Source organism: Phodopus roborovskii, unplaced genomic scaffold, assembly GCF_943737965.1.
Source record: "Phodopus roborovskii unplaced genomic scaffold, PHOROB, whole genome shotgun sequence".
Taxonomy (NCBI): domain Eukaryota; kingdom Metazoa; phylum Chordata; class Mammalia; order Rodentia; family Cricetidae; genus Phodopus; species Phodopus roborovskii.
In genome coordinates this window covers 238,277-364,791 of record NW_026126627.1, presented here as the reverse complement: position 1 = coordinate 364,791, position 126,515 = coordinate 238,277, and the positions used below count along the sequence as shown (strand labels likewise).

At 43.0% G+C, this 126,515-nt stretch overlaps 1 protein-coding gene and 1 pseudogene across 2 annotated transcripts; both read right to left on the bottom strand.

The window, feature by feature from the left end:
- Positions 1–8,383: 8,383 nt before the first annotated feature.
- Positions 8,384–99,629, bottom strand: Bmerb1 (bMERB domain containing 1). 2 transcript variants are annotated; one of them, XM_051206713.1, is made up of 6 exons: positions 99,335–99,629; positions 36,103–36,226; positions 18,481–18,554; positions 14,143–14,257; positions 13,060–13,181; positions 8,384–9,630 (listed from the first exon to the last, which is right to left on the bottom strand). In XM_051206713.1, exons 1-6 carry the CDS (start codon positions 99,435–99,437, stop codon positions 9,518–9,520), a joined length of 651 nt encoding a protein of 216 aa, XP_051062670.1. In that variant the 5' UTR covers positions 99,438–99,629; the 3' UTR covers positions 8,384–9,517. The 2 variants fall into 2 exon arrangements, with proteins under 2 accessions (XP_051062670.1, XP_051062671.1); XM_051206714.1 differs by having other exon boundaries at positions 13,099–13,181; positions 99,335–99,626.
- LOC127238217 (uncharacterized protein C9orf85 homolog) lies at positions 38,203–38,886 on the bottom strand (annotated as a pseudogene).
- Positions 99,630–126,515: the final 26,886 nt, after the last annotated feature.

The window sequence follows — 126,515 nt, the reverse complement described above, 5'->3', positions numbered from 1 at the left end:
ATAGGAGAACAAGAAGATGCGAGTCCCTAAAACTCCCACCAGGACGAAAATACCCCAGTGCCCAGAAGGAGGAAGATAGGTCACCCTGTTAATGTGCTATCTACCAGACATTCCCAGTGAGAGAAGGCCGTGATCAGGCCAAGCGAGCCCAGGTGCCTCTGGTCCCTCCATGGTCAGACCTAGGAGGTTGGCTGAAGGGCCATCTAGACTGCACCATGAGGGGCATGGGTGCAGTCAATCCCCATTTTCCTTCTTGATGGTACCTTGGACATGGTCTGGGCAGCTTACAAGGGATCAATCAGGTCCCAGGCCCAGTAACCCTCCTGACTGCATTTGAAACAGGTACCTGGTGGTTCTCAGGCTTTGGGAGCCAGGGAGCCTGGCAAGTTGCTTTGCCAGTTGAAAATTACATAAGGTAATTTTGTTTTCAGGCTTTTTCATCCCTCCTGTGGTACACCTTAAAAGCTGTTGCTAAGACTGCCTATGGAGTCAGGCTTTCTTTCTCTAGACTGAACTTGCCCCATTTTACACCTGGGCCTGAGTTTCAGTTTCCTAAAAAGATAAGGAGGGAGATAACACATACCAGGCCTGAGCCAGCCCCAACAGCACCTCAAGGCAGTGACCAGAAAAAACAGTTCCTGTAATCTCCCTAAAACATAGCCTGCCTTGCCCAAGTATGGTAAGTATAGTTTTACCAAAATGGTAAAACTATAACCTTGCCTTGTCAAAATATGTCCCCAAATGGTAAAACTATATATAATCACAGCCTGCTTACCCAATTATATTTGAGGTGACCTCAATGTCCCTGAAACTCCCCTTAGCTCTGCTTATAAGGAGCCTTGCACGCTTGTCTCAGGGTCATCGCCATTTTGTACAGGCAAAAGACCCCACATGCATGCTGGAATATTAATAAACTCTCTTTGCTCTTGCATACTATTTGAGTCTGGGGTCTTCCTTCAGTATTTCCTCAGACCCTACATTTGGTGCATTGGGTGAGAAACAATGGAGACCCCTAACTCATTAGTGGAATGTTCTAGGAGAACATTTTCTTTTCTCCATTGATTGGTGAGTCTGGGTATATCTTTGTGTGTCTTTGCTCTGGTCTTTGTTCTGGTCTGGAGTCTGGACACAAACTGAAGACCTACTGAGGAAGGCAGTTACACCTATAACCCTCCTGCTCAGGGAGTCTGAGGATGCTCAGAACTCCTGGTAGAACCTGGAAATTCCAATCTTGGATTTAGGAAGCTCCAATCTGGTTATGATAGTCACTGATGGGAAGGTTCTGTCATCTGGGTGAAGCCTGAGCACGAGACAAGATGCCTTCTACATCTTTTCAGTTTTTTTTTTTTTTTTTAACACCAGAGGTTTGTTTTTATGTGTATGTGTTATGTTCTGTTTGTCCTCTTTTCTTGAAAAATACTGTTATGGAACAGACAACAAGCTCCACCCCTCTGGCCTAGTTTCAAATGCCAAATAGGGAGTCTGGTTAATTGTTTGGCTGGGGAAGCTAATGATCTTTTGCAGGAATACTGATTGCCAGGCACTCTGTACCCACCAGCTGTTGCACTGCCCATGCAACCATCACTTCCCCTCCTCTCCTAAGCCAAATTCTTCACTGATGATAGACTTTACAGTCTTACGATACCTCCCTCCCTCAAGGTCCTTACCATTACTACTTCCCACCTTCACCCTTTCCTGTCCTGACAACTGCCTAAAAAAAAACTGCTGAATTAAATCAGCCTATATACTTTAAGATGTATTGGCTTCAAAGTAAAGTGAAAAAAATTATTTTAAAGAATTATGCTTTGTTTCCTTCAAAAATAATAAAAATCAGGTTTGACTAGAGAAGGCCTCCTGGTATGAGGGAGAAAGCCAAGAAAGACTACAGGACAAATGAGAAAGATAGTTTTTTTGGTCATTCAGATTCGATGGGTTATAAATATGGGTTGGTTATGAATTATTGTTATTGGTAAGAAAATACTACCAGTCTCAAATGTTTTACATTGGTATGGGTTTTTATATGTTGATGCAAATTTAGATTATTTTTGTTATGGTGTATATATCGTTATACTCTGGTTTAAGGTATTGTACCTATACAGTTTCTTTAAAAATATATAATTAAAATGCAGGTTAATAACTGATCATCATGTCATAACCTTCTGGGTTGCAGGGTTGATGTGGGATGTCCTTCTGTATGCTGCAATTATGTGTTGCTTTTATTGGTTGATAAATAAAGTTAATTTGGTCAGTGGCCAGGCAGAAGAGATCCAGGTGGGAAATCCAAAGAAAGATATGGAAAGAAAGAAGGCAGAGTCAGGGAGATGCCGTGAAGTTGCCAGAGAACAAGATGTGAGGTAACAAGCCATGAGCATTGTGGTAAAATATAAACAAAATGGGTTAATTTAATTGTGAGAGCTAATCAGTAATATGCCTGATCCATTGGCCAGACAATTATAATTAATATCAAGCCTCAGAGTGGTTATTTGGGAACTGGAGGGCAGGACAAGAAACTTCCATTTATACAGGGTTCTATGTGATTGGCAAAACTAAAGCTCTTAGCTATTCAGCGTTTCATGGAAAAGTCTAAACCTGTTTCTTAATAATTGTCAACATCACATCTATGACCTATAAATAAAAACTTCAGTCTTACTGCTCCTGTAATGTCAAGGATAGACTTACATCTATGGATAAAAAAAAAAAGCATATAAGATAAAACAGGACCTGAGAGATCCATTTGACTAATACATCTACAGGGTAACATGATGGCCTGGTTGTTGTTACTAAACTTAGACATATTTTTAAGATTAAGCCTAGATTTGTTTAGCTCAGATATATTTAAAGATAGTGGTCTCCAAACTGTTAATGATCTGATGGATACAGCATTTAAATAGTTTAATAAAAAAAAAAGGTTACTATGACAGAGACTCCCACCTCCTGACAGTGACCCCAAGATCTCCAAAGAAGACATGGAACAACATGATGACATCATCTAGATTATTAGTAACAGTGACCACTGGGCAAAATGCTGTAAATGCTAATATATCTAAAACTTTTATGTTTTTTTTTAAACTGAAAATTCATATAAACTTAAAAAAATCTGGGGACTCATAAGACTTGGATCCACTTTTCACAGGTCAAAAGGACCCAGATAAGTACAGACTAAGTTTCCCACCTGTCTATCCCTATGGATGGGAGTTTTATCTCTCCTGGTCTTAGGACTCCTCCCCTTCCTCAATTACTAGAACTAAGGGCGTAAAAGTTCCCAATATAACATATTTTCCTTTAAGTTAATAAATTTTGACTTCTGTCCCTAGTCTATATCTGTCTGAACAGATTTCCACTTGGCTGACAGGTACGCTCAAGCATCAGCTGCTGACTACAACCTGCTCCAAATGACTGTCAGCCCTGGACTTGCTAAAGTCTGATGTGGACCAGTCCAGCTGATGTGAATGCTCTCTCTTCAGCTGGGTCAACCAATCAGATGCTTCTGACAAATGTCCCATTGCCTGAATTCCTTCCTTTTGATCTAACATTTCAGACTCCCGGGACCCTGACAACAATGACCTAGTTTCACCAGGAAGTAATTACAGAAGATAGTACATCACCCCTTGTCCCCTAACAAAATGGAATGTTAGATCAAAAGGAAACTTCCTGTCATAGGGGACCTGAGATAAAATAAATGACTGGTCTCCATTTCCAGGTTCCTTCTAGATAGGAGCTCTGTCACTTATCACTGGGATGTTGGTCCTTCTGCTTATGCTAATTGCTGTTGGCTCTTGTGTCATTGATGCCTTAACTAAATTGTAATTCCTATATGGGCACAATTAAGCTGATGATTAAATGCCAATATAAACAGGTACCCATCACAGATTCAAGGATTTGACTCAAGATACAATTCCTGGTGCTCACTTTGCAACAAACTTACAAATCCATCAACAGTAATTTAAAAGACAAGATATTTAGACTCTCTCTCTCTCTCTCTCTCTCTCTCTCTCTCTCTCTCTCTCTCTCTCTCTGTGTGTGTGTGTGTGTGTGTGTGTGTGTGTGTGTGTGTGTGTGTGTGTTGAGGGGAACTAGACAAAAACAAATAGGGCTTGAAGTGGAGAAAAAAGAAAGAGGGAATGGGAAATCTCTTTCCATTTGCCTGATTGCTCACAGTATTTGTAAAAGTCCCAAATAATATTAGGGTCTAAGGTTTCATTATGTAGCCTTTTGGATTGATTATCTAATGGGTATTGAAGCCAAATTTAGGGCCCTTCAGGTCGGGTGTCAGGTGGAGAGACTGGAGATTTTCTAAGAGGCATCCCAAGGGGGAATGGGATGGTGTGGAAGACATATTTCCATGGGTGAGAGAAAAGGAAATGTCACTGCAGCCTGTAGTAATGGGTATCCCCAGGACTCAGGGAGAACTGGATGAGGACCAAGCCATTTAGCAGGTTGCTACCACACTTAAGGAGGTCAGGGGCTTAGCCTGGCTAAGCCAGCAGGGAAACTCAGTGCCTAGTACCAGGGCTTTCACAGAGGTGAGAAGGTGAGGACAATCTCGAGGAGAAGGAACTCATCCACAGGAAAGGGTCAGGAATGGGGTATCCAAAAGCCAGGAGGCCTAGAGGAGCTGTGGGATTACAGGCACAGATCCTCTGAAGGGAAGGCTTTCCCAACAGAAGTGCTACAGCTTCATTCCAGCAAGGGGGGAGGGGGCCAGTGTGCTCTGGTTAGTCAATGATGGCTGTACTCTTGATCTGTCCTGTGGTCTGCTCTGTGCTATGTTCTGTTGCGTTCTGTGTTCTGTGTTCTGTGTTCTGTTCTGTTCTATGTTCTGTTCTCTGTTCTGTGTTCTATTTTGTTCTGTGCTCTGCCCTTTCATCTGCTTTGTGGGGGAGAAGAGGGCAGGAAGGGGCACAATAGCCTGCTTTGGTCTAAGGATGCTGTAGGATTGCCGCTCCAAGGGTGAGTGATGGGGTCAAGCAAAAAGGGCCAGCTGTCACCTTAAAGACCATGGCTGGGGCTATCTCTGCCTCCAAGAATGCCAGATTTAATAATTCCTCATGCTTTTATAAACATTTTAAGAGTGACAGTTTTGATATAGATGTAGCACAAGCCTCCTTTACCTCTTGCTTTTCAGTGATTAATGTATCCACAGCTCTATGGGCTGGGCCTGGACAAGTCCTAGTTTGTGGCAATGGCTTGGCTTATTCCTTGTTGCCTGCTAATTGGTCAGGGTTGTGTGTCCTGGCTACCCTCCTTCCAGATATAGAAATAATACCTGGGGATGAGCCCATCCCAATACCCAGCTTAGACTATTTCACTCTGAGGCACAAGAGAGCAGTCCAATTCATTCCAATATTGGTTGGACTTGGTATTTCAGGAGCCCTAGCCACTGGTTCCGCAGGCATAGGAATAGCAATAAAATCATATTCCAAGCTGTTGCAACAGCTTGCTAATGATGTACAGACCATCTACAGGTCAGTCCAGGACCTTCAGGACCAAGTTGACTCTCTGCTGACAAGGGAGGCATTTGTTTGACTTTACAGGAAAAAAAATGCTGCTTTTATGCTAACAAATCAGTAATAGTTTGAGACAGAATCAAGAAACATCAAGAAGAGCTCGAGAAGCATCACAGAGATCTGTTTGACCAACCCATTTGGAGCACATGGAATGGACTCCTGCCTTACCTCCTTCCTCTGCTAGGACCCCTGCTTGGCCTACTAATTCTATCGCTAGGACATTTTCTGTTTAACAAATTGATGGCCTTCATTAAAAATAAATTGATGCTATAAAAATGCAACCCATACAGGTGCATTATCATAGCCTTGGTATGGCCGAAATGGGAGACAGCTATGATGAACTCTAGCCAATACACAGCTAAAGCTGTGTATTGATAAATTCATGCTCTTCTTGGTGAGCAGGGATGGTTAGCCAATGATGGGCAACAGAGGAAGGACAGAAAGTGTCCTGCCCCAGTAGCCCCCTAAGACAGGAATGGTCATCCAATGACGGGTAAGGCTATGCCACACTCCTGATCCAAGACTAGCACAGCCCCCTCAAGGACATCCCACCTCATTGCCTTTTTAATACTATATTTAAAAGAGAGACCTTTGGGGAATCCCAGAGCAAAGTTAGCATCTCTTAGTTAGTATCGCTTAGATACTAACATACTGGTAATTTTCCATTCCCCTATGGCTGTTTTCTGTTAAGCAAATGACACAGCCCGACTCTGAAAGAGTCCCAGTTGCCGGCTTATCGTATAGCAACTTACCTTATAGCAGAACACCTGCATTCTGCTTGGAAGGACATTCTGCCTCCCTCACATTCTCCCTCTGGCCCATTCCCTCATGTCTCCACACTTAAACCCTGTGGTTATATTCAGTAAACGAGACTTGATCAGAACACTGTCTTGTCTCCATCTCTCCCATCTCTTGTCCCCTCGTTCTCTCTCCCTCCCTCAGGGTTCCCGTCAACTGACCCCACGGGCAGGGCAGAATAGCAGGAAATAAAGATCTGCTAGGAGCTTAGTGGGGTGAGGACTGGAGTCAGAATATTTGTGAGGGATTGGTTCTTCTTGGTCCCTTAGCTTGCTGTGTTTTCCATGGGGGACAGCAGAGAGCCCTTTGTGTTGTCTTAGTGTTTTGTGTTAGAGTGTAAGAGTCTATAAGAAGTTGATAACATCTGTCCCAATTTCATGTCCACCATCATTCATCTTGTCAGCTTGATTAAGAGGCACCTGGGGGATCAATGAGGCATCCTTTAAGTGTGTCTATGAAGGTGTTCCCAGAGAGGGAAAAATCAACCTTGAATGTGGCAGAACCCCATCTTACAGCTGGGAGCCCCAATGGAATAGAAATGGGAGCAAGGTAAGGCAGGCATTGCTGTCCACTGTGAGATACAGGGCTCCTCCAACATGTGTCACTGCTATTCCGTCTTGCTCAAGTGCATGGAGCTACATGACCATGGAGAGATCCCTCTAAAACCATGAACCCAAGATCTTCCTCCTTAAACTGTTTGCAATAGGCATCTTATCACAGCAATGAAGTCTGAGCCACACAACAGACCTTTAGAATTTGGCCTTCACTGACGTAGGATCTTTGCATAAGATCATGAAGTCAGATTGAGTTAGGGGGCCCTAAACTCTATCACTGGTGTCTTACATGATAAGAGAGAATGCCTGGAGAGATAGGAGTGGGAACATTGAACCCAACCAAGGCCCAAGATTTCATGGAACTGAACAAAGAGAGACTCTGCCCATATACAGCTTTGGCAGGGAAAGCCCTAGGGACCCCTTGACTTCACACTGGGTTTGTGTGGTGCCGAGTCCCCAGTTTGTGCTCACTTATTATGGTTGTTCTAGGACACACATGCGACCTGGCTTCACACATGGTCTAGGGTGCTGATGGAGGACACAGTGTCTCCTGAGGCCAGTATTCTGACAAATGTCCTAGTGAGCATCTTCACTGTTAGGATGTCATGATGTAGTATTTGGGCTGAAGCAGAAACTCATCTGAGACAGAGTGTAGGGTCTGACACACTATCCACTCTACCAATATGCCAGGTCTCACAGAACTGATGTCAGTTTCAAAGCCATTGTGATGGCACTACACATCCATCCAAATTCACTGTTTTGTTTTGCTGTTTTTTGTTTTTTGTTTTTGTTTTTTTTTTTTTTTAGATGGAGGTCTTATTTAGCCAAGGATGGCCTTGAACTTCTGAACCTCCCACCTCCACTTCTTCTCTTTCTCGCAGTGCTATGAGTCAGACATGCAGTCTGACACTGTTTACACACCAGTTGGGATAGAAGCTGGGCTTTGTGCATTTGAGGCAAGCACTTTATCTAAGTTGCATCCCAAGCCAAAGTCACAAGTATTTTGAAAATGCTTCTATTAATTGTCCAATAATGTTGCTTCTACTTTATTTTAGAAAAAAAAGACAGAAATTCAGGTGAGTGTTTATCTCCTCAGGCTGTTGACTGTAACCTTATTATAATGTGGAACATTCTAGATGTAGGTAGGGACAGTCTAGATGTCCAGTAGTGAGGCACTGGTAAGAGAGATAACAGCATGTCCATGAGATGGAGTACTCATCAGTCATAAATATTTGTGAGGAATGTTTAAGGTTAACAAAGAGCTTTTAATGATTCAGGAGAAGCCTATGTGGTATAATATACAACTGAAAAGAAAGCTGGATATAAAATGTTTCAATATGATGCTAATCATGACAAAAGAAATGTATGAGAAGACTTCAAGGAAATATGTCAACATATCAGAGGTCACCGGGAAAGTTGTGAGTAGTTAACTTTTTTAAATATACTTTCTGTACTTTTTAAATTATTTCCTATGTACTCGAGTTATGTCTATAATCAAGGAAGAAGCAAGAACTTGTGAAATGCTGTGTGTGTGTTTTTCATTTTTATTTTCTCTGATGGATAGTTTGCACATCAGCAAATCTTGACTGGTGCTGACTACTTAGGCCAATCACAACACACATATATGCACAGAGAGGTCACACGGGCTGTGCCAGGCTGGCCATGGCAAATGTACATCAAGTTACACAGGAGAAGTTGTGGGGCTGGTTCAAACACACCACCAGACAGATGGGACATGGTTAGGTCAGGCTTCCTCTCTTGCCTCTCAGTTGTTCTTTACAGAGATGTGTGCTGGGCCAGCAGGGTGACCTCTCACTGGTATTGTCTGCAGCAGCCCTCAGTGGGAGAAGAGAATGTGGCTCGGCATCTGTTCTGCATCCCTTTCTCATCCACTTGGCTTTGACATTGGCACCTGTAGCTCTCCACAACCTGGTCCAAGTGCTGGATCTGTTCTTGTCCACCCATCCCTTCCCTGCTCCACTGTGGGCTAGACATGGCAAATCGAGAAAGATACACACCTGGCAGATACACACCTGATGTGAACTGTGCCCAGATACAGGATGGGAGGGAGCAGGAGGCATAAATCTAACAACACCACACACAAGCTCAGCCTTCACGGACAGGCCAGTATCTCTAGGAAAGTGATTATAATGGAGCCTAAGAGAAGTGTGGGCTGTGTGGGAGCCTCCAGGCTCCAGTCCCTGGGAGAGGACAAACAGGGAACAGGACTTGTATCTGACAGCAAAGCTGGGAGGGTGGATGGGGATTGGGTCCAACATGGTGCTAGATTATTGAAACTCACAGCTATACACACCTGGGGGTCATGCCCCTTTCCCGGTTCATTCACATGGTAGGTTAGTGAGGGCATACTGTTTTAAGGGAGGGGCTCTCTTGGTAGTTAGATAAACAATGAGACAGACTCCTGGGTTGGGCATGCTCTGGGGAGGGCCATGCGACAGTGAGGGGCTCTCTATTGCTACACTCTGCACAGCAGTGGCTGGGCCCACCTGCCATGCCCATGGCCCGTGATAGCAGTCATGGGCTTGCCTTCAACCCCTTCTGCCTTGGAAATCTCTTAGACCCCTGTAAAATGGGGGCTATGAGGACAAGAGGGTAGGAGGGATGGTCCCCATGGTTCTGGGGCACCCCACACAGGGGCTACATGATGTTGCACTGGGTGGCCCCACAGCAATCCTTGATGAGTGCCAGGCCTGTCTTGGCCACAGTTGGCTTGCTAGGTGGGGGATCTGCCTTCTTCTCTGCCCGGGAGCCTGCAGCAATAGAGAAGCAGAGGGAGAGAGAGAAGGTAAGGAGAAGCAAGCCCTGACCACTGGCAGTCCAACCCAAACCCAACCTGGGACTAGGCCTTGTCCTGGCAGTGTGGAGAATGGCTCTGCATTTTATGCTCATCACTCAGGGACCTTTTTGTCATTCATCCCTCAGGTTCCAAGTGCAGCTTTAGACTGTCTCCTAGTGCAGGATAAATGGGAAGGTTTGTTCAAGGTTCACACCTTTCAATTTAGGAAAATGCTCATGTTATCTTTTCAGAGTGCTCTACTTGTCATCCTCCATTTTGTCCACCTCAGAGCACCTATTTAAATGTAAGTTAGACCTTGTCATTCCGTCTTCTCTCTTTGCAGAAGCTGCTGTATTTCTACTGCCTCTTATTTGTTCTGCACCCTGAGTAATTTCCCCAGGACTGCCTTCCATTGTATGAAGCATGCCTCCAACTGTCTCCTCATTCAACCCTTCCTTTTAATGTTTTTCTTCTGTGGCAGTTTTATTAATGAGGCTAGTGTTTTTCATCTTGGGTTTTGTTTCTTGTCTCTTTAATAATTTCAATATGCTTAGTGCACTGTCTCTTCAAGATAGTCTCTTTTAAGATCTGTTTTTAAAAACCTTATGATTTATGTGTGGGGGGCCACTTGTGTGTGGAGGGCAGAGGACAACAGTGTGAGGTTCTCTCTTCACATTTACATGGGAGCTGAAGATCAAACTCAAGTTGCCAGTCTTGTGTAGCAAGTGTCTTTGTCCATTAAGACATCCCGATGGCTTCTTCTATCGGGTTCTTGGGAAGTCATTTTCTTTGTTGTATCCACTGACTCCTATCATGGTGATTCAATTTTTCACGGGTTTTAAGATTTACTGTGAGATAATCTTCCTGGAGGTTGTTATCTATGGCAGGCTGTGTGTATGAGATGTGTGCGCCCCCTTTGAGAAATTCTTTAAGTCCAGCTTTCCTGCCACTTGCTAATGACCTATGAAAACACAGTTGTCAAATGTGGGGAATACAGAAGGACTCCCTTGTATTGGTCACTAAAAGCACAAGGCACACAGCCCTGGCTAAAGTCAGTTTCCTCACAGGCCTATCTCTTCTATAAAATATCAAATAAAAAGATTCCACCTAATTGCATGGTGAGAGGGGAGACATGTACCTTCTATGTAGGAGTATAGATAGAATACAGTAATATATATATGTATATAATGATATCTATATATCATATATATATGATAACGATAGATAGATATAGATAGGTGGGGAGTGAGAGGTGGGGGAGAGAGAGATTCATTCTACAAGTTCTGTTCCTTTAGAGAACCCTGACTAATGTACAAGAAAGAGTCTGGCATTACCTTAGAGTTGCTAAGCTGTGAGTCTAGAGTTCTGGCCCATAGAGAAAGCCTGTTTATTAGAGTATGATGGTTCATAGGAATTTTCAAATTGATTGGATTGAGAATTGTCTATTTAGTAAAGCATACCTCTGGGTGTGCCAGTGGTGCTATTCCAGAGGTTAGAATGGTAGCCTCTGGCCTAGTGAACGGAGCCATCCCTTGAACGATTCTTAATATGATAGCATTGCTAGAGGTGGGAGAAGGTAGAGCAAGGCTGGCTTGGAGGAACTGGGTTACTGGGGCTTGCCTTTGGGGGACACATTTTGTTCTGGCCTCTTCTTGTGATCCTTTTTCTCTGATCCCTAGACACCATGTCAACTGTTCTCCATCATGCTCCCTCAATCATGGTAGACTGACACCTCTGAACCCAGGAGCTCAAATAAACCTTTACTACTTCAAGTTGTTCTTGCGGGCCCAGTACGGAGGGGCAATGGAGCAAGTGCACAAGTGCAAGGTCTAACAGGGTTGTGTCCCTGAGCCAATTTCTTGTTCTTTCTCAAACAACTCCCCATTTTCTGCTTAGTCTAAACTTACTATGGTATGTTATTTATTCATTTATTTAGAAATAGAGTCTCACTATGTAGCCTTAGCTGGCCTCAAACTCATATGGATCCACTTGTCTCTGCCTCCTGAGTACTGGGATTAAAGATGTACACCACCAATATCCAAGGATATCCACTTCTTTGTTTTTGGTTTGGCTTTGGTTTTTGTTTTTTGTTTTTGTTTTTTTTTGTTTTGTTTTTTTTTTTTTTTTTGACATAGGGTTTCACTGTATAACAGCTCTGGCTGCCCAGGCTGGCCTCATACTCATAGAGATCCACCTGCCTCTGCCTCTCGAGTGCCAGTATTAAAGGCATGCACCAACTTTGCCATGCAGTATATCCACTTCTTACAACTAAAAGAGACCTCACTGATGCAGCAGTTAGAAATATCTGCCAAACATTACATCAAAAAAGAGAATACATTGGCAACAGGAACTCTAATCACTTTAACAACCGATGGACATGAGGTATTTCCAAACTTGGCTCATGCAAAACTCTTTCTGTGCTGGGTATCTCATAAAGCTAATAATAATTATTTTTTAATTTATTTTTACATTCCAACCCCAGTCCCTCCTCCTTCCTTTCCTCCCACTCCCTCCACTGCCCCCTCCTCCCAACTACTCCAGGGAGAGGGTAAGACCTTCCATACAAAGTCAACTAAGTCTGTCCCATCATCTAGTTGAGGCAGGACCAAGGCTCCTCTCCTTCCCCACACTCCTGTGTCTAGGCTGGACAAGGTGTCTCTCCGTATAGAATGGGCTCCACTAAGTCAGTTTGTACATTATTGTTAGATCTTGGACCCACTGCCAGTGGCCTCATATATTGTCACGGTCACACCATTGTCACCTACATTAAGGGAGTCTAGTTAGATCTTATGCAGGTTCTCCATTTGTCAGACTCGAGTCAGTGATCAGCTCAGGTCAGCTGTGGGTTTCCCCATTATGATCTTGACTCCTTTGTTCATATTTTTGCTCCTCCCTCACTTCTATTATACTCCAGGAGCTTGGCCCATTGCTTGTTTGTGAATTTCTGCATCTGCTTCCATCTGCTTCTGGAAGAGACTTCTAGCTTCTCTGGAGTTGTGGTTTGTAGGGTGGGTATCGTTTGCTTTATTTCTGGTATCTAATAATTATTTTGAGAATTGTGTTCCTGGCTCTTTCAGATTCCAGCCCTAGTAGCAGCTGGAGCTCCTGAAGGCCATAGTAGTCATCCTATTCTTTTAATGAAACACATCAAATTGGGACTATGGAAGGACAGCTGCTGCAGACCAGCTGCTTACACTTGGGGAAAATGACGGCACAAGGCTCCTGGAACCAACATTAATTACTAAGAGTTTCAAGACAATTGTAGCAAAACAATAAAGCAAGCATGGAGTACATCAGGGCATGGACCTGGGAGGCCCATGAGCTGCAGGCCCATGAGCCTGGCCGTGCCTGCTGCCATCCCATGCTCAAGCTGTATTTATAAAGTGTGTCTTATTCCCGCTACCCTCGCTTGTTTGAAATCTTCTCTCATGCAGGCACTCACTGGCTGAAGATTTGGTTACTTTGTCTAGAGGTTTTAACTTGATCCTCAAGAAATCGGCCATTTCCTTGTCTTCTTCCTGTTCCCTGGGAAGATGGATATGGAAAAAAGAAGAGGGAAATGAAGTCAGAAAGGAAAATACCAGTGATACCCAGAAAGAGGCTAAGCGTGAGGAGACATGTTGAGCTTTGTGAGTGGCGTGTCCATAATGGCATGTCATTCTGTTAGGTGAATCCTCTCTTTAATGAAGACACACACCTCTGTAAAGTGCTGGTACAGAGTTAGAGGGAGACCTCAAGGCAGAAATAAGGACACTTTAGTACCCAGGCACCTTGTTGGGATGCAGTGAACCGAGAAGCATCTCTGTGCCTTCAAGCTAGTCTAGACACCTTGACTCCCACAAGGTCCCACCTCAGAGAGAAAGTCACCTTTGCTTTCAAGAATAAAATGGGTTTTGTGTAGCCCAGGTGACTCTGGCAAAGTTCTCAGAGGACACAGATGAGGAAGAGGGATTGCCTCCTACATGGAGAGAGACTCCAAAGGCTTAGTCCTGGGACGACAAGACACACAGCTGCACCCAGATCTGGCACCCTTAGGGGCCTCTAGTCAGTTGTACAGCTCCAGAGCCAGGGGGGCTCCAGGCCAAGACTGGCAGGTACAAATGGATAGGAAACAGCATGAGGGGAAGAAAAGGATAGCAAAGCACAAAGTTGGGAACTTGGGAGACACTGTCATGGGGGCAGGATGTTTGTACACATTGACAAAACTTTTGATGCATCTAGATCATGTGTTCTCTATAACAGGATGGAATTCCATCCTGCCCACCTGCCTATATTACAGTCAGCTGAGATACACAGGACTTTGCAAGACTTTGAGGATGAAATGGTGTTTTTCATGAATATGAAATAGGTTCTCAGAAGTGTTTGGTGTCTGGGGAGCATTGGCAGAGGCCATGCCTGTTAGGCAAGGCCACATGTCTCAGGAGCAGACAAGGCTGTGGGGTGGTGCAGGGAGTAGAGGCTTGAGATCTGGTGGCCTAGGGCCCACCTTAACCGTTCCACCTCGGCATCATCCACCAGGAAGTCTCTCTTCTGCACCAATCTGTGGATCTTCTGGATTAACTCATCTTCTCTCTGCTTCTGCAGCTTGGTTTTTTCTTTTTCTGGGAGGAAGAAAACAGTGGGGCATCTATGATGGTGTTTGTCTGCAATCCCAACACTCAGGAAGTTGAAGCAGGAGCGTGGTGAGTTTGAAGCTAGCCTGGGATAACATGTGAGACCCTGTCTCAAGACAGAACAAAACAGGCAGTGAGTATAAGTGGAAACTCTGAGTCGGAGGGGACAGTATTGGATACGTGGCTCCACTACTTCATTATTGGGTGAACTTGTAGAGGAAGCATGACCTCTTGTGTGTTTGTTTATGTGTATGAATGGGCACACATATGTGTCTATGTGCTCACTCATGTGTGTACGTGCAAGTGGAGGCTAATGGTTAACACTGGGTGTTGTGCTAGGTAGTTTTGTGCCAACTTGACGAAAACTAAAGTCATCTAACAGAACCTCAGTTAAGAAAATGGCTCTATAAGATCAGGCTGTAGGCAAGCCTAAAGGGCATTTTCTTAATTAGTGATTGATAGGGGAGGGCCCAGCCCATTGTGGGTGTACTATCCCTGGGCTGGTGGTCCTGGGTTCTATAAGAAAGCAGGCTAAGCAAGCCAGGAGGAGCAGCCAGTAAGCGGCACCCCTTCACGGCCTCTGCGTCAGCTCCTACCTCCAGGATCCTTTCCTATTTGAGTTCCTGTTTTGGCCTCCTTTGATGATGAACAATGATATGGAAGTGTCAGCCAAATAAACTCTTTACTCCCCAAGCTTCTTTGCTCCCCAGTGTTTTCATCGTAGGATTAGTGATCCTAACTAGGACAGGTGTTGTTCCTCGGGTTCTGTCTAACATTTTTGATTTGTTTGCTTTGGCAGGGGTAGGGTGGGGGGTGTTGTTGTTTTTAGAGACAGGTTGGCCTGTGGACATGTATTTAGTTATGATTTGTGCAAAGGAGATGGCTCAGTTGGTAAGATACTTCCCTTTCAAGCCCAAGGACCTGAGTTCAATTCCTAGGACCTGCAGAAAAAGCCAGGCATAGTGGCATCCACTATGGAGACAAGCATATTCTTGGGTTTTGATCACTATCAAGTCTAGTATAATAGGGAACTGAGAGACCTTGTCTCAATGGAGATGGGCAATGTTTCTGGAGATCTGACACACAGATGTGCACACATATGACAGTATTTATATATGACCCTGAATACTTGTAAATGTTAAATCACTTCCAGGTTGCCTGTAACATGGAACATAACACAAACATTTAGTAAACAATTGTTAAGTGTATCCTCTATGGATCTTGACAAGAAAAGGTTTGTTCAACTTTCAGTGGGATATTATTTTTCCAGGGGTTCTTTCAGTCCACAAATGGCTGGATCTGTGGATGTAGAACACACAAGGCACTCTGAGCCACCTGGAAAGGGAAGGCAAGGTAAAGCTTTCTTGGTGACCCAAAAGCCATGCCCAACCTCCATGTAGCAAGCATGGATGGTCACCAACTATCACCCATTGGTGATATGGTGTATGGCTTCTATTCAACAGGGCTCAGGTTGAGTCTCTAGACCATACAATGTACTACACAGCCCTCTCTGCCTTATTCTCTGAGTGCCAGCACCTATGGACTCTCACAAGGAATCTGGGGGACAGTTTCTTTCCCATCCACAGCACTCTGATATTTTCACACCTTAGCTAGAGCCACCTGGTGCTGGGCTTCTGACAGACATTGGGCCCAGGATTGCTCCCCTACATTTTCTAGCTCTCCTTTAGCTGAGCACTCCTCAGCCTCTCCTGGATGCTTAGACACAGCCTTTCCAGCTAACCAAGGGAGGAGCCACCTCCTCAGACTTACTCTGTGTAGCTCACCAATCAGCACTGAACCAAGTCTCCCGGCTGTGGCCAGTGCTTCATCCACCCATCACACCCTCCTTATCACCACTTCCCACCCACCTGCTGGCACCATGTGCCTGCTCACTGCTGTGTCCCAAAGACACTCAGGACAAATGGCCAACTGAGGTGTCTATTCACACCAAAGCAGACACTGGCTGCCAGGTTCTCAGCATCACAAGTACCTGTTACAGAGTCTTGGCTCCTCCCAGCACTTTTTTCTACGCTAAAATCTCCAGCCCATGGGCCTGGCTTTGCTCCCCTTACCCCAGCTTCTCCTTTTCTATATAACTTGGCCATTTTGGCCATGCCTGCTCTCTTGGTCCTCTTGGGCTCTCTCCTCTCTCTTCTCTTCCTCTCTTGCTCTTCTTCTGTCTCCTTCCTCTGGTGGCCTGATCTATGCTGCTGGCCATGCTCAGTCTGGACTCTTGCAGATGCCTCTGGATGGTCTCTCCCTCATATCTACAAGAAAGCCATCTCCTCAACCATATCTCGAAGCAGTCTGTCCTTATTTTCATTCACTTAGTAATAAGAAGTCCACCTCACCTATTGTGCCACACACCTGTGTCCTTAAGGCCCCTCTATGCTTGCTTCTCCTTTCCTCAGCTAGGGCTACTGTCTATCCTCCCTAAACAATGCTATGGCTCCCTGTCCGGTTTCCCTGGCTCATAGCTCCTGTCTTTCCTGTGACCTTTACTGTCCGGAACAGATAGGGTTGCTGTGATGGTCTACTGGCCCTCTCTGCCCAGGTGTGTGACTTTGGGTGCATTCCTTGACCATTTTGTGCATCCAGTGTTTCAACACAGACTGTCATAGAGTTCTTTTAGGTTGCTTGGTTGGTTGCTTTGAAATAGGCAGACCTCATACTCATGATCCTTATGCATCAGATTTTCCAAGTCCTGACATTATCAGTATTTATACATGACCCTGAATATCCTCTTGTATACATCAAATAACTTCCAGATTGCCTCTCAGATGGGACATGCACAAACATTCAGTAAACAGTTGTTATATGCACCAGCCATTCCAAACAGCCCCAAGTTTTAGGAGAAATAAATCAAGTAAAACTCTTGCCAAGATCAAGTTCTTCAAAATGAAGCAGTGTCTTTTGATAACCCTCCCTGAGTACTGAGTACTGTCAGACTCGCACACCTATCATGCATGGCCCAAGTGTGATGGTTAGCCTTAGAATCAACTGAAAGGAGAGCTACTATGAACAACCATGAGGGATTTTCTTAATCAGTTTATTTCCAGTGGGAAGCCCGGCATCAAATGTGGTTGGCGCTTTCTGATTACAGCACAGATAAAAGATGCAAGAAAGAAAGCTTTGGTTTTTGCATATTATTTATTAACATTTATGAAATCATCTACCTCTCGCTGATTCTGTGGCTGTTATGATCCTCTGAAGATCTCACAAACAGATTCCTTGACCTTCCAATGTTAAGTGATACCCAGTGGCTCTATAGGACTCTTCCAGGCCCTCAGGAACAGATTGGGACTACTGAAGCTTCCAGCCTCAAACTGAGCAGTTACTAGGCTCTTAGTCTCTCCAGTGTGCAAAGGTCAGAGAACATCATGTAAGTCAACTTAATAAATCCCCCAAATATCTATTCATCCTATGGGTTTGGCTCCTCCAGAGAACCCTCACTAATACAACAGGCACTTGACTACCTACTCCTTTGATAAGCGCAAGGCCCATGGGGCACCTAATCCAGAGTGTCTGGGGAGGTAAGTCATTTAGAGAGAAAAGGATCAGATAATCTGAACCATTGATAACTGATAGATTAGATTTAACCCCAACATTAAGCCTATGACTTCTTTACTCTCCCTGTTTCCACACATGATAAAAATGGCAACAATGGATCTGAGCCAAAGTAATGCTTGGCCCTAAGTGTACATTTACCTCAGGGATAATTAGACACGGGCAGCTTTATTGTACTTTTGCAGTACTGGGGTTCAGGTCCCTGCACATATTAGGAAAGTATTCTGCCACTGAGCCATTCCTCTCAGCCCCTCATGAGATTGATGTTACAAATATTACTATTCCATTTTCAAGTAAGGAAAAATTGAGTCTTGGAAAAATAAAGTGGCTTGCCTGTGGTCAAAGTTGGCCCTGCTTGACATAAACTTGTGCTTACCTGGTTATTTTGAGATACCGTCTTAGTCAGTAGCCCAGACTGGTTTCAAATGTGTGGACCATCTTCCTGCCTCCTGCCTTCCACAAGCTTAGATTATAGGTATGTGTCCCTATACCCTGTAGGAACTTGTGTTTAAATCACGGAGCCTCCATTGCAAGACTGACTCATTAGGAAAAGAGGCAACCCCATTCCTCCCAATCCCATGGGTACAGAGGGCAGATAGAAGCTGTGGGCAGTGGCTAAGAGAGGATGCAATTACTCACATTACCTGGGATGGCGACCAAGTTCTGCAGCTCCTGCTTCAGGTCCATGATGTCTTTGCAGAGCTGAATGTCATCCATCCTGTGGGGGGAGGGGACACCACAGAACCACAGAATAAGTTACTTCAGCAGAAGATACCCCAGCATCAGCCTGGTTAAAACATGGGGGGGGGGTGAGTACCACTTCCAAGGGCTCTGCTGCCTGCTTAACTTCCCTGAAGGAGGCCTGGGTGATGAGTGACTAGCCTGTTTCTGGATAAGTATGGATAGTCATCACCTTTCTCTTTGCTGTGACAGAATATCTCAGAGAAGTAACTTAGGAGGAGGTAGGGTTGTTTAGGATCATAGTTCTGGGAACGATAGTCCACCATTGAAGGATGGCAAGGAACTAGGCAAGGTGAGTCTGTGAGTCTCTAAGCTGTTGGTTTTTTTTTTTTTTTTTTTTTTTTTGGAGAGGTCTCACCAAGACTGAGACTGAGACAAGTTTATTGTAAGCAATCAGACTTTTTATTTTACAAATCGATCCCAGTTCCCTCTCCCTCCCTTCCCCCCTCCCTCTTTCCCTCTTTCCCTCCCATTCTATATTTACAAAATCCTGACCAGGAAACAGAGATATCACTTGATATTGTTACTATACAAAGTATTTTGGCAATTTGCTCCTTTTTTCTTAATATCTTTTTATTTTATAATGATATGCAATTCTACTTAATAATACATCTTGGGCATGGTTCCCTATCAGTACATGCAAGTCGACTGTTTTTTTTTTTTTTTTTTTTTTTTTTTTGTAGATGCACAGTATTCCATTATGTTGATATACAATGACTGATCTACTGCTCACATCTAGTGATTAAATCCTAGAAATGCAAGCTGTTGGTCAAGCAATGTAAACACATTTCAATATGAATTTACAAATTCCTTCAGGGAACTGTGTTTAAGTAACTGGGTTTCCTTACAGTTCTGCTATGTATCATAGTAGAATGTACGTTATTAAAAAAATTAACTTTGGTCCAAGTCTGTAGCTCAGTGTGTAGAGTGCTCTCCTAGCATGAGCAAAGCCATGGGTTTGGTTCTGGTGCTCTGAAGAACAGTACAGCAGATGAAGTGGGAATGGGTCTTTTTGGAAACAGCACTCTGTGTTGGTCTTGACAACCATCCTGGGACGAGGTAGAGAGAAGCTACCAATGTAAGCCTAGGTCAAGGGACTCAGCTGGACCACAGTTAGTCAGGACAAAAGCTCAACTCTCTGGAGAATGACTGCTCACCTGCCTACTCATCATCACCACGCCTTCACCAACCCAGAACATGCTTGTGTGTGTGTGTGTGTGTGTGTGTGTGTGTGTGTGTGTGTGTGTGTGTGATTAAAAGCTCACCCTGAGAAAGGTTTGATGGGATCTCACTCAGTGTACTTGCTCGTGGGTTAATAAAGACTTTCTATTGGCTTAAACCCGTCCGAGCAGTCTTCTCTGGTAAATGCTCCACCATAGGTTTCCCCCAGCAACTGTTCAGATAGAGGTATCTGGAATCACTACTAACACAGAAATCCAGCTAAATTGTGGTCCTAAATGGGGTGACAAGATCTCCAAGGACAACTGATGTGTCTGCAGACATACTTTAACTCCCATAGGTAGACATTGTTGCTTGAGGCCTCGAGGTGTTGCTAACGCCTACCAGTGTATAAGCAGTGCTCCACAAAAGAGAATGATCAAGTTGAAGGTCAGCAATAGCCAGATAAAACTCAAAACTCAGATGCTTTATTGAAAATGAAACAGAGACAGTGATAGAAACAGAAAGACAGAGACAGAGAGAAGCTAGAACTTGGACACCAAAAGGCATGCAAGCTGCTTTTGATCAGTGTTTATCACAGCAGTAGAAACCCTAATCAACACACCTGACAAAGGCTAAACAAATGTCCACGTTCATACATCAGGGCTATTTGGCTTGAGGAAGTGGAGTAGCCTGAGACGGTGTGACACATGCACAGAGGGCAGAATGTCATTTAGGATCTGTGGATCTGTGAAAGTTAATACAGCCAACTTGATCACTAGGACACAAAACTCTGAGCATACATTGAGCCAAACCTGACGACCTGGGTTCAACCTGGAAGAAGTGTGTCCTGGGTACTCACTACAGTGGCATGGGCCCTCTCTCATCAATTGATGAATCAGGAAAATGCCCCCACAGACTTGCCCACAGGCCAATCCTATGGAGACATTTCCTGACTGAGATTCTTCCTTTAGTTAATCATACCTGCGTCAAATCAACACAAAAACTAGCCAGCACACCAGAGTGTATGCATCAGTGTTATCCCTGGAGTTGCTGGTGTGCTGACAAGTCTCCAGGGAAGCCTGGCCCAGCCATTCCCAGCAATATTCTGGGGCCAAGGTACAGAGAGGAAAGAGAAGCTCCTGGGACATCCTTGAAGGTCTGGCTGTGAGTTTCCTCTCTGGGGCTTTTAAAATATTCTCTATCTTAATCTCCATTGATGTCTCCGGGGTTGTAACCAGATCTTCTTCCCTGAATGAGACACCCACTCCCCAAAAGAACATCATATCCCCTTGAGAACAGCTTACACTTTCTTTCAAGGATATTCTAGCTGGGCTGTAGTGGCACATACTTTTAATCCCAGCACTTGGGAGGCAAAGGCAGGCAGATCTCTGTGAGTTTGAGGCCAACCTGGTCTATAGAGTGAGTTCCAGGACAGGCTCCAAAGCTACAGAGAAACTCTGTCTCAAAAAACAAACAAACTAGACTGAGTTTTGATTCTTTTGTGTGTATGTGAACTTTAAATTTAATTTACCTTTTATTTTACGTGTACACCTGTTTTGCCTGCCTGTATGTCTATTTACCACACACCTACCTGGTGACTCTAGAGGCCAGAAGAGGGCATTGGATTACTTAGTCCTGGAGTTACAGATTGTTGTGAGCTGCCATGTGGGTGTCCGGGTTCTCCGGAAGAGCAGCTAGTGCTCTTAACCATTTCTCCAGCTCCATTAAATAATCTTTTATTGACATGTATTTATCTTATGAGAGAGGAGATTCAGTCAGGAGGGTGTGTGGCCCTTTTAAATGCTTTCCAGACATTAGCTTGGACTTGGCTCCTAACTAAACCTTATTTCCAGTGATTTTTGCCTGTCAGCCTTCATCATGCTCACTTGCCTCTCCAGAAATTTTACAGCTTTTGTCACTTCAAGAATATATTTTTTAAAAATGCAATCTAATTAGTGTTATGTATAATATAGAAGAATGTGGCCCTGGCTGTGAAGACAATTTCTTGGTTTTTTTTTGTTTTTTTTTTTTTTTTTTTTTAATGAATCGAGATGGCCTTGGAGCCTCCTCCCTCGGCCACCTGAATGCTGAGATTATAGGTATATGTCACTATGTCTACTTTAGTTGTTTTCTTTAAACTCTCAATCTGTATCTTGTTATGGCAGAACAACACCTATGAAGACAGGACTTAGTCAACTTTGTTCTCTAGCTTCATTTATAAGTTGTGGTTAGCCTACCAGGCTGTTCTGATAATGGTGGGATACCCCAGCCTCCTTACTGTGCCATCCCTCATGAAGGGTGCCCTGTGGAGGAGTTCCCAGTTGTGTGAGATGGGCCAGATGGGCCTGTGAAATGGCTCAGTGGATAAAGGGGCTTTGCCACCAACCTGGTCACTTGCATATGATACCTGGGACGCACAGAGTTGAAGGAGAAGAATGACTCTGACAAGTTGTTACCTGACCTCCACGCACACACAGTCGTGAGCATACACAGGAACTGAGGAGCTGTCCAGTGAACTGGTGGGACGTAAAATCCAAACACTGGCAATCCATGTCAACACTCTGAAGACGGTTAAATCCTTTAGTCTTTCTATTCTGTTTATGAATTTTTATCCCAAGGAGCTGATGACTACTATAGCCCATTTATATTAGGAAAAACTGGAAGTAAGTGACTGTCCAATAGCAGAGAATGGCTGAAGCAAATTATGGTGCAGAGGCAGGAACTATAGTCCCTGAAGACATTAGCAGTATGGGAGAATAAGCCCTATGGGAGCAATTCACAGGACAGATCACTGCTTATTACAATATAAAGCACATTACAGGTATACCACACCATCCTACAGGGCAAGCGGTTATAAAAAAGATCAAATTGAACTCTAAAGTATATGCTAAATAAACAGAAAGGGGTAATAAAGACTCCCAGAAATAGGTTACATAATGCTTTATTAACTTTGAATTTTCTAAGTGCTCATGAGAAAAGAATGACAACTGTGAAGAGACATTGGATAGTAGAAAAAAGTATGGAATTAAATCAGTCTGTATACTTTAAATATTTGCTAACCTCGGACTGGAAATCAGGATATGTGTTATTTTGGGGAAGAGGTTACGCTTTTGCTTCCACAGGAGAAGAAAAGCTATGGATACCATCAAAATTGATAAAGATTAGATTTGAACATCTTGATTAGAAGAGGTGATAGTTAATAAAACACTGTGGCTATTCATTCTGAACTACCTTTACAACTACAAAATGCTTTTTATTTGATCAGAATACTTTCCATAAGGGAACATTCCCAAAGTTAGGGTTGGGGCAGGGTTTAGTTTTTGTCGTTTCAGGAGAATGAAGGCATCCAGCTAAGGAAGCTGAAGACCACTGGACAAATGAAACACCAGAAGGAAAGGAACAAATCATCCAGAAACAATGTCACAAGAGAAACAGTAATTTGGCCTATTAGCATATCATATCTCCAATAGGATAAAATTTCATGTGTTTGTTTTTGCTTTTCTCTACAGACATACAATACAAATGGTCTTTTTTCTTGTAGTCCCAGTCCAATTAAAAATGGAAACTGGCTTTGGAGATGGAGTGTGGCTCTCTCCGTCTCTAAATCCAAGCATTCTTGTTAAAGTAAAATCCAAAATCTCTGTCTCATATCAGAAAAGCCACCTGATAGGATATAAAGGTAGATTATTGGAATCACACAGAATCAGCTAACCTGAAAAGGGGGAGCTCATGGACCCCAGTCTGATAGCTGGAAAGCCAACATAAGACCGACCCAGAACCCCTGAATGTGGGTGTTAGTTAGGAGTACTGGGCAGTCTATGGGGCCTCTGGTAATGGATCAGTATTTTTCCCTAGTATAGGAATGGATTTTGGGAGCCCATTCCACATAGAGGGATACTCTCTCTGCCCAGACACATGGGGGAGGGCCTAGGCCCTGCCCCAAAAGATATGACAGACTTTGAAGACTCCCCATGGAAGGCCTCACCCTTCCTGGGTAGCAGAAAGGGGATGGCTGGGGTTTGGTAGGGGTGATAGGGGAGGAAGGGAGGGTGAGGGAACTGGGATTCACATGTAAAACAACATTGTTTCAAATGTAAATAAAAACAAACAAACAAAAACCAAAGTCAAACAGATATATTTTAGATAGGCCATCTTCAAAAACTTCAGAGATCTACAGGATATGGCATTTAAGATGTTTTAATAATAGGTTCTTATTTTGTAATGATGAGACATTTCTGCTCCTGGCAGCACCAATCTACTTCAGAGAAGATGATGGACACTGAAGAACCTCTTTCTTTGTGGTAAAAGTTAGCCACTGGGTAATAAAGTGCTCTTGTATCAACTGCTGACAGTATGCTGTCCAGATTGGACAACCAGGACACAAAAGAAAGGACTGATGAACTTTGCCAAGACAAGGTAGGACAGCCCTTCAGAATATCCTGCTTAACAGAAAAGTCTGTCAGATATGGTCGGCCTGTAGGTTGAAGATGGATGCCCTACTGTTGCAGAGGAAACCTGGGTGGCTGTCCAGACAGCCAGCTGTTTCTGTCATTTCTCACATTTTTTGGAAGTCATGTTGCTTCTGCTTCCTGCTTACTAGGGTAATGTTACCTTCTTGGGTCTCTGATGGAGTTGAAGACATTATAGTTATAGTTTTTCTTGTTACCAGATTCAGAAAAGAAATTTACTAAAGTGTTATAAAGTGTATATGGTTGAGAGACATTAAAAGATAGTTTTGGTAATGCAAGTTAGAATAGGAAGTGAATTAGGTACAATCTTTTGAACTCGCCAAGATAGGATAGATAGGGAGTATTTTCTCTGAATTTGTCAAATGCTAATGGACTAGACATTGTTGATGTATTTATTGCCTGTATGTATTGTATATAGTTATTGTACTTATTGTATATAGTTTTTCTTATATTATTTATAATCATTTTATTTTAGGCAAAAAAGGGGAAATGTGACATTTTGTTTGTGCTCTGACAAATAAAGATTACCTGAACATCAGAGGGTGGGGCTAGCCATTAATTAACCATAGAGGTCTGGAGGTCTGGAGGTCTGGAGGTCTGTACAAACAGACAGAAAGTGATACTGCTGAGCAGAGCAAGGAATATAAGGTGGGAGGAGACAGGAGCTTGCTCTCTTTTCAGCTAAGAAGTTGGTGAGGTAAGATGTGGCTGTGGCTTACTTCTTTGTCTCTCTGATATTTCAGCATTTACCCCTATGTCTGACTCCAGGTTTATATTATTATGACCAATTAGAATTCATGCTACAATGGAGGGATCTGGAAACTACTATAGTAACTGAGGGTACCCAGACTCAGAACAGAAATAATATGCTCTCTCATATGAAGACCCTCTTTTACCATGTTCATGTGTTTGTTTCTAAGTGAATAAGTGTATAGAACAGTCTGTGAAACCAGAAAGGAGATCATGAAAAAGGAAAAAGAGGTATCAAGAAAGAGTAGGGCTAGGGGTGGTGGCGAATGCCTTTAATCCCAACACTCAGGCAGAAGAGACAGGCAGGTTTCTGTGAGTTAGAGGCCAGCCTGGTTTACAGAGTAAGTTCCAAGACAGCCAGGGTTACATAGAGAAACCCTGTCTCAACAAACAAACAACAGAAAGAGGGGAGGGAGGGGGAGAGAGAAAGAAAGAGAGAGACAGAGACAGAAACAGAGAGAGAGAAAGCAGAAGGATCAGAAGTTCATACATATCATTAACTAATATAACAAATTTGAGATCAGCCTGGACTACATGATACCCTGTCTCAAAAAGCAAAGCAAAGCAAAAAAAAAAAAAAAAAAAAAAAAACAAACCAAAACAAAAAAACAAAAACAAACAAACAAACACACACACACACAAACAGAAAACCTCAATCATAAAATAGCCAGCCTTCCAGTAAAGGCATCTTGGTGTCACCCACAACTCTACCTGTCTTTGATAAATGCCTATTTCTCAGGTTTCAGAAAGTTGAGAATTGGGCACCAATAAAGCAGTCACCTCCCCATTCACTAAGCAAGCTGTGCCCATCCCTGCATCTGTCACCCTGAGAGGCAAGCTCTTGGCTTAGTCCTTAAATGACCTTCTATGGTCACTTAGTCTCTGAATCATGATCCCAAAGATAAGTATGCTAGTAACCCATGAACCTGTTACTATGTGCAGAAAAATGAAGGTTGTAGTCATGACTAAAGAGAGGATCCAGATTACCCTGAGTCATCCAGCTGGGCCATAGATGGGCACATAGGTGTCCTTCAAGAGGAAGATTTGATATAGAAGAGAGACAGTGCAGGACAATCTCAGCCGAAGAGAGATTTAAAGAGGTAAAGCAAGTACTTCAGAGACAGAAGGGACTGCAAGCCAGGAACAGCCAGCATTGTGCAATGTTTTTCTCTGTGGATAATGGTCATTTATCCTCTCTCTCTCCTCTCTCTCTCTCTCTCCCTCTCTCCCTCTCTCCCCTCTCTCTCTTTCTCTCCCTCTTCCTCTCCCTCTCTCTCTCTCTCTGTTCAGATGTGCTCCATGGTTTTGCTTATGTGGAGGCCTGAAGAGGTTGGGTATTTTTCTCTGTTGCTCTCCATCTCCATTGTGAGACAGTTCTCACTGAATCTAGAGCTGGTGATGACAAAGCCTAGGGAATATGCCTGTTTCTGTTCACCAGTGTTGGAGTTTATAGGTGCTCCTCTCCACAAGCTCTGGTTGCCACAGCAAGCATTTTATCCACTGAGTCATCTCCCTGGCCCACTGTGGTGACCATTTTAATCAGAGCAACTGTATCAACCTGGAAATGCCCCTCAGGATGGGGTCCTTTGGGATTCCCCCATAATAGGGTGTGAAGAAGGTCTACCTGAGATCCCACCCACTGTCTTCAGCAGCTCCTCCCAGCAGCTGTACCTAATTCTGCCCCAGTTGCAAGTGGTCTCAGGTGGTGCTAGAATGTATGATGTACATTGAAGTTTACCTGAAGAGACTCATCTATGCAATGGTGATTGAGTGGTTATCCATGTTAACATGAAACTTTTCAGAGGTGTGGCTATTTGGGGTCATCCACACTCCTGTAGGTAACCCCTTACCTTTGCGCCTGAAAAATAGGCCCAATAAGCTTGTTGGTTCACCAAGCTACCTTAGTGGTCAGATGAGCCCTGTCAGGGGTGAGTAAATGTTTGTTCATGTCTCCCCAAGGAAAGTTCACACAATAGCAAGAAACAGAGCTGCAAAAGCTGGGAAAGGCTCTCACCCAAGAGCCTCAGCAAAGAGAGGCATTTCTTGGGCTCCTCAACTGTGGACTGGGAAGGTGATTGTCAACACTTCTGACCTGTAAGGCTGTAAAGAGAACAAATGGCCATTGCATTAAAAAATGTGTCTTTATACCTTGTCAGGGAGGCAACTCTACTTTCTTTTCTTTTTTAAGGTTTATGTATACAGTATTCTGCCTGCCTGCATGTATGCTTGCACGACAGAAGAGGGCACCAGATCTCATTACAGATGGTTGTGAGCCAACATGTGGTTGCTGGGAATTGAACACAGGACCTCTGGGAGAGCAGCCAGTGGTCTTAACCTCTAAGCCATCTCTCCAGCCCCACAAATCTACTTTCTGAAGAGTCTATACTGAGAGCTGTCTGTTCCTGAAGTCTGAGCACATCCTCCCCTGGTCATACTGCCCATATTCTCGGACCCCAGGGAAGCCTGAAATGGGACAGTGTAACAACAGAAACAGGAAGGTGAGACCTCACCCACTCATTAAATCTTCACTCAGAGCCATTGCTGGGTTTGACCAAATGTCTGGGACCACTAACAATGAGTGTAAATGGCCTATGTTGGTGGCTCTTGTTGAGATCAGCATCCAATGAGAGACTTGTGGAACACTCATGTCAGATTTACAAACACAGACAAAGGCTTCTGAGAAGAGGATCAGGTGCCAGGAAATGGCTTATTTGATAAAATGCTTGTCCCACAAGCATGAGGATTTGTGTTTGATCCCCAGTACAGGAAAAAAAAATGTCAGGCTTGGGAGCATGTGCCTGTAATCCCCAACTATGGACATAGGGACAGACCTCTGGGGCTTGATGACTAGCCATTGTAGTCAAATTGGTGAGCCCCAGGCCAATTAGAGACCCTACCTCAAAGGAGGTGGACATTGTTCCTAATGTGAATATTTTCTGACCTCCACATGCACCAACTCACATATAAAAACACACATATACATATAAACATATACTAATAGATACATCTGACACCCACATTTATGTACATACATGTGCACCTGCATGTACAAGAATAAAACATATACCCCAGAGTAGACTGACAGTGGTAGAACTGGGCACAGATGGGGTAAGGTGGCTTCCTTGGTGTGTGACCCTGGATCTATGTTCTGCAGCAAGAGGAAGAATTATTCAGGGGTCTTAGTTCACTGGGGCCACTGTGATAAACACCATAGACTAGGTGGTTTATAAACAAGGCTGAAAGCCCAGCCTACATCCAGGATGGGTCTTCATACCTCAATTACTCAATCTACAAACTCCCTTATGAACATGCCAAGAGTGTGTCTTCCAGGGGACTCTAGATCCTAAGCTGACAGTGAAGACTAACCATCACAGGCACAAATTCCTATTTAATCATTAAAGCCAAAGCTTTAATGCCCCCCCCATCCTCAGGGGCTCTCAGTTAAGACTCAAGTATTGGAGGGTGAGGTTAGGGCAGGAACTGGGGATCTAAGCTGAGCATGGGCAAAACACACACAAGGCATAGACAAAGAGTAAAAGAGCATTGACACAAAAGTCCCCAGGACAGAAGTGGACCTGGCATGTGTGTCAAGTGACAAGCCCAAGGAAGGAAGAAGGGGAGGGTCAGGGCTAAAGAGTGGCCAACAGAGAGGTGGGAGTTAATGTTGACTGGAACTCAGTCCTCAGCAACAGCTTGACGACAGACATTTATACGGTGATGTGTCAGCAGTTCTAGTGGATGGGGTCAGTGCCCTTAGAAGAGCCTGTGGGAATAGGACCAGTGAGATGGCTCAGGTGGTAAAGCACTTGCTGTACAAGCCTGCCAATTTGATCCCTAGAATCCATGAAAGGAAAACTCTCCAGTGTTGTCCTGTGACTTCCTCACCTGCCTTAGCACCTGTGCACATGCCATGCACACATGTGCACAGGTGCGTGAGGGAGTCCATTGTGCTCTCTGTCCCTTTAGTCTCCTCTGGAGGACATGGCATCAAGGGGCCATCTTGGAAGCAGAGAAAAACAGCTAATGAGTCTGCCTGTGCCTTGATCTTAGACTGCTCAGTACTCAGAACTGGAAGAACTACTTCCAACAATTGTGAACTACCTAGTCTAATGTGTTTTATCACAGCCGCAGGCTTGGCTAAACCTGATGTGCAGATTGGAAGATCCCATTCGTGGCAGTGGGAATGTGGGCTCTCTGGAGGTCATTGAGATAGAAAACAGTGGTCAGCTGAAAGCAGTCTTAGGAAGGGACAGGGATACAAGGTTGTTATGGACTTAACATGGAAGGTAAGATCAGAAGGGGACAAAGATGACGCTCAGTTTCAGAATTTTGTGGTTCTGGTGCTGAGCCATTTACTCAGGAAAGGTTGGCAGGGCCTGGGGCTTGGAGGGGCCTCTGATATGATGGGTGTCTTAGTCAGTGTTCTGTTGCTATGGAGAGATACCATGACACAGCAACTCATAAAGGAAAGCGGGCTGGCTTGCAGTTCATAAATTTAGTCTATTATGGTCATGTCAGGGAGTCTGTCAGGGAGTCTGTCAGCGTGCGGGCACACATGGCACTGGAGAAGTAGCTCAGAGTTCCTCATCTAGATCGATCGGCAGGCAGCAGGGAGACACCGGGCCTGGCTTGGGATTTCAACCGCCCCCCTTCCCCAGGGACACAGTTCTTCCGATGAGTCCACACCCACACCTCCTAATCCTTCTCAAGTAGTTTCACTCCCTGATGACTAAGCATTTAAATACATGAGCCTAGGAGGGCCATTCCTATTCAAGCTACCACAGAGTGTTTAATGTCTCAGAGAAGGCAGCAGATACTGCTCTCAATGTTCTTAGAAATTCACTGTTTAGTGGGTGCAGGGTCACAAAAATTGAGACAAGGTGGTGTCACACAACACAACTGCACCCAATACTGTTGTGGGATATTTGCACTGAAGACATATTGCTGCGATTGGTTTAATACAATGGCCAATGCAAGGATTCAGGCATTAGGCTGGCCTGCCCCAACCCCTGGCAGAATGACTCAGGCAGTGCTCTGGTCAGCCCAGGGTTCCATGAGTACTAGTCTACAGGCAGGTGTAAAGGACCCCTTTAGAAGACAGACCCCTGCCCACTTAAGCTCTTTTTTTGCTCTCTCTCTCCTGCTTTCGGTTGGCCAGCAGCTAACCCCCTCTTTTTTTTCTCCCCCTCTCTCCCCTCCCTCTCTCCTCTTCTGTTCCCGGTGCCTCTATGTCTCTTCCCTTCTCCCTCACTCTCCTTTCTAAATAAACTCCTCATTTAAGCTCTATCTGCCTGGTGTGTTATTCCCTGCCTGGGTCAGCCTCACTGGCTATGCCACCTGCTATGCTCTCCCACGTGGTCCCTTACCTTGGGACCCCACTGACCTGGGACTGTCACTCGGGACCACCACCTCCCACCCCTTCTTCAGCTTTTATTCCTATAACTGTAGCTAAAGAGCAACAGCCAATAGCTAAGAAGGAGCGATAAGCGGGACTTGTGGTCAAAGAGAGAAACTGGGGAGATGAATCTAGGCATGTGAGAGATGCCAGTGAAACTCCGAAGAAGTTGTACATGTGGTGAGGAGAGGTAACCGAGCCACGTGGCAGAGTGTAGATTAATAGAGTAAGGTTAATTTAAGTTGTAAGAGCTAGTTGGGGAAAATAAGCTATGACCAAGATTCCATAATTAAGTCTCTCTGTCATTATTTGGGGCTGGTGTCCCAAAGGAAAGTCTGATTACAACCCCCAAAACATTCAGAAAAAACCCTCAGGGGAGCCAGGCATGGGGGCAGCAGTATGTTCCTGTGATCCCAGCACTCAGGAAGTTGGAGCAGGAGGGTCATCAGTATGAGGCCAGCCTGGGCTATATAGCAAGAGCCCATTTCAAAGCAACAAAATGAAAAAAAAAAATCTAGGCATTTTGTGGCCTGTCTGTCTTCACTTTTATATGTCCTATGCCTATTCCCAGCCCCCTTATTGCTTCTCCAATTCTTGCATATTTTGTCCAAGAGAGATGCTTTTTAGATCTTCTGCAGTTAAGGGTGTCTTTTCCCACCTGGCTCTGGGAAATGTGACCCATTCTGAGAGATGCTATTTAAAATTAGAGTGCAACAGAGTATGGCTGAGATGTGTCAAGTTACAGAAACACATTGTATTTTGGTTTGCTCTTAGCTTGAAGCTCTCCCTAATAGGTTAACAGGAAGACAAAAATACAGATTGTTAATTAAAAGAATAATAAAGTTCAGGCCCAGTGATACAGTAGGACTTGTTCAGTTTTGAAACAATCTCATGTAGCCCAGGTTGGCTTTGAACTTTTGACCCTTTACTAATAGGATTACTGTCCTGTGGTGTAGACGATGAACCCAGGGACTCCTTCACATCTAGGTAAGCACTCTATCATCTCTGCTAGACCTCCAACTCCATGATTTGTTAGAGCTACATTTGAAGCCAGCCCATCATTAGAGCTCTTGGGGCAGCCCTTCAGCCCCAGCTTCTCCCGGGGAAGTGCTTTCAGAGGGGAATCTGAAGGAGAGGAAGCCGTTATGATGCTCCACGATGGGGATATTTTGCTTATGATATAACAAATAAAACTTGCTTGAAGATCAGAGAAGCAAAGTGGCTTAGAGAGTTCTTACCTCCACCAATCCTCGGACTTCTTATATTCCTCTGTAGTGCTGGGATTAAAGGTATGAGATCCCAAGGGCTGAGATCACCTTTGTGTGAGCTCTGCTTGTCTTTTAGACTGGATCAATTTCCTTTAGCTCAGGGTAGCCTTGAACTAACATATAGATCCATCTTCCTCTGTCTCCTGAATGCTGGAATTGAAGGTGTTGCCACCACTGCCTGGCCTCTATGGCTAGCTAGTGTGGCTAGTTTGCATTCTGATCTTCAGGCAAGCTTTGTTAGATCATAAACAGAATATCACCACACTCCACCCTACCCCAGAGCACAGCACTAAGGATTAAAGGAGAGAGCAGCCCATGTTCATCTGTGTCTTGCCTGTTTTCTTCTTGCTACTGAACTCCTGGGAGACATCGTCCCATTGCACTTACGAAGAAACTGAGGCTTCAACAGGGCAAGTATTTGTTCTAGGCCACACAGTTTGTAATAGAAACTAGATCTAAAAACATTAAGAAGCTCAGGGATTGAGACCATTGATCTGCCCCTACCCTCACTCCTCAGACAGCCCAGGTTATACCACTATTATCTATTTATCAGAACCCATCCAAGCTTGGGGAAGTGACTTGACCTCCCTGTGCCCCAGTTTCTCATCTATAAAATGAGTATGTGATATCATCTTATTGCTGTGCAGAGAAACCATGACCAGGGCAACTCTTAAATAAAACATTTAATTGGGGTGGTTCGCTTGCAGTTTCAGAGGTTCAGTCCATTATCATCATGACAGGGAGCATGGATGCGTGCAGGCAGACATGGTGCTGCAGCTAAGAAAGCCACATCTTGACCAGAAGGCAGCAGGAAGTTGACTGACTGTCACACTGAGTGACACTTGAGAAAAGATATCTCAAAGCCCACCCCACATTTCCTCCAACAAGGCCACACCTACTCCAACAAAGCCACAACTTCTAATAGCATCACTCTCTTTGGGGGCCATTTTCTTTCAAACCGCCAGAAGAGCTGTGATGAAAATCAATACATCAATACACAGAGAATCTTCCTCAAGCATGTTCTCTGCAGTGTCGGCATCTGCTGGATCTCCTGGGATCTCTGCCAGGTTCTTAGGACTTGAGCTCTCCCTCAAACATTATGTTATTAAGTGAAAAGGCTCTAGGGAAATGAAATCTTAGAATCCAGGACCCCACGCCTGAGATATATGCCCTGCACATGACCATTTTCCTTGCCTGATGCCATTCTGCCTCAGGCGAATTAAAAGCTGCCACCGTCTGTAGCAAGCTGAGAAGTGGACCACATGTCCCTTTTATGAAAATCTATCCAGCAGGTGAAGAGTGGAGATAAACAGCCCACCCCACTAGGAGGCTAAGGGTATGCAATTTTCTGGAACCCAGATAAGCAGAACAGGGAGGAATGTGAAACAGAGAGCTGAGCCAGGCAGCCAAGGACTGTGTGAGTTATTAGAAGCTAATGATGTGATCCCTGACTGGGATGAAGGGAAAGTGGATGTTCCTGAGGTTGTAGCACCAGACAGGATGGGAGAGACAAGAGCACCCTGGAGGAATAGAGGCCCAGCCATTAGCTCCCGCTACCTTCTGGCTGCCGCAGGGGATTTCTCTGAGACCCAGGGGCTCCCCAACTTCTTCAAGGAAAAGTTCATAAAGATCAACAAACCTCAGCAAAGAGATCTCAAAATGGCATTTTGTAGAATCAAAGCCAGAGGGCAAGCTAAAAGAAAGACACAGAGGAGACATACTGGGAATTCAGATCGGGAAACACACACCACCAGAGGCTCCTTTCTGACCAGGCTATGTATCTGACTGTGGCCTATGAACCTGACTATGCTGTATAACTTGACCGCATGGGTCTGGTGTCTTGATATATCCTGTTAGGAAGCACTTAGTATGTGCCAGGGCCCAGGAGGGCTAAGAAATACGGATATTGTGAGTGTCATAGTTACTTTTCCTGTTAGGACAGACTAGCTGGCAAAAAGCAGAAAAGTGAGGGCCTTACTTGGGCTCACTGTTTGTGGCAGCAGCCATCATAGTTGGTAAGGCTCGGCAGCAGGAACATGAGACAGCTGGTCACATCACAGCTACCATCAGGAAGCAGAGATGAGCTGCCGCCCAGGTGGCTTCTCCAGTCTTCTTTTTCATGTAGCCTATGTTCCCTGACCAACAGGTGGCGCTGCCCACATTGAACATGGGTCTCCCTCCTCAGTTAACCCCTATAGACACTCCCTCAGACACTCCCAGCGCTGTGCCCCTGGGCTGATTCTAAATCCAGTCAAGTTGGCAATCAAAATGAACCATTACAGAGGTCCCCAGGAGCCTTTGCAGAAATGGGGCTCCATAGCAGTTTGTGGTGGCCTGGCTTAGGATCTGCAAGTCCCAAACTCTATATCCTGGATCTAGAATGTTCTCAGGACATGTTAAAGGTTTTGTCCCAGGATGGTGCTATTAGAAGGCAGTGGGGACTTAGAGGTAGAGCCAATGAGAGAAAGTTAGGCCATGGGGTGGGGGTGGGGTGGGGAGGCTGAGGAGTGCTCAGCTAAAGGAGAACTAGAAACTGTAGGACAGCAACCCTGGGCCCAATGTCTGTCAGAAGCCCAGCACCAGGTGGCTCTAGCTAAGGTGTGAAAATATCAGAGTGCTGTGGATGGGAAAGAAACTGCCCCCCAGACTCCTTGTGAGAGTCCGTGGGTGCTGGCACTCAGAGAATAAGGCAGAGAGGGCTGTGTAGTACAATGTATGGTCTAGGTACTGAATGAGCCTTGTCCCAGGTTTCTTGGGGACCTGACAAAGATGGTGAGGCATACAAAATCCCGGGGACAGAGCAGAGGGTCTCCCAAGAGAAAATATGTTTATAAAAGCTGGGTTTGAACAACTGCATGGTGAGCATTTAGAATCTAAGCACAGCAAAGAGTTAGGAGACAGGGACTCCTTCCAACACCTTGGAACCTAGGGGGACCCAGGTCACCAGGCAGCCCTAGAGAAAGGTGCTTTTTCATCCCTTCTGCACTTGGGGCACCAATGCCCAGGGGCGGTCCAGCTTTGCCTCTTCAGCTGTGGCTTTGGAAGCCAGCTAGTCTGAACTCAACCCAGGGCCTTGCCTAACATGTTAGTACTCAGCATTTGAGAGGCCAGCCTGGCATACACAGGGAGACACTATCATACAACAAAACAAAACAAGAAATAGATGACAATACCCACATCTCTAGATTATCTAGGATTCTCTTTTGTATATAAAATTAATATTTGTGCAAAGCATATCTTTATATGTGTTTTATGTAATTTAAAAATTACACTAAACATTATACCACATCTCAGAATGAGCAAGAGGCTGTACATTCACAGACTAGTCACTTCAATAGTGCCATTTCCCTGGAATGCTATGGCTGGTTCCCTCAGCAGACCAGCTTTCTATTTCTTCTGACTCAAAATAAGAACCTGCCTTTTCCCCACACACATGCTTGCGCGCGCACGCGCGCACACACACACACACACACACACACACACGTGTGTGTATACAAACCTTCATAGTTTCATCAGGGTTGTAGCTTTCACAGTACTCCCCACACTGCTAATATTCTAATGGTCACTTGTGAGCTGGTAAGCCAGGCTAGCTCAGCTCCAAGGAGAGGGGAACTTAGAAGCATTTCTCAGGACAACAAAATGCACCTATCACATGACAGGCCAGAGAGCAGAGCTTTTGAGAAATGCCATATATAACCAGTGTCTGGTATTTCCCACTTAAAATAGCATAAAGAAAAAGTTCTTTCTTTTTCTTCTTCCTTTTTTCTTTTCTTTCTGTTTTTGAAACAGAGTTTCTCTGTGTAGCCCTGACTGGAACTTGCTTTGTAGACCAGGCTGGTTTCAAACTCAGAGATCCACTTGCCTCTGCCTCCTAAGTGGTGGAACTAAAGGTGTGTGTCATCACTGCCCAGCCCTAAAGACATTTTTTTAAAGGCTCCCAGAAACCCTGTGATTTCCAGAAAGAGAACACTGTAGATGCCACCTTAACTATCTTCCATGGTGACCCAATCCTATCTCCCCTCACCAAAGAAACCAGGGTGTAATTTTATAATTTGTTAGTATTCTATTTTCTTTAATTTTTTTTAATTAGGAGAACTGAGTTTAAGCAAGGCATGGTGATAACACCTTTGATCCCAGAGCTAGGGAGGCAGAGGCAGGCAGATATCTGAGTTTGAGGCCAGCCTGGTCTACATAGTAAGTTCCAGGACAGCCAGGGCTACACAGAGAAACCATCTTAAAAAGAATAAAACTGAAACCAAGAAAGGAAGGAAGGAAGGAACGAAGGAAAGAAAAAGAAAGGAGGGTGGGAGGGAAGGAGAGAGGAAGGAAGAAAACTGAGTAGTTCCTTGAGCATGTGGCATCCATGAGGGTTTTCCTGGGTGCACGTAAGGATCTGATGTTAGTACAAGATGCTCAATCACTCCATGTTTTCCAGGCTGCCTCTGCCCTCCACACCTCTACTTTGCTTCCCTACTCACTCACATGAACCTGAGTTCTGACTCTCGACGGACCAGGACTTCACGGAGACGCTGGATTTTCGCCATCTCCAGCTCGATCTCCTCTGGCATCATGCTGGTCTCAGCCATAGAGATGATGTCCAGCTGACCTGTGTGGACAGGAAACTGGCGTCAGGACTCTAATGCCATGAGGGCTTTCAAAAATTCCCATCAGGCATAGAGGGTGTGTTTCCTCTTCCCAACTACCAGGGAGACAGAGGCAGGAGGGTTGTGAGTTCGAGTTACATCTAGGACACATAGTGAGATCCTGTCTCTCTCAAAAACAAGATTTCCAGCAGGGAAAACTATGTTACTGCTCTGGAGAGCAGCCATTTCCCAGCAGCCATAATACACCAGAGGGGCAGAGACATGAACTGGGCTGACAGTGTATGTGAGACAAGGAACCTTCCAAGCCCAGGAAACCCATAACGCTGTGATAAAAGTGACTTGTGTTGAGGCTTGGTCCCCAGCATAATGGGGCAGAGAGATTAGAGAGTATCCAGGCACACCTTCTCTCACAGGGCCGAAAGCACCTTGTAATAAGGTGTGTCCATTTTCCTAGCTCACTCACCTCTCCTGCACGCACCTGCTGCTCTGATACTATCTGTATGATGCAGCATGAGACATCACCCACACCTGAACTTTCTGGCCTTCACCAGGATCAACATCTTTTTTTTTCTCTTCTCTTTCTTTCTTTCTTTCTTTCTTTCTTTCTTTTTTTTTTTACAAAGGAAAAACATTTAATTGGGTTGTTCCACATTTTCAGAGGTTCAGTCCGTCGACACCATGTATGACATGGTGGTATGCAGGCAGACCTGGTGCTGGACAAGTAGCTGAGAGTTCTACATCTTGACACACAGGCAACATGAAGTGGTCTGAGACACTGGGTCTGCTTGAGCATATATGAGATCCCAAAACCTGTCTCCACAGTGACACTTCCTCCGACAATGCTGTACCTACTCCAACAAAGTCATACCTCCTAATAGTGCCCCTCCCTTTAGGGGCCATTTTCTTTCAAACCAACACAAATATTCATCTCATGTCTCTTACCCCTTTTTGCACAAATGAGTTTTTCAATGAGACACTTTAAAAATCATTTCTCACTCCACACCTACTTGAGCATCTCACTGGGCTCTGGCTCACTGGGTTCTGACTTCTGACCCCATGCTTTATTTTGTCTCACAGAATATTGCTTATTGTCTGTTCCAATCAATCATATTTAATACATTAATTTATTTCTTGCTGCCACAGCTGGTAAGTGCTATAAGATAGGTGTTGCAAAATTGTTGCTGTATCAGCTGAAATGCTTCTGGCTGTAAATAACTGGATTTCTGATTGGTAGTAGCTAGTGAAACTATTTATTTATTTTACAAGAACTGGGAAGTTGTAGGCTCCTTGCACAGGAATCTAGCTGGAGCCGTTTCTAGCAGCACAACATGGCTTCCAGCACAATCAACAACTGTTTAAGGCCTTTGTCCTTCCCAGCCACAAACCTGTCATTTTCTAGTTTTAGCAGAAACTATATAGGAAGAGCATGCACTTAGCCCTTTATGCAGTGGATTCTGCTTTTACATGATCAGATTAGGACTCCATTCATGGCAGAGACCACCTCACCAAGAGAGAGCAGTAAGAGGAAAAAAGGGGGAGTTTTGTTTGTTTCTTTGTTTTTTGTTTTACTGTAGTGATTTGAATGAGTATGTAGACTGATATTTGAGGCAGTTGGGGAAATATGTCAGTAGAGGCAGACTATGTGAGTTTAAAGCTGGTTCCATTTCAGCTTCCAACTTCCAAGACTGTCCACACATTTTTCTGAGTATGTATTTACAAACTGGGAAAAGGTAAAAACAATGGGATGCCATATATAAAAGTATTTTTGAAGGAAAATCACTTTGTGTGTGTGTGTGTGTGTGTGTGTGTGTGTGTATAAAAATGGTATTGCTTTATAAGATTAAGAATGATTTTGTTAAGAAAGTCACACTCCTGAGGTCAGGCTATGGAAGTGTACTCGCTGTGAGCTAATCATCTTATTTTTCTAAGTTTTGATACAATCACCGACTCTGAACACTGGACATTAGATAGTTATGTTTTTCTAAATAATTTCCATAGATTGTACAACATGCCACAGTAAGATTGCACACATACTCTGTATATGCAGCCCAAGGTTTATTGTGAAAACCTGAAAGTGTCTGTTGTTCAAATGTTATAAATAACTATCATTGCTCATGTGTCAATTCTGCCTGTCCTGACTGCATCATCAGGGTGTCAGTGTGCGCTGAGCGCTCTGCAGCTGTGCCCGCGATGTCAGACCACCCAAGTGCCTCTGTCTTCATCATCCGAGGCAGTGCCAGCATCCACATCCTCGTCACTGTCCTCTGTCCCTTTGCGACTTCTTCTGCCATTAGAACCTGGATTTTCAGTATTTACTAAAGTTTCGGGTTCTTTATTAAATGGAATAACAATGTCTTCTTTCTTCTCACATTTTGCACAAACTTCAAGTGCACAAGTACATGGTCTACATATTATGTGGTAAGAGTCCTTCACTGTCTTTTGTAAACATTTATCACACTTCTTAGCATTTGACAGTGGTTTGTACTTGTTGTATTTAACACAACACTCAAGGACTTCTGCAGTTCTGACATACTCCATCATGAAGTTTTGCATTGATTTTCTTGGTCTGAACACTCTTATTGAACTTGTCATTTTTGAAGATGAACGTATTCTGGTGCTTCTGAGGACTGGACTGAGCCACATCGCCTTTCTGGGAACTCATCACCAAAAATCACAAGCAGCCTGTGTGTTACAGGGAAGAGGAGAGGTCTCAACCTCTTTTCTTTACAAATCATCCGTTCCTGGGTATTCTGTCATACTAGCAGACAATGGACCAAGACATATGTGGGACCTGGTAGGATGTCTGCATAGTTCAGTGGGCTCGTGTAAGCTTGCCCAAGGCATTGTCTGTGTCTGTCTGTTCCCAGCCCCTTTCTTTGCCTTTGACCATGGCCATTTTGCATACCCAAGACTCAAAGACCAAGGATTATTCTAGATTCTGTTTTAATTATTTTAGGGTGTCACTAAGTAATGCAAGTAGTATTAATACAAAGTAACAGCTTTGTTGTGGGTAACTTAAAGAATGCTGGTAGAAAAAACAAACAAACAAAAAACCACATTAAAAATATCTAGGGCCAGTGAGGGAGTAAAGGCTCTTGCTGCCAAGACCAATGACCTGAATTGAAGCCTCAAAACACACAAGATGGAAGAAAAGAACCAACCCCCTCTAAGTTGTCCTCTGACCTCCACATACACTTTGGCACACATGTGCCCTATCCTCACAATAAATAAATAACAGACACAATAAAATATTATCCATAACCACACTGCCCAGAGAGAGCCACTAATCACCTTTTAATGGACATCCCTCCAGGCCTTTTCCTTGTCATTCTCTCTTAAAAAACAAAAACAAAAACCAAAAACCCAAATGTTCAATGCTAAGACTCAAATATAGGACCTTGTAGGTGAGCACTGTGAGCACTGTGAGCTCTGTGACCTCGTAGGTGAGCACCATGACCTTGTAAGTGAGTACTGTGACCTTTTAGGTGAGCACTGTGACCTTGTAGATGAGACTGTGAACACTATGACCTTGTAGATGAGCACCGTGACCTTGTAGGTGGGCACTGGGCTACTGAATTCTACCCTAGCCCTCTTCCAGTCCACTAGGGTCAGAGTTATACACATTACCATATATATATATATTTTAAAGAAGTGGATACAGTCCATCATGAAAAAGCATGGTGGTGGGAGGATGAGGATGCTGGCAGAGTGGTGAATGCTGATGCTCAGATACATAGTTTGGGATCCCAACCAATGAATGGTGCTGCCAGTGTTCAGGGTGGCTTTTCCCTCCTCAGCTAAACCTCTCCAGAAACTCACCTACAGACATACAAACACGTGTGTCTCCTAGGTGATACCAAATCCATTGAGTTTGACACGGAAGATGAACTGTCATACTCAACAACAACATCGAGAACTAAAATTGATGTGCCCAAATTCTGAATCCCCAAATCACCAAGAGACCTGATCAGATGTAAAACCAAAAAGTCTTTAGTTAATTAACAAGTTAACTGTATTAACTTGAGTCTTCTGTCTGTCCAGCACAGTGGGTGGAGGGAGAAGGATCTAGAGGGACTGTGGGGCAGGGAATTTATTGGGATAGAGCAAGGGGAGTGTCTGTGGGGTCCGATATAGTCTTGGGATTGGTGCATTTCTGGGTTCGGGCGACCTGTCTTGTGTTGATTGGTCAACTGCACAAGCAGGAATAGTTGCTATGGCCTAGAAGCCCTCCCAGGGCAGTTGCTGTGTTCTGCAATCCACTGTTACCATAAAACACATCCAGAGCCTGCCAGCTAACTTCTGATTGGTTCCTTGCCTCATGGAGACTATCTGGCTTCCTAGTGATTAGGGCAAGGTTGGGCAAGGTCAGAAGATAAGCACATGTTGCTGAGTCAGAGGCCTACATCTTGCTGGGTCTTTTCTGCAGGCTATCATGGCTGCCAAGGCAGGGGGCTGGTAAGGGTCTGGTCCCTTCAGTTTGGAGCATTTGATATCATACCAGGATCCTTGTGACCTTACTTCATTTTCAAATAGCCCTGGGATGTCAGAATTTATCCCATTTTACAGAGGAGAAGTTGAGGCTCAGAAAAGGAAGAGATGAAACTGAGGTTAAAACTGAGATCTATGGTCTGGGGATGTAGCTCAGTGGTAGAGCTTATCTGGCATGCATAGGGCCATTGATTTGATCCCCAGTGCTAATAAATAGACAGATGTGTTCTACTCCAAAACCCTTGGGATCAATTCTATTTGTTTAAGAACCACATTACCACTTGGAAAGAATCACCATCATTTGTCCAGGTCTATAAAAATGGCTCCCCTTCATCTTGCTTCAAGGACAGAGAATTCAAAACTGTCCTCAATAAGTCAAAATACCTAAGGCTTGGTTACTTCCTGATGTTTTGGCCTTGGTATTATCTAAATAACAACAGACTAGGATTCAGGTGTGTTTACTCTTGACCTGTTTGCATGTTCATGGTATTGCCCCTGGAACATGCGAAATGGCCATCCCCAGGTTAGTGCGCAAGGTGACAGTGATGGTTAAGATGGTTATTGTGAACTTTCCAAGCTCTGCAACCACCCAGGAAACAAGTGTTTGGGCATGCAAGTGCAGAGCAATCTAGAGGTTAAAAGAGGTAAGAAGACCCATCACAAGTGTGGCTGTCACTGTGGGCTGTGGCCCTGGACTAAATTAAAAGGAGGACATGAGCACTAGCATTTGTCTCCTCCTTCCTGATTGCAGATGCAATGTGATCATTTATTTCCCACTCCTACCACCATGCCCTTCCCACCACAGTTAGCCCAAATAAGCTCTGTCATTCTCAGGTTGCAAGACATCAATTGTATGGAAGGGTTGTTAAAAGGACAACACCCCCAAGGATAACCTGGGTTAGAGGTCATGTCCAGTTTCATGAGGCAGACAGAGGAAGTAGATAAATGAGAGTCTCACATGATGGTTTCTACACTCCCTTCTGATATTTCTCTGTCAGATACCAACAACTGGACTTGAGGGAAAAGCAAATCATGAGAGTATACAGAGGAAGCTTCCAGCCTGGCTGGGGAAGATGGCTACATTTCCCAGATGGACCTACTTGCTGGTGGATGAGCACAAAGCATTAAGGCACAGAAATCCCCAGGGCTCCAATTGCCATTGCTGTCACAGCACTTCCAGGAGCCGAGTCACTTCTGGGGGAAGAAGCAGCTAAATCCATCTTTTTTATCCCCAAATGCCACCCCAGGGACACATAGGCCTCATGAGCAGCAGCAGCAGCAAACAAGCTGAGTTCCAGGCATGGCTGGGATGGGCCAACAGGTTCAACCATTTATCCTGAGGATGTCGGTCGATGCCCGGGAATCCGTGCCCACCCAGCAATGAGGTGGCAGTGGGTGAGAACTGGCAATCTAGAAACTGCTCATTGTCCAGGTTGGCCTCAAACTCCCTGGGGGTGGGATGACAAACATGCATCACTCCTAGTTTGAAATGTCCATGAACAGCAGCTAGGAGAATAAAATAGCTAATGACAAAAGGAATATTCCTTAGTGTATTCTGCAGGCACAGGTGGCCAGGCACCGTGCTCATGTACCTTGCTGCCACTTTCATATTCCATCCCTGCTGTGTGGGATGAAGACGGTTCTTTGCTTTCCTCAATACTCTGGGAAGTGGGTGCCTTCATCATAATCATCTCTTTCTAGTTTAATCTAAAGAATTGTAGAGGTCATAAGTGATTTGCCAAGGTCAACTGATGAATGCCAGGGTTAGAAGTCCAATCCAGACTTGATTAGAAAGCCTTTGTGCTAGACCAAAGAAACTTTCAACTCTGCATAGAAATCACATTTTTTTTTTATTTTTAAAAACCAGGACATGCCACTTCAACATAGGCCCAAAGCAAAAGGGCCAGCTGATCAAGGTGCAACCTCCATACATTTAATATTTTTTGTCTTACATTGACTCTGTTTGTTGTTGTCTTGGTGTGTGTGTGTGTGTGTGTGTGTGTGTGTGTGTGTGTATAAGTGTGTAGTTAGTATTGATTTTGGTGCTAGGGAGTGGGGAGCACAGGGACTCACATGTGTCATACAAATATTTTACCACATTTAAATAAAATGCTTTTAGAAACATTTTAAAAAAGATTTAAAACTGTACATGTGTATGTACACATATGTGTGGATGCCCATGAAGGCCAGAAAAGGGCACTGAATTCCCTGGAGTTACAGGTAATTGTGAGCCACTCAACATGGATGCTGGAATTGAGCTCTTGTCCTCTGCAAAAGGACACCTCTCCGGTGCAAGCCCATTATCTTCTCTGGGAATAAATGTAGCAATCCAACCAAACTCATTTCCATAGGAACACCTTCCTGACCTTGACCCAAGACAGAGAGTCTCATACCAGAGAACAGATATCTAAGTCCAATCACAAAAGCCCTGGTGGCAGCCTACTGGTTGTAGTCAGCCATCTATGTGAGGAAGAAACTCATTTCACTCCCCAAGTGTCCTGTTGCAAGGTGGGCTCAGAGACTCCTCTCTCTTTCTGATGTTAGCAGAATGAGAAGCAAGGAGCCAGTTGCTTTTTAATGAATCATTCTTTCCTAAGGAGGGGAAGTAACTGGTTTTAATTTTGAAACTTCTGGCTGTTGTATCCCTGAGGACTGTCTTGAGAAGGAGGATGAAGCTGGGGTCCAAGAGAAAGAATACTGTTGCATGGCCTTGATTCTCAGCATAAACCAGATGTGGTGGTGCGTGCCTGTAACCCAAGGCAGAAGGATCAGATGTTCAAGGTCATTCTTGGCTACATAACAAGTTTGAGACCAGCATGGGCTACCTGAGATTCCATCTCAAAAAACAAAAACAAATAACAAAATAAAAGAAGAGAGCATGTTATTCTGACTGTTGAGTTGAAACTACAGAACGAATAACCCTATAACAACAGGATACTTGGCTGATTAGGATTGCATAAACAACGTTTTGTAGCATGATGGTACATTCTGTTATTCATGGTATTTTAAAAATTTCCTTCATAAATCCAAACAATTATAAATCCATCCTGAGCTGTGAACCATGAGTCTTCACCATGACTACCCAGCTTCTAATTTGACAAGAATTAGCAGGGGGCCCTGGTTAGGAAACCAAATGGTGCTTCAGAAAACTGTGCTGAGGTGGGGGAGAAAAGCGATTAGGACTGTCAAAAGTCAAAAGCCTGGAAGGCATATTGCTGGTTGAATTCTCACAGCCTGGAAACCTGCCAGGGAGATAAACCATGTGGATGACAGGGTTTACATTCAGAAGGTTCCAGACCATGGGGATAATGTAGGAAGTGGGTCAAGGCTATGAAAGAGAGATTAGCCATGCCTTTCATCTTAGGCACGGGCAACTTCAGCTTCTGCTTCCTTTGGCTGTGCAGAGTGAGGTGTTCCCACAGATGCAGTTCTAACACACGGTGCCACTGGACAGATGACTGAGTGGGGGCTGAGCCCCAGCGAGCCAGAGCACCTCTGGACACAAAGCCTAGCACCGCGGCTAGTGCGGTTGAAACTGGGCCTGGAGCCCTGGTCTGGGTCTGAGTGAAGACTATGTTGAGTGTCTTGCTTGGTTCATGAAGTGGGCACCTGCCACTGGGGTCACTGTCTCGATTTAACAGAGCATAGACAGATACTGGATCTAGATGAAGTCACTTCCAGTAAACATAGGGTCAGGAGGGCAAGGGGATGGCTTAGTCAGTAAAGTGTATGCTACACAAACATGAGGACATGATTTTGAGCCCCAGAAACTCCTTAAGAGATGGTGGGTATGGAAGCATACAATTGCTTGTGTTCTCAGGTGGAGGCAACCAGCCAGGCTATTGTGGTCATGAATCCTAGACCCTGTTCTCAAAACACAAGACAAGGAAAGACACCTGACCTTGACCTCTCATCTCTCTCCATGTGCACCTGTGCAAGCACCTGTGAATGTGGTACACACATACCAAAACAAAGCTTCACCACCCCTTAAAAACAAATAGGGCTAGAATGACAGGAACCTGGGTTAAACTGAAGGTAGTAACATTTGGGGAAAGGCATAAAAGCCTAGACTCTGGTGTGGGAGTGAACAGAATACGCTGCCCACAAATACCCCAAGTCTAGAAAACTCCAGCATGAGTCATGGAGAGCCCACGTCAGAAACAGCTATTTTGAGTGCAGCTGGAAAGTTCGGCTCCCATCAGTGCATAAACCATGCCTAGAATCTCAACACTCTGGAAATGGAGGCGGAGAATCAGAAGTTCAGGTTATCTTTGGCTACATAGCAAGTTTGAAGCTAGCCTGGACTACACGAGGCACCATCTCAGAAAAAGAAGAGAAGAGGGGAGAAGGGGAGACAGTCTCTGCTATGGCGGGGTCTGGAAACTATGGCCTGGCGGCTAGTCCAACTCACCACCTATCTCTCTTTGTTCGGCCTATGAGTCACAGATGTTTTTTTACATTCCCAAATGCTGAGGGGGAAAACAGATCATGATGTGCAAATGGCACAAAATCCTGACTTTGATGCTCATAAAGAAAATATTGAAATGGGGCAATGCACAGTTGTTATGTATTATCTCCATGGCTGTTCTGTGCTACAACAGAGCAGGGTATCTGGGTGGGGACCATATGGCCCTCTGAGGCAAAAATATTTACTATCAATCTTTGAGAAAAAGAAAAAGGTCCCTCTTCCGAGTCAGTGACTGTATTCTGTGTTTAAAGACTGAAGAGGCAGTAGTTCAGTCAATAAAACAACCTGAGTTCAATCCCCCAGAAGTCAACTGAAAAAGCCAGGTGTGATAGCTGCTCATTACCACCAGTACTGGGAAGATAGATAGACCCCTGGTGTTCATTGGCCAACCAGCCTAACTAAGTTCAGTGAGCTCCAGGCCAAAGAAATACCTGTCATAATATCAGAAAGGGTAGAAACAGAGGATGATGCCTGAGGTTGACCTCTGACTTCCAAATGTACAGACACAAACACACATGCACACAATGTGCATAAATGCACACACACACACACACACACACACACACACACACACACACACACCATCTCTAACTTGTTTCTTATAATCCAAGACATTAGAGATTTTTAAAAACCCACTCATACTATGCTGACAAACTTAATGAAACAATTGATATTTCTTGCCAGGTGGGCAGGATTACTAATATTTTATATAAGCTTGCTTGTTGAGGCTTTTAAAGCTATAAAGCAGAAGTGCCATCTGGAATTTAAATAGTAATTCTCAGGACAACGACAATGGTATATTCAATGTCATAATGGTCACTTAGCCCATTCTTATGGTGTCACAAACTACAACACCTGTATTTTGTATAATCTTATATTGCAAGCCATAATTGAAATGAATGTGACAGAAATAATAATCACTACTTTTAATTAAATTTTTGTTATGTGTTTATGTATGTTTGAGTGCATAATGAGGGGCCATACATGCCATAGGAATACATATCCATACAAATCCATGAAGATAACTTTTGTATACTGTTTTTTTCCCTTTCACTTTTATGTGGGTTTGGGGTCAATAGGTTTGTGAGACAGGTTCTTTTACCCTCTGAGCCATCCTATAAGCCCTGTAATTACTGTGATTTTTTTTTTTTAGCCTTTGCCATGTACATTGAAAAACCTGATCTTTTTTAAGGCAGTTTCTAATACTAGACCCATTTTGTAGAAGACAAAACTAAAGCAGACTCGGGTGAAATACTTTGTGTAAGGTCTCAGAGCTGACAAATGCTGGAACTACATTGCATTATGACCTAGAAACTAGACTATACTATGGGGTAGATGATCTCAACTGTGGGGATTTCTCCAATCTGAAATGTAATTGGTAGCACAATAAAACATAACCTTGTGCATTTTTTTCTGTTCCTTTTGTTTTGGGCAGTACTCAGCATTGAACCTGGGCTCTGTGTGTGTGCCTGGTGTGAGGATCTGGACTCACCTAGGAGACAAACTTCTTGGTATGCTTATGAGAGTGTTTCCCCTCCCACTGGGCCACGAAAGTTCCTCCATTTCCCAAGGTGCCTGAACTGCCAGGAGCCTTTCACACTTAAATCCTTGGACAAACACATTGCCCAGTGAAAAGCAAAACAATCCAGCCATTTTCACATTACCTGGATCATCCACATAGGCATCTCACATGATGGCTTTCCTGGGTTTATTTCCTTGGCTGGACATGAACTAGGCCAGCTCCCGTGGCTTGCAGATGGATGGACTAGTTAAAATCCCCAGGATGGTGCTCTGGACAAGGTGGAGCAACAAACCTACTCTGGGTTTCACTTTGGTTTCTCTTATTCTTGTTCACTTTCTTTTCTTTCTGAAAAGAAACAAATATCTCCCATTTCCCTTCAGTGACTCAGCTGCCAAGTGCTGTCTTCCACTCAAGGAGGCGCTTGGGGAGATGGTGTCTCACAGCCAATTACAGAAACGACCAGAGCGGACACAAGCACTGATGCAGAGTTTCTTAGGTCACATCTCTCAAGGTGGAGGTAGTTCTAAGATCTTTCTCTGATGGAATTAGGAAAGTGGATGGGGAAAAGAGGCTTGGCTTCCTGGGGTGTGAGGGGAAATACTCGGAGGGCAGCTCCTTAGCCCAGAGACCTATCTTCTTTTACCCCCTCCATGCACCCATTTCCTTCAAGAATGAGAGGTGACCCAGAATCTGACCAATCAGAACCTTCTATTACTAGCTGCTTCTGTGTTCTCTATCATACTAACAAGTTCAGGGTGGGAAGATTATCCAAGTGTAAGATAAGAGGCAAAGTTGGGACTCATAATGAAATCAGCACCCCATCTCTCTCACCTCCTATTGTAGAGTGTTATCCCCAAATATAAAATCATCAGAGCAGCTGTAACTACTTGCAAAAAATCCTCAAATTTGACCTGTGATGGAACAAGAAAACACCATCCTGAGTGAGGCAACCCAGACCCAGAAAGACAAATATAGTGTGTACTCACTCATAAGTGGATTCTAGACATAAAGCAAAAGATACCCAGCCTACAATCCGCAACCGTGGAGAAGCCTACAATCCGCAATCGCAGAGAAGCGGGAACCCTCTTCTAGAAACAGATGAAAGCAGGTGCAGAAATCTACAGCTAACCAATGGGTCATGCTCTGAGAGGACAATCAAAGTAAGGAAGGAACGATAATATGAACAAAGGACTCAAGACCATAATGGGGAAACCTACAGAGATAGCAAGTGAGAAATTATTGACTCTGCTCTGACAAATGGGAAACCTGCATAAAACTGAACTTGACTACAGGTGACAATGGTGTGACTGTGACAATATATGAGGCTGGTGGCAGTGGGTCCAAGATCTAACACTAATGTACAAACTGACTTAGTGGAGCCCGTTCTATATGGTGAGATACCTTGCTCAACCTAGGCACAGGTTGTGGGGGTGGAGAGGTGCCTTGGTTCTGCCTCAATGAGATGATGGGACAGATGTGGTAGACTTTCTAGGGGAGGCCTTATCTGCTTCAAGGAGCAAATAAAAGGTGGGAGGAGATGGGGTAGAGGAAGGAGAGCAGGGAGGGGGAACTGGGGTTGGAATGTAAAAAATAAATTAAAAAAATGGTTCTGTGGATGTTCCCTTATGGAAGGAGTGTTCCCTTATGGAAGGAGTAGGGGAGGGAAGGTCATTGGCCTCTCAAGATTCTAGTCACCCCTGTCAGCACCTCTCAGTCAGCTGCATGTAATTCTGCAATAAATGCATGTACCATCATTATAATTTTTTGGGAGGTGCTGGGTTATACAGAGGTTGGAAGTTTAACAGAAAAAACATTGTTACATGTCTGAGATTAATGACAAGCTAGCAGACAGAACATGGTTTTTGAAAGGCAATCTACATACCACCTAGATAATCTCTAAGGATGAGAATATTAAATCTCTAGAATTATATATGAATGAAGAGAACAAGAAACTGACTGATTTAATGAAATTGTTTGAAGTTTATACTGTCCAGGAAATTCAAACACTCCAAGAAACAATGGTGAATAGATTACAGGACATAGAAAACCTTAAAACCGATACATCAGGAGTTGAGGTACAAATGAAAGAGAATGAAAGGAATTTAACATCACCAGTACCTTTCAGAGTCAGAGGTCACTTACCAAAGGTTGTAACATTATCACCTGCTATGGTCTATCCTGTTACTATTACCGAAAAATCAGCAAATAAGAAACATCCAGAGGCATTCATGGAATGTCATTGGCAGTCAATATGTATGACAGATTTAAAAGGTATTAAGGAATCAGTTTCTTATGGCATGCATTTATGATATGTGAGGCAGTTAGTAGAGTCATGGGCTACAAGATATAGAATAACCTCAAATGACTGGAGTTAATTAGTCTCAGCTGTCCTAGAAATTGGTCTACAGATGCAGTTGTGATCATTATGGAGGGAAGAGATTAAAGCCCTTGAACATCAAGGCAAAATGAAATGGTATAAAGCTCCCCAAGATAAAATTTTTGGTGAAGGTCTTTATGCTAATGTAGATAATCAAGCTATATACAATGAACATATCTTGTCCCTATGCCAAACAGCAGCCCTGAATGTTTGGGACAAGAGTTAAGAACTAGGGAAAAGAATTGAGTCATATACTAAGGTCATACAAGGCCCCAAAGAACCTTTTACTGAATTTTTGCAAAGATTGACTAAAGAGGTACAAATAGGGGAGCAGATACAGAAGCTAGATGAATACTCACTGAATCTCTAGCTTTTGAAAATGCTAATTTAGAATGCAAAAAGATGCTTGGGCCCTTAAAGAGCAGATCAACACTAATGGATGAATGGATCCTGCACACAGCAAATATTAAGTTTTTTGACTATCTGAGGCTTTGGTAGGAGAAGCAGTCTCCTACCAAAAGGAAAAGACATCAAAATACCAAATGTTTTAATTGTAGTAGAATAGGCCATCTGAGAAGATATTGTAGACAAGGCATTCCTAGAAATAATCTTCTTCTAGGAATAACTCAAACAGAAGGCCCCAACCTTCTGGATTATGTAGAAGATGTGGCAAAGGCCAACACTGGACCAATAAATGTAGATCAACCAGACACAAGCAAGGAAACCCTTTACCATTGGGAAACTCCCTGGGGGTGGGGGGCGCTCTCAAAGGGCTTCATGTCAAGGGTGATACAGTTTTTCCCTGTCATCCCAAGAACAATTTAAAAATCCAGTGCCTATTGTAAAAAATCATAATGCTCTGGATGAACATTCACAGAGAAAACAAAAAAACATATATTTTGGCAGACTTCTATAAATGACCGAAGACCAAAACTAAGAGTACAGATAAATAACATGCTTGAGGCCTTGCTTGACATGGGATCAGACATTACCATTATAACTCAAGAATTTTGGCATCTAAGTTGGCCTCTTCAGGAGATAAGCATTTAATTCTTAGGGATTGGAACCCTACCTCAAGTAAAACAAAACACAATATGGGTTGAATGTATAGGGCCAGAAGGACAGAGAGGAAGGCTGAGGCCATATGTGGCTGATATAACAATAAATCTATAGTCTAGTGATCTATCGCAGCAATGGAATATCCAGATTAACATTCCTCTGTGTTAGATATGAACCATAAACAAATTCATGTTTATGAAAAACTTATTGCAAGTTACTATATAAAACAGACACCAACAATCCAAAGTGTACAAAACCAGAATAGTAGTGTTGAACTAACAGAGGAACCAAAAATCCTACTCTTAAAGTGGCTAACTGATGAACCTGTCTGGGTAGGGCAATGGCCTATGACTTCTGAGAAGCTAGAGGCTCTAGAAAATCTGGTCCAGGAACAGCTAAATGCTGGACATATTAAAGAATCCACTAGCCCTTGGAATTCTCCTTTATTTATAATTAAGAAGAAATCTGGAAAATGGAGAATGCTTACAGACCTGAGAGCCATCAATAAAGGATTCAGCCTGGAATGCCCTTGCCTTCTCTGATACTAAAGAAAGGCCTATTATAGTTATTGATTTAAAAGACCATTTCTTCACCATATCTTTAAAAGATAAGGAAAAATTTGCCTTCACAGTGCCTACTTACAATAATTCTCAAGAGATATCAATGGAAGGTCTTGCCACAGAGAATGTTAAATAGCCCCACCATGTGCCAATATTTTGTGTGAAAACCACTGGAAATAATTCATAGTTTCCACAATCTATAATTTACCATTATATGGATTATATATTGTTGACTTATTCTAAAGCAGAAACATTAGAAAAAATTTTGTTTGAGGAAGTAAAGGAAATTTTGCATCAAAGAGGATTACAAATTGTCCCCCAAAAAATACAAAGAGGAGATTCTATCAGTTATATAGGATATAAAGTAGGTCTACAGAAAATGATCAGGAGAGATTGATATGAGATTCTTAACGATCTTCAAAATTTGCTAGCAGAGATTTCCTAGCTACAGACTATTATTGGAGTAGACAGACATAATTTAAAAAGTTTGAAAAAGACCCTAAAAGGGGACAAGGAAAAAGAATTAGAATGGGTAGAAAAGAAAGAGTAGAGGCACATGTGGACCGTGTGGATCCAAAGCTAGCAAATACCCTTCAGGGATTTTGATGCAAAGGGTCAATATTGTATTAGAATGGATATTTCTACCACATATATAGAAAAGATTTCTGATTTATTTTAAGACTTCTTCAACTGACAGGAATGGACCCAGCAGAAATTATAGTATCTTTAACTAATGAGGAAATTTCCTCCTTATGGAAAGATTATGAAGGAGCTTGCAGTAACTTTTTGGGAATGATTAGCAACAATTATCCCAAAAGTGAGAGAATAAAATTCATAAAGAAAACCATTTGGATCCTCCCATGTAAGGAAAATACCAATCTCTGGAGTCTCTACGTTCTACACTGATGCAAACAAATTAGCATATAAATCAGGAAATATAAGTAAAGTGGCTCAAACTCTGTACAAAATGGCAGAATTGTATGCCATTCTCATGGTACTTATGGATTTTACAGAGCCTCTCAATATAGTTACCGACTCTCAATATGCATTAAAACTGCTGAATTTATTCCAGATGATACAGAGTTAACTTCATTATTTATACAATTACAAGAAATAATCAGGTTCAGGGCTCATCCAATATATATATGACACACATCAGATCCCATACAGGTCTGCCAGGCCTTCTAGCACAAAGCAATGATGAAATTGATAGATTACTAATAGGAAGTGTGCTGGAGGCCTCAGAATTTCATAAAAAAACACCATGTGAATAGCAAAGGTTTGAAAAAGGAGTTCTCCATCATTTGGCAACAAGCTAAGGAATAGTAAAAAAGAAAAATGTTCTACTTGTTCCTTCTGTAACCAAACTCCTTTTTACCAGCAGGTAGTAACCCTAAAGGTATAAATAGAAATGAAATTTAGCAAATGGATGTGTTTCCACTTTACAGAATTTGGAAAATCAAAATGTGCACACCATACAATAGACACATTTTCAGGATTTCAATGGGCAATTGCTCTGAGCTCTGAAAGGGCTGATTCTGTTAATACATACCTATTAGAGGTAATGGCTATTATGTGTGTACCTGCACAAATCAAAATGGACAATGCTCCAGCATACGGCTCCAGCAAAATGAAACAGGTGTTTTAAACATTATAATGTAAAGCGTATTACTGGTATTAGCACACAGTCCTACAGGACAAGCAGTTGTTGAGAGATCTAATTGCACTTTAAAAGGAAATGCTCTGTAAATAGGCAGGGGAGACCAAGACTCCCCCCCCCCCAAAAAAAAAAACAGATTGCATAATGCTTTTCTGACCTTGAACTTTCTTAATGCTAATGAGAGGAAAAACAGCCATAAAAAGACATTAGACAATAGAAAAAACTTCTGAGCTAAACTAGCCAGTGTACTTCAAGTATTTGTTGACCTCAGAATGGAAACGAGGATATTTGCTACGTTTGGGAAGGAGTTTTACCTTTATTTCTACAGGAGAAGAAAAACTGTGGTACCATCAAAGTTGATCAAGATACAATTTAAACATCAAGAGGAGAAACCCCTTGATGAGGATAAATGATAGGCAATCCATTAAGGTAAATCCCACAAGTTAAGGAAACCTAACAAAGCTTGGGGAAGTCTTCTGTTCTTATCTTTACAGGAAAACAGAAAACACCCATCTTTAAGAAGCCAAAAGACATCAGGTATGTAGATGCCTAAAGAAGAAAGTATAGCTATGCAAAAACAACCATCAAACAAGGAAAGAATCTGACTTATGGTACCAATTCATGGTAAAATCTCTCTACCTAAACATCTGTTATCTCCTACTTCCCAGTACAGTCATAGTCCCAATTCATGTGAAAATCAATGCTGGCTTTGGAGTTAGATTTGGTTCTCCTTCTCTAAATTCAAGCATGTTGTTAAAAGAAAAATACAGAGTTTCTGTCTCATATCATAGAGTCAACTGGTGTGAGAAGAAAACAAAAATCTAGTGACTATTATTGTCAAAACCCTGTTATCTTTCAAAAATCCTAATTTCCCTCATACTTATTTTCATATTTATTGTTACCTTTCCCAGTATGCATATCTATATAAGTTAAAATGTTCTGTGTTGATATTAATGTTTAAGTCTTCCACAGGAACAATAAAATTTCCTAATGTCAATCTTTGAAGTCTCCAGAAAGAAGATGCAGCCTCATTTGATTCAACTTGATGTCTTTGAACTAGTGTACACCACTCTAGGGTTGGTTTGGGTCTAATACTGCTCTAAACAATTCCAGATTAGCTAGCTGAGATGGTTCACCCCCTTCTAACACTCTGGCCAGAGCTTCAGATAGAACTTCATACAAACATCTCCTGCCACTTATAGATGTGCTACAAATGTTACAGCTACTCCTCTTGAGACTTAACCACTGCTTTAGTTCTTTCCTAAAGGATCCCATAGAGTCACCGCTACCCCATGACAGTAGTAAGTAATTCTAAGAAAAGAATTCCCTCTTTCCTACAGTTGGCTTAGATGGTATTCTGGTTTTCTTTTCTTTCTTTTTCTTTTCTTTTTCTGTTTTTTTTTTTCCTTTCCTGAAAAATGGATAATTATCACCTGCTTAGGGTTGGTTTTAAGTTGTGTGGGGCTGGGAATGAAAGATGATGATCAGGCTTGGGAATCTCTTTTAGAAAAGTTTAAGGTTATGGACAGGATAGGATATAGGTAGATTAACATATTTCTTTTTATTTTAAATTAATTTTAATAGTAAAATAGTATAAAAAGTACAGTTGCTTAAATGTGAAAAATCATAAGAATGTAAAATGGTAGCCTAAGATCTTAGTTGATTTTCAGATATCTAATAAACTCATCAAATATACTCATATGATTTAAAGCAATCAAATCATTTTATCATGTAATGCCCAATAAAGTAGCTATGATGTATAAATTGATACTTATTTTTAATGGGCATGTTTATTTAAGTCTCTGACACTTTCAAACCAGTAGCCTTTTTCTCTTGTGAACTCTGAGCACATAAAGGACCTGACTAGCCTCATTAGGTATAAGAAGTATGGGTAACTATAATCTGTAATTCTCAGCCTACTTTACAGGCAGGTTTAATCCCATTAAATTTCATAGACCTTTGTATTTGCAGCATAGTTTATTTCATAAACTTACAGTATAGTGCAGGGCTGCAAGCTAGAGAAACCCCCTAATTCTTCTTTTCTTTTTTATTAATTTGATATACTTTAATAAAATAATGTTTAATTTATTACTGAACCTTAATTCTTGCCTTTTCCCTTAGGGGTAGAAATAATTTTCTTATTTAATTTGTGATAATTGAGTTGATACCTGGATTCCCTGACTACTGAATGGCTCTAGGAACCCTGCCACTCCTGTGAACCATCAATATGTCCCTCTGCTTGATGGATTCTCCATCTCCACATTAATATTGCAACATTCTTGACACCGTGATTTAAAATCCTTATAGTCATTGCTTTCTTGGGTATTATATTTGACATAGGCAAGAAGTTGAGGAACTGGAGCAAAATACAGGTTCTCAAAGAAGCAACTTGAAACTTTCAAACACTAACTTTGTGGCAAGCATTTCTTGACCCCAGCCCAATCCAGCTCTACAGAAAGTTCTGGAAGGAAAACTCCAACCCAAGGAAGTTAACTTTGCTCACAAAGATATAGGCAATTGATAATCCCACTTCACCAGAAACTAAAGGATAAAGTAGGGCAAATATATTCACAATACCATCAACAACAACAAATCTAAAACAAACAAGAATTAACAATCAATGGTCCTTACTTTCCCTCAACATTAATGATCTTATTTCGCCTATAACAAGACACAGGCTAACAGAATGGATATGGAGACAGAATCAATCCTTCTGCTGCATAATGGCCCAGACAATTCAAAGTTGTTCTCTGGTCCTGAAATTAGCAGTTGTTTGGGGAAGGAGGTAGCTAGTCAAACTGATTACCAACAACTGGGGCCAAGTAGGGGCTGCTAATTGAATTCAGGCCCTATTACCTCTTAGATTAACATATTTCTTGTGAACTGCTTTAGTAACTATTAGCTATACACAACTTACATTGTTATAGATTCTTGTACGTCGAAACTTACATAAAATTAACTTTGTATTCCTGTATTGGATAATTTGTATATTATATGTTGTCATATTTTGTAGGGTCTTCTTTCTGTTTATGATGTTTTGCACACAAATATAAAACTATCTTTATCATATTCTATGTATGTATGCATCTACATATGCTTAAGATATTTTGTATATTGATACAATTTAGGATATTTTTGTCATGTTGCACTATACAGTTCTACCTTTGGTCAAGACATTTCAGTTCTACCTCTGTTTTAGAGATTTACTCATATTTGTATATAGTTACAACATTGAGGTCATAAGATTGTTTAAATTATTTTAGGAAGCTTCAGTCATTGAACAATTATGTTTCTGAGAATTACAGATTATAGTTACCCATACTTCTTATACCTAATGAGGCTAGTCAGGTTCTTTATGTGCTCAGAGATGTACCCAACATAGATATTTGATCTTCAAACACTTCAAAGACCTACATAATATGGCATTTAAATGTTTTAATAATGTAGGACCCCGTTGACATGAGACACAATTGCTCCTCACAGCACTGAGCTATTCCCAAGAGTATGATGGGCACCAATGACACTCCATTTGGAGTTCGTTCTTTCCTTAGCTACTAGCCTCTTGGGCATAGAAATGGCCCCACCTTGACCTCTGACTTTGGACACACTGTCCTAATTGGGCTATCAGGAGATAAACTTAAAAGACTGCTGAACCTTGCCAAGTCAGGGTGAGACAGTCTTTCAATTTCCTTGCTTCTGAGGTCTGTCTGATACTATGGGCCTCAGCCAAAGTTGGTCATCCCGATGTTACTGTGAGATCTTTGGTGACTGTTCAGATAACCTGCTGTTTCTGTCTTCACGTGCACCTTCAGGAAGTCACTATCACACTTCTTGCCTACCCTAGTAATGTTATTTTCTTTCTCAGGTCTTTGAAGAGGTTGAAGACTAGACAGTCATAGCTATATCCTCTCTTAGATAGAAAATACTAGGTACAAGACTTAGACTTTCCAGATTAGTACTGCTATCAGAATAATCTCTGTTATATGCCATTACTCTGAAACTGGATGTGCATATTGCTCAATGTTGCTCTTGCTGGTTATAGGTTTTAATTTGTGTATGTTTTACCTTTCCTTTTCCTGGAATATACTTTTTTATCATTGTATATAGTTTTTGCATCAGGCTTAAAACAGTCTTTAAACTAAAAGGGGAATTGTAATAGTATTTCATTTTGCCAGTGAATTTGTATTAGTGGCCATACCCCTTTGGGTGTGGTTTCAGGTGTGGACAAAACTGCTCTAAGGTAGAGAGGCTGGGAGTGCAAGTTCTCTTGGGGATGGAGAGCATTGGCAAAGCAGAGAATGCATCTTCTGGAGTAGGAAAGCTACCGTGGTTCTTTACTATTATCTGTGTAAGTTTTTCCCAAATAAAGTACCCATTTATCATTTATCTTGGGTATGGTGAACTCATTATTATCCCTCCTTCAAGGTGTTATAACCATCTTGCAACCATACCTTTGTTTCATGTCTTTGTTTCAGAAGGTCCTTATGACTGACTTGTTAAGCTCATGCTCTGCTCTTATAACTCCACCTATTTTGTTCACAAAATCCCCCAATTGGAAACCCCTACTCCTGAGCTCTATAAAAACCTTGTCTTCCTCACATCCAATGCTGACCTCTAGAGCTCCGTCTTAGGGGGAGATAGCCTTTGTACATGAATTTTAAAAAGCTTGCTTTAATTAATTTGGCCATGATGATTTGGGTTAGTGATCTTTCCCCTTACATCTTTGGGATTAACATTTGGAGTTCCCCAGTGAGAATAAGACCCCAAACCAAATTTAGAAGCCAGGCCCTTCCCTCAGGATACATTCCAAGGCCCTGGGCACGCCTTAAGTCCAGCTGCAATTACAAGAGAAAGCAGCAAGCACCCATCTCTGGATGCATCCTCTGGTAAGTCACAGATACTCTCTGTGGCATTTGGTTCTGTGGGATCCTGATCTGGAGACACGTGGTTGTGTTTGTCTACAATATCCAACATTCCCCCATCAAGGGAAACAAGAAAGATGTCATTTGCCTATGTGGTCGCTTGAGAGTTCTGCCAGAGGTACTAGTTCTTTTTCTGACTTGCCTTGGCACTCAAGGGACACCCTGGTGAGACCAGGACCCAAGAAATCAGAGAGGCCTGGTAACTAAGCACCTATTGGCAGGGTTTAAAGACCCAGGCTGCACAACAGAGCCCAGAAACCCTGAAGACATTCCATGGCACTGGAAGCCAAGAGATTGGATAGGCTCAACAAGGGATGCTGGGCATTATCAGGAGCTGAGACAGTAATCAGAGAGGCCTGACATTACTGAACTGAGAAACCCAACACTTACGAAGCCTCTAGTGAGTTCCCAGTGCCTGGGCTGTACAAGGAGGCAATTAAGAAAAAGCCTCCCATTTGTTTGATAGACTTGTTTGATAGAACTGAAAGATCTTTGAATGACCCCAATTATTGTTATTGTCCTGTTGTATTGGTTTAATTTTTGCTGTCTCCATTCCTTGTATGTGTTTTTCTGCCCCAATTAATCTCCAGTTACAGACTTGAGAGCCAGACAAAACTCTTACAGCTGCTTGCTGTGGGTACTTTGATAAGCAAGGCTCAAATTTTCTTTCTGGTCTCTGGATTCAGTTTAGCAGCATTCAAATGTCTTCTGGGTGTGGGTAATGTTGAATATTGTTTTATGCTTTTCTGCTGTGTGAAAGGCTAGATCTGAACTTGGAAAGTTTCTGTTCTATGTCAGGTGAGTCACCTGGTTTTGTAGCAAGGAAAAAAAAACATGGAAAGTAGCTTAAAAAAATTAGAGTATTGGTTTAACTGTCTAAAACTTTTACTAAGATATAAACCTTATCTCAAGAATTATAAAACTATTCTATAAATTTTCTATACCTTGGGATTTATAAATTTACTGAATATAATTAAAATTTTGTAAAATCTGGAACACTTTTTAAATTTTTTGAGACAGGGTTTCTCTGTGTAACAGTCCTAGCTGTCCTGGACCTCTATCTGTAGACCAGGCTGGCCTAGAACTCACTGAGATTTACCTGCCTCTGCCTCCCAAGTGCTGGGATTAAAGGCCTGCACCACCACCAATGGGCAATTTGGAACAAATTTGACTTAAAACTTATAACACAGGGTTAATAACTAAAAATCTACATAGGTAATATTAAAACAAAGACTTAATCCCTCAGTGTCTATAGTTCTGGACAAGTTTCTAAATTTATTAGCCTTGATTTTTTTAACTCCTGAAATTCCCATTCTGACTAACTGTTTTTACTAACATGGTTTAAATGCCTAAGGGCTCACCTTGAGAAAGGCTCAAGGCTACAGTGGAATCCCAAACACCCAGCATAGCTGACCAACTAAAGTTAGAGCCACAACTGTAAACACCAGAAACTGGGATATTTCTATCTTATGATGCAGCAAGACAATGGCCTAAGCAGTCTAGCAAAGGGCCTAGAGAATGTCTCTCCTGACCTCAGGTCTATTCAGGCTAACAGAGAATGTATGTCTAACCTCCTTGTCTTTGTTAACTTTGTTAAGCTTTCGCTATTTTGATAAACTGAGTCATACAAGAAACTGTGATATTCTGCAATGGTGTGCTATAAAAGGACCAGGAAACATTGCCAGTCTCTCAATGGACTATATTTATGATTTATACTAAAAGAACTTCATGTCAAGAATTGTAATTGTTGAGACTAAACTTAATAGGGATAAAACTGTAGGATCCTAATCTTATAAAAGCTACAAACTTATTGTAAACTGTTAAAGATTAAGACATACATATTAATCATCATCTTATAAATGATCAAATTCTTTATAAATATAATTCATTTGCAGAGACAAACTTTATTTAGCTTCAAATATATGTTTTCAACATTAAGTATAAAACAGGTAACTAAAAATAAGTCAAGTTTATTTAAAATCAAGTATACTTAATAGATGGCCCTCAAAACTCTTCAGAGATCTACAGAATATGGCATTTAAAATATTTAATGGGAAAAACTTCTCATGATATACAGAAATGCCAGCTTCTAGAAGCAACCCTAAGGTCTTCAAAGAAGATGATGGGGTACAGACAACTCCACCTGAGTTACGGTAACACTAACCACTGTGCAAAGCCTCTGCTGCCACGAGGGTTCTTCCCACACTGTGGGCACAGTTTGGTTGACTCCCCTGCTCTGCCTCAACACAGTGAGTCAGCTTTTCCAAGCTCCTCTTCCACAGGAAAATCTCTTGGACCTTCTGGGTCTGGCAGCCAAAGACCTGTGCTGTCCTGTGCAGCAGCTGAAGATGTACCCCTGTCCTGTGTGACAGTATAGCTGAAAACAAATTACCAGTGCCCCCAACAAAGCCACCAAGGCCACAGGAGCCTTAAAGTAACCGCCCAGGTAGCAGTGGTAAGTCCCTGTCATTTTAACTATACATGGGCCATTTGGATTATACTCCCTGCTATAATTTATTCTCACATCTCTAATGGTGGTGACAGCTCACTGTGGCTTCATCACTGTAGTAGCAGCTGTCTGGTCAGTGCATTTCATATGTGAAAACTAGGCCTTGCTTTTCTGGAGCTATAAGGTCACCTGATGAAAAATGCAAATTCACAGGCAGTGTTGCCTGACTAAAGGATTCATATTAGAGGATAAAGGGGTTTCAGTTGTAACTTACTATTTAAAAGAACTTGCTTTGCAAAGGCTGTTCTCAGTAATCAACTGTTTATGTATGTATAATGGTAAATAACTGGCTAAAAAGTTTAAGGTTTATATAGATTATAAGCATCTAAAAATACAAAAGTCTAAAATTATGAGAATCTAAGAAAATTATTTAAAATATACAAATACAAGTTACTCTATGCTATTGTTATACTAAGTTTTCAGAAGTTCACAGTTTTAACATTAATCATTAGAGTTCTGGTGTTATTAATCTAGCCCTGGTAAAATACTGATACTATTATCAGTCACAAGCTCAAGATATAATATTCCTTCTGGTTGTCTTCTAAATATAAACTTAAAGATGCTTCTCATCGTGCTAAAAAACATCTCTGTCCAATCTATACATCCAGCCCTCTGGAGAGAAAAGAATGTTCATACTCTCTAGCCCAAAGTCACCCCTCTTGCTATGACTCGAATGCATGAGACTACTCCAGAAGTTTTGGTTTTGGTTTGAATGTGTGGATACTGAATTTTAATCATTCTGTCACACAGCCCCTTCATGTGCAAATGCTCCAAGTTTCCCTAAGCTATTTTCCTTCCTTCCTTTCTTCCCTTCCCTTCCTTCCCTTACTTCCTTTTTTTCCTTCCTTCCCTCTCTTCCTTTCCTTCTTTCCTTCCTCTCCTTCCTTCCTTCTTTCTTTTTCTTTATATGTTTAGGGGTGTGTGTGTGTGTGTGTGTGTGTGTGTGTGTGTGTGTGTGTGTTGGTAAGAGATCTCAGGTGTCTTCCTCTGGAGCCATTTACCTTGTTTTTAGTTTGTTTTGTTTGTTTGCCTCTTTGAGTCAGCACTCTTTATGTAGGCTGGTGGAATTCACAGAGATCTTCCTGTCTCTGTTTCCTGAGTTCTGGGATGAAAGACAGATACCCCCACACCAAGCTTACCTTGTTTTTTTTGTTTTCTGTTTTTTGTTTTTTGAGACAGGGTCTCTCACTGGGACATGGAAATGACTAGGTAGGACAGGCCAGCTGGGCAGGAAGCCCCAGATACCCTTGTTCCAGATGGAACAACAATAAGCATATGCTATCTCCCCAGCCCTCTTCTGGGCTGTTTGTTCCTAGAATTAATTAAATGATTAATAAGGTAGTACACATACATAAAGAACCCCCATGGCACTGGTACTCACATTTGGAGATTCCAGTATTAGGAAGCAGAGGATGGGGTGGGTTTCATTGTTAAGAACTTACATCCTAACAGCCAATGCTAGGACTGGGCCAAGAGTGGGTGGATTGGTGGGGGAGTAGAGAGTCATCCTGTCTTTATCTGTATATGATCTCCCAAGATCACATCTTTGGAGAAATATTTAAGGTGAGAAATGCCTACTTTCATGATTAAGGGTATGGTGAAAATGTGTGACCTGAAGCCATAAAAGCCAAGGCCAGGCTATTCAGAAAGTCTCTAAAGACCTCAGTGGACAACTTACAGTACAAAAGAAGGCACTAGAGTAGAGGCATCCTTTCTCACGTGTTTGTGGAGACCAGAGGTCAAGCTTGAGTGTTGTTCCTCAGGTAACATCCACCTTGCTTTTTGAGGCCTCTCACTGGCCTGGGACTCAACCAACTGACTGGACAGTGAGCCCCAGGGATGCAACTAGCTGCCTCCCCAGTGCTGGCATTACAAATGTGAACCACCACACCCTGTTCTATGTAAGTACCGGGGACTGAACTCAGGTCTTCATGTTTGCAAGGCAAGAACTTTATCCACTTAGCCAATTCCCAGCCTTAGGGGACATTTTTTTCATATAACCTTCTCCTGACTTGGCACTTCCTCCTACCAGGTTTCCTGTTAGAATCTGTCTGCCTCTGGCAGCTCATGATGGCACAGGAGCTCAAAGAGTGTCTCAAAAGATATTTCTAAGCCCATGTGGCTATTTTAACGTCATGCTTCCTCCTCAACTCCAGTGTCACCATGCCAGGACATTTAACTCTTTGAAACATTGACCTATGGGGCCAGATGAGTCTTTGTCAGGGATGTCAGGGACAAAGCAGCATTCTGTGTACTGGAGAAGATTTAGCAGCATCTGTGGCCACTACCCATGGGATGATAGGAGCATCCCTTATCCCACTTGAGCATCCAAACATTGTCAGGGTGTTGTGGGCCTTACTGCTGTTGAGAAACACTGCTGCAGGTGTTGAGTTAGATGCCTAGTGGCAGGGCTTGTGGTCCAGTCCACCATGTACAGGATGCTCATTAGTCCTTCCTCCCTAGTAGTGTGCTGAAAGGCTTCTCTCAATAGTTTTTCTGGCAGATCAATTGCACTATTATTTTTTATTCGTGTGTACGTGTGCACATATGTATTTGAGTGCCCATACAAGAGCATGTTTAAGCTGGAGTTCAATGTTAAGTATTTTGCTCCATCAATCTCCACCTTATTCTCTCTCTCTCTCTCTCTCTCTCTCTCTCTCTCTCTCTCTCTCTCTCCTTCCTTTTTTTTTTTTTGAGACAGTCTTATTGAATCTGTTTCTCACTGGGGCTTGCCTAATATGTCTCCCCAGACTGGCTAGCCAGCAAGTCCAGGGATCCTCCTGCCTCCCTCTGCCTCTAAGGCATCTTTTATGCAGCAAGCCCTTTGCCCACCCAGCCATCTCAACAGCTCCTCTGCTACACTTCATATTGAATGAGTTGGATTTGCAGCTCACTGTGCAGTGTTCACCTGTGCCTACCTAGCAGGCATTGTCTTCAGCCCCACCACAGAAAGCTAACTTCCTGAGCCTTCCTTCCCCGGCTTTGAAACTATGTTGCGTGTTAAAAGGCAAAGTCAGATGCCCTTGGGGAGTGACTGCCTGGAGTGGCATGCTGGTCATGCTCTGGGCTCTGTGTCAGCATTTCCTGCCACCTGCTGTAGAGGGGCTCAGTGTGTCCTGGACCTGGCAGCACTGATGCATCTCTTAGAATTAATAACCTTAATCACTGTATCTGTCACTTGTGCAGATAGATCCCTCCTGAATATTTATTGACTTCCTAATTGTTTCTTTCCTCATCTCTGTTATCCAGGGGGTTAAAGGGAGGCCTCTCAGACCTTGCCATCTTCTTTTCCTCACCTGCCCTCCCCCACCTCAGCCCAGCATCTCACCATTTCTGCCACACCCTCCCCTCACTGTGCTCGGGTCATTTTGTCACATGGCTCATGACATCTTGGACTTGAGGTTGTCAGACTGAACACATGAAAATAAAGGCTGCTCAGTTCCCTTTGGTTTTAGATAAGCACCATTGTAACATATATCTCAAATATTGCATGGGATATACTTAACTTTCCAAACTGTTATTTAACTGAAAACCAGAGTTAATAGCGCAGTCTGTGTTTTACCTGGAAACCCTACCTGAGCTTTCCTTCAGTGCACTTACCACAACTTAAAATTATTTTCCTATTTGTGGGACTCATTCTATAAAGGGTGTACATGAGTCAAGTTTCTCTCCCTATTTTGCTTCTGACTCCTCAGCTAACACAGGCTTTCTCCTTTTCCCTTTAATATACCACCATTTTCTTATAGGCCACATTTGTCTCCTCTCTATCCAGAGCAGTCCTTTGTTGCCCTCCAGGACAAATACTCCTGCCTCTTCTCCCTCGTGCTCTATCTCCTGTCTTTGTCTCTTATTTTCTGCCCTCTGACATCTGGAGTAAATTAATCTCTTTTTGTGCTGGGAACTTGGTCTTGGAGGATCTGAGCTGATATTTTTCCTTTTAGAGATCACTGAGGACTACATGGATATCAGCCTCTGACCTCTATATACAGTACAACACCCATACACATGGGAACATGCGCACACAGTACATATGGGAACATGTGTACACAGTACACCCATATACATGGAAACATGCATACACAGTACACCTGTACACATGAGAACATGCATATGCACACACCTCTCATATAACACATGTAAAAAAAATTCTTTTGAAAGGGAAGGATGGGGGTCAGTGGTCAATGGGGTAGCCCAGAAAGAAGCCAGGAGGGAGAGAAAGACCATCAGCAGCCAAGCAAGCAGCCTGGAGGCTGGGAGGAAGAGAGGTTTTCAGTGGATGAGTGAGTAGCAGCAGCAGCATCTCCTCCAGAAGCTATTTTAAGAGCTGAGAGCTGGGCAACGGTAGCACACACCTTTAATCCCAGCACTCAGAAGGCAGAGGTAAGCAGACCTCTGTGAGTTCAAGGCCAACCTGATCTACAAAGTGAGTTCCAGGATAGCCAGGACTGTTAAACAGAGAAACCCTGTCTCAAAAACAAAAAAAGAAAAAAAAAAAAGAAAAAAAAATGTGCCTCTGGGAAAGAGCATCCAGTGCCATTCTCAGTATTATACCCAGCTGCAACAATGACCATTAGAGCCTTAGACCCACATGCACATAGGTGCTGCATCACCAGAGAGAGCACTATCCCCGGCTGCACTGAGGAATGCAGTGCATTCCTAGAGGAATGACCACCTGAACTTTGCCCCCACCCCCACACACATCTGGAGGAGTGATCAGCAGAGGCTCTGCCCTGCCTTCACTTGGAGAATTCAATGGAGCCACAGCAGCCAAATACACCCACTGGAGGAAGAGAGAACCTCAGAAGCACAGGCTCCAACTGTATCATTAGAGAAATAGGTAGACAACAGTGTAAGAATACACACAGCAACACAAGGAGCAATGCAGCACTGCCAGAAACTAGTGGTTCTGCAACGTAAGACCTGAATATTGCAACGTAAGACCTGAATATTGCAACGTAGATGTTGAGGCCCTTAAAAGGGAAATAAAAATTTCCCTTAAAGAAATGGAGGAAAAGACAAAAAAAAAAAAAAAAAAAGGAAGGAGCAATCAAACAAGTGAAGGAAATGGTTCAAAACTTGAACACTGAAATAGAGGCAATACATAAAACACAAACTGAGGGAATTCTGGAAATGGAAAATCGAGGAAGTAGATTCATTGGTCAAAGTAAATGTTAAAGTCAACAAATTCTTAACACAAAATATCCAGGAAATCTGGGATACCAGGAAAAGATCAATAGGAATAATAGGGATAGAAAAAGGAGAAGAAACCCAGCTCAAAGGCACAGAAAATATATTCAACAAAATTGTAGAAGAAACTTTCCCAACCTAAAGAAAATATAAGTTTATGGAACACCAAATAGACTGAACAAAAAAAACCAACCAACCAACCAAACAAACAAACAAAAAAAGTTCCCTCCACACATAATAATCAAAACACTAAACATACAGAATAAAGAATATTAAAAACTGCAACAAAGGGAAAGGGCCAAATAATATATAAAGGCAGACCTATCAAATTACACCCAACTTCTCGGTGGAAACAATGAAAGCCAGAAGGTCCTGGGCAGGCACTATGCAGACACTAAGAGACCATGGATGCCAGCCCAGTCACCATATATGAAAAATAAAAGATATTCCATGACAAAACCAGATTTAAACAGTACCTATCCACAAATCCAGCCTTACAGAAAGTACTAGAAGGAAAACTCCAACCCAAGGAAGTTAGCTACACCCACAAAAACATAGGCAAAAGATAATCCCACAACAGCAAATCCCAAAGAATGGAATGTACACACAATACCATCAAAAACAACAACAAAAAAATAACAGTAACTAGCAACAACTTGTCATTAGTATCCCTTAATATCAATGGACTCAATTCCCCTATAAAAAGACTCAAGCTAACAGAGTGGATACAAAGACAGAATCCACTTTTGCTACATACAAGAAACACACCTCAACTTTAAAAACAGATAATACTTCAGGGTAAAGGGCTGGGAAAAGATTTTCCAATCAAACGAACCTAAAAACATGCTGGTATAGCTATCCTAATATCTAACAAAACAGACTTCAAACTAAAGTTAGTCAAAAGAGATGAAGAAGAACGTTTCATATTCATCTCAGGAAAAACTGATCAAAATAAATTCTCAATTCTGAACATCTGTGCCCCAAATACAAGGCCACCCACATTTGTAAAAGAAACACTACTAAAGCCCCACACACTAATAGTAAGAGACTTCAACACCACACTGGACAGGTCTCCCAGAGAGAAACTAAACAGAAAATAAAGGAACTAGCAGATGTTATGAGTCAAATGTGTTTAACAGACATCTATAAGATATTCCACCAAAATATGAAAGAAAATACCTTCTTCTCAGCACCCCATGGAACCTTCTCTAAAACTGTCCACAATACTTGGTAACAAGGCAAACCACAACAGATACAAAAAATTGGAATAAACCCATGTGCCTTATCAGATCACTATGGCTTAAAGTTAGACTTCAACAACAACACTAATTACAGAAAGCACACAAACTCCTGGAAATTAAACAATGCTCAACTGAATCACCACTGGGTCAAGGAAGACATAAACAAAGAAATTAGACTTCCTAAAATGCAATGAAAATAACAACACAATATACCCAAACTTATGAGACACAATGAAAGCAGTGATAAGAGGAAAGTTCATAGCACTAGATAAAGAAGCTGGAGAAATTCGACACTAGCAAGTTAGCAGAAAAACTGAAAGATCTAGAACAAATTCACCCAGCAGGAGTAGACAGCTAAAAATAATCAAATGAGGGCTGGAATCAATAAAATCGAAACAAAGAAAACAATACAAAGAATCAATGAGACAGAGTTTGTTTTTCAAGAAAATCAACAAGGTAGACAAACCTTTATCCAAACTAACGAAAAGGCAGAGAATATCGAAATTAACAAAATCAGAAATGACACTGAGGAAATCTAGAGAAACATCAGGTCATACTTCAAAAGCCTGTACTCCACAAAATTGGAAAATTTAAAGGAAATGGGCAATTTTCTGGATAAGCACCACATACCAAAATTAAATCAAGACCAGATAAACACATTAGATAGACCTATAACCCCTATGGAAATAGAAACAGTCATCAAAAGTTTCCCAACCAAAAAAAGCTCAGGGCCAGTTCAGCACAGAATCCTATCAGCTGTTCAAAGAAGAGCTAATACCAATACTCCTCAAATTGTTCCACACAATAGAAACTGAAGGAACATTGCCAAACTCTTTTTATGAGACTGCAGTTACCCTGATACAAAACCACACAAAGACACAACTAAGATATAGAATTACTGACAAATCTCCCTCATGAATATTGATGCAAAAATACCCAATTAAAAAAAATACTGGCAAACCAAATCCAAGAATACATTAGAGAAATCATCCACCATGACCATCTTCCCAGAGATGCACAGATAGTTCAACATATGAAAATCCATCAATGTAATCTACCATATATCAAACTGAAAAAAAAAACCCACATGGTCATCTCATTAGATGTAAAAAGGCCTTTGACAAAATCCATCACCACTTCATGATAAAGGTCTTGGAGAAATTAGGGATGCAAGGAACATACTTAAACATAATAAACTCAATATACAGCAAGCCAACAGCCAACATCAAACTAAATGGAGAGAAACAAAGCCATCCCATTAAAATCAGGAACAAGGCAACTTTGTCTACTCTCTCCATATCTATTCAATATAGTACTCCAAGTTCTAGCAAAAGCAACAAGACAACAAAAGAGCAAGGTGATATAAATTGGAAAGGAAAAGTCAAACTTTTTGCCATTTGCTGATGATATAGTATAAATAAATAAGTGACCAAAAATTCTACCAGTGAATGCCTGCAACTGATAAAATCCTTCCTGTGACAAGATACAGTGGATGGCTTGGGCAGTTTGTGGGGCCATGGGCAGTGGGACCAAGATCTATCACTAATGCATGAACTGCTTTTTGGAGCACAGTTCCTATGGAGAAACACCTTGGTCAGGGCGGGAGGATCTTGGTTCTGCCTCAACATGGTGATGGGACAGACTTTTTCATCTCCCCATGGGAGGCCTTATCCTCTCTGAGGAGCAAAAGCGGGGTTGGGTGTTAGGTGATGGGAAGGCGAGTGAGAGAAGGAGGGAGAGGGGGAAGTAAAAAAAAAAAAAAAACAGAGAGAGGGATGGGAAGGAACTAAGTCAGAGTGGAAAATACTCCTAGCACCAGAAGATCAAATGGTTAAAACGAGCTTTTACCTCCACACCCAAGACTAAACAGCACATGCTCTTGGACTGTTTCCTTATTACAGCGGGGTTTCCTATCTCCATTAAAGCTGCACTTGAGCATGACAACCCCTTAGATTAGAGTGGAGAGTGGGTACTTAGGTAAAAACCTGGGGACTCTGTAAGGAATGTATCTGGAGAGACACAACTCATCCTAGAGTTCCTTTTTATTTTTGTGGTTTGTGCACGAATGAAGTAATTGTCATCTTGTAACATGTGTTCAAGTACCCATGGAGGCCAGAAGAGGGCGGCAGGTGTCTTTGTCATGCTCTGCCTGGTTCCTCAAAGGCACAGACTCTTCCTGAACTCGGAGTTATTGGGAAGAGAGTGTGTGTGTGTGTGTGTGTGTGTGTGTGTGTGTGTGTGTGTGTGTGTGTGTGTGTTTTCGTTTTCAATGAGGCTGGCAGCCAGCAAGCCAGTAACCGTCTTGTCTCCATCTCCCACAGCACTAGGGTTACAAGCACATACTGGCCGGGTGCCCACATCTGAACTCAGGTCCTAACCACTGAGCCAGCTCTCCTGCCCCTTGATTTCTACATCACCAGGAAGCGTCCCTCCGTGCTGTAATAGCATGGATTGGGTTTCTGTTTGCTTGCTTGCTTTTTGCTTTGGTTTTGGTGCTTTGTTTTTTAAGAGCTTCCAATCTTTTCTCCAACAGATGTGCAGCACCTCCACAGTCCTACATTGGCATTGCAACTACTCTTCCCAGTATTTTCTTTTTATCTGTGTCTTTAAATACAGAACCTGCATGCTAAGCAAGTGCTTCACTACTGAACTACACCCCGAGCCCACTTCTCCTTTCTTCCAGCAGAATATCTTCTACCTTAGGCTGGCCTCCACTGCTTGTAGCTGAGACTGGCCTTGAACTCCCATTCCTGCAGCCTCTACCTCCTAAGGGTTGGGATTGCAGGAATGAACCGCCACACCTAGCTTTGGCCCATTGACATTTAATGTAATCAGTGATATCATTGATTTACATCCTCGTCCTCTGTCTTGCTGCTTCTCTGTCTGTGTTGGGTCCTTTTTTGTTTGTGTGTGTGTGTTTCTCTATCACTCCCTCTCTGCCTCATTTTATGTTAAATGTCGGGGACTGCTCACCTGGCATACATGAAGCACGAGGTGAAGAGGGAAGAGAATCAAAATCTCAAGGTCATCTTTAGCTAAGAGTGAGCTTGAGGCTAGCTAATTCAAAACTAGAGCCTGTCTCAAAAATAAAGAAATGAGCAAATAAATCCAGACAGGAAACTTAGACACAATGTTATTAAAGCCACCAAGAAATGTAATGCACTTCAACTTAAGTCATAGGAGTCCGGAGATGCTTCCAAAGAAGGCAAAATGCCTGAGTTATTTATTGACAAATGAACAGGACACGGTTGGTGAGAGAAATGCGGACAATCTGAACCTACACCTGCAGGTGCAGCCACCTGGGAAGAGGTCGGACAGTGGGATCAAAGGCTGGGCTTGGGAAGGGAGACCGTGGGCTGCTGCAAACCCAGTTGGCTTCTTTCTGAAGGCAATGGAGACCTGATGGGTTGAAAGAGGGTCATATTTGCATTGCAGACTTTGTCGGGATGGGGAAATGGCTCATTTGACAAAACACTTGCTGACCTGAGTTCAGGTCCCAAGGACCCATGTAAAAACCCAATGTGGTGATTGTGACCTGGATCTCCTATGGCAAGAAGGGAGGCAGGTGTAAGGATTCGGGCATTATGTTGGCCTGCCCCTGCCACCTGGCAGAATGCACTCGGGCAGTACCCTGGTCAGTTCAGGGTCCCATGATTACGTAGCCTGCCTGCAGGTGCAAAGGACCCCTTTAAAAGAAAGACCCCTGCCCACACCCACTCCTCTCTTTCCTGTTCTCTTTCCTGCTGTTACCCTGCGGCAGACAGGACTTTTCCTGTCTCTCTCTTCTGTCCTCTCTCTGTCTCTGTGTCTCTTTACCGCCCCCCCCAACTTTTCCTTTCTAATAAAACTTCTCACTAAGCCTGGCCCTCCACCTGGGTCACCCTCGTCTGCCATGGAATCCGCCAAGGCCCCCCTCCAGCTTTATCATAACAGCAGGGACAGCAGAATCTGGAGAAGCTAGCCTGGTGTGTGCAAGGGCAAGGAAGATAAGACACCAGTCTCAAAAAGGCTGGAGAGCAAGGACCTGCCACCCCAAATTATCTTCTGACCTCCATGTTAGCATACGTGGACACATGACCACGGGTGAACACAAATTTTTAATTAAAAAATGACTTTGTCCTACCCTCTTCCCACTATTCCCATGCTTCCAATTTGCTCAGGAGCTCTTGTCCCTTTCCCCTTCTCCAGGGGATCAGGTATATCTCTCTTAGGGTCCTCCTTGTTTCCCAGCTTCTCTGAGGTATGGATTGTAATCTGGTGATCCTTTGCTCTATGTCTAATATCTGTATATTAGTGAGTACATACCATGTTTGTCTTTCTGTGACTGGGTTATCTCACTCAGGATGATTTCTTCTAGTTCCATCCATTTGCCTGCGAATTTCAAGATTCCATTGCTTTCTCTGCTGAGTAGTACTTCACTGAGTAAATGTACCACATTTTCTCCATCCATTCTTCAGTTGAGGAACATCTAGGTTTCTTCCAGGTTCTGGTATTACAAATAATGCTGCTATAAACATAGTTGAGCAGATGTCCTTGTTTTATGAATGTGTATCCTTTGGGTATATGCCTAAGAGTAAAATTGAGGTAGACTGGTTCCCATTTTCCAGAGAAATCACCATACTGATTTCCAAAGTGGCTGTACAAGTTTGCACTCGCACCAGAAATGGAGGAGCATTTCCCTTTCTCCACTTTCTCTCCAGCATAAACTGTCCTTGGTGTTTTTTGTTTTAGCCATTCTGACTGGTGTAAGATGGTATCTCAGATTTGTTTTGATTTGCATTTCCCTGGTGGCTAAGGTTGTTGAGCAATTTCTTAAGTGTCTTTCAGCCATTTTAGGTTCTTCTATTGAGAATTCTCTTTTTAGTTCTGTACCCCACTTTTTAATTGAATTATTTGATGTCTATGTTCTTGAATTCTTTGTATATTTTAGAAATCAGTCCTCTGTCAGATGTGGAGTAGTCAAGCATCTGCCACACAGAGACTAGCTACAAAGGTTACTGCTAGTCTTATCGAGACTTGTCATTGCTTTAATATCCTTTTTCCTACAGGATCCCATAGAACCATCATCGTCCCATTTCAGCAGGAAGTAATCCTAGGAAAACAGTCCCCTTTCCCATGAAGGGATAATACTCCTGCATAGGTTCTGGTTTTAATTATGAAGGGTTGAGTATGGAAGGTGATGCTCATACTCGGGTATTTCTTTTAGATAAGTTTAAGGGTATGAATGAGAAAGGTATGATTAAGATATAGGTAGATTAACATATCATCTTATGAATTATCTTAGTAATTATTAGCTATAGACAACTTACATTGTTATAGACTCTTGTATGTTGTAACTTACATAAAATTAAGTTTGTATTCCTTCCTTGAATAATTTGTAGATTACATTTTGTCATGTTGTGTAAGGTCTTTCTGTTTACAATGTTTTGCACACAAATATGTTTATCATATTCTATGTATGTACACTTTTACATATGTTAAGATATTTTGTATATTGTATTGTATATTGATACAATTTAGGATATTTTTATCATGTTGCACTATACAGTTCTGCCTCTAGTCAAGATACTTCAATTCTACCTCTGTTTTAGAGATTTACGTGTGTGTGTGTGTGTGTGTGTGTGTGTGTGTGTGTGTGTGTGTATAGTTATATTGCTGAAATCATTGTCCTTGTATTATTTTGGGAAGTTTCAGCCATTTGTACAACTATATTCCTGAGTGTTACAGATTATCATCACTCATGTTTCTTATACCTATGAGATTAGTCAGACATAGATGTTTGATCTTCAGACACTTCATAGACCTGCAGAATATGGCATTTAAATATTTTAATATTAGTACTTCTCATAAGACACAATTGTATGTTGTACACTGAGGTTTGCTGTACACTGAGGTATTCCTCTCCTCCCCCACCTCAACCTCTGACTTTGGACATGCTGTCCTACTGTGCTTGCAGGAGATAAACTTAGAAGACTGCTAAACCTTGCCAAGTCAGGGTAAGACAGCCTTTCAACCTTCCTGCGTCTCTATTGGTCAGTCAGACACTCTAGGCCTCAGCCAAAGCTGGCTGCCCTGACATTGCTGTGAGACTTTAGGTGACTGCCCAGGTAGCCTGCTGTTTCTGTCTTCACTGCCCTTCTGGAAGCTGCTCGCTGCACTTCCTGCCTACCCTAGTATTGATATCTTCCTTCTCAGGTCTTTGATGAGGTTGAAGATTAGACTGTCACAATTATTGTTCTCTCTTCCTAGATAGAAATATTAGGTACAAGACTTAAACTTTCCCGCTTAAGACAACTCTATAGCAATTTCTGTTATTCCTTCACCCTAGGACTCTTGTCGCTTCACTGCAATAGGGTTTAAGTGTGCGTGTTCTTACATTTCCTTTTCCTAGAGCATACTTATATTTGCTATCTTTGTATATAGTTTTGTATCAAACCTAAATCTTTTTCTTTAGACTAAAAGGGGAATTGTAATGAGAGATCCACCCAGCCACACCTGTGGCACTGACCACACCTGCTTGGGCGTGGCCACAGGTGAGTAGGTGAGCATGTGGTATTTATTTGGTCTAGGGTCTGGGACAGGCTTGCTCTCTCTTGCTTCTGATCGGCTCCTCATCACTCAGGGCAGCCAATGTGGATCCTCAGAGCAGGGACTTGAGGCGGTCATCTATATCACATGTAAATGATTTCTCCCTAAATAAAATTTTATTAGTCCATATCTGAGCCAGTCCCATGAATCTTGTGCCATGCACCAATTATCTGCTTCATTTTGGGGAGAAGAGAAGGGGAAGGAGAACAGGAGTGATCAGGAAAATTGAGTGGGAAGATGAATAGAGGAGAGCAAGAAAAGAGACACATCAATGGAAGGAGCCATTATAGGTTTAAAGAGAAATATGGCCCTAGGGAATTGTACAGAGACCCACAAGGATGACCCCGACTAACAATCTGAGCAATAGTGGAGAGGCTACCTTAAATGCCCTTCCCCTATAATGAGAATGATGACTAACTTGTATGTCATACTAGAGCCTTCATCTAGCTGATGGAAGCAGAAGCAGACACCCACAACTAAACACTGAGCCAAAGTCCTGGAAGCCAGTTTCAGAGAGGGAGGAGTGATGAGCAAAGGGGTCAAGACCATGCTGGGAAAACCCACAGAAACAGCTGACCTGAGCAAGTGGGAACTCATGGACCCCAGTTTGGAAGCTGGGGAACCAATACAGGACCAAAACCAGACCCCATGAAAGCGGGTGTCAGCTAGGAGGATTGGGCAGTCTATGGAGCCTCTGGCAGTGGAACCAGGATGTATCCCTAGCGTACGAATGAACGTCAGGAGTCCATTTCCTATGGAGGGATACTCCCTTAGCCTAGAGACAGGATGGAGGGTCTAGGCCATACCCCAAATAATCTGACAGATTTTGATGATCCCTCATGGAAGTCCTCACCCTCCCTGGGCAGTGGATGGGGGGAGGGGGTGGGGAGTTGGTGGGGCCATGAAAGGATAGGAAGGAGAGGGAACTGGTATTGATATGTAAAATAAGATGATTTATAATAAAATATAAAAAAAAAGAAAAAAATGACTTTGTCAACTATTTGTAAGCTCCACGAGACAAGAGCCAAATGCCCAGTAAAGTATTGGGGGTTTGGCCAGCTGGGAAAATGACCTTCATCCAGAGTTTCCTGATTCCCAGTCTCATCCACTGTGCCACTGGAGTTGTATTTCACTTCTTACTCAAGAAGTTTTAATCTAGTCTAAAAGAAAAAAAAAAAATGAGCCCTCATAGAATGAAGTCAGACATGCATGCCTCCAACATTTCAAACAGTTCAGTTTCAAACCCAGGAGAAAAGGTTGAGGTGCCTATTTAACATATCAACACAGACCTGATCACCAGGTTTTCTCAGCATCCCTTAGTCTCTACCTGTTACAGGCCCTCCTGGCTGGTATACTCTGCCTCCCTATCCTAAACTTCTTCAGCCCAAGGGCTGGGCTGCCCTTTGCCCAGCTGCCCTTCCTATATAATCCAACCGCTTGGTTACCTAGTCCTTTTGTACCTTTTTTCTCCTGGCTCCTGCCCTAGTCTCCCCCACCCCTTTCCCATCTCCTCCCCATCCCACATGGTCTGGCTCAGGGTTATGTTGGCTCTGGACTCTCCCAGTGGCCCTGTCTCTGCCTATGCTCTCACTGTTATCTATAATAAACTTTCTTCTTCACCATACCTAGGAGCCGTCATGTACATCCTTTTACTTTTTCTTTATTTTTCACTCACAGGCTTACTGAGAATCTTTACTCAGCAAATCAACTTGAAGGATCCACGTAGAGGAAGGGCCAGCAAGATGGCTCAGTGGATAAAGGCACGCGCCACCAAGTCTGAGGACCTGAGTTAGATCTCTGTGACCCACATGGTGGAGGGAGAGAACCCTTTTTTGTAAGTTGTCCTTGACCCCCACATGTACTTCATGACATATGTGCTCACACACATACACATAAATAAATATATGAATGTACTTTTAAAAATTAAAATATACAAACCAATAAATGTCTGGCCTGGGGCCATAGCTCAATTGGTAAAGGGCTTGTCCAGCATACACAAAGCTATGGATTTGACCCTCAGTACCCACTGAACTGGGTGTGGTGGTGCACACTAATAATCCCAACACTCAGAAGGTAAAGGTAGGAGGGTCAAAAGTTCAGGGTCATCCTCAACTACATGGCCAGTTGAGGCAGGCCTGGACTAAAGTGGGTTCTGTCTCAAATAATTAACACATCCATAACTATCCAATAAGAACCTAGGAGTTCATATACTAGACTTGTATGGGGACAGAAACACAAAGGAGGGAATAACTTTTATTTCTTGCCCTTTGGGTATGGTTAAAATTTTTATACTGAGGGTTTATTTCTTCAACATGATTTCATAAAATTGTCCTGACAGTTCCAAGGAATTAATTCAGTAGATATGTTTCAGCCACTGAAAGAGAAAGGAAGATGTCAACTTGATGAGCCAGAAACTGCTGTTAAAAATAGTCAGACATTAACTATGGTCCTTTCAGCGAACACAGTGAAGGTCAGGCCAGGGTATTCTGGGTTAATTCCTTGACAGTGAAGACCTCTGGAATGCAGCTAAGGATGTGGCTCAGCTGGTGAAGGGCTTGCCAAGCATTCACAATTCCTGGGTTTGATCCTCAACCCATCACAAATCTCGACCCTTTTCTACTAAGCAGGTCAGTGCTGGAGTGCTTTTCACCAGAGCTGCCTTGGTGGCTTCTAGGAGACAGCACTTTCCTGTGCTGAAACCAGTAGTCTGGAGCAAGTCAGAAATGGCTGATGACACCAGCACGGGCCATCAATGGGTGTTTTTTTTAGATGTCCTTTTCTACTGTCTCCCCTGTTCATCGTTCCTCCTTTGCTACAGGAGACTGTCCATGCTTTACGACCTCACAAGTACCTTTCCTCCATATCCACTAGAGCCCAACTGCTGTGCTCACAGGCGGCAGTGTATGGAATTGTCTGCTGTCACTCTCCATTGTTCCTGTCAGCCTTTTCATACTGGAGAGTATTCATCTTGATGCTTGAGTGTATGTTCACAGTAGGTGTGTGCATGCATCCATTTGTGTGTGTGCCCAGCACAGGTGCAAGTGCTTTGATGTGTACCTATGGATGGAGGCCATAGGACAACACCAGCTATCATTCCTCAGGTGCTATCCATTTTGATTTTTTTGAGACAAGGTCTCTCAATGGAACTAAGAATTTATCAAGTAGGCTATGAAGGTTGGCTGGCTAACAAGCCCTAAGGATCCTCCTCTCTGTCTCAGTTCTGGAATTACAAGAAAGCACCACCAGGCCTGGCCTGGCTTTCTCATGTGGATTCTGGGAATTGAACTCAGGTCCTTGTGTTTGTTAAGGTAAACTTTAACAAGTGTGCTATCTTAACTCTCCAGCCTCTTGAAAAGTTATTTATGGTCATAAATGCTTACTCCCAGCCATTAGTAATGATCTCTCTGATTGGTCATAGGTGCTGTCCAGGCACAGGAAGTTTGAGCACGTTCCAGGGGAGAAAAACTCTAACCCTATGACAGGGTTACATGGGGGGGGGCATGAGGTGTGACTGTTTCTTTCCAATGGTTGGCTTGAGAAGGTTACAAGAGAGTGTGACTTCACAGATCTGTACCTAAGCAGTTAAAATTTAATCACAGACCATAGATCATCTTACAATGATTACAAGTTAGAGAACAGAGATGAGGAAATCAGTTAGGTATTAGCAGAATAAGTCAGGTACTGTGGCCCTGTTTCAATATAAGTTGGCTTTACTACAGAGTATGTTCAAATATTAGCCATGGGCATTTGCCTGAACAGAAATTAAATTTTGAAAGGAGATTGTTTTCTTTTTCAGTGTGTGTGTGTGTGTGTGTGTGTGTGCGTGTGTGTGTGTGTGTGTGTGTGTGTGTGAGAGAGAGAGAGAGAGAGAGAGAGAGAGAGAGAGAGAGAGAGAGAGAGAGAATGTCACAGAGCACATCGAGAAGTAAGAGGCTAGCCAGCCTTCAGGGCCAGTGCCTGCCTTTCCACCTTGTCTGAGTCAGAATCTCTGCTACTATGTAAGCCAGGCGAACTGACCCCTGTGTCCACTGATGGTATTGTGGACATTTGCACTGCTGCATCCAGCTTTTATGTGGGTTCTGGAGTCCAAAATCAAAATTGGCAGGCTTGCACAGCAAGTGCCTTTACTCACCCAGCCATTTCTCCAGCTCTTTGAGGGAGCCTTTTGGTTCTGTTTTACTTTTAGCAGAGTCTCATATAACCCACATTGGCCTTATTATTGTAGTTGAAGATGACCTTGAACCCTTGATCCTTGTGGCCCACCTCCCATATGCTGGGATTACAGGTGTGCACCATCACACCCAGCTATGTGACACAAACCCAGGGCCTTGTGCATGCTAGGCAAGTACTCTACCAACTGAACTACATTTTCAAGACTAAAAATGCTTGGAATCACAAGGTCTTCTCCTATGAAATGGAATCCTTTAACTACAGAGACATTTGAACCAGTTTCCACTGTATTGAACTAGTGCTTTACACTGAGAAGATTTTTCAAAAACGTCCTAGACTGGACTGATGACACTTGCAATGTTAGGGGAACAGTTTATCATTATTCCATTAATATGAAGCCAAGTTTTCCGAGCTGGAGAAGAAAGATCTTGTGTGTGTGTGTGTGTGTGTGTGTGTGTGTGTGTTGCTGCTGATGATCAAGTCTCTTGCACATTTGAGGAAAACACCCTGTCACTGAGCCACATCTCCAATCCCCCATATTTCTCTTTTCAAATTGTGATAAAAGAGGGAGGAGCCTTGATATTTTTCTTGAAAAATACAGACTATGTTTTGGTCAAAGAGAAAAAAAAAACCTTCATATTTTTCCTCTTATATTTTTGCGGAAGCACAAAGGCCTTTTTGTCCACAGACTACCACAGAAACCAGGAATTTAAGCTCACAGGGTGTTTTTTCAATAGGAAAGATGTATAACCCATTTGCCCACCCGAAGGCAGGGAATTGGAGGTGATTAATAGTTTGCTTATCTGAAGGGCCAGGCCATATCAAGCTCCCATAGCCAGGGCTGGAGGTGGCTAATAGCCCAAATGCCCTCTGTGCTATCTGTAAGACAGAGGCCAGGCCAGCTCCTTCCCTAGCCCCTTAAGCTGGTACAGGTAGCCTGTCTCTAGAACCCATCTTCTTGGAAGAAATGACACGAACTTTCAGTTGAATTTCTATGTAATTTGCCTCCGTGTGAACCTGGGATTGTATTACACCAGGAAATTTTTTTTTCAATTGTACTGTGCTTAAATATGCTTATAATAAACTGCTCTAGATTAGACTCATTAAGTTTGAACCAATCAGGCTAAGTTGTACTGAACTGAGTTTCCTTCTTGCCTCTCAAGTTTCATTTCTCTGCCTGCAGTAGAGCTTGCAAGGACCCCCACAAATTTTTAATGTGATTAACTCAGTTGCTTGTTTACTTCAAAAGAAAAAGAGGGCTGAGAAGATGGCTCAGGGGGTAAAGCATGAGAACCTGTGTTTGATCCCTAGGATCTACATAAAAAGCCAGACACAATGTCATGTAAGGCGGAGGCAGGTGGATACCTGGGGTTGCTGAGCAAGCTCTAGGCCAGTGAGAGTTGCTGTCTCAAAAAACAGGTGGCTGACTCCTGAGAAATCACATCCGAGGTTGAGCCCACATGCACACACATATGTGCATTTGTACACACATGAACACATACACAGGGAAAAGAGAGTTGTAGGTGGTACCAGCACTCTGAAGGGAATCTAAAGGAAGGTGGGAAAGGACGTTACACCAGAGGACTTCTGCATGAACCAGGTGGCTGAGTTTTTACTCAGTCTCAGCCTTAGCCTCCCCTTTGCCACTAACATGAACACTGTACAGTAAGTGACATCTATTGAAACTAAGGATATCACTCACACTGACTCAAAGTTACCAGTTTTCCCATTCATGTCCCCCTTGCCCTTCAAAGGCCCAACACAACATCCCACACTGCTCCCAGCATCTCTGTCAGCCTCTGTCTTAATCTGAACTACTTGCTTCAGCTCCCTTTTCTCTTTAAGAACATACTGTTTCGTTAGCACAGTCATTGCCTTTTCGTGTGTTTAATGGATATTAACTGAATACACACAAACACTAGGCAAATACACCAGGTGTGATTCCCACCTTAACAGAATGGGAGGGAAATGGATGTAACAACTTCTAAGATGGGGTGAATCAAAAGAAGGCAGTGTATGAAGAGAGAGGTCTACTGAAACTGGGGAGGCATCAGGGAGGAGAGTATGGCTGTTTGAGAACTAGCAGTACAAGGAATTTACAAAATGAGAAAGAAAGAAATCAAAGCAGAACAGCCCCAAGGAAAAGGTTCCCTGATCTAAGAACCAAGAGCAAGCTGGGGATGGAGTTTGGTGGTGGAGAGCTTGCCTAGTGTGCTCAGGCCCCAGGGCTCCATCTCCAGCATGCCGGCTCCAGGGCCCAGGCAGCTGGAGTGGAAGACCGGTGAGATGCCTTTGGGTGGAAGTGTGTGAGCAAGCAAGCCAAACTCATTGAGAACAGGACTTCAATTGCGTTTTTCCATGGGTCCCAGCATGCTTGGTCTGTACAGTGGCCAGGCTTGTGATGTGCTCACCATGCAACTCAGGTGTGTGTGTGGGGGCGGGGTTGGATAGACTATGCCCTATATGTTTTGGGTTTCTTATTTCCCCCAGCACTTAGCAGAGATATTTGGGCTACAGAATTATAAAGAGTGTTTGTTAGGCTGGATTAGATTTTGTTATATGCCACGGAACACTTGTAGCTCCAAATTATACATCTGTTTGGTACGTACAGCTGTCCCTTGAGCTCCCCATCACCAGCTTTGCACGGCTCTCCCTGAGATCCTCCTTCACTCAAACTCTGGAAGGAAAGTAATTTCCCTTGATACCCGCATGGGGAAAGTTGCCCCAAAGACAGACTATATTCAGTTACCTCATTTGGAAAAGGAGGAGGAGAAAGAGAAGAGAGAGGAGGGAAGCAGGGTTTCTTTGGAAGATGTTTTCTTGGTTGTCTGACTGACAGCATTGTGGCATTAATCTTTTTAAAATAGTTATTTATTTCATATGTAAACAGTGCTCTGTCAGCACACCAGCAGAGGGCACCAGATCTCATTACAGGTGGTTGTGAGCCACCCTGTGGTTGCTGGGAATTGAACTAAGGCCCTCTGGAAGAATAGCCAGTACTCTTAACCTCTGAGCCATCTCTCCAGCCCAGCATTAACCTTTTATTATCAAAATAACATCAAACTATTTTTATTAAGCAGAGGAAGCAATATCCTTACCTAGAGGTCCCTTGTGGCTCCTGTTCCATACCCAGCTATTTTTATTAGCTTGCTCTCGCCTTGACATCCCCATTGTTGTTCCACTGGGACATACACCTCACCTATGGAATGTGGCATCTTGAGGACCAGGATAAGTCACCCTGCCCTCCTTTATCAGCTGCAGGTAGAAACATAAACCAATGCAGCCACTGTGGAATTCAGTGTGGAGAGTCCTCCCAAAACTGCAACAGGTCTGCATATGACCCAGCTGTGCCTTTCCAGAGTATATACCAGAAGGACTCTGCGTCAGGACACCAAAGAGACATTTGGGCAGCTATGTCTATTACTGTACTGTTATAATAACCAAGCTGTGAAGCTAGCTTAGATACCCATCAACAGGTGAATGGACAGAGAAAACATGTATACAAACACAAAGGAGTATTCAGTCATAAAGAAGAATAAAATGGATGGAACTGGCATCCATCATCATAGGCTCAGGCAAGTATTTGTGTTTTCTCTCTTATTCAGAATCATATATATGATGTGTATATAATATATATGCAAGTATGGCTATGTGGGGGAGGGACCTAGAGGCAGGGAGGAACAGGAGAGGGTAATGGCACAGAATCCAATTCAACTACTTCTCTACACACACACACACACACACACACACACCTGGAACACAGCATGAGAGGGGAAGGGGGAGTTAAGTGGAGGAATGAAGGGATTGGGGAGATATTGCTGTTGAGCGTCTATTTCCTCCATATTGAAGTTTTCCACCAAAAGGAAAAGGAGAGATTCATGAAATTTTAAGGAACGCTGAAGAAAGTTCCAAGGCTCAGCAAACCCTCCCCAAAGCTATATAAGTAGTAAACAGAACTGTAGTGGGGGCGGGAGAACTCCAGGGATGCAGTGTTCACGAGTCATCGCCCAGGAGAGGTAGGGAGGTAGGTTTGCCAAAGATGCCGCCACTTTAGTTTAAGCTCACTGATTCACCAAGCTGGTCTTGGGTGGAATGTTTTCTTTGGTTTGATGTGAATCTGGGGTGATCAGATATCTGTTCATGTTCTCCCAAGAAAGTTCTTCAATACTACTTACTGCTCAACAGCTGAGAGGAAGTTCTAAGACTCAGTGAGAATGTGCAGGATTCAGCGATCTTTTAGAGGTGCTTACGTTAGGGGCTTTCACATAGAGGAGGTGAGACTATTAGTCACAGAGAGTGACTGTAATTAACACTGCACCCCCCGCCCTCCTGAGTAGTGAACACAGTGTGTCATCGACATCTGCACTGGCACACAGGTGGCTTGGTGATGAGGCTTTGACGTCTTCATCTCAGTACAGCCTCTCTTCTGAGTCCCAGCTGTTTGCTTTTTATTTTATTCTGGAGAGATTTCCACCTGCTTCTGGGATATTTCTTTTTCTCCTTAAGGTCCTTGGGTTTGCAAAATTATTTAGGTAAATTTATTTGCTGTGGTCCACAGTGATCAATTCACATGTGAGATTGCTCCATGGGTAAAGGTACCTACAGTCAGTTACCAAAGGCACCCAGTGACCAACGCAGTAGAATAGAAGAAATGACCCCACAGGTTGACCTCTGACCTCCACACCTATGTGGTGTCACACATGTGCCCTCCCACACAATAAATGATAAAAAAAAAAAAAAGAAATATACGGTGACCCAGTATCTACATGCCATATAAACATAAGGCAAATAAAAGATGCCCTTTAGTACCTCAAATGAAACCTTGGATTTTCTATTCTCTATTTCGTTTTTCAAATATTGATCTCAGGGCTGGGTATAGATAACTCAATTGGTGAATGTATACATAAAACCATGGATTCTGTCACCAACACTGAAAACAAAAATGGACGTGGATTTGATAATCCCAGCACTAAGGAGGAGAAGCAGGAAGTCCAGCAGTTCTGGATCATGGAAAATTTAAACTATCCCTCAAAACACCAAGTGGATCAGAAGTTCAAGGTCATGTTCAACCATACAACTAATGCAAAGTCAACAGCAGTTAGGGAGGAATGGAGGTCAGGAGCTCGTCCTCACTCCCATGGGTGTCAAGCATCCTCAAAGAATTCCAGTCTGTACCAGCTGTAGCTTCAGCTCAGGGATGAAACACTTGCCAAGCACAAGGGAGGAGGCCTAATGCAGCAGAACCGAGAGATTCTACAGCCAGGAAACCCCACTCTCTGCATTTTTGCACAGCTATTTGCAAATTTATTGACCACACTCCCACCTCTTTTTCCTAGAAAACCTATTAACAGCTGTGATTCTTCAGAACAGGATTTACAAAACACTGCCTTAGAGAAAGGCAAATTGCTACAGAGAAATTCTGTTTAAACTCTGCCTTTGATGGGTTTCTTTGTGGCATCTTCAGCACGGCTTGTGCCAGGGTGGCAGGTAGAGGGGTTAGGCCCACAAGCCAGCTCCCAGCTGCCCTTGCTGGGACAGAAACAGCAGCGGACTAGATGCTGGAAATCTGGGTGCCTGGTTCTAATCCACAGAGGCCAAAATAATGTCTTCCTAGGACAGTTTTAGAAACGTGTTAATGCCCAGTAACCCTACCTCTTTAGGAACCAACACATGGGTTTCCTTGGTTGCTTAGGAATCAAATATCTCCATGCAGTCATCAGGTATGTGTAGAATTCCTACTGTGTGCCAACCTCTGCTGTTTCCCAAAAGGATGATCCAATCTGCTAGCCAAGCATGCTAGTCATTGTTATACACAGGTGACACAGCTGTGACCCTGAGCTGAAAATATGTACATGTAGTGGGTATTTTTAGTTTGTGGGTCAGCTAAATCGGTAACAAAAAGACTAGGTGAACTCCAAGTTTACATCAAGCTTCACATCTATTTGAGGTTTCTTCAAAGTGAGTAAAGCACAATCCCTGGGCATCGAGTGAGAATACCTGGATAAATGATTGACCAAATTTTTCAGCTACTTTTCTTCAGCTCCTGCAGATCATCGATACTCACTGGACCAGGTTTCATAGGATATAATTCTGTGGGTCTGGAGATATGGCTTACTTAGCTTAACTAGTATACACAAAGCTCTAGGTTCAAGACCCAGCACTGCATAAACCAGGCACAGCCTTACACACATGTAAATCTCAGCACTTGGGAGGTGGAAGCTGGAGGATCAGAAGGTCAAGGCCATCCTCTGCTGTATGGCTAGTTGAAGCCAGCCTGAAATGCAATCATGTAGCTGATGCTTATGACCTTCTCAGTAGTGCATGTAAACATACAGGGGAGGTATATGCTTCCTTAGAGCTGTGCTTCTGTGGAAAACACTGTCTATAGGTCACCCCTGCAGGTGACCTGACAATGTTCTTTCATTGTCTCTGCAATATAAGTGTCCGGGGAGTGGTAACAATATACAAATTATTCTGGTCCACATGCAGATTCTGTCCTCTCTTATAGGATGTCAGTCCCTCAGGGAACATTCATCCCTATCAACTACCCTTCATGGTTCTTTAGGTTCTTTTAAGCCTGTTACCACAGCTGCCTGGATCTCACCTTGATTCAGATGAATGCAGTATATAATTGTTTATTTATTTACAGGTTCCAATATAGCCCAGGCTGATCTCAAAATTCATGGTATGCCCTGAGGATGACCTTGAACTTCTGATCCTCCTGCCCACACTTCCCAAGAGCTGGATGCTCAGTACCACAGCAGCTTTATGTGGTGTGGGGTAGAATGAAGCTGGGAAAGCAGTCTCCCAGCTGAGCTTTAGCTTCAGGCCTAGACAACAATTTCTAACTTCTGTCTGTTTTGATCTTTGTGACAAGATTTTATCTTTTCCTGAAAATTATCTTTTTATAATAATATAAGTTTTTGGGGTTTTTTTTTGGCAATATGCTAATAGTTTGAATCTCAAATGTTCCCCAAATGTCCCTCTAAAGGTCTAGACATAGATGGGTATGGTAGTACATGCTTGTAGTCCCAGCTGAGGCAGAAGTATCAAAGGTTCAAGAAAGCCTGAACTACATACAGCTATGGAAAGAGAAAGAGGGAGGGGGAGAGAAAGAGACACAGAGAGAGAGAGAGACAGAGAGAGAGAGAACCAAACAAGGCTTGGTGGCCAGTCAGCCTATAGTCCTCTGAAATGGCTAGCCTTACAGCCTGGCTTCAATGCCTGGGAGCCTCTTAAGTGGGAGGAAGTCATGTCACTGGGCACATGCCCCTGAAGAGGATACGGAAACCCTGCTTCTCAGTACACCCTGAAGAGATCGGCTTTGATTTAACCTTGCAACTCTGCTCTTCACAGAGCCTGTCTACTATGGAACAAAATCTTGCAAAGCATGAGCAAAATAAACTTAATTCAGGCTGGTCATCACAGCAACACAGAGCCTCTAACAAGTTGTGTCACCTGAAACACACCTTTGCCCTGGTTGTTCAATACAGGATCATTTCTACAACTGCATCTGCTTGTAGCCAACTGAGTCATTTCTGAAGGATTTGTAGCCTCCTCCTCCTTCTTCTTTCTCTTCCTGCTTCTCATCCTCCTTCTCCTCCTTCCTCCTTCTCCTCTTTTCTCCTCCATCTTTCCTCCTCCTTCTCCTCCTCCTTCCTCATCCTTCTCCTCCATCCTTCCTCATCCTTCTCCTCCATCCTTCCTCATCCATCCTTCCTCCTCCTTCTCCTCCTCCTTCCTCATCCTTCTCCTCCTCCTTCCTCATCCTTCTTCCTCTTCCTCCTTCCTCATCCTTCTCCTCCTCCTTCCTCATCCTTCTTCCTCTTCCTCCTTCCTCATCCTTCTCCTTCTCCTCCTTCCTCCTTCTCCTCTTTTCTCCTCCATCCTTCCTCATCCTTCTCCTCCTCCTTCCTCATCCTTCTCCTCCTCCTTCCTCATCCATCCTTCCTCCTCCTTCTCCTCCTTCCTCCTCCTTCTCCTCCTTCTCCTCCTCCTTCTTCCTCTTCCTCCTTCCTCATCCTTCTCCTCCTTCTCCTCTTTTCTCCTCCTCCTTCCTCATCCTTCTCCTCCTCCTTCTCCTCCTCTTCTTCCTTCTCCTTTTTTCTTCTCCATCCTTCCTCATCCTTCTCCTCCTCCTTCCTCATCCTTCTCCTCCTCCTTCTCCTCTTTTCTCATCCATCCTTCCTCATCCTTCTTCTTTAGAAAGGCAGTAAAATAATGAAGGGGTTGACCCACAAAACATGAATTCTGCATCCCTCTGTCCATGGCAAGGTTTTGAATGTTTACAAATAGTAATGAAAGCATTAGTGTCTTTTGTAATCAGTTAGGGATGTCTAGTTTAGGACATCTGTTTTCTTTCACCTGGGAACCACAGCAGGTGAATTTTGGATCAGATGTTTTACTGAGAGGATTCAGAGTTTGGTCGCTGTGATTAGGTCAAGAAATGGACTTCTTTTTTCAAGTTATCTTCCCCCCCCTTTAAAGACTGGGTCTTAAGGCTCAGGCTAGCCTCAAATTTATGTGTAATGAATAATGCCCTTGAATTCTGATCTTTCTGCCTCTGCCTCCCAAGTGCTTAGATTACAGGCACTACATACCATCATGCCTGGTTTTTACAGTACTAAGGATTGAACACAAGGCCTAGTGTATGCTAGGCAAACATAGTAAAATACAACACCAGCCTTGCTTTGTTTCTTTCCTTTTTTAAAAAATAAATAAGTATATAAGACAAGTGGGTTGGATTGACCTCTGTTGTCCCCCAGACCTTGGGGATATCATCTTCCCTCTGAGTTTGAGGCCTCTAGTCCTCTATAAAATGAAGGTGGAGGAATGGGCTGATTGCAGTAAATGTGACTCTAGAGACTCTAACTGCAGCCAGAGAAGGCTCCTCAGAGTCAGATGTTCATCAGCATTGTCTATTTTTGTTCTATGCTTGATAGTAGCAACAGAAGCAACTGAGAGTTAACATAGAGAATGTTCATGGTGGAATCCTGAGGTGATAAAGGACATTTCAGTGTTAAGGAGCATCTGATATGTCAAAATATTAGTGGGATTGGCTACCTCTTCCTCCTGCTCCAACACTACCACATCATTAAATAAATACTAATTTCAGTTTGGAAAAAAAAATTAAAAGAAATGAGCTGGGGGATGGCCTAGATTAGTAAAACATTTGCATTGACACCTGAGTTCTTTCTTCAGCACTCACATAAAAGTACTGGACACAGGCCTATGAGATGGGTAGCCTGACAACCTGAGTTTAATGCCTGGGTCCCATATAATGGAAGGAGAGAATCATGTCTGTAAATTGTCCTCTGACCTCCACAAATGAGTTGTGGCATATTTACACTTATAGTTACACACACACACACACACACACACACACACACACACACACACACAGTTGATTTGTCATTTGTCATCCAGGGTACTTTTCATTCCTTTGTTCTTTCCTATGTACTTTGGGAGGTGGCAATACAGAAGACATGGCTCATCCTTGAGAATTGATCCTGTTCCAGAGATAACTTTGAGTTATCTCTGGGCAGACTCCGGGCAGTAGCCAGGGCTCATGTGTGCTTCAACTCAAAATTATTATTTTTAAAGCTAAACCTGACAAAAGTGTAACGTGAAGTCCAAGTCCTAGTCCTATGAAAACTGCTAACCTATTGTAAAATGTTAAGGAATACAAGTTAATAGCCATCCTAATACATGATCAAGTTTGCTAATTGTAGTCATGCTAAGTATTGTTATAATTAATTACAGGAATAAACCTTACTTAGCCCCTGTATATGTTTGCAAAAGTTAAGCTTAAAACAAGAAGTATCTAGAAACAAAGTTGTCTATTCAGATTAACTTAGGCAGTGCCCTAATACTTCAGAGAGCTGCAGAATATGGCATTTAAAATGTTGATTAAAAAGCTTATAATATCAGACAGAGGCTCCCAGATCCTGACAGTGAACCAAGGTCTCCAAAGAAGATTATGGGGTACCACAATGTCTGCACCTGGATTATGGCAATGCTGACCAATGGGTGAGATGCTCCAATGCAACACTTGCTGCCAGGACCAGGACCAGACCGTGGACAAGCAGCAGGACACTTTTGTCTAGACAAAATAAGGTCAGTCTTTTCCATATCCCTCTTCCAAAGAGGGAAAAAAAATCTCATCTTATTGGCCTGACATAGATTGATGCTGTTCTTATGATACTTATGCCTCCAACACTATGGCCAACTGTGTATGGACTGGTCCCTGTAACTTATAATAGATTCAGAATTGGAATTTATTCTTCTCAGATCTCTGATAGTATTTATGGTTAGGTTAGCTATAACTTTGTCAACTTGGCAGCATAAGACAACCAGAACTTTCCTCAAGCTTGGTAGCTCATTCTGCATATTAAAATCAAGCCTTCATATGGCTCCTAAAAAGGGGGTCTGAGGATGTAAAAGTATACAAGTTTTAATGGCATACAAGTGATTTGAGATAAATAAATAAAGATATAAAAAGTGTTTCAGATTGTCTTTCCCTTCTATGATATAAAAGTTCAGAGCTTAACATTTAATAGAGTTCTGATAAGCTAGTAGAGCAGTGACTATCTGCTGTTCAGTCACAAGCTCAAGGTTTTGGATTTATTTTGGTTGTCATCTAAATGTAAACTTAAAGGGCTTCTCATCAGGTCAAAGGCATCTCTGTCCAATTTATACCTGGCTCTCTGGGCAGAAGAAAAATGTGTATACTTCTAACTCAAATCTATAGTTTTTGCAAGAACTCAAAGGTATGAGTTTATTCCTACTGTTTTACAGATACCCAATATCTGCTTTTGCTACAATATGGATTTCAGTACAGATTGGTAATATTAATAAAGTTCATATAGGTTTCACAGGATCAAAAAGTCATAAAGCATGGATCCACTTCTCACAGGTCAAAAGGACTCCAGATAAGTACAGCCTATGTTTTCTCTACCTGTCTATTACTGAGGATGGGATTTCCTCTCTCCTGGTCTTGCGACTCCTGCCCTTCTCGATTACTAAAACTATAGGCCTAAAATTTCCGATTAAGTACATAAATTTTAACTTCTGTTCCTAGTTTAAACTTGTCTCAACAGGTTTCCACTTCTGGCAGACATATCCAAGCATCAGCTGCTGACTACAGCCTGCTCCAAAAGACTGAGCTCTAGACTTGTTGCTGATGTGGACCAGCTGGCCGATGTGAACACTCCCTGTCTCTCCAATAGAGTCTGCAAACCAGATACTTCTAATAAATGCCCCCTGAATCCCCTCTTTGCATTTGACTAACATTTCAGTCTTCTTGGCATCAATGCCCCAGTGTCAGCCAGAAGTAGTTACAGAAAAGAATACATTGTCCCTTGATCCCTGGTTGAAATGCTAAGTCAAAAGGAAACGTCCTTACATAGGGGACAACATGGCAATAGATGCAAAAGTCATTGTCCTAGAAAAATCTGCCAGCTCATAGCCCTGTTACCACCCCCTTGAGCCCCTGTTCTTGGTACTTCTAGAAGGGGAAGGGGAATAAGAGACCAAACCACAGCCATTTTAGAAAAGAGGGCTGGAAACAGAATATGGGAACCTCACCGAATTACATGTGTAGCTGGCTGGGTGGGGGGGGGGGATGACAGGCAGTCAGGAAGAACAGATAACCACAAATGGCCCTGACCCCAGCTTAGCCAATTAACAGAATTACAAAAACAACCTTTATGGGCACATGTGCTGCCAGAGAGAAATCTATGGAAAGTCTCCAAACTCCCCAAATTGCTCTAGACACCCCAGCCAATCAGCTTTAAACCTGTAGTCCTCACCCTATCCTGTGGTTTTGCTTTATAAACCCTTGCTTGTGAGGCTGGGCACCTTCTCCCACAGCTGCTGTGTCAGTCTGTGGGACAAGGTCCCTCCCTAAGCTTGAACTCAATAAAGAAACCTTGTACTTGCATGTGGTGAGTGGGCTCTGAATCTTGTGGACTGGGCATAACAACAAAAGATCACATGTTGGATGGAGTCTATTTCTATAAAAATATATGAAGTAGAGAGAGAAAGAGGGCCCAGTGTGTGCTTAGGACCTGGAAAGAGACCAAGATGGGGCTCAGAACATGTTACTCCAAAATGTGGCACCTTGGCATTCAAGGGAACAGCAGGAATAAGGAGGCCACTCAGACCTCCACATGCTTTTTTATTCCCCGAAGATCTTCCAGTGACAAGTAGATGCCCAGTCCTATATCAAAAGGGAGGATGTCATACAAGGAACTGGGGAGGGCTGTCGGCAAAACACTTATTGCACAAGAGTAAGGACCTTATTTTGATCCCCAGGGCCCATGAAAAAACAAAACAAACAAACAAACAAACAAAAAACCAGCTGCATGTAATACCAGTGTTGAATGGCTGAGACAGGAGGCTCTCTGGGGCTGGCTACTTAGCCAGCCAGTCTACGTCAGTGAGAGACCCTGTCACACACACAAAAACAAGGTGGACAGTGTTTGAGGAATAACAGCTGGGGTTGACCTCTGACCTCCACATGATCCCATAAAACTTACACAACCTCAAAAGTCTTAAAAGCTCAAACACCTTGAATATTTTATTTTATGGGGACATGGTCTCACTCAAACTTTCAGTAATCCTCCTGTCTCAGCCTTTAAAGTGCTGGAATTACATGCCCAGCTTACAAAAAGTTGGCATTATGCATTCAAGGCCAGCACACTGTTGAGTACCAAGGTCAAAATTGGAGTTGAAAATTCCATAGCCAATGTGGAGTAACAAGTCATAATCAAAACAGAAGTACTTGTATAAATATTGTCTAAAATGACCTGACTGTGTGTATATGATATATAAGAAACACAAATGAATTTAGTGTTAAGGCTTGGGCCCCCTCACCAAGACTTCTCATTATGCATATGCAAATTTGTGTAAACATTCCAGAATCAGCAATCAAAAACACTTCTGCTAACAGATGTTTCACATAAGGGACATTCAACTGTATGGATAAATTCTTAATCTTTTCTCTTGTTGATTATCATTTGTTATTGGAGACTCAGTCATGAACTTAGCAATAGGATAGAAAAGAAATCTTTTCCTGCCCTGTAGATTTGAGGGGAGGAACTGTGTAATCCTACCAGAGTACCCTTTAGGGAAAACAAATGTATTAGAATGAGAAGGCTAATGTTTGCTCCACTCTGTGCTGCACTAAATGGAAATACATTGTAAACTTTAAGATCAGGGGATCTAGCTCAATTGGAGTGCTTGCCTAGCTTGTGCAAAGCCTGTGGGTCCGTTTCCAGCACCATAAAAACCAAGTGTGTTAATGCACACTGTAATCATAGCACTTGAAAGTAGAGGCAGGATCAGGTGTTCAAGATCATCTTCAGATACCTAGTTTGCCTCAAGAGGTGTGTGTGTGTGTGAGAGAGAGAGAGAGAGACAGAGAGAGGCAGAGAGAGAGAGAGAGAGAGAGAGAGAGAGAGAGAGAGAGAGAGAGAACTTTGAAAACTGGTTGTGCTGGTTAATATTGTCAACTTGACCTGGAATAGAATCACCTAAGAAATAAGCCGCTGGGCATGCCTGTGAGGCATTACCTACAGTAGGTTATTCAAAGTGGGAAGGTCTGTCTCAACTATTGTCAGAGCCATCTCAAGAACTGGGGTGTGCTGGACTGATAAAAAAAAGAAAGTATGGTGAGTGCAACATCCATCATTCTCTGCTTTCTGCCTGGATACAGCTCGACCAGCTTCCACCTCAAGTATCTGCTGCCTTGATGTCCTCACCACGATAGATTGTACTTCAAACTGTCAGCCAAAGTAAGTCCTTCCTTCCTTAAGTTGCCATTGTCAGGCATTTTATCATAACAACAGGAAAAGTAACCGGGACACAGATCATAGTTAACCTTGTGAATCATGCTTTCATTTATTAGAAGATCTATCTCAGAGATGGATAAACTAGCCTAGTCGCCCCTCCCATGGGCCTCTGGGAAATAATTAAGGCAGAACTGATCCTAGGAAATTGAGTTGCCCAGCTGCTGACACTGAGCCCAGCTGCTGGGGCCCAGCAGACAGTTCTACTGGACCTGTTTGCACCTGTTGTAACCACCAGGAAGAACTCCATTGACATTTTTACAGTGTCCATTCAAAGAGGATCCTGCCTCAATGTGTGGTGAGTCTCCAGATGATTGTCTATTTTTCCTGGTGAAACTCTTTTTTCTGTATAATTTTATTTGCTCCCTATTGTGTCCTCCTTTTTCTGCCTTTACATCACTCCCAGGTCCTTGGCATTCTACAGCAAGAATTGTGCACTCCTTCATGTTACTGTGATTGGAAGATGATCAGTGTCTCCCCACAGGCCCAGTGTGACTGAGGGCTTGTCCTCCAGACTGAGGACTCCTGTGGTGCCTTCTGGAGGTGGGGGCTAGCAGGATGTCTTTAAGTCATTGGGGGTATACCTTTAGGAGACTGGTACACTGCTCTCTCTCTCTTCCCCTCCCTCTCTCTCTCTCCCACTCACTCTTTCTCTCTCTGTATGTATGTATATGTATCTTACACACACACACACACACACACACCTGATGAATCACCAGAAACCAAACTAATAGAGCCAACTAATCTTAGCTTTTGAATCTCCAAAGTTGTGAACTAAGTACACCTTTTCTCTTCATAAGCTCCTTGCCTCAGGTGTTCTGTTGTCATAATGCAAAGCTAATTAATATCATTTTCTCCATATGAATAATCATACACACATACAAATGCATGCATACATGTGATTTATATATGTATAGGTACATAGACACTGTATATGCAGAGGCAGAGTGAGAAAGGGACACAGAAATATGGAAAGAGCACAAATTCTGGCACAAGAATGAACTCCCTGGATCTTATCTAGCCCTCAGAAATACCTCTGAGACAATTTGTCCTTACTAACTAACAGCTGCATGTCATTTCATAGTGGATAAGCAATAACTTCTACTGTGTGTCTAGCACAGGGTCTTTGTGCACTAGTGTTCTATTTCCAGTTGAAAACTTATGATTTCTCTTCAGAATGTATGTTTCAACATTTAATAAAGGCTAGCCAAAAGGCCAAGAAGCAGTGGATCAGCATACTAAATGTGGTTTGGCTTTGTGTGTGTGTGTGTGTGTGTGTGTGTGTGTGTGTGTGTGGTGTGACTCTAAAAAAAAAATCTCTATGAGCAGTACCCTATCTGTGGATGTATCTGAGAACTGGGGATCTTGGTACCTGTGGGGAGCCTAGCCCAGCCTCTATCCATAGTCACTGATGTTATTGGCTCCCAACAACAGTGCCATTCCAGATACTATATATGTTATCTTAAAAATCTTGCTTCTTGCAGAAAGAAAAAATGTTGACCTAAGCACAGACTCAGGAACAAACTATGCCAAGTATATGAACAGCCAAAGCAGATTAATCAAGACTCCAACTTTCTTTTAGTTTCATGATATTGAAGGTTTACAAAACACATTTGCACCTAGGTCTCATGGATTAACAACCTCCCAATTCAGTGACTATTGATTGAATAAAAAGGGCTTAGGTGCTGGATAATGTGATGAGCATTGGGCAATCAGCTGCATCTCCCCAACAGGCCTTTTTAAAATAAATGTATGTGTATGTGAGCAAGCCTGTGGATGTGTACCAGCAGTTCCCTAAGCACTGTCCACCTTGTAAGACAGAGTATCTCGATGGCCTGTGGCTTACCAAGTAGGCTAAGCTAGCTGGCCATGGAGTTTCAGAGATCTTTCTGGGTCCACTCCCCAGCACTGAAAATAAAAGTGCATGCCAAAAAAGGCATCATTTTTATGTGTGTTCTTGGGATTGAACTCAGGCCCTCACATTTGACAAAAAGCATTCTCCTGACTGAGCCATCTCTTCAGCTTGGCATACACACTCTTTTAACCAAAAAAGTAAGTATTGCCGGGCACAGGCAGTGCAAAGAACAGCCTATGGAAGACGGTTCTCTTCTTTAATTTGTGAATTCTAGGGACCAAACTCAGGTCTTCAGGCTTGATCCACTGAGCATTCCTCCTAACTCTGATGCTTCTTAATAAACTAAGCTGACTGGACCTGTCACTGTGACTCCAGTAACACCAGACATGGATATGTCAATCACCAAGCTTACTGACAGTGCTCTGTTTAATCCTCAGTGCCCTGAAGTTTAAGGATGTGAGGTACATTGCCTAAGATTCCAGTTGCTAGGAAGCAGCAGAGTGAAAGGGGGAACACAAGTAGGGAATTCCTGTAGGGTGGAGCCTGGGCCTTCTCTACCTGTACCTCTGAAGTTAGCACACAGTAGGCATTTTAACCTGTGCAGAAGCCAATGGTGGAGGACTAAGTCATGCATTAGCCTCTTCAGGGGTTCTGAAAGGCTACCCCAGAAGAGCCTCTGCCTGTGCTAGCTTCCAAATCACATGTGCATGGAGGAAACACATGATTGGCATAAGGGAGCCATGGAATAGCACATAAGCCAATGGAAGAATATTTCATTAAGCCGGGGGGGGGGGGGGGGGGGGAAATCAAAGCAAAACCCAAAGCTAGTGCATGGACTCTGGCCTTTGAAATCACCTCCTCCCTGCCTTGATTACCTGAGATGCCCTCTCTTCAAACTGACAGTTAACCTGAAATGCCCTCCTCACCTCTCTTCACTTCTAGAAACTGCTTAGTTCATACACCCAATGCAAACATTCTTATTTGCTGCCAGCCTTAAGTCCCTTTGTGAGAGCCAATCTCCTCTAACTCCTGTGGATCTCATTCCATTGACACTGTTATTTGTAACTGCATCCCCTTTCCCCATATCTGTATGACTTTTGAGGCTCCAAACTGTGTCTTGCTTTATTTCCAATCTTTGCTGCCTCTTCCCTGGGCCAGGAATACCAGACCTCTCTGGAAAGAACCACTTGGAATAGGAGAAGCCTAGAGTCAGATTAAACTCTGCCAATTACTGACTTTAAGACCCTTGGCAGGCCAGCTATAGTGACACACATCCTTGACCCCAGCACTTGGGAGGCAGAGGCAGGCAGATCTCTGTGAGTTCAGGGCCAGCCTAGTCTACAGAGCGAGTTCTAGGACATCCAGAGCTACATAGTCTTAAATAAATTTTAAAAAATTTAAAAAAGATCTTCAGCAACTTCCTTAATCTCCCTACACCTCAGTTTCCCAAAGCATAAAGTGGGAACTGCAATTCTGCCTATGTCAGACACAGAGTTGCCATGAGAAGTGAGTGAGCTTGACTTCACCCTTGTATCTGTTATCTCGTGCTTTATGCTTTCTTTTTATGTGTTAAATGAAGGTGGAAATGTCAAGGGTGTTTATTCTTGGTATCTTCTCCCACCCCCGAAACAGAGTTTCTCTGTGTAGCTCTGACTGTCTTGGAACTCTCTCTGTAGACCAGGCTGGCCTTGAACTCAGAGATCCACCTGCCTCTGTCTCCAGAGTTCTAGGTTAAAGGTGTGCACCACCATGCTTGACCATTGATATCTGAATGTTTATTAAATGGCTTGTTAATAATATAGTCAATGAGGGTCAGCTGTGACAGTCAGGAAGCTGAGGCAGGAGGATCACCAAGAGTTTGAGGCAGCCAGAAAAAAACAAAACAAATTCTTTAAGTTAGCATCTCCCTAACTCCAATCTCCGTGTTTCTATAGTTTCCACAGCTCAAGCTTACTGCCTATTAGCTGAGGGTACCAAGACAAGCATGTCTACTTTTTCACTCAGTTGTCAGCCTCCAAAGACCAGCCCCTTGTCAACCCTTCACACACAAGAACACTCCCCATCTTGTCATCAGGAAGGGAGAAGAGATGCTTCAGTGCTGCTCAATCACTGCTCATGTGGACCACAGCTTCCCTCTGTGGTCCTACTCTCCCCCAACAGCTAGTGTGGCCTTGTGAAACAAAAGCCATCCTGTGCTTGACCTTTGCTGAAAATGGCCCTGCAGTGGGTGAAAGGGCTTGCTACCAAGATCAACCACCCCAGGGCCCACACGGTGGAAGGAGGGGATGGACTCCTGTCCTCTGACCTCCACATAACCTCCCCACACATAGAACAAGTAAGTATATTAATGCATGGAAAAGTGTGACCCAGCAACATGTCTTACCATGGTAGTCAGCTTCAGACTTTTCTTAAAACCATAGCCATAGGTCATATCTGGCCTGCCTCCTTCCTGACTAAGAACCACCTTGCCTTGACTCACTGAATCCCAGCTGCCTTAGTCACCTGCCTCTGTCCCTTGAATAACCCAGAGCCTGGACCCTTGCTATTTGCATGCCAAATGTTACATTCTTCAAGCAGTCATTTCCTGATGACCAGATGAGCAGTATTCCTCCCTGAGAATTCCAAGGAAACATTTGTCATGACTCTCATCCCTAATCCTGATGTCCCCTGAATAATAAACCCTCTACATGGAAGGGCCCTGAACAGTGCTGGTGCCCTTCTCCTGGATCACTTCCAGAAGTGGCATGTTCCTGTCACTCTAGCACTTCCGTTGTGGAGGCAGAAGGATCAGGTGTTCAAAGATATCCTTGGCTATATGATAAATGGAAGTTAGTCTGGGAAACATGAGATCCTGTCTCTAAACAACAAAAAGTGAATGTATTATTTTTATAATAAGAAAAAATAATGTTAAAAATAAAATGAGAAATAATACAATAATTTTCCCTAATTAGAAAGTTAGAGGAAATGAGTCAAACCAAGGAAAATGGTAGAAAAACCTTCCCCCTCCAGTGTGTTACACAGATAGGCAGCAAGTCACATTACTTCAAGCTCCATAATGTTTATTAGCACAGATACCGGTCAGTTAATGATCTGCTTCACATCCTTGGATTTGTAAATAGCAGTCATCTTCCAGGGGCTTCTGGGAAGATAGCTAGCTGTGTTAGCTGCTTTATTGCAGCCTCTCCTACCCTGATACACACATACACACACACACACACACACACACACACACAGAGAGAGAGAGAGAGAGAGAGAGAGAGAGAGAGAGAGAGAATCTTCCCTGCATCTTCTCCCCCAGTCTTTTATCATCTTTTAAGGCACGTTCATATCTACTAAGATGAGGCCCTGACAACAGACCACTGTGCTCTTCAAGAGCCCCAAGCTTTCTCAAAGGCACTGTATCTTCGTGTCTCCCTTAATTAATTGCAGTCAGTTGAAAGCAATATTTTTATGGATCTTGCCACAGTGAAATGTCACTATGCATTTTCCAACTGAGTTAAAAAAAAAAAAAAACCAAAAAACCAAAACCAAAACAAAACAAAAAAAACCCCTCACTGCTTATGGGAAAATGCTGTTAATAACAGGTAGATGGGAAGTGAAGTAGAGACAGAAGGAGCTCAACTTTGAGGCTAGCCTGAACTACCTGGCAAGGTTGAGGAAGAAAAGGGTTAATAGAAGCAATTTCTTAGAATCTGTTTCAAGTGAGAAAATACTAGATGGGTTCTAGCATTCATGATTCCCTAGTGTGGTGATATGTTATGATTTATTAAAGCAAAGCAGCCATACTAGTTAGCCATAGAAGCCAGGCATACACCATTAATCCCAGGACTCAGAAGACCAAGATGGATCTCTCTGAGTTCAAGGCCACTCAGGGCTACAGGAGATTGTATCAGTCTAAAAGAGTAACGGATCTCACATCTTTAATCCCAGCACTAGAGAGATATAAAAGATAGGGTCTTCAGTTGTCAGCCACAGAATTCCCAGTCACACTGAGGAGGGCCACACTGTCTGAGGCTTAGTGAGAGCTCATGGAGACAGGATCAGCCCTTTCAGCCTGAAAAAGAGGTGAGATCTACTGGCTTGGCTACCTTGCTTCTCTGATCTTCAGCTTGAAGCTTGAACCCCAATATTAGTCTCTGGGTCATTTATTTATTGTGCTATACCCTAGTTCAATCCCTAGAACTGAAAAAGGGCACAGGGGTGAGGCACTAAAAAGTGTCTTTCTGTACACTTTCTGTTAAGAAGGCAGCACAGGCAGTCATCCTCCACATTGTACAGCTTTTTCAGTAATCACTTAGATACAGGGAGCTTCTTTCGACTTGGCTCCGTTATGACAACCATTTAGCATTGATTGACCTGGGGCTTGTAACAGACCAGGATGCGTGTTAAATGACCTCATTCTGTCCCCCAAGGGCCCCAAGCATCTGTTACTTTGATTATTCACATTTTTAAGTTTTTATTTTATTTCTCTGTGTGTGTGCACATGTGGGTGTTTATATAGTTCAGAAGACAGTGTCTGGTCTGGTAGAGCTGAAGGAAAAGATGGTTATGAGGTACCTATGGGATGGTTCTGTAGACCACTTGGGAGTTGAGAGAAATTTTACATACAAACAAAAATCCCCAAATTCCTGGTTGTAATGGGAACCAAAATACCCAAACTTGCCAGATTCAAGTTCCCAGAGTGGGCCTCTGGAGTCCTACATGGAGAAGATTTCAAAAGTGAATGGCTTAAAGAGCTAAGGGATGGATAGGTTTGGGGATCTGTGCCAAAGCATACAAGAAACTGGTCTGCCATTTATCAGGAAGTCTACAGCCAGAACTAAGATACAAAATTGTCAGGGTCTTACATAGCGCAAATTGAATTCTTATCTTAACTTTCCCTATATACTTGAATTTGATTTTCCCCAATAAAAAGGCAAGAAAATGAAAAGCTGTAAAGGAAGTGCTAGGAAGGAGCTGGGCACATTGGCACACCTGAATGCCAACACTTGGGAGGAGAGGCAGGAGAATTCAAGGTCATCCATCTGGGTTACATGAGTCCTTGTGGGTGGGGACATGCTATTAGGGAACTGCTGAATATTTTCAGTTTGCTTTGGTTCTTTGTTCTGACACAGGCTCTTACTTTGTAGCCCTGGCTGTCCTAGAACTCCCAGAGATCTTCCCAGTATTGCAGTTTAACCCAGTTTAACTTGATGAAGTTTCGTGGAAAGGATGAAAGGAGTTCCCTCCACAGATTTTTGAAATAATGAATGTGTGTTTCAATAAATAACTGTGCCCTAAGCACTCGCCAAAACACCTTCTTGTTTAATATTCACGATAAAGCCATATGGTGCATGATATTATCCCCACTTTCAAAGATCAGAGGTAGAGTGAGGACAGAAACACACCATGTCACATTGTCAGCCAAAAAGTCCTAGTCAAATCTGAGATTCCTCGATTGTGCTTGGCTTCTACCCTATAGGACTTTCATGGACCAACAGGGCCGCTACCTGCTTAGAAAATCACTGACACCAATCCAGGAAGGTTCCTGAAACTATGAAAGCAGTAAACTTTCACACACACACACACACACACACACACACACACACACACACACACACAAAAAGTGTGGAGTCCAGCTAACCTGGGTCTGAACACTTGTCCTATCACTTTCATTTTTATCACCTAGCAAGCCTCATTCTTCTTATCCATGCATCCATGCAAAGGATGTCACAAGGCCACACAAGGTGGTAATAATGATTAAATCAGATGGTGTATCTGAATTTCTCAGGATATGGCAATCTAATAATCTAAAAGGCACCCATCAGTAGTATTATTTTGAGCTTGTAAAACAGACCTTCAGCCTTGAGTTTATTTCAAACTGCTAAAGCCAGAGAGTTAGAAAGGATGAAGCAGAAGACCCAGAGCAGGAGGTAGGGTGGAGGACACTGGGAAGCCCTGAGAGTTGCAGGAGTATCAGTGATCCTAGACTTTCCAGACAGCCTCCACATTTTGCAGTTTTAAGTATCAAGTCCAACAAATTGAAAGCAAAAGTCTTGGATTTATTTTACAGATGTCTGTTGATACCAAAACACCAGAGAGAGAAACTGAGTGCAGAGGACTGTTTCAAAACCGCCTGTTAGTCATCAAGTCAAAGGCTAGTAGAGTACAGGTGTGTGTACAGGGCTGCCCTTGCCCTTGCTTACTCTCTTGCCTCTCCTCTGACCCAGGAGATGGTGGGAAGATACTGGGATTTTAGCTATGCCCTGAACCTCAAGGCAGGAAGAACAAGCAGACACTCCCCCATCTCCAGTACGTGGGCGCTTCCCAAGCTGGCCCTTAGCTCCTGCGCGCCAGCCCTCAAGTATCCCAACGCCTTAGTACCCTCCTTCCAAGGCTGCAGGCAGGAAAGGCTGTCCTTCCTCTGGCTCCAGGATCTGGGCTCCTCCTGGCTTAGCTGCCTTGTGATTTCCTGAGGAGCCTCCTGGTGCAGCCCAGCCCTGGAGGGTCCCATCTTTTGTTTGTAGGGAGAACACTGCCGCCGTGCAACACTGGAGGCCGGGCTGCGGGGGCGCTTCCCCTGTCTGCTCACCCACCTTCCTTGCACACTAGGGGCCACCAGCTCCAGCACAGATCCCCAACTGATCCCATACGTTTCCTGCGCGGAACACTTACTTCCCAGTCCCTCAGCTTTCCATGCTGTCTCCTCCACCGCCCCATAGCGCCTCAGAGGCTTCTCGGCTTCCAGATGGACAGACAGAGATTGCTTTAACTCCATTGCTGATCCCCACGGACAGGTCGAGGTGTCCCCTTTCACTCCATCCCTGCTGAAGCTGCAGGGAGGAAGGCAGCTCTAGTCAGCAGCGTTTTAAGGGGTCGGGTGTTCCCGAGGAAGCTGCTCCATCTCTTCAACCGCCAGCACCCGAAAGCGCCCAACTGGTACCCAGGATGGGGGAGGGATTCATAACACATGCGCAATGGAGGCTGGAAGGGGGAGGTTTGGGGGCTGGGTAGGGAGAAAGAGGGACTGATGATAAACTCTCTAGAACAACAAAAACAAAAAGAACTGAAATAAAATAATCCCCAAAGAAAGCAAGAATAATGTACCTTCCCATAATGGAGTCTGTAAATAGGCTTTGCGTGAATGGATCTAGCAATATGGGTAGCTTGGGATCTGTCAGAGAACTGGTGGGTTCCAAGCGTGATTGGTGAGCCAAGAGTGCATTTGTAGACGACGTGCTGTGCCCTTCTTTGTGAAAGAGTGTGGACTCCAGCTAATGGGCTCTGTGCTGTTTGTATTTATGTACCTGATTTGGATATAAAAGGGGGCAGCAGACAGTGTGTGTGTGTGTGTGTGTGTGTGTGTGTGTGTGTGTGTGTGTGTGTGCGCGCGCGCACCTGTGTCAGTCCTGTATGTTTGTATGGACAGGAACAAGAGAGGTGAAAATAGTTTGGACAAAGCTATTTGGAACATTGATCTTTACAAACCTGGAGAATAATCATAGTAACAAAACATGGCAGCATTAAATATAGGGTCAGGGCTAGTAATGGGGCTCAATTGGTACAGCATTCACAGCTCAAGCATGAGGACCCAAATCTGAGTCCCAGAACACACATTAAAAGAGCAGGTGCACAGTGTACACTTCTAATCCCAGTGATGGGAGTGAAGACAGGAGGATCCTTGGGACTTGCTAGCTAGCGCTGAGACACCTTATACCAACTTCTGGCCTACACACACACCTACACACACACACACACACACACACACACACACACAAGAAGGATGAAAATGCAGCTCAGTAGGTAGAATGCTTGCATAACATGCACAAGCCCCTAGGCCCTGTCCCCAGCACTGCATAAACCTAGCACACAAGTAGAGGCAGGTAGATCTGAAATTCAGTCATCCTTGGCTATAATATAAGGGAGTTTGAGGCCAGCCTAGACCATGTCTCAAAAGAATGAATGAGTAAATAAATAAAGTGTAACCAGCAGCTAGGCTGGTGAAAATCAATATTACTTATTCAATGACTGCTAGGAATGTCTCTGTGAAAACTAACACTCCATTCCCTTGTTTGATGGAAGACAGAACTGACATTCAGAGAGATCACATACTCAAATGCCTACACTTCCAGGGTACCGAATCAACCCTTGAATCCAGAATATATGAATTCAGATTCCACCTGTTATTGTCCTGATTTCCTTGACTATGGTTATATTTAATTTTTTTTTTTCATGTGCATTGGTGTTTGGCCTGCATGAATGTCTGTGTGGGGGTGTCAGATCACCCGGAACTGGCATTAAAGACAATTGGGAACTGCCATGTGGGTGCTGGGAATTTAACCAATGTCCTCTGGAAGAACAGCTAGTGTTCTTAACGACTGAGCCATCTCTCATGAAATGGGGTGTTGTCCTTTTTAAAATTGCTGCTGCTTTTTAAGCCACGGCAGCCGAGTCAGCTTCTTAGCTACCGTGGCTAGCTCCATTATGAGCCTTGTATATGAGCACTTTTTGAGTACCTGTTTATTTTCTTTGAGATATATACCTACAAGTAGAATTGTCAGCCCATCTGGTAATTCTGTGTTTAGCATTTTGAGAAACTGCCAAAACATTCTGCTTTCCTGCAAGGAATATGCAAATGTACAATTTTTCTCCATATGCTCAGTAATGCTTAATTTTCATTTTTGTGACCCATCAATTAATATCTTATTGTGTTTTTTCTATTATTTTCTCTTTCCTTCCCTCCTTCCTTCCTTCCTCCCTTCCTTCCTTCCATTGGCATTTTACTATGTATCCCAGGCTGGTTTTGGATTCTAGAATTTTTGACTGTCTTGCCTCATCCTCCACAACAGCTTGGGTGTTAGACTTATATCATCAGGCCCTCTTTGTTCTTGACCTTGGTTAACATTAAATGTAGATCATAATTTCAATTTTGCTACTGTATAGACTAGTGATGATAGAAATTAAATGAAAAGCATTTTTTTTCCCCTTGAGATAGGGTCTGTGCAGCTCTAGCTGAACCCAGACTCACTAGTTATCTAAGAGTGACCTTGAACTTAAGTTCCTCTGCCTCCTGAGTTCTAAGACTATGGGTGTTTGTCACCTTGACCAGCAATGGTCCCCACTTTATATGCTTAATATCTGCTTACATCACTGGGGGAAAATGACATGTAGCAAAATATTGATAATGGTTACCTATAAATGTGGTGATAACAAGTGTTTTGTTTGCAATCTCTAATGTTCCTGTGAAATAATGTGAAGGTGGGGTTTAAAAATATGTATTACTTTTATAATTGCAAAGCTGATTTTTTTGTTCTTTTTATTAATGTAATTTGTTCTATGATATTTTATACATGTATAAAATGCATTTTGGATACTCTGATCACCACTGCCAATCCCTGACTGTCCTGAATCCCTTCTCCACATTCATGTCCTTCTGTTTTATCTTATGACTCTCTGAGTTTAACTAGTAGCCATGAGTGTGGAACTAACAATTGGAGCTTGGTGGGTTCCCCAGCATGAAGACAATGACTACTCCCTCTCAGGATCTTTCAGTAGCCAGTAGGATAACATGGATCCAATAAAACACCATTAACTCCTCCCCTATCCATGATTGTGGACAGAGCCATTTTATTATTATCATTATTATTGTTATTATTATTACATTAGTGTGTGTGTGTGTGTGCGTGCACGCATGCACGTATGCACGTGCATGTGTTTATGTGAATATCAGAGTACAATTTGCAGGAGTTGACATGTGGGTACCTGCAATTGAACTTAGGTTTCCAGTCTTGGTGGCGAGCACCTTTACCCACCTAGCCATCCTGACAACTCAGCAGAGCCAGTCTTGTGCAGGTAACAACTGCTATGATGGCATTTCCAGCTCTTACATTTCTCCCACCTCCTCTTTAATGTTCTTTAAACTTCCAAGAGGTGGTATAGCTGCTGGAAACATGTCTTAATTTTGGGTTTGTTTTGAAGTATATTCTCTTATATTCTAGGGGCCTCAACATTACTATATAGCTGAGAATGACCTTGAACTCCCAATTCTCCTGTCTCTACCTCTCCAGTGCTGGGCTTTCAGGCATGTATGACCACACTTGCCTAAATAATGTTTAGCGTGCATGAAGTAAGTAAACCTAGAAAAATATTACCAATGGTTGTTTCTAAAGTTGAGATAAAAGGAAAAGCTTTCCTCTTTCAATTTTCTGCACATCCCAAGCATCTATATTGAGAAGATGTTGCTTTATCATTTCAAAAATGAATGGATTTGGTGTCTAACACTGTGTGAGGAACACAAAATCTGTGACCCTGGAGAACCTAGGCTACCACTGCAGCAGTGTGACTGAGCCAGTCGGTTCCCATTAGCATTGGACAATAATGCTTCAGGTTCAACAGCTGGCTGCCATGGCCACCTGTGCAGAGTGAGGCACTCTTCTACCCGCTCCTGGTCGGCCAGTTGCCTCAACTCTGTTGGGAAAGCCAAGGACTCTGAGGGACAAGGGATGATTACTTGGAGCCAGGCCAGAAGGGGCCAGCAGGAGACACTTTCACAACTGTCATTTTAGTTGATTAAGAAGGGACTAATGTAGTATCACCCTGGTAATTTGAAACTTTATCAGCATGTTCACAGTTTCAAATGGGAATGGTATGGAGCTTATCAGAGCAGCATGGTTTCCAAAACTATGGGCATTGAAATACGGAATACTGGGTTGGATGGAGCCCCGATTCTGCCACCTGCCATCTGTGGTACCCTGTGTGATGTGTCACTATTTCTCTAAGCTTTAATTTCTCCATGCTGCTTGTGTGGGGGCTGGGGTGGAGGGAGGATGACAGAGAGGGAGAATATCAATCTGTACCATAGGCTGGCCTCAGAATCTTCACCTTCCTGCCTCAGGCCCCTGGTGCTTGAATTGCAGGTGTGTGCTGTCACGCCCAGCTCTAAGCTTCTCTCTGTTTTGTGACATGTGTATATATACATATTGGTGTGCACACCTGTGCATGTGTGTGTGCACATGTATGTACAGGCCAGAGATTGCTACTGGGCTTCTTCAAATACTGCACCTTATCTGTTTAATAAATTATTTTGTGTGTGAATGTTTTGCTTACGTGTATGCATGTGCTCCACATGAGTGTCTGGTGAGGGAGGAGTCAGAAGATGCCCTCAAACTGGAGTTTGGATGGTTTTGAATCACCATGTGGGTGCTAGGAATGGAACCCAGGTCCTCTGCAAGAGCTACCAGTGCTCTTAACTGCTGAGCCTCTGTCCAGCGTCTTTTCTTTTAAAATAAGCTCTCACAACAAACCTAGAGTTCGCTAATTTCCAAAGCCAGAAAGCCTTGGGACTGTCTTGTCTCCATCTCCCCAGCACTGGGGGTTCTGGCACACCCCATGCTCAGGTTTTTACACAGATGCTTCGATCCAAATTCAGATTGGTGTGCTTGCACAGTACATGAGTAAGTCATCTCCCCAGCTCCTATATTTTATTTTCTTTATCTTTAAAAATTCTAATGCCTTGGACTGGGGATGTGGCTCAGGTGGTAGAGTGCTTGCCTAGCATGCAACAGGCCCTGGGTTCAACTCCAAGCCCTGCATAGACCAGATGATGGTTCATGACTATAACCTGAGTGTCCAGGAAATAAAACAGACGGTCAGCTTCTCCTACTAAGAGAGTCTAAGACTAGGCAGATTAGAGAGCCTGTCAAAAATTAACAAATAAGCCTGGACATGATGGTTCGTGCCTCTAATTCTGGTACTCAAGAGACAGAAGCAGGCAGATTTCTGTGAATTTGAGGACAAAATGTTCTACTGTAGAATATAATTCTCTATAGTAGGTTATCCAGGGCTATATAGTTAGACTCTACCGTGTGTGTGTATGTGTGTGTGTGTGTGTGTGTGTGTGTGTGTGTGACTCTATCATGAGAACTAAATGAGATGGTATATGATCTCACAACCTTACATAGCAACAGAGCAATAACATGTGCTATGTCATATGGAAGATACCATGATAAGTGAAGGGGTATATATCCTAAATCACAGTGAATTGCTGCAATAGTAATAAGATGACTGGGACATTGCCTGTGAACATGCCACTTAGTTATTGCATTACATTGGCCCACTTCACGGAAAACGAACTAAGCAAACTCCTCTACCTATCATCCTACCCCATCCTACTCCTGCCCCTTCTGAATCTGTGCTTCATCAAGCCAGGATGAGGCTTTGTGGAGCCAACAATTTTCTCCTAGGGATGTGCAAGTACAGAGCAGACTGTGTGAGAGCAGGGTTGTGTCAGTCTTCCACATCTGGCAGCCATAAAATTGTGCCTGTTGCACACAATGTATAAAAGGACATCAGAAAGATGATCAACCTCTTATTCCAAAGTTGTTTCCTTCATTCCATTTTAAATCATAAAGGACGGAGAAAAGGTATGAGTATAACATCTGCAGCCATATTGTTCTAAGGCTTTTCACTCCTATAAAATGGATTAAGTGGCAGTTGAGATGGTTCAGCTATAAGGCTTTTGCCACCATGCCCAGCAACCTGAGTTCAATCCCTGGGATCTGCATGGTGGAAAGAGAGAACAGACTCTGGCAAGTTGTTCTCTGGCCTCCACACAGGCACACATAAGCACACACAAGCACACACCCACGCCACAAAATAAATATACAAAATAAATAACAGTCATTTATAGATGATATGCCAAATTGTACATACCAGTGGGAGTTAGTATTAATGACAAGTCATAAGACACAAGTGTACTGACATGATAGAAAGAAGCATGAATCATTCCCTGCAAACCATCACAGCAGGAATACCAATTGGCCTATGGTAGGCAGTAAGATACACTAAGTATGCCTGCAGTCACATGGCGGTCTCACGGAGAGCTGAGTCAGCAACATCCTTCTGCACTTGGAGCTAACAATCTCTAAGTGCTCTGAAGTCCTGCCCAATTCAGGCAATTAATGTGTTTTAACAGTCCTAACCTTGGTCTCATCCATTTACCATCCTCACCTACATGGCCATTGATCTCTGGAGGAGAATTGCCCTAAACCAATGGGAAATTAGTGAAGAGTCATTTAAAACATCTGTGTTCTCAGATGAGCCTACACATCTTTCTGTTGTCAAGACTACTAGGATAAATGTCCCACAAGTGACTTGAATTTAACCTGACCTTCACAACCTGACTTTTAGTGGGCTGAGGGCACAGCTCAATAATAGGCACTAGTCTGGTGGGTGTAAGGCCCAAGGTTTGATCCCCAGAACCACAAGTATTTGTGTGTATGTGTGTGTGTTTATGTGTGTTTGTGTGTGTCTTGTATGTCTCTCATCTCTGTGACTATGTGTCTCTCTATGTGTGTGTGTATTTCTGTGTCTGTGTGTCTCTTGTCGTGTGTGTGTGTGTGTGTGTGTGTGTGTGTGTGTGTGTGTGTGTGTGAGCTAGATTTTGAGGAATGAATAAGAATCTGGCAGTACAGTGGTGGCACATGCCTTTGGATTAGTGCCAGCACTAAGGAAGGAGGAACTCTGTGAGTTCAAGGTCAGCCTTGTGGTGATATTTTTTTGTATTCTAACAAATAAAGCTTGCCTGAAGATCAGAGTGTAGTACTAGTCACACTAGTTAGCCATAGATGATAGGCAGTGGTGGCACACACCTTTAATTCCAGCACTCCAGAGTCAGAGGCAAACAGATCTCTGTGAGTTCAAGGCCACTCTGGGCTACACGGGATTGATCCAGTTTAAAAGACAAACAGAGCCAGGTGGCTCACAGTTTTAATCCCAGTATTAGGGATCACACGCCTTTAATCCCAGCACTTGGGTGGTAGAGGCAGGAGTGATATGGCTGAGCGGAGAGAGGAGTATAAGGCAGGAGCAGACAGGAGCTTAGGGCTTTCAGACTGAAGATTTGTAGGGACAGGATCGCTTCTTTGGTCTAAGGATTTAGAAATCTAAGAGGTCTCTCTTGCAGCTGGCTCTTTTATTTCTCTGACCTTTCAGTGTTTACCCTGATGTCTGACTCCATGTTTTTATTATTAAGACCTATTAGAATATGTGCTACATAGCCTGGTCTACAGAGCGAGTTCCAGGACAGCCAGAGCTACAAAGAGAAACCCTATCTTGGAAGAAAGAAAGGATCTGATAATATGTGTATAAGGTATGTGCATCTGTAGAATATAATTTGCATTTTCTATCACAGCTTTGTTTTAGTGAATTGTTGAAACAAGTATGTGTGTTGGCCCACAGATCTTGTGGACTCTTCTACGTACATTCACTTTTACTGACCTGTAATCTCCCCTTACCTTCTGCTCCCATTGAACCAAATCAAGATCACATTCTTTCCCCCAAGACTCTGTGATCTCTATCTAACATGCAGTCTTTCCACAAATATTATTCTGTGCTGGATACTTTGCTGGCTTCCAGGGCTCTATCACTCAGAAGTTGTGCATTCAGTAGCTGACACATCTATCTCCTTGAACTCTATTAGCGACAGAAATATTTTGGGATCTTGAGGCATAGTCCAGTTTTGTGTAGCCCCCTGTTTCCCAGGATTCTTTGAACAGACCCCTCTTGATAATGAGAACCATAAAAGCCTCAAAACCATATTCTAGGAAATCCACACTTTGAAACCGCATAAGAAAGAACAGAAAAGCACTTTTGCTGATGCTGTTATTATTGAGCTAGGGTCTCAAGAAGCTCAGCTGTCCTTAAGCTCACTATGTAGAAGAGGAAGACCTTGAACTTCTGATCCTCTTGCCCACGTCTCCTGAGTGTTAGAATTACAGACATGTTGAAAGACATTTAAGGATATGCTCAACATAGTTAGTTGTCAGGAAAATGCATATCAAAACAACTCTGAGATACCTTGTTACACCTGTCAGAAAGGCCAAGATCAAAACTCTGATGACAGCTTATTCTGGAGAGAACATGGAGTAAGGGGAATACTCCTTCATTGCTGGTAGGGGTGCAAATTTGTACAGCTGCTGTGGAAATCATTTTCTCAGAAAACAGTTTCTCAATCTACCTCAAGACCCAGAAATAACACGTTTGGGCATATACCAAATGGATGCACACTCATACAACAAGGACATTTGCTCAACTATGTTCATAGCAGCACTATTCATTATAGCCAGAACCTGAAATCAACCTAGGTGCTCCTCAACCAAAGAATGGATAAGGAAAATATGGTACATTTACACAATGGAGTACTACTCAGTGGTTAAAAAAAAGAGAGAAATATAATGTTTACTCACTCACAGTGGATATTAGACATAAAGCAGAGGACAACCAGTCTACAGGCTACAACCCCAGATAATCTAAGTAACGAAGAGGACCCTAAGAGACATGAATCTGCCTAGGAAAGGGAAAAAGACAAGATCTCCTGAGTAAATTGGGAGCATGGTGGGGTGGGGGAAGGAGAAGGTGGAAGGGAAGAGGAGAGGAGGGAAGGGGAGTGGGGAAAAATGTAAAGCTCAATTAAAAAAAAACATTTATAGGCATCCACCACTATGCCTGGTTTATGCAGTATTGGAGACTAAACCCAAGACTTTGGACACACTGGGTGAGACCTCTCCTTATTGAAGTACATGCCCATCCCTCTTCTAAGTACATCTTCTCATAGTCATGTCCTTGGGATGCTGTCACTTGCTAGGTTCTATTTATGAACAGGCTTCATTTATTAATATGATTATTAATATTGACTTCTCAGCTTAGTAAGCAAAGTCTTTTGTAACAGTAAAGAGCACTGAATTCATGGATGAAGTAGCACGTGGGCCAGATTTTGAGGAATGACTAATAGGTAATCTGAGGAAGGGTGGAAAGTCCTTGGAGGCTAGAACAGCAGGTACAGAGACATATGTGACTGTGATGACTTTAGGAGGCCCAATGAAAAAAGCTGTCACATTTAGAGTTTGTCAAACCTATGAGATAATTTCACTCCTCCCTCCATTTGTTTTAACAGATGAAGACACGGACTCAGTGATGTTTAGTGACATCCCAGTGAGGTCTAGAGACATCTCTAGAGTCACTTCATAACTGATTCTGAGTCTGTAGCCCAAGTCTGTGTGACATTAAGGTCCATGTGTTCAAGCACAGTGAGGCTTCAATGTAAGAGTAGGTCAGGGCTCAGCAGGTAGTGAGTTTCAACAGTTAGAAAAGACTCGTGTTTTATACCACACAAAACAAACCTCACCAAGAGATTTATTGGGATGAGAAACAAAAACAAAACAGAAAAACAAAAACACCCCAGGTGGGTGGCTGCCTCTGCTCAGGGAAGAAACTGCAGCAAAAGGAACAGGATACAGGGCTTATATAGAGTTTCCTGAGAAGGGGTGGAGCTTTCCAGCATGGAGATTGGTGGGATTTTGGTTGTTTTATTTATTTATTTATTTTTTTTTTGTTTTTGTTTTTTGTTTTGTTTGTGGGTGATGAAACAGGAACCACAAAATTCAACAAACCCACATGGAGTTTATTGGGAAAGGGAGCAAAGGGAGGGGTAGGTGTTGGCCAAAAGGGAACAGAGATAGAAAGGAGAAGGGAAAAGAAAAGAGGTAAAGAGACACAGAGACAGAGAGAGAGAGGACAGGAGAGAAGAGGGAGACAGGAAAAGACTGCCCTAGGAGAACAGCAGGAAAGAGAAGAGTAGGAAAGACAAGAGAGCAGAAAGATATGAGCAGGCACAAAGACTGTTAAGTGGGTGGGGTCTTCCTTTTAAAGGGGTCCTTTGCACCTGTGTGTGTTGACTACATAATCATGGAACCCTGGGCTGGCTGATCAGGTACTGCCTGAGTGCATTTCTGCTGGGTGACAGGGGAAGGCCATCATGATGCCTAAGTCCTTACACAGGGGCTTACAACCACTGCAAAATTTTTAAAAATAAAAATTTAAAGTTGTATGTATAAGATGGGGGTGGGCTGTGCATGTGAGTTTAGGTGCCCATGGAAGCCAAAAACAGACCTCCTGGTGCAATAGTAACAGGCAGTTGTGAACTGCCTGCCATGGGCAGTTTGTGTTCTTAACCACTGAACCAGCTCTCCAGACCCAGAATTTTAAGATGAAAACATAGCACACCAAGGCTAAGACAGAAGGATTGTGAGTCTGAGGTCAGCACGGGCTGCATAACAATAGCCCATGCTGGAAGACAATTAAATCAGCTTCCTGATCTAGACAGTCTGGGATATCCCCAGTGATGCTAAGGCTCTTGTACCACCCTAAGCATGGCTCTGCATAAGAAATAGTGGTGGCCTAGAGCAACCAAAGGCCTTGGAACCAAAGGATGGGATGGACAAAACAGATTATAAGGTGATATGACTCAATGACCAGACATTATAGAATTGCTATAGCACCTGCCAATTGTATAGAAGGATAATGGAATGTATCTGCAAAATCTTTACAGTGCGTGTTTGCTTTAAGAATACTTCATTTTGAAACAAAGCCTCGGGTAGCTTTGGCCGGCCTCCAAATGGTCACATAGGTAAGGATGATCTTGGTCTTGAACATCTGATTTTCCTTTTCTCTGCATCAGAATGCTAAGATTATAGTTATTTGCCACCATTCTCCATAGGATATAGCTTTGAGGGATTTGGTTTTAATTTTTATTTATCATTACTTGTGTGTGTGTGTGTATTGTATGTACATGGGCATATGGATGTCAAGGGATACTTTTGTAAGGTCAGTTCTTCATCTATGTTTATGTGGGTTCCATAGATTAAACCAACCTTTTACTGAAACTTTCTTTGTCTGCCTCACTGGCTTAAACATAGCTTTTTGAGATCATTTGTCCTTTTGCCATGGGACTAGAGTTTGGTTCCTAGAACTCACCCATCTCAAGTTAATCACAGTTGCTTGTAAGTATAGCTCCTGGGGATCTAGTGCCTTCTTCTGATCCTGTGGACACCCATGAGCACACACACACACACACACACACACACACATTCAGTATGGGTGTTTGCTGGCCCACAGTCATGAACTCATCTCATTCTCTCTGATACTTTCCATACTTTCCTCTTCTTTCCATATCTTGCATGGCAAAAACATCCACACTATCACACCCCACATCTGTATTAAACACCCACTGTTGTCACCAACTAGAAATGAGAAGCAGCTGTTCAGTTTCCCAAGCAAAAATTCAAAGAATCACTCTAATTGGACAGATGATGGTCACATGACCACTGCTAACCCAATCAGGAGTATGAATAAACTAATTAGCTTATCCCCAGTCACATTATTCACCAAAGAGTTACCTTCTGGTAGGATTTCCTAATCAGGAACTGAGATCTTTTGGGACATGATGGAGTAACAGGTGCTGGATGTTCCCCACATCCTAGTGACTGTATCATGTCAGGACATGGTGCCAGCCTTGTCCTCAATGAATGGGCCTGCGAAGGGTGCTGGCTGCAGTTTCCTTACGTCTCAGTGCCGTGGGGCACTGAGAGCAGGGCTAGTGCTTACTGACCTCAGACTCCTCTCATGTCTACCACAGTTCCTACGGCATTGATGGCTTAAATTATTTGTTGAACTAATGCTACTGAATGAAATGATGAAATTAAAAATTACAAGGGGCTGGCAAGATGGCTAAACCTGAAAGGCACATTCCATCCCCATGTTAACCACATTGTAGAAGGAAAGAATAGACTCCCCAAAGTTAAACTCTGACCTCCACAGATGCTCTACGGAACATTAGTACTCCTGCCCCACAAACTAAATAAATAAACAAAATATTTTTTTTAAAGATTTAAGTTGCAAAAGTATGGAGACTTTTTCAATCCTCCCTCCCCCAAAAGAGGACTACACCGTTGAAGTGAATATAAACACATAAGCCATCTTGCTCCGCAGCATTAATAAGATAAACAAACCAACAGAAATAAATTAAAGACAGGGGCTAATTTAAGATTGGAGCACATTCTAGTACATGTTTTAGGGGTCTGCTGTAATTTGCAGCCAGTCAAATATTATGGGGAGTGGAAGAGAATAAAATCTCTCCCTTCCTACTCCCTTAAATCTATTTTGTCCTCTGAGAAAATGACCAAGTACTCCTCACCACACAGGAAAAAGATTCTTTTTTGTGGACCTTAAGAACCACTCTGTTTAAAAGGTACAGTTAATTTCTGTATTCAACCAGCATAGGATGAGGAAAAGTTTTAAATTATTTCTGGAGCTGGGAAGGTAGCTCAGCAGTCAAGTGCTTGCTTACTGTCTTAATTTGGCTTTATATTGCTTCACTGAAACACCATGAATAACCAAAGCAATTTGGGGAGGAAAGGGTTTATTTAACTCACAATTCCAAATAACAGTTCATCATCAAAAGCAGTGAGGGCAGGAACTCAAATAGTGCAGGAATCTGGAGGCAGGAGCTGATGCAGAGGCCATGGGCCATGGAGGGGTGCTGCTTTCTGGCTTGCTCCCCATGGCTTACTCCCCAGGGCTTACTCAACCTGCTTTCTTATAGTACTCAGGACCAAGAGCCCAGGGATGGCACTACCTACAGTGGGCTTGGGCCTCCCCCATCAATCACTAATTAAGAAAATGCCTTCTGTTGGATCTTATGGAGCCATCTTCTCAATTGAGCTTCCCTCCTTTCAAATAACTCTAGCTTGTATCAAGTTGATATAAGACCAGCCAGTACACCTACCATAGACAAGGCCCAGCACCACAAAACAGAAATTTACATTAGTCTGAATATGTACAAACTGTTATTATTCCCTAAACAATATAGTATTGTTGGGAGCTGAGTGCCTAGTTTTGTATCAGCATATGAATGCTTGTCCAGCAGATCTCCAAGAGGTAAAACCTGTGAAGATAGTCTCTTACTCAGCAAGGACCAGAAGAACTCAGCAAGGACTTCAGAACAACACAGAATACTGCTGGGACCACGAGGCTTGCATGTTTTCTTCCCTCTCAAATTGTTGGTGATGCTTTTGGAGGTTTATAGTTTCACTTTGTCATCACACTTAGGACAGATGTGGTCATTCCTGGAAAGCCCATTTTTTTCTCCAATATTTTCCCCTTAAAATTCTTTGGGAACTGATGCTTCTCAGGTTTCTTATCTGGAAGTATCAGCTGAAGCCCCAGACCCTGGGAACTTTTCTGATTTGGTGAGGACAGGATCAGAGGCAATAAATGATTAATGGATACATATAAGGAAGCAATAAAAGAGACATTAATTACATCTCCTAATTCTGGTGGTGTGTGTGTGTGTGGGGGGGACAAACGATAAGATGGAAAAGTGTGCCTTATCAAAGTTTGCCCTTACTTGAGAGGCTTAGGCATGTCTTTTACAGGACAAGGGAACATTTGGAGAAATATAAGCTAACTGTATGTAAGCAGCTTATGGCAGATCACTCCTGTTTCTGTAAATATCCTTTGTTAAGTTGTGAATGATATTGTTGTTTATCACCTTTTAGCTTTGTATGAACAGGATGTGCCTGGCTTTGTAAGACCCTCAGAATGAGGAGTCTCCCAGTTTCAGTCGGTACCCCCAAGAACTCAATGTCCAGTCCAGTTGCTGCAACATGCAAGAGGCTTTAATGAACAGGAAATGTTTGTGCTCCTTCAACACACAGGCTAGAGAGAAGCCCCATCCCCTGGGCACAGGTGTTTTTAAAGGCAAAACCCACAAGCTTAGGGAGGGGGTGGGACCCTCTGTTCATTGAGTACGTGACCCTTTGAGGCTGGATGGTCTCGATGTTAGGCTCAATAGGCCTTAGGGCCTCAGGGTGTGCTAATTAATCTTGTCTGGGCAAACCGGAGGTGCAGCTATCTCTTTGTTTCTTAAGGACCCTATTTACCACCTGCTGACTCACTGAAAGGAGGGGCAGTGTGAATTCTTGGTATTTTGTTATCTCAGGGCCTTGTGAGGGGAAGTTTGCACATTCCAAGGAACAGATATTGGTCTGGGTTAGCTTTCCAGGTTAGTCTTCATTTCAAATGGGGGGTTTCTTTAACTTTACTTTTTTGTCTTTCAGCTTGATATTGGCCTTTTAGCTTTTTTATTAAACGAATAAAAGCAGCATATCTTCACAGTGTACAAAAAGATTATTTCACAACATGTACTCTCTATCTCTCCCTCTCTAGTTCTTCTTTCTCTCTCTCTCATCTCCGTTCCCGCTTCTCTCATGGCCACGGTCAGTCTTCTGGTCATATCCAGTCTACTTTCGTTCTCTGTTCTGAACTCTTCCAGATGCCTCTGGCTGTTTTCTCTCTAATACCTACAGTAAAAATATTCCCCTTAACTTTATCATGGAGCAGCCATGTCATCAGTTTGTACAGCCTTAGCATCTATTTTATTTTTTGAGACCAGGTCTCATGTAGCCCAGGCTGGCCTTGAGCACACCATGTAGCTGAGGATAACTTTGAAGTCCTGACCCTTCTGCTTCCACCTCCTAAGTGCTGGAATTGTAGGTGTGTGCCACCATACTTGGCTATCTTCCCATTTTATAAGATGCTACAAATTCTCATAGTTGACAGAGACATAGCCAGAGTGATCCCATTCTTTGGGTCCCAAGAGACCAGGCCAGACTACAATAGTCCAGTGGGGGTGAGGGCAGAGAAGGAATCTATTTGCTCTGGCCACTGTACCAGAGAGCGGGTCTGTCTATCTTTAAGGCACTGACAGAAATTTGGGGATTATATAGGTGAAAGACAAAAGTACATGGCTGATGAAATCACTCCATAAATAAAGGCACTTGCTGCCAAACACAGCCTGAGTTTAATCCTTGAAACTCACGGGGTGGAAAAAAAGAGACCAACTCTCACAAATTATTCTCTGACCTGCACATGCAGTGGCATGTATGTGGATATGCACATTCACACACACACCAGTACATGTTTTTAAAAATTTTAATACAAAATTCTCTTAAGTCTTCAAACTCTTTGGATATCATAAAGAGTATCCTGTAAACTATTAGTTTGCAGCTACTAATCTAAAATATAGAAATTTCTTCATTTTAAACATGAAAACATACGTGATACAGAAAATAGAAGTGCCCACACCTAGGTCATTGTTGAATGTGCAATTGCTTGGGGTTTTTTGTTTTGTTGTTCTGGATCCTGGGAGCTCCCTTCACCAGCATCAAGTGATATCCAGAATAGCACATGCTTATCCTCACACCTCTTCCAGTCTCACAGTTCACACAGCTATGCAAGTGGCTCACACCTGCTCCCTTAGTCCACATAAAGGGAGATTCATGACCTGACAGTATTCAGTCAGTATGAGCAGAATCTCCTGCCTGAAACGGAAGCCTTGTTTTAAGAGGCTCATTCTCCAAAAGTAATATATTTGGGCATGTTTGCTTTTCATCAAACCAGACAGATGCTCCTCCAGAGTTCTCTGGCTCTGGCTACACATTTATACTAGGGGTAAATATTTGCTCTGAAATGAAAGACAGGTAGACTGGTCATTGCTGTGCTGCAATTCTCAGAGGGGTCTGGAAGCCTCAGCCATCTATTTCCTCAACAAACACCAAGGAGTTTGTTTGTTTTTTATTTATTCAATAAATATTTTAGATCAAACTGGTATTTTATCTATTTTACTCCTAGACTGGCTTTTAACCCAGTGCTCCATTATCTGTGCTATTAAAAACAGATAACAGAGGCCATTGTTTTGAACCAAGCTTCTGCATAAATCTGGCTGAAATAAAAATGGAGCCACTTGTATTAAAGGGCCATATCACCTGGCTGAAATGAAACTCTATATCTCATCTTCCTGGAAATGAGGATTAGAGAGATCCATTAGCATGACAATGAAAATTCCTGGTCCTAATCCTAGCATAAAGAAGGAGTCTGAAATAACTAATACTTTATTTTCCTAGTATTTTGTCTCCCTACTTCACAAAAGAAAGTTGATTTAAAATGCCAGACTGCAGGGCTGGAGAGATGGCTCCGCAGTTATGAGCACTGACTGCTCTCCCAGAGGACCCAAGTTTAATTTCCAGCGTCCACCTGGCAGCTGACAACTGGTCACTCCAGTTGCAAAGGTTTTTGACACCTTTATACAGACATACATGCAGGCAAAACACCATGCACATAAAAAAAATTATATTAGAAAAAAATGCCAGACTGCAACTGAAGATGTAGCTCAGAAGTGAAATGCTTGCCTGGTGTGCACTTTAGTACATGCCTTTCTTTCCTTCAAACCCTTCTGTCTAAAAACAGCCTCCTCTGCTCAGACCACCAGAACATTTACTTCATTTCATAAACAGAAGCATTGCCTACCCAGTTCTGAAAGACCTGCAGAGCATGAACCCTCATGCTCTGACTCAGGAAAGGCGACACCCCAAATCACTCATGAGAAGCAGAGAAGTGGTCTTGATGCAACAGCATGAGGTCTTTTATATTCCAAGTGCATGGGGTCCACAGTCCTATGCCATTAGGGGTAGAGGACTGAGGACCCTGAGTACAGAATTGAGACAGCTTTTATACCGGTTTACAACAAAGCCAGTGCATCGTAAACCAATCATCTCATAGCATCAAGAGCCCACATGGTGCGGGCCAATCAATTTAAACCATTTTAGTTTTTAGACCAATCATTTTAAATCATCCAAGCCTGTGCTTTATAGACCACTCAGTTTTCTATAGCCCTGGAGGTCTGCATTTGTGTGGGCTTCTAGACCCTAACCCTATTTACAGGCAGAGGACAGGGTCTGGAATGTAAGGTATTTAGGGATTTTTGGATAGTATTTTTAAACTTCTAGCTTCATGGGGTCATTGGAGAGTTAGGCTGTATTTTTCCATCCTTATAGTTCTAGAATTGAAAAGAAAACTAATTTACATGGGTCAACTAAACTGTTGTATTATTACCCTTTGATAATACCTGCTATAAAATTTGCCAACTTAACCATCAAATAAATGTCTGTGTAGAACATCTAGAGTCTAGAAAAAAATGATAAACAAGGTCAGAAAGTCTGGTCTGACCATAATAAACTCTGAAACAAGAACAAACATCACAAACACAACATCTACATTTTTGGTTTACTCCTGGAACTTACCTTGTTTGTGATCTATATCAACCAATTGGACAAGATAATGATTAAATATTCTCAGTTTTTACTGTGGCATTTTAGTCCCTTTTTTCTTCTTCTTATTTGTGTGTGTATCTGTGTCAGTGTGAGTATTGTGCTTGTGTATGTGGGATGTGTGTATCTGTGTAGGTATGTTTATGCTTGTGGGGAGGTTCTGTGCCTGATAGCTTCCTCTATCACTTTCCACCTATTCCTTTCAGGCAGGATCTCTCCTTGAACCTTGGGCTTGTGTTTTCTCAGGTCAAAAAAAAAAAAAAAAAAAAAAAAAAAAAAGCCCTGCAATCTTCTCATATATGTCCCCTTGGCTGAATCTACAGGCTTTCTCTGGAGTTCTGGGCTGGGCGTGCTGTATGGGCACTGATCCAAACCCCACAATTGGAGAATGGGCACTGTTTTTTTGTTTTTTTTTTTTTTTTAATTATTTTATTTTTTTTCTTATTTTACATATTGATCCCAGTTCCCCCTCCCTCATTTCCTTCCTCTTCCCCACTCCCCTCCATCCTACCCCTCCCCCACTCCACAGGGAGGGTGATGCTTTCCAGGAGGGATTATCAAAATCTGTCAAATCATTCTGAATAGGGACTAGGTCCTCCCTCCTGCCTCTAGGCTAAGGAAGTATCCCTCCATGGGGAATGTGCTCTCAAAGTCCTTTCCTGTACCAGGAATACATCCTGCTTTCACTGTCAGAGATGTCTTAGACTGCCCAGGCCTTCCAACTGAGACCCATGTTCAGGGGGTCTGAGTCAGTCCAATGCTGGTTTCCCAAGTATCAGTCTGGGGGCCCATTGGCTCCTCCTTGTTCAGGTCATCTGTCTCTGTGGGTTTCTGTAGCCTGGTCTTAACCCCATTTGCTTATCACTCCTCCCTCTCTGCAACTGGATTCCAGGAGTTTGGCTCAGTGTTGAGCTGTGGGTGTCTGCTTCTGTTTCCATCAGCTGGTGGTAGAGGAGGGCTCTATGATGGCATATGAGTTATCAATCTCATTATCAGGGAAAGGCATTTAAGGTAGCCTTTCCACTGTTGCTCAGATTGTTAGTTGGGGTCACATTTGTAGGTCTCTGGACATTCCTCTAGAGTCAGTTTTCTCTTCATACCTATAATGGCTCCCTCTATTATGGTATCTCTTTTTTCTTTTGAGAATGAGCACTGTTAACCTAACACTTGAGGGAGAAAGATTATGAAGTTGAGGCTAGCCAGTGTTGTTCCCGACATTTGCAAGAAAAAAAAAAAAAAAAAAAAAAAAAAAAAAAAAACTAGTTCCAAAAATTTGAGCCAAATTTGGAGACCTGTTCTCTCTTGGCCAGCCACACCAGGTGGTTGCCCTTAATAAAGATGTTGGGGAAGACTGCAACCCCAGCAAAGATGCTTGCCAGCCTTGTAGATGTTTAAGGTGGCCAGCCATATGTTGCTTATATTCCAAAATGGAATCATGCCACATGGTTCCTTTAAGATTACCTATGCACAGACTTTGAAAGATCAACCCCATGTTATAAATTCATATAAAACTATTATATGAACTTTCTATGGTTAAAAAAAAATCTGCAATATATGTAACAAAAACTGATATTATAGTTTTTTAAGCATAGAAAGTTCATATAATAGCTTAAGCAATTAAATGAAATCAATAATCCATTTAACTATTGTGTTTTTCTCTTTTCTCCCTGTCTCAGCTCTTGACCCTAGATACAGAAATTTTAAAAGCATGTCTGAGTCTGGGAAAGAGAGAGCCATAATCTAATTTTAGAACCAGGTGTGGTGGTGTATGCCTTAAATCCCAACACTCGGGAGTCAGAGGCAGTTGGATCTCTGTGAGTTTAAGGCACGCCTGGTCTACAGAGCAAGTTCCAGAACTACCAAGTGTAGATGGAAGTTTCTGTCCCACCCAGTCCCTCAGCCATAGTCCCAAATGAACACACAGAGGCTTATATTAATATAAACTGTTTGGCCAGTAGCTCAGGCTTCTTATTGGCTAGCTCTCTATTATTACCCATTTCTATTAACCTATGTGTTGTTCTTTTGCTGCAGCTATTGCCTAAGAAACTCAAACTTGAGACTCAGTGCTCACATGGAGTTTATTGAGAGAGGGGGAGAGAAAGGGGGTTAGCTGGTGGCCAACTGAAAGCAGGGGAGAGGGAGAGAAGAAAGAGAAAGACAGAAAGAGCAGAGAGAGAGAGAGAGAGAGAGAGAGAGAGAGAGAGAAAGAGGCCAGAGAGGGAGAGCAAGAGAGGCCAGCTTGGCAAGCTTGCTTTAAAAGGGAAACTTTGGTAACTGAGTTCCCTGTGCAGCCAGGTAAAGCTTGAGCAGCCAAGTAAAGCCTGACATAGTGATGACATGGCCATGCTTGAGCAGCCAAGTAAAGCCTGACATAGTGATGACATGGCATGAGCGTCCCGCCCATCATCGGGGGCGGGGTCAGCAGACTGCTGGTTCCCAACACTATGTATCTCCCTATGGTCTTGGCTTATCTGAGAATTCTCAGGCATTCTATCTTTCTGGTAGCTACATGCTGTCTCCTCAACTCTGCCTCCTGCCTATCTCTAACCTTGTTTTGATTTCCCACCTGGCTAAATTGTGCCTGTCCATTTGCTGAAACAGCTTTATTCATCAACCAATAAGAAAAACATATATTCACAGCATACAGAAGGATGTCCCTCATCATCTCCTCTTTTCTGTCTAAATAAAAAGAAAGGTTTTAACTTTAACATTGTTAAATTATATATAACAAAACAGTAAGAACTATAGTTAACAACATTTAGTCCACTAAATTTGACAAAATTTAAAGAAAATGTTCCATCTTCTACCCTACCTTTGTGAGTCTAAAGTTTCATGTGTAACTTATCTTTTATCATAACTAAGGAAAACCATAACCATAACTATCTCTCTTCAACTCCATCAACGACGACACCAGAAGGATAATATATAAACTCTAGCATCGACAGAGACATCTTGCTCCTGGACAGTCATCTGAAGATTCTGTGTAACATTGGGGCATCCCTCTTCAGCCTATAGGCTCAGAATGCCTGGCAGACTTTTTGATGAAGCAGGAACCTTGAAGAACTATCCTGTCCCTTGGTAAGCTCAACTGTCACTTTTCTTTGTAGCCTGCTCGTCCAGTTTGGACAGCATGCTGTCAAGCAGTCCAGGAAAGAGCAGTTTCTTGTCCAGATAGCTATTTCTGCTATGCTGAAGGCAAACTCCATAATGAGTTTCTTTGATGCTCATCTTCCTCTCTGATGTAATTGGTGTTGCCAGGAGCAGTTGTGTTTCATAGTCATGAAAAACCCTAATAAAGCATTTTAAATGCCATATTCTGTAGGTCTTTGAAAGGTTTTGAAGAATACCTATCCTATCCTTTTGAAATATATCTCTGTATATCTAGACAACCTAATGTAACTATGTTTTGACTATTAGAGGTGACCATCTATAATCTATATTTAATTATACATTACATTTTTAAAAGAGCTATATAAACATAATACCTAAACAAGAGTAGAAATACACATATAACAAAATTGACCTTGAATTTGTATCAATAAGCCAAAATCCATAAAGTATTAATTTCTATAACACACCCCCTTTTTTCTTTAGAAAGAGATTGACTGTGATCATTAACCATCTATAACCAATCCCATTTAGATGAACACATTTATAAGCAATATTGATGTGGGATAATGTTCACTGTAAAGATTTGTTATTCATATTGGTTTAATAAAATGTTCATTGGCCAGTAGCCAGGCAGGAAGTATAGGCAGAGCTACTCTGGAGAATTCTGGGAAGAGGGAAGGCAGAGATGGAGTCCCTAGCCAGATGCAGAGGAAGCAAGATGAGATTACCTTACTGAAAAAAGGTACCAAGTCACATTGCTGAATATAGATAAGAACCATGGGTTAATTTAAGTTGTAAGAGTTTGTTAGTAACAAGCATGAGAAATAGACCATACAGTTTATAATTAATATAAGCCTCCGTGTGTTTACTTGGGACTAAATGGCTGTAGGACGAGGCAAGACAGACACTTTCATCTACAACAAGGGCTTGTTACGGAGAGAGATCCTGTGAAGTGGGGAATGGAGGCACTAGAACAGCATTAAACAGCTTTAATATTATCCATACAAAATTGATATTTGAATCCCTATTACATTAGTTCTAGTGGCCAGAAAACCCAGAGACAAATGCTGAGCTCTAGCAGTAGGAGAAACAGCATAGTAAGTTCACACATTCAAAAACCAGTCATTGTTGGCAGGGTTCCTCAGTGGATCCAGGGCAAGGCATGCTATCAAAATCACACCACTGCAAACAATCTCACACAAGACATCTATCTATTGTGTTTGTGGGAGGTGGGAAGCAAAAAGCCATCTAGGAGTAGGGACAAGAGACAGATCGAGCAAGAGAGCAAGACCAGTTCTGTGATATAAGGGAACCTTTTGAAGGGTAGAGCATCATATTTGGGAGCTGCTGCTGGCCCTGAGTTTTGAAGGTGGGCTGGGACAGCACCTGGTTCCCAGCAAGAGACACACAGTGGCCACCATACATCCACACATTACAAAACACACAGACAAAACTTTTCCTACCTCCTCCAGTTTTGTAAATTCCAGGTGCCGGGGCATAATGGCTGCTGTTGAGCATGATTCTCCATGGGCACTGCCCGCTGCAACACGGCTTCTGTATGGGGGCCCCAGGTTTTTCAAAGCTGCCCACCAGCCCCAAATCAGAACATAAAACAACAGGTACAGACACAAGAAAATACATAGAGCCAAACAACACTTAACAATTGGAATCATCTGCTTCAGAGGTCCACAAGTCTGACTGACCAAGAGAAACTTCCTTATAGCCTTCTTGTACAACCCTGACGCTAGGAACCCATCAGAGCCTGGGCCTCTTCAAGTCCTCCTTTGCTCCTCATTCCACACTGGGCTTTTCCAAACCCTCAACTTGGCCCCTGGTGTTGTGGAATGCCCTATAGTTAGCCTAGGTGTTGGAACCTCAGGCTCCAAGGCATGTCAGGAGAGAGAAACAGGTGGCTCTGGCTGAACTCTCCAATTAACCAGAGACTCCTGGGATGTCTCCCTTTGTCCTGAATGGGAGTGCATAGACTTCATCAGGTCCTCCAAATTCTGTGGTTGGGGTGCCTCAGAACCAGAGTCCAGAAACCAGAATAAAAATATCAGAGGAAGCTAAAAAGCCTTCCATGTCACACCAGCATTCATGGTGGGAGGCCCCTGGAGCCAGAGTGAAGAGCTAGATCTAGAATTTGGGGTGAAATGGTCTTTCTCATTTCATGGGGGCTTCCAAATGCTACCTGAGATTAGCAAGAGAAAAATCAGTTACATAGTTTTGAGCAAAATTTGAAGCAAGCTTTAATTAAATACTGACCAGTGTGGACTCTGGACAGAGCAACGCCTGTGTTCCCAGTGAGTGGCAACGTTGTAGGGCCTTTCCAAAGACAAAACTATATGGCTACCATATTTCCTATATAGCTTTGTTATTTTCCAAAAACTGAAACTTCCAGTATTCCATGACATAACCTGGTCCTTACGTAGGTGGGACTAACAGGATGACTTTGGCTCTTACACCTGGGCTAGATAGCAAGGCTTCCTGTTGTGTTAACGAAAATGCCCAAACCAAAACCTACTGCAGCAGATGTGGGAGCCCTTCCCACCACACCAGGCTCTTCACTGCCAGGGTCCTTGTCTTTCATTTCTTTCCTCTGCAAAATTGTGCATATTGGAGAAGAATTGGCCACAGTATAGTGACCACCCTACTTGGGGGAGGGTAATACCAAAACTTCGTCTTCATTGCCCAGCTGAACCTAACTCTGCAATGGTTTGTGTGGCCTTATTTCCCTCTGTAGAGTCTTTAGTTCTTCCTCCTCGACATTTATTTCAGCATTCAATTCTGAAGGAAAACCAATCCTTTTCTCTTTACTCATATACTCAATTCAGAGCTCTCCTTTGAGTAGATGTTTACACAACCTGGGATTCTATGAGCAATTTCAGTCATTATACCCTATACTAGAGGGAATGTCAGATTCCACAGATTGAGGGGCTAGGTCCTACCTGTCTGCCCCAACTGTAGACACCAGCAGTATACAGAAAATGTCCAACAGACTTAAGGGAAAGCCATCATTATCAAAATGGAGTTGCCTTTGTTAATCCTAACCTAATAGAAAATAATTATAATGAACTTAGGAAGACAAAAGGAAGGGTTCTTCTGTGTGGGGTGGCAGGGATGGGGACAGAGATCCAGCTCTGTAGAGTTGCCTGAGAGATGATTTGCAGACCTTCACCCCAGTAAGCCTGGATAATTGGTTTCATGGTTGTTCAGGAGAATTTCACAGAATTTCATGTGGAGTTGGTACGAAGTCAGAGCTTATTCAGAAGATACAAAAGAGCAGGGAATCTTAATAAAAGGGCACTATACACTCTAGAGAGCTAAAAGAAGTGTCATTATAGTAGCCATATGCACAATTTTAGTGGCTTCTAAAGGTACATCTGTAAAGGTTTCTCTGTGTATATGTATGTGCATGTGTACATTTGCCCATGGAAGTCAGAAGACATCAGATGCTCAGGGAAGAAAGTAAGGGCTCAGCAGTTAACAGTACTTGCTGCTCTTGTAGAGGATCTGAGTTTGCATCTTATCACTGATGTCAAGCACCTGAAATCCCAGCTCCAGGGAATCTGACACCCTCTTCTGGCACTACAAACATGACAATACCCCCACACGTACACACACATACACACAAATAAAATAAATCCCCCAAAGGGAAAAAAAAAAGCAAAATAGTAACTCTACAAAAACATGTACTCAGAAGCTGCCTGTCAACCTCACACAGACACCATCTGTATTGAGGATCATGAGCCAGGGCTGGAGAAAACTCAGACAGTAAAGGCAGTGGCTGCTCTTGCAGAGGATCAGAGTTCAGATCCCCAGCTGCATGTTAAGCAGCTTCACAAGCAACACACACACACACACACACACACACACACACACACACACACACACACACTCACACACTCACACACTCACACACTCTCACACAGATGCCCGTGTGCACACTCACACATTCACACACGCACATGCACACACATTCACACGCATACACACACACACACACACACACATCATTGTAAAATAAAATTTCAAAAAGAGTCATGTACTAAGGATTATTGTTTGTGGTTAATCCTTCTCCCTTGGAGTTGAGGCTCCACGAGTGATAGAGACTTTGCCTGGCATGTTCCTGGATTTGATTCCCAACAACAAAACGAAAAAGCTTCCCTTGTCTCAATCTCTTTGAATATGCCATTAGTTTTCTTCTTCTTTTTCTGAATATACCTTCCTTCCTTCCTTTTCTTTCTTTCATTAGAGCCTATAGCAGTGGTTATAGAACAACTTGCAGAAATCTGTTCTTTCCTTCTGTCATGTAAGTTCTGGGGATCAAACTCTGATCATCAGGCTTAGGTACAAACCCACTTACTGTTGAGCCATCTCTCTGGCTTGTGCACATAGTTTAAAATGATGTATGAATTCCCATTTGTAAGGATTCAGGCATTACTCTGGCCTGCCCCTGTCACCTGGAAGAATGCACTCAGGGAGTGCCCTGGTCAGTCCAGGGTTCCATGGCTGCTATGTCACCAGTCAACATACAGGTGCAAAGGAACCTTTAAAAAGGAAAAACCCACCCACTTCTGCTCTCTTTCCTACCGTTCCTCTGAAGGGGCAGACAAGACTTTATCCTGCCTCTCTCTCTTGTCTTCTCCCTCTCTCCCCCCTTTCTCTCCTCTTCCTTCCCTTTCTAATTGAAAGGCCAAACCAGAGCCATCCTAGAGGAAAAGGGCCAAAAAGCAGCACTGAGAACCTGACCTAGAAAAGCTGACAGGCAGAAAGGGAAGAAACCGCCGTAACAAGCTTGAAGGGGAGATAACTACAAACAGTGGGAAGAGGAGACAAATGGCCCTGACACCCAGGGCAAAACCAACCCAAAAATTTAAGAAGTAACTTTTATGGGTACAAATGGTATAAGAGAGAAACCCCTGGAAAGTGCCCAATTCCCCTGGACTCTGCAGCCAATCGGCTTTGAACCCATACCCCTCACCCTATCTTGTGGTCTTTTCCTTTATAAACCCCTCCTTTATGAGGCTCAGGACTTTCTCCTGCAGCTGCTGCATCAGTCTGTGGGATGAGTTTGCTGCCTAGGCTTGAATTCAAATAAAGAAACCTTATTGCTTGCATTCGGGGAGTCGGCTCCTTGGTGGTCTTCCTAGAGGTCTTGTGGACTGGGCATAACATTAATAAAACTTTTCACTTAATCTCTGTCTGCCTGGATTGTTTGCCCATCCATGGAATCCACCAAGGTACCCCACGAGCCATATTCCTAACACCATGCCATGCTAATCTCCTAAAATATCATTATTCTCTGAAGATTCATGTGTGTTCATGTATAAATACAGATGTGTGCAGACAGAGGACAACCTCCAGCTCAGGCCCTCACCTTACATCGTGTTTGAGGCATTGTCTGTGTTGTGCCCAAACTCTGAATCCCAAAATCACCAAGAGAACCGACCTGATGCAAAAGCAAAGAGTCTTTAGTTTTACGAGTCAACTTGGTTCCCGATCCATCTGACACAGTGGGTGAAGCAAGAGGGGACCCGAGCAGCAGTGGGGCAGGGAATATATAGGGGTAGAGCAAGGGGAGTGTCTGCCTCTCCCCCCTGCTAGTTGCATAGCAACAGTCTCAGGATTCTTGCACGGCTGAGCTTGGACAACCTGTCCTGTGTTGATTGGTCAACTGCGGCTGCAGGAAGGTTGCTAAGGCCTAGAGGCCCTCCCAGGGCAGTTGCAATGCTCCATATTCCATTATCAGTAAAGCACATCCATAGCCTACTAACTTCTGATTGGTTCCTTGCCATGGGGAGGGTATCTGGCTTCCTAGTAACTAGAATGTCAGGCAAGGGCTGAGTCAGGGGCCTTTATCTTGCTGGGTCTTTTCTGCAGCCTCTTATGGCTGCCAGAGCAGGGGGCTGGGTGACGGTCTGGGCCCTTCAGTCTGTTGTTTGCTGATGCATAGGCCAGGTTAACTGGCCTGCAAGCCTTCAGAAATGTTTCTGCCTCTCCTTCCTATCTTGACATAGAACTAGGATTATATAGATACACCTTATCATGCTGGCTTTTATGTAGTCTCTGGGCATTACAACTCAGGTCTTCACATTTACACAGCAAGCACTTTAACCTCTTTCTCCCCAGGCACACCCACCTTTGCTTAGTTCTGTAAGGATGGAAAAATATAGCCTAACTCTCCAATGACCCCAGGAAGCTAGAAGTTTAAACCTTAAATTCCAGACCCTGCCCTCAGCCAGCAACTAGGCAAAAGGTCACAATCTTTTCTGTTTACCACAGGGCCTGTGAGTACTCGAGTATAGGAAATGAGCATTGTCACCCCACCCAGGAGCCTGCACACAGGGCTATAGAAAACTGATTGGTCTATAGAGCACAGGCTTGGATGGTTTAAATTAATTGGTCCACAAAGGCGCGGGCTCTGGATGCTATGAAATGATTGGTTTACAATGAGTGGGCTTTGTTGTAATCCTACAAAAGCTATCTTACTTCTGCCCTTGTGGTCCTTAGCCCTCTGCCCCAGCGTGGCGTATGACTGTGGACCCCAGGGCACTTGGAATATAAAAGACCTCATGCTTTTACATCAAGACCACTTCTCCTGAGTGATTTGGGGGGGGGCGTGAGGGTCCGCGCTCTGAGGGTCTTTCAGTTCAATGAGTGTTGCTGTTGAATTCAGGTCCTCATGCTTACACAGTCATCATCCCAGCCCCATCTATGAATTTTAAGTGAACTTAACATGC

Coding starts and splice junctions, on each gene's coding strand:
- Bmerb1 (XM_051206713.1), bottom strand. CDS start 99,437: ATGGAGTTAAAGCAATCTCTGTCTGTCCATCTGGAAGCCGAGAAGCCT. Junction 18,555..36,102: donor GAGTCAGAACTCAGGTTCAT/GTGAGTGAGTAG, acceptor CTCCCCCCACAG/GATGGATGACATTCAGCTCT. Junction 14,258..18,480: donor GAACTTGGTCGCCATCCCAG/GTAATGTGAGTA, acceptor TCTTCCTCCCAG/AAAAAGAAAAAACCAAGCTG.